The sequence below is a fragment of the Equus caballus genome, chromosome 14 (genome assembly GCF_041296265.1).
Source record: "Equus caballus isolate H_3958 breed thoroughbred chromosome 14, TB-T2T, whole genome shotgun sequence".
NCBI lineage: Eukaryota > Metazoa > Chordata > Mammalia > Perissodactyla > Equidae > Equus > Equus caballus.
This window is the reverse complement of record NC_091697.1, coordinates 24,823,053-24,959,298: the sequence shown is the minus strand read 5'-3', so window position 1 is coordinate 24,959,298 and position 136,246 is coordinate 24,823,053. Positions and strand designations below refer to the sequence as shown.

Genomic DNA, 136,246 nt, shown 5'->3' with positions numbered 1-136,246 from the left:
TCTAGGAGTTTATCCATTTCTTCTAGGTTGTCCAATTTGTTGGTATATAATTGTTCATAGTAGTTTCTCATGATCCTTTGTATTCTGTGGTATCAGTTGTCACATCTCCACTTTCATTCAAATTGTATTATTTGAATCTTCTCCTTTTTTTCATGGTGAGTCTAGCTAAAAGTTTGTCAATTTTGTTTATCTTTTCAGAAAACCAGTTCTCGATTTCACTAATCTTTTCTATTGTCCTTTTAGTCTCTATTTCATTTATGTCTGCTCTGATCTTTGTATTTCCTTCCTTCTGCTAACTTTGGGCTTTGTTTGTTCTTTTTCTAGTTCCTTGAGGTGTAAAGTTAGGTTGTTTATTTGAGATCATTCTTGTTTCTTTTGTTGTTGTTGTTGTCTTGAGGAAGATTAGCCCTGAGCTAACATCTGCCACCCATCCTCTTCTTTTTGCTGAGGAACACTGGCTCTGAGCTAACATCTGTGCCCATCCTCCTCTACTTTATATGTGAGATGCCTGCCACAGCATGGCTTGACAAGCGGTGTGGAGGTCCACACCTGGGATCCAAACCAGTGAACCCTGGGCTGCCCTAGCAGAACATGGAAACTTAACCACTGCACCACCGGGCCAGTGCCTTCATTCTTGGTTCTTGATGTAGGCATTTATGACTATGAATGTGCCTCTTAGAACTGCTCTTGCTGCATCCCATACGTTTTGTTGTGTTGTATTTCCATTTTCATTTGTCTCAAGGTATTTTTTGATTTCTCTTTTTATTGCTTCTTTGATTCATTGGCTTTTCAGTAGCATGTTGTTTAATATACTACATGCTACTGAATTTGTGAGTTTTCCAGTTTTCTTCTTGTAATTGATGACTAGTTTTATACCATTGTGGTTGAAAATGATGCTTGATATGATTTCAGTCTTCTTAAATTTATTGACTTATTTTGTGGCCTAACATATGATCTGTCCTGGAGAATGTTCCGCATGTGCTTAAGACGAATATGTATTCTATTCCTTTTAGATAGAATGTTTTGTGTATGTCTGTTAAGTACGTCTGGTCTACTATGCCATTTAAGGCCAATGTTTCCCGGTTGATTTTCTGTCTGGATGATCTATCCCTTGATACAGTGGGATACTAAAGTCACCTATTATTGTATTGTTGTCTACTTCTCCTTTTAGGTCTATTAATATTTGCTCTATGTATTTAGCTACTCCTATGTTGGGTGCATAAATATTTACAAATGTTACATCCTCTTCTGGGATTGACCCCTTTTTCATTATGCAATGACTTTTGTCGCTTATAGTTTTTGTCTTACAGTCTATTTTGTCTGATATAACTACCTATGCTTTCTTTTGGTTTCCCTTTGCATGGAATATCTTTTCCCATCCATTCCCTTTCAGTCTGTGTGTGTCCTTATATCTGAAGTGAGTCTCTTGTAGGTGGCATATAGATGAGTCTTTTTTAAATCCATTTCACCCACTCTATGTCTTTTGATTGGAGAATTTAGTCCATTTACATTTAAAGTAATTATTTATAGGTATGTACTTATTGCCATTTTTTTCATTGTTTTCTAATTTGTAATTCCTTTCTTCTTTCTTCTTCTCTTGTGCTCTTCCTTTGTGATTTGATGATTTTATCTAGTGTTATGCTTAGATTCCTTTCTTTTTATCTTTTGTGTGCTTACCATAGATTTTTGCTTTGTGGCTACCATGAGGCTTACATAAAACCACTTATGTTTATAACAATCTATTTTAGGTTGATGACTTAAGTTTGAGTGATTCTAAAGCTCTGCATTTTCATTCAAACCCCCTCCCCCATTTATGTTTTTGATGTCATAATTTACATCTTTTTTATCTTGTGTATCCCTTAACAAATTATTTTAGTTATAGTTGTTTTTATTGTTTTTGTCTTTTAACCTTCAGACTGGTTTTGTAAGCAATTAACCACCACCTTTACAACATTAGATATTCTGAATTTTTCTATATATTATTTTTACCAGTGATATTTATACTTTAATATGTTTTCCTATTAATAAATAGTGCCCTTTTGTTTCATCTTAAAGAAGTCCCTTTTACATTTCTCGTAAGGCTGGTCTAGTGGTGATGAACTCCTTCAGCTTTTGCTTGTCTGGGAAACTATTTTTCTCTCCTTCAATTCTGAATGACAGCTTTGATGGGTAGAGTATTTTTGATTTGAAGGGGTTTCTTTTCCCCAGCACTTTGAATATATTGGGCCACTCCCTTCTGGCTTGCAATGTTTCTGCAGAAAAGTCTGCTCATGATATTATGGGGGTTCCCTTTTATATAGCAAGTTGCTTTTCTCTTGCTCCTTTTTAGATTTTCTCCTTGTCTTTAGCTGTTGACAGTTTAATTATAATGTTTCTTGGAGAGGCCCACCCCGTGGTCGAGTGGTTAAGTTCGTGTGCTCTGCTTCAGTGGCCCAGGGTTTCACCAGTTCAAATCCTGGGCGCAGACATGGCACTGCTCATCAAGCCATGCTGAGGCAGCATCCCACATGCCACAACTAGAAGGACCCATAACTAAAAATACACAACTATGTACCGGGGGGCTTTGGGAAAAAAAGGAAAAATTTTTTAAAATCTTTAAAAAATGAAAAATAATGTTTCTTGGTGTGGGTCTCTTTGGGTTCATTTTCTTTGGAACTCTCTGAGCTTCCTGGATCTGGATATCTGTTTCCTTCCCCAGGTTAGGGAAATTTTCAGCCATTATTTATTCAAGTAAGAGTTCTGGGGCTGGCCCCGTTGTCGAGTGGTTAAGTTCACCAGCTCCACTTTGGTGGCCCAGGTTTTCACTGGTTCAGATCCTGGGCTTGGACATGGCACCACTCATCAGGCCATGCTGAGGCAGTGTCCCACATGCCACAACTAGAAGGACCCACAATTAAATATATATATATATATACACAACTAAGTACTGGGGGCATTTGGGGAGAAAAAGCAGAAAAAAAAATATTGGCAACAATTGTTAGCTCAGGTGCCAATCTTTTAAAAAAAAAGTTTTCTGCTTCTTCCTCTCTTCTCTTTCTGAGGCCTCTTTAATGCAAATTTTGGTACACTTGATATGGTCCCATAAGTGTCTTAAGCTATCTTCACTCTTTTCATTCTTTTTTCTTTTTGCTGCTCTGAGTGGTTAAGTTCCACTGCCTTGTCTTCAAGTTCACTGATACTTTCTTCTGCTTCACCTAGTCTACTGTTGAAACCTTCTATTGTATTTTTCAGTTCAGTTATTGTATTCTTCAGCTGTATGACTTCTATTTGGTACTTTTCTGTATTTTCTCTTTGTTGAAATTCTCACTTTGTTCATCCATTCTCCTCCCAAGCTCAGTGAGCATCTTTATAATAATTATTTTGAACTCTTTATCAGGTAAATCACTTATCTTTTTTTCATTAAGATCTTTTTCTGAAATTTTATCTTGTTCTTTCATTTCAAACATATTTCTTTCTTTTTTCATTTTCCTTGACTCTCTCTGTTGGTTTCTATGCATTAAATAAAACAACCACCTACCCAGTCTTTAAGAAGTAGCCGCAGGTAGAAGATGAACCTTATCCTTCAGCCCTGCCCTAGCTCTTGATTGTCTCTCAAACCTTGTGATTGTTCAAGCAGCCTACTTTATTTTTAGTAGCTCCAGTACTTGAGGGTGTGCCCAGAGCTGTCAGTGTCCCAGAGGGGAGGATCTCAGTCAGTACCTGATTCAGGCTGACTGGAAGCCAGACTCTCAGGCAGCAGCCTTTAAAGTATGCAAGTATATACAATCCTGTGGGACCACAAGCATAAGCCCCACTCGTGATCAGAGCCAGGTAATCTAGAGGTGTCACCTGGGCAGCAGCTGTAAAGATGGGGCGTCAGACTAGTATACAAGTTCCTTTCCAGGAGATACCAGTGAGCGACCTGGAGGAAGGCAGAGGGAGAGCACAGAAAGGATGTCCACTGGTCTCTGTCCCCAGAGAGCACCTCAGTAGGCCTCTAGATGTGTGCCACACCAGAATCCTGCCCCTCAGGCTGAAGATCCAGGGAAAGTAAATAGGCTTCTTCACAGAAAGACAGATGTGTTTCATTCTGCTGTCTGCACTGTGCCCTGGGGGTTTCTCTCCAATTGTTACAGTCCCATGGGACCCAGGAATGCAGGCCCCACTGGCCACGAGAGCCAGGCAATCAAGTGGTGTCCCTGAGCAGCAGCCACAGAAACCAGAGCCCCAGACTAGTGTAAAAGATCCCTTCTGAGAGATACCAGCAAGTGGAGCAAGGCAGAAGAAGAACAAAAAGATGGTGCCTGCTGGCCTCCATGTTTGGAGAGTATTTCAGTAGACCCCTAGATGTATGTTAAATTAGGTGTCTGCCCCTCAGGCCAGCGCTTTAAGGTAAAGAAATAAGGCTCTTTCATAGAAAGTCTAGGTGCTTTTCAGTCGACTGCCTCTGTTCTGGGCCCTGGGGTGGATGAATCCACATACGCTAGTCCTTTAAGAATTATTTCTTAGTTTGCTATAGCCTTGTGGGTCACGTGGATGCAAGCCCCATTGGCTTTCAAAGCTAGATGTTTTGGGGGTTCATCTCTCAGGTGCAGGTCTTGAAAGTTGGGGTGGCAGATGTGGAGTTCAAACCATTTGCTTCTCAGGGAGAAACTCAGGGTTTTGAGCTCCCCCTTGATTCTGAGTAGCTGCATCAGAGGTGGGTTTTATGGCGAGGTTGCATCTCATCCTCTCCTACCTGCTTCGATGTGGGTTTTTTTCCCATTTGCCCAATGTGTGGGAGTCACTCAATATCCTCACTCAGAGGATATTGTAGCATATGTAGCTGCAGATTCAGTGTGCACGTGGGAGGAGGTGAGTTCAGGGACCTCCTACATCACCGTCTTGAACTGGAATCCAGACGTATCTTTTTGGGGTCCACAATTCAACCCCCTCCATCTGTCCTCTGGCCTCCTTTCTCTATAATGAGAAGTCGGTAGTCATTCAAGTTGTTCTCCTACATGTAATTTGTCATTTTTCTCTTACTGCTTTCAAGCTTTTCTTTTTATCTTTGGTTTCAGCCATTGACCTTATGTGCCTAGGCATGGTTTTCTTAATATCTGTTCTGCTTAAGATCTGCTGACTTTGAATCCATAAATTTATATCTTTCACTGGATTTCTGGCAATCTCAGTTATTTCCGCACATTTTTTTCTGCCCTGTATCTTTCTCCTCCTGGATATTGTCCCACAGGTCCCTGAGTCTCTGTTCATTTTCCCCCCATCTTTTTTACTCCTTCTGCAGAAGAAAGGTAATTTCTTTTCCTGACAACTCTTTCACCCGCATTGTGCTGTAAACCCCATCCAGTGAATTTTTTTATTTCAGATATTTATTTTCAATTCTAGAATTTCTAGCTGACAGATATGTATGTCTGCGTATATATGGCTTCTATTTCTCTGCTGTGATCTCCTAACTTTTCATTCATTGTAAATCTATTTTCCTTTATATCATTGAGTATAGTTGTAATAAACTCTTTAAAATCCTGTCTGCAGATTTGAACATCTAGGTCATCTCAGAATTGGTCTCCATGGACTATCTTTTCTCTGTAGAGTGGGTCACATTTCCCTGTTTCTTTGTATGTTGAGTGATTTGCGGCTGTTCTGAAGGTTGTGTTGTACAGACTGGATTCTGTTATATTCCTCTGGAGAGTAGTCTTGTTCTTCTTGTTGTTTTTAAGCAGGCAATTGATTTCATTGGATTCACACTGTAAACTCCATCTCCTGGGCATCTGCTCAAATCTGAGTTCAGTTCTTTTATTCTTACCTGGACTTCAGTCAGGCCTGTGTGTAGTTCAGCAGTCAGCTCGACTTTGGGCAGAGTTTACACACACAAGCTGGGGCTTTTTCTCTCTCACTCTCTCCTTTCTGGGATATCCCTCCTCATTTTACAGCATCATAATTGTCCTGAAATTTGTTCTCTGGCTTTTAAGGCCAGAAAGACTGAGAATTTTCTTTCAGAGTTTTAGCTGCCTTGCACAGCACCAACTGCACCCTACCCTCAGGTTAAAAGCCCCCAAAATTAGAAACTCACCTTGTGCTATTCTCTTCTTTCAAGTTTTTTTTTTTTTTTTTTTTTGAGTAAGATTAGCTATGAGCTAACATCTGCTGCCAAGCCTCCTCTTTTTTGCTGAGGAAGATTGGCCCTGAGCTAACATCCATGCCCATCTTCCTCCACTTTATATGTGGGGCACCTACCACAGCATGGCTTGCCAAGTAGTGCCATGTCCGCACTTGGGATCCGAACCGGTGAACCCCAGGCTGCCAAAGCTGAACATGCAAACTTAACTGCTATGCCACCGGGCTGGCCCCTCTTCTTTCAAGTTTTAACTCCTCTCTAGTATATACTCAGTTTTATTTCCTCTCCAGTGTCTTCAGATAGTTGTTCATTGTTCTGTTTTTGTTTTTGTTTTGCACTTGGTCCAGAATGTATAGTTGGTATTTGTGGGAACATCAGATTTACTCTTTACTCAGCCAAACCAGAAAATACCCCAGTTTTCTTCTCCTCCATCAGCTGGTTGTAGAGAACCTCCTTCCCCCAGTGAAGCCATAGGTATCAGCTGAAGGAGAGCGTCAATGGGGCTCAAAACTGGAAACCTGTTAAGTCACTCAATAAATTGGGTTGGAGCAATATTTCCAAGTGCAGTCTCTAAAACAGAAGAGGCCTGCCAAGCAAGGTGCTTCTTTCTCAGTGTTAGGAATTGCAAGGTGCAATAATAATTCCTATATCCTAATGGGGATGTCCTGGCATGACATGCCCCAGATCATTGAGTGCTTCAAAACTGGCATAACAAGATTTTTATCTCCAACCTCTGGAGCGCATGGTCTTACTGGGGCATCTAGAGTAATCGGCACTTCTTGCTCATCAGGTCCATTTAGTATTATTTATCCATATAATGGGCCAATGTGATATTACATGGAAGGTCCAGAAAATCAAGGTCCATTTGGACAGAGACCAGGAGTTAACAGGAAGGCGCTGAGGCAAGACTGTGAATGTATGCTGTTGTCCATCCCATGTAAATGCACATTGCTTCTGATCTTCCTTTCTGATGGGTGTTGAAAGAAACACATTCATTAGCTCGATAGGCACATGCTATGTAAGAAAGGCTATGCTGCTTCCTTCTGGTATAGATACCACATACAGCATAGCCGTTGCAGTGCGGGTACCACTTAGTTAAGTTTGCAGCAGTCCACTGTCATCTACCATAGTCCATGTGGTTTTTGTAGGGACCAGACTGGTAAATTAAAATGAGATGTAATGGGCACTACCACCCTTGCATCCTGTAAGTTTCTGAGGTTAGCACACCATTCCACCAAGTAGCAGTACTGTTTGTGATATAGTATCTTAGCCAGATTTGGGGGCCGAGGGTAGTGGTTCAGGGGGGCTTTCATTTGGCCATTCCTACTACAATAGTCCTTATTCCACAGGTCAAGGAACTAATGTGAGGGTTCTCCCAGATGCTAAGTATATACAACCTGATTACGCATTTGGGTACCAAGGAAATGATTACCAGCTATATCTGTGAAGACTTTGGACCCACCGTAAGAAAGACCTGGGTCTTTCTACATCTATTACCTGACCTCCAGAACCCTACTCTAATTATGAGTCTTCGATATGCTTTAGTTTTGGATCCCCTTTTAATCCCTTCCTTAGCACTCTGTCATGGTAGTCCCAGTATAGTATCTCATTTAATGTGGGCATCATTTTTTCCAAATATCTAAACACTCTTCTGCTATGAGGCTGGGTTCCAGTCAGGGTATTAAATATTGAGCCCTGGAAGAGTAACCCCATATCAGCCAACACTCCTTTAACTAGACTAGTGTCCCACCACCCCAAACCCTGGCTCAGCGTCCTCAAGGTGCATTTGGAAGCAAGCACTCCTGGTTCTTGCTGGTACGTATTAGCCTGGTCCTGTGGCTCCTTTGGTGAGTAATCCTTTTGCACGCTTAGCAGGCCAGCACTTCCCCAGGTGGGTCATGCTGAGACTTAACCACTGCTTATTGGCCTAGTTGTCCAGGAGGGGCTGTGGGAGGTCTTGAGGAAGGCAGATGTAGTTTTGCAGGACATCTGCCTCAGTTGAGGCTTCTGGATAGTTTCTACAAGGAGGGGGTGCTGTTGTCCTCTAGCATCGGGGAGTGGTTCACTTTCACGAGCCCAGAAAGTTCAAAGGGATCTAAGGGCTAAATGTTCTCAAGCGCGTCTTCCCAGATATCCGCATCCCAAGTCTCAGAGTCCCACTCCTTCCCTATCAGGGGCCTGACTTCGGTGTAGGAAACTGACTGAGGCTGCGAGGTTAGCCATCACTCAAGTTGTACTATTCTTACAATAGAGTCCTGTGCCTGGTCTTTAGCACAATTACCTTCCAGCTACGGAACCTGACAGTATTTTTTAAAGCTGCTAGAAAGGCCTTCTGGCTTTTACATCTTGCCTTAAATTGGTAACATCTGCCCTGAGCTTGTCATTTTTCTTTTTTTTTTTTCAAGGAAGATTATCCCTGAGCTAACATCTGCTGCCAATCCTCCTCTTTTTTTTTTTTTTTTTTTTTTGCTGAGGAAGACTGGCCCTGAGCTAACATCTGTGCCCATCTTCCTCTACTTTACATGTGGGACACCTGCCACAACGTGGCTTGACAAGTAGAGTGTAGGTCCACATCTGGAATCTGAACTGGCGAACCCCGGGCCTCCAAAGCATAGCGTGCAAACTTAACCTCTGCTCCACCAGGCAGGCTGGGCCTGTCATTTTCTCTCTTCTGTGCATCAGTAGCGTCCAGCAACAATAAACTAATTCTGTAGTCCTTTAAATTATTGTCTCCTCTGTATTGCATAAGCCAATGCGACCCCTTTCAGCTAGGTCTGATTCCAGTTTACCACAGGTACACGTTTTAGTAATGGCAATGCTAGAGTGTACCAGTTGCTAACAACGCTACTTACTGGAAGTAATGGTGTCTTTGTTGCCATCTGGTCAGCAAGTGATTGAATTCCAAAATCTCATCCTTAAGGTCTATTTCCTACAAGCACTACTGGTTCCAAATGTCTTAGGTCGGGTTCTTCAGAAGCAGACTATGAAATGGGAATTCGTGTGCAAGTAATCTACTTAGGAAATGCTCCCAGGAAAAACTGGACAATGAAGAGGACACGCAGGCTAGGGGAGGGGAAAGCGAAGCAGGGTGCGACCTCGCCGGCCCGTGGAGGGCAGCTTCAGCCTGGCCCCCGGGGAACTTCAGAATCTAAGTTTCGCCTGAGTCTGTCCTGGCTTGTTGCAAGGGAGCGGGGCTTTCATACTCCCACACCAGCCAGTCGCTGGCGAGGACCTGCCTCAGGGTGGGCAGATGCAAATTCCCAGGCACTCCTGACTCTCTGCCTGTGGGCACACTGGCTCCAGTAGCTCGAGAGCTGGCCTTTGAAGAGAGTCTCGGGTGTGGACTGTTAGAAGCAAATGACCCAGACGCTGGGAGAGAGGCAAACAGAAAGCTTGCAGGGGGGATCTGGGTGGGGCACCAACGGCATCCACCACAAGCACCTTCCCTTTCCTTCCCTCCCCAGTTCCCTTGTCACTCCCCCCACCCTGGAGGAACCAGATGGAAACTTGGGAGTGCGGAGGAGGAAGAGAGCAAAGTAGCAGAAGTGATGAAAAAGCAAACTATATTGGGATAGGCTAGGTTGTACTGTAGTAACAAACAACCTTAAAATCTCAGCGGCTTGTCACAGTCAAGTGTATGTTTTGCTTATGCCTCATATCCATGTGAACTGACAGAGGGCTGTGCACCCCAAGGTCACTAGGGACTAAAGTTGTTAGAGGATCAACCATCTTGTTCTGCACTTTCCTTTCTTTCTTTTTTTTGTTGAGGAAGATTTGCCCTGAACTGACATCTGTTGCCAGTTTTCCTTTTTTTTCGCTTGAGGAAGATTAGCCCTGAGCTCACATCTCTGCCAATCTTCCTCTATTTTGTATGTGGGCTGCCTCCACAGCATGGCTGATGAGTGGAGTAGGTCCACGCCTGGGTATGAACCCACAAACCTGGGCCACCAAAGTGGAGCACACGGAACTTTAACCATTCGGCCATGGGGCCAGCCCCTGTTCTGCACCATCTTGAATACACAGCTTCCCCAATTGTTTTAAGGGGAGGATTATGCATGGGCTTCAGCACAGGTATGACAGTCACATGTCGTTGGGCAGAATGAGTCACAAGGCGCTGCCTAACTGCAGGGGTCGAGAAATGTAGGGGCTGGATGAAATGGTGCAGTTGGGGAGTATCATCCCAACCAGGCCAGGCTTTTCAGTCTTTTTCACTACAAGCTTCTAAGTCTAGTTCAGGCTTGAGCTGAATGAGAAAAAGTTTTAAATCAAATGAGAAAGTAAACTTGGTAACTAGACTTGACCAAATAATTTTAGGAAAGCTATGAGATTTGCCAGAGACTTTATCACCAAGGCAGGGGAAAAAGATTTTACCTGGCACGAAGGATAGGTAGTTGTGTGAAACAATAAAGTTCCTGACCACAAACCTGAAAATAACCAAAGTGCCTAACTGTACAGTAGCAGTTAAATAGATTAGGTACGTTGACAAATGGGTAGATTATTTAGCCATTTAAAACCATGTTTCCAGGGGCTGGCCCGGTGGCGCAGCAGTTAAGTGCACACGTTCCACTTTGGTGGCCCGGGGTTTGCCAGTTCGGATCCCAGGTGCGGCCATGGCACCGCTTGGCAAGCCATGCTGTGGTAGGCGTCCCACATATAAAGTAGAGGAAGATGGGCGTGGATGTTAGCTCAGGGCCAGTCTTCCTCAGCAAAAATAAGAGGGTTGGCAACAGATGTTAGCTCAGGGCTAATCTTCCTCAAAAAAAAAATAAATAAAAATTTTAAAAAACCCGTGTTTCCAGAGGACTTTCAGTGACGTTGTTAAATGCTCATAATATAAAAGAGTCAGGATATAAAACTGCAGCTGAGAATTCCCATCTCTTACCTGGTTTACTCTACAGATGCTAACCATCATCCTCCCTGCAGCCTCTGCCCCTCCCACACACCCTTTACACTGCGCCTGGTCACCCGTCTACAATGCGAGGCTGACGTCGCATGTGGCCTTCAGGATAAAATCCCTACTCATTTCTTGGGTTACGTCTGTCTGTCTGGTCACGCCTCTCTCTCCTACTTCATTTTTCTCAACTACCCACTTCATACCTTATTCTCAAATTTATATTCCCAGCCCAGATGTTTCCTCTGAGCACGAGTGGTATGTAGACGAGCGACATTCCTCGTTGGTTGTCTTGTAGAGATCTCAAATTTAATATGTGCAACATTAAACATGTTTTTGGAGCCCACACTTTAAAACTGAACTTGTGATTCCCTCCTGTCACCACACCAAATTTTGTCCCGTGCCAGTCCTTTCTAATTCTGTAAATGACATCTCTACCTGCTTGATCAGCACAGCCAGGAAGTCAGCAGCCATCCTGGAGTTTCGGCTCCTTTCTAACTTTAGCTTGCACTTGGCACCTTCTGGCCTCTCTGATTCCTCATTCCGTCGTGACATTTCAGCCTCTCGACTTCCATTTCTCACTGGCCCAGAGAGAGATTCTGATGGATTCAGCTTTGTCCCTGCTGGTGTTTTGCTGTCCTGAAGGAAGAGTCACCCATCTTGTTGGTTCTCCTGTTTCATCAGATTTCAGCACGTTCCCTTTCTTGTGGAATCGGTAACGAAAATGTTTTTCAAAGCCTCATCATCCCAGTCAAAGTGATACGATGAGGACTGGTAGAGGTAAGAAGGATAGAGAACGGGGACAGAGGCCTCTGAGGAGTCCACTGTTGTGCCTACAGACTGAGCGCTTCAGTTATTTCTGTTTCACATCGAGACTTTTTACTTCTTTTTTTTCCTTAGAGAATGGCACCTGAGCTAACTTCTGTTGCCCATCTTCTTTTTTTTTTCTTCTTCTTCTTTTTCTCCCCAAAGCCCTCTGGTACATACTTGTATATTCTAGTTGTGGGTCCTTCTAGTTGTGGCATGTGGGACGCCACCTCAGCATGGCCTGATGAGCAGTGCTGTGTCCGCACCCGGGATTCGAACTGGAGAAACCCCAGGCCACTGAAGCGGAGCGTGCAAACTTAACCACTCGGCCATGGGGCCAGCCCCCTAGAACACTTAGTTCTTTTTCAGACTTTCATTTTCAGCTCTCTGCTGAAAATTTCAAATCATGTCCTGTATCTGCTCAAACATAATAAGCATAGTGTTTTAATAGTCAGACTCCTCCAGCATCTGGTGCCCCTCCTGGTCTGCTTCTGATGTCCATGTTTCTGCTGGGTTTAGTTCTAAAGTTTTCTTTATGCACCGAGCTATTTCCTAATTGCGTGCTAAGCATTTGATTTGTAAAATTGTTTGCAGAAATAACTGAAGCCTAAGACACTGTTCTCCTCCAGACAGGATTCACTCACCATTGCTTCTGCCAGGTGCTTGTGAGCACCAGCAATCCTGGATCACCCCAGGCCAATTTCAGAGGTTTTGATTATTTGAAAGAGAAATACGGTCCCTAGGAGGCCTGTCAACATCAGGTTTACTCTTATTCATGGGTGTACCCCTTTGAGGTCCCTACAAAGGGAATGGTTTCACCGGGTCCCCTCCACCCTGCCCTTATCAGACCCTGGCCTTAATCCTCATGCTCTTAGCCCTGGGAGGTTGGTCAGAAGCTCAGCTCCTTATCTGTTACCCACTCTGGGATCAGCAAATGTGCCCAGAGCAGAATACCAGCATCCTCTCTCTGGCTCTCCATCCTTGCTTGAATCCAGGTCTGGTAATTCTCCTCTATCTTGTAATCCTCACATGCCTTGAAATAGATGTGTTTAGTATTTTTATCCAGCTTTTCTGATTGTCCTCAGTGTTAGGACTGACCTGAATTACCAAGTCTGCCATCACTGAAAGTGGAAGTTCTTGCAGTTTTATTTTTAATGAAAGACACACTTGTTAATCAGATCTAGTGAACACCTCGGGGAGCATAGTGGGTTAATATGCATCCAGTCCACAGCCCCCAGACCCCCACTGCTCCCTCTGCAGACCCGTTATGGCATGAGGAGCCCAGCGTGGGTATCGCTGGTGTTCCAGCACGCTGAGTGCTGGGTGCTTAGCAGCCAGCTAGTCTCACTCCTTGTCCTCATGGAGCCTGTGGTCTGCCCTTCCTTCCCGAAGCCTCCAGTCTTTGTGCGCCAGTACTCACACGCAGCATCGTCGCCTGCCTTCTCAGCTGGTCTCTTGAGTTGCTACAGTCATGATTTCAACTGTTCTTCCTGAGTAAACTCTCGCCCAGCCTTCTAACTGCCCTCAGGGCAGCAGAGAGCAGTCTGAGCCCAGCACGTGGGCCTGGCCCTGTCCTCTCCAGCCTCGTGGCCCATAAACCATTCACCCTCAACCCCAGTCTCTGAGTGCGTGTGTCTGGGCACATACTAGTTCGTCTTCCCAGGCTCAGCACCACCGCCTCTGGGAAGTCTTCCCTGACTCTCCCCGGCTATGTCAGCCTGAACCGACCCTCTGCTTCTCCACGTCTGTTTCCCCAGCAGGACAAGCATTTGGAAGACAGTGTCAGTGTCTTACGTATTTCAGCCTCTCCAGCACTTGGTATTTAAGAAGCGTCGGTTAACGTGGGATGATCTCATTCCCAAGCTCTACGCATCCCCTATGCGTCGTCGTCTTTGCCAGTCTCAGTCTCTTCCCCAGGAACCCCAGTCACTTTGCTGGCCCTTAATGGGAGAGGCATGCCAGCTGCTTATTCGCCTGCAAATCCTAGACCCTCTAAGTTCACAGACCTGCAGGACACTGTGACAGTGGCTCGCCACCTGCTGGCCAGAAGGTTTCTAGGACAGTGACAGCTCAGGGCTGGAGAGTCAGGGTGCTTCATCCTAGGGGATTCCACGAAGAACAGGAGCCCCTTCTCAGAATGCTATTTTCAGATGCGCAAGATAAAGCACAGAGATTACAAGTACAGCCAATCATAATGAAATACAGGTTTCAAAATACTAGAAAACTATGTGTGATATATATGTAATACGACAGATGTATTATTTCTCATTAAGTAACAAGACCTAGCGATAGGCCTAATAACTACTATAATTTCAAACCGATGAACAAAAATGTAATTTGAGATGTCTGCAACAGCTGTCAGGTGAGCTGAACTCTGATGGCTGACATGGTCACAGGGACGGCTAAGACCACTGGAGTTCGTTACCTACACCATAAGGAAAGCAAATGCCGAATGTCAGACGTTAGTGCAACAGAGACACCCAGAATTCTGCCCACGGATCCCCTGTTGGGGGCGGGGGGCCCATGGATCCCAGGCGAAGAACCCCTAAATGGTGTTTGGGAGGCAAGGCAGAGAAACACTGTGAAATACAGCAGAGATGGCTGGGGCTAAGTGCCTGCGTGACTTGCTGAGTGTGATGGGCAGCTGGGGTGGGGGAGGAGGTGTGGTGGACACGGCACCGCCAGAAGGGCGCAGCTGGAATCCCGGTGCTGGCAGGTTTGGCCTGACCCTCCCCTTGCCCAGGGTCCATTTCTTCTTCTATAAAATGGGAACGGCAATGTCGTCTTCACGGCTGTTGAAAGGATTCGGGAAGTTACCATGTGAAAACTCTTAAGAGGTGGAACGCTTGTGGTTAAACGAGAATGATATGAAAGGTCTGGAGATAACAGCCACACAGAGCCACGCCTAACTTCTTTCAGAACAGAAACCCCGCAGCCTGCGGGACAACCCAGTGTGCTCAGAAGATGGTAATCCCTTTCCTGACCCACAAATGTGGGTAAGTCTGCCCTGCTCTTCACCCACAACCCAAGAGAATGACCTCAAGTGCAAAACCGAGTTTCTCACTTTGTTATTTTATTAAAAGCTTATTTACATTTTTGCAGTTAACTTTGCAGAGAACATTTTACAAACGTTTTGCATAAAGTTTGGAAACTACATAAAAATAACTTCTATCCTTCATAAAGGGAAAATATAAGTTAGTTATATTTACTCTGCCAAAAATGGGCTGAAAATGAGAAACAGTTCCACCTGGCCCTTACAGAGCAAACATTAGCACGGGACGCGAGGAACACTGCGCGGGCCTTCTCAGCGGTGAGCACTGACCGTGAGGCTGGGAGACCCGACCAGCCCCAGCCAGGAAGGACCGGGAGCTCCGGGGGCTCGGGTGGCACCGAGCAGAGAAACGGCACCTCCTTGAACGAGATTCCAATGTGAATGACAAGCCCAATAAGGGAAGGATTAAAGACATCACCTGAACCACAAAACCGGCATTTCCCCCACACTCATTCTCGCACCGACGGCTGGAAAAGGCAGGATGGTGAACAAAGCCCCAGTGAGGCCTGCCTGACGATGTGCCCGCGCTGGCCTCGCCTGGCGGCACTGGGCCTGCGTTCTGCAGTTGCACTGCTGTAGTTCTCGTTCTCCCAGCACATGCACCACGGAGAACCAACGGGGACAACAGTTCCACTTGTCTCATTTGTGTGAGACCTGAAAACTGTCCTATCTGGGTCAAATACTGGAGCAGGCAAGTGGAACCTCACTAACCTAAGAGGACCACTGCCTTCCCACGGCCCCCAGGGCATCTTTACTGCGTATGTAAGACTTGGGAACCCCGGGTCCTTCTCCTGGTCAACGGCCACCCTCCCTTCCCAAGATCCAGTTAGAACCAGTGCCAAGAAGCCTTCCAGGGAACTGCCTCAGGAAGACAAAGCGTGGAACCTTCACCTTTCGGAGTGAAGAAGGGAGAACGGCCTCCCGGGTGTGTGAGCCCCTCCATCACCAGCAAAGCAGTACCCAGACTCTATATGCCCACACGCTTCCTTGAAATCATCTTCCATTTTCTGTTTTATTTTTCTAAAGCAGGTATCTTCCTGAAAAAGCCATTCACTTATATTTGTTTCAAGTTAGAAATCAAGGTGGAAAAAAGTTTTCTTTGTAAATAAACTGAATGCTGGGTTGAGCTTTGCTTTTATGGGTTATCCACACTCTGCAGCCAGTGGGGATGGGAATCTGTGGGAGGCTGACTGGGGGACCCAAGGCCCAGGACTCCATCTGAGACACAGAAGCTTTGCTTCTGCCGTGTTCCTGGGGGCAGGAGGCATGACGTTTCTCCCTGACACTTTTTCTTCCTGAACAGAAGTCCCAGTGACTGCCTTCCTCTGTGTGAGCGTAAGGCCAGACTCCTGAACTAGGAGGGCCAGAGGGCGGGAGGCAGTGGCTTTCCCGTATCGCCTGCAGACGGGATGGGCAAGGCTGAGATGGGAGCGGACTGGGTTGTGAAGGTCTCGTGTGATGAGGAATTCATCCCTGAAGACAGGATCCCACATGGGGCCAAAAGGAAGCAGACTGACAGTTCAGCCCGTGCTACCTTGTGTCTCTGCTGCCGACACCCAGCACACCCCACACCAATGGCTCCACCTAACATGCTCAGGGGCAGGCCTAGGCAGCCAACGTGTTCCCACCTACGTGGCACAAGAGGCCAGGGCAGAGGCAAGCCTGGGTAGTGCCAGGGGCCAAGCCCTGCGCGTGCACATGTGTGTGTAGAAAGTGGGAACACGAGATGGCACAAAACACCCGAGACCAGCAGGATGAACGGTCCAGGCTCTCCCCCATCCCACTGTCATAGACACAGCCTGTCTCAAGAGGAAAGCAAACTGAAGGGACTGGAGGAACGAGGGCACCCCTGAGCGGCTGGCTGCAGGCCAGGCTCCCATGGGAACCAAAACGGCTGGTAGGAGCCGTGATTCTTGTCGGACACTGCAGGGAATGGCTGAATAGCCACCATATGGATGGCCTGTGGTGACCTCAGTGGCAGCACTCTGTGGCCACAAACAGCAAAACTGGTGTTTTGGCAAACAGGAGGGGCTTCGAGGCCACAGCACCCCCATTCCTCCTGGACCCTGACCCCTCTAACAGCCCAAATCACTGACATCTTGGCAGGATCTGGGGCTCAAAGAGAACATTCACTAGGATCAGGTGACATCATAAAACTTCACCCTCTGAGTGAGCAAGAAGTCAGGAACACCGGGGTGGGGCTGTCGGGCACAGCTGGGGTGGCACAAGGCTAGGGGCTGGATTCGAGCTGGCATGGAAGCAAGAGGAAGGGGGTCCTGAGTTACTTGTTCACAGAGAATAGGAGGGCCCCAGAGGCCCGCCGACCTGCCAGCACAGTCCCGGGGGCTGTTAAGAAGGATCCGCAGAGCTGTAGGGGAAGAACTTGGTGGCCTTGTTCGGGGTGGTGGGGTTCGGGCTCTCCATCTCCTCATTCAGCTTGAAGAACATCTCCTGCTCCCGCTTTTTCTGGTTCAGATCTTCTTCCAGAGCCTGGGACAGAGAGGGCAGATGGAGCGCATCAGATCCCATGGGACACGGTCTCCCAAGCACAGGCCCCCCACCAAAGTGGCCTTCTCTGGACATTTCCCTCCCAGGCCTTGGTGCTTGGGTGACTTGGTCTTCCCACTTCCCCTTCCCAGAGCCCGTCACCCAGAAGGAAGTACCACCTCCTTCCTCCTGCCACAGCCGCACAGGAGTTTCCTGTGGGCCAAGGGCTCCGGTTTACAGAGACGCTAATCTGGATGTGGGTGGGGAAAAAGCAGATGCCAATCTGCTGGCAGGAAAACAGCCAAATGAATGGAGAAAAACCCAAGGTAGACATGGAGAGAGAGATCTAACTGTGGGGGGAGCAGAGATGTCTGAGTTACACAGTTGTTAGGAATCAGGGCACTGTCCTGCAGAACCATGCAGGGAGATTTTTCAAAATACTCGTGCCTTCACGCCACCCCCTGAGAGTCTGATTCTGAAGATTTGTGGCAGGACAGGAGTTGTGTGTATTGTGAAAGCACGTCAGGTAACTGCGTGCGGACCATCTGGTGACAAGCACTGCAGACGTCCCTGGGTCACGTGAAGTTTGCCTAGACAGACCGGATTCTGCCAGAAGAATCTCCTGAGGGTCTCCAATAATAAGCATTCATTTAAGAAGGGAACCAGAGTGGGGCTGGGCCCGTGGCCGAGTGGTTAAGTTCGCGCGCTCCGCTGCAGGCAGCCCAGTGTTTCATTGGTTCGAATCCTGGGCGCGGACATGGCACCGCTCATCAAACCATGCTGAGGCGGCATCCCACGTGCCACAACTAGAAGGACCCACAACGAAGAATATACAACTATGTACCAGGGGGCTTTGGGGAGAAAAAGGAAAAATAAATTAAAAGAAAAAAGAAAGAGGGGCTGGCCCCGTGGTCGAGTGGTTAAGTTCGCACGCTCCACTGCAGGCGGCCCAGTGTTTCGTTGGTTCGAATCCTGGGCGCGGACATGGCACTGCTCATCAGACCACGCTGAGGCAGCGTCCCATATGCCACAACTAGAAGAACCCACAACGAAGAATACACAACTATGTACCGGGGAGCTTTGGGGAGAAAAAGGAAAAAATAAAATCTTTAAAAAAAAAAAAAAGAAAAAAGAAAGAAAGGAACCAGAGGGTGGTGGAAAGAACACGGGCTTCCCCGTCAGAGTTCAGCTTTATTACTACCAGCTGTGTGGCCTTTCCATGTCCCCTTCCTCTCTACGTCTGTTCCTCATGTGTAAAATGGCAGGATCACTACCTGCCCAGCAGGACTGTGGTGAGGATTAAATTAAAAACTAGTGGGTCATGGGGCTGGCCCCGTGGCCGAGTGGTTAAGTTCGCGCGCTCCGCTGCAAGCGGCCCAGTGTTTCGTTGGTTCGAATCATGGGTGCGGACATGGCACTGCTCATCAAACCACGCTGAGCCAGCGTCCCACATGTCACAACTAGAAGGACCAACAACGAAGAATATACAACTATGTACCAGGGGGCTTTGGGGAGAAAAAGGAAAAAATAAAATCTTTAAAAAAAAAAAAAAACTAGCAGGTCAGGATGACTGAGTGCTTCCCACGTCAGGCACTGTGCCAAGTGCTTTACATCTTAGCTAATCTTCCCCCCATAAGGGAGATACTATTATTATCCCCATCTTACAGATGGAGAAACCGAGGCTCAGAGAGCTTAGGTCACTTGCCCCAGGTCACTCAGCTAGCTGGGGGGTGCAGCCAAGACGGGAACCTCGGCCTAACCTCAGGGTTCAAGCTCTGAACACTGTGCCCGCCATCCGCAAAGCCGGGCGCACACGGGCTGCTCGGTCTATGCGGCTTCATCAGTGAGAGGCGTCTGCAGCTATCCTGACTGTCACTATAGAAATGTCTGCTTTCACAGGATTTGACCAGCATTCCGTGATGTCTCTTTTTTTAAGACTATTCTTTGGACGCCCTGAAATAGTCTCAAGTTAACAAATGCCTTAATGACCAGATCCCCCCTTAAGCTCTTGTTCCCTCAATAGTACTAAATTCTGGTGAGTTCCCTCTACCTCTAAGGAATGATGGGGAAAGGACACTGAATGACAATGTCAGTTTTTCCAACCTGTTATTAAAGGACATCCATGTGAGGGTAGGCAAGGTATTTGAAGTCACGCCTCATCTTGGAGTTGACTAATGTGAAACTGCTGGTAATTCACACAGATTCTTGCCTCAAGTTCTCCTTTGCTGAAGGTATTAATATTAAAGTGTTTGTGGCATGCAAACATTATATATAAGCAAGATACAGGTGGTAGTTTAAGCTTTTGTAATGGAGATGACAAAATCCAGTGCCTATGGGAGCCAGCCAGGTGAATCAAGTTAGTGAAGAGAGCTGGGTGTGAGGCAATAAGGAGTGGTGGGGAGTGTGGTGAGGTGAAGAGCACAAGCTATGTCTGAAGAGGGCCGTTTCTTCTCAGCTCCAGCTGACGGCTGTCATGTGGTACGATCAGCCCAGTGCTGCTAGAGCTCCTGGGTTTTCTTTTTTTTTTTTTTTGAGGAAAACTAGCCCTGAGCTAACATCTGCCAATCCTCTTTTTGCTGAGGAAAACTGAGCTAACATCTGTGCCCATCTTCCTCTACTTTATATGTGGGATGCCTGCCACAGCGTGGCTTGCCGAGAGGTGCCATGTCTGCACCCAGGATCCGAACCGGCGAACCCTGGGCTGCCAAAGCAGAATGTGCACACTTAACTGCTGCGCCACTGGGCCGGCCCATGGGTTTTCAAAAGAAACTGGAAATCCAGATTTTTAGGTAAAATTTCCTTCTACTTAAAGGTTGGCAACTTTAAAAAAATTATACTACTATACGTTAGCCAAACCTAACATCTGTAAGCCAATTTCAGCCCACAGACCATCAGTTTGTGACCTCTGCTGTAGGAATACCAATTTAATTATAAAACCCCCTTTTTGAGCACAGGGTCTCACAGCTAGTAATAGGGGAGCTGGGACTTTATCCCACTCTGTCTTATTCCAAAGCTGGTGCTCTTAAGCACTAGTCTACTCTGCCTACCGCATATATTCCTCTCTATAACCTAAGGCAGGAGTTGGCAGTCTTTTTCTTGTAAAGGGCCAGATGGCAAATACTTTCAGTTTGCGGGCTATAAGGTCTGTTTTGCAACTATGCCACTGCTGTTGTGGTATAAAATCAGCCACAGACAACATGTAAATGAATGAGCATGGCTGTGTTCCAATAAAACTTTATTTACAAACACAAGTCGGGGGGCCAGATTTGGCCCATGGGCAATAGTTTACTAACACCTGCTTTAAGGGAAGAAATGTTCTCTACATTTCACAGACTCAAAAAGCAAGGCTTAGGAGGGAAGACTTGTCGTGTCTGAAGCCACTTTCTGTGTTAACTATAACCCAAGCAACGCTTTATTGACCCCACCACATATTCTTTACTTATTTGAAAGAAACAAATTGAATTTTTCTAAAAACATTCCACAACATACAATCAGCTACTCTGCCCCCACGCATAGGCAGCAGCTCAAGGCTGCTGGCTGCAATGCAAGAGTGTAAAAGAACATTTATTCCAGAAGGAAAGCCACCGCCTCTGGTCAGTGTCTCAGCAGCAACCCAGGTGGCAATAATATAACAGGCCTACAAAGAATCGTCCAGAGAGGCAGCCCCCGCAGGCAAGTCAATGCCAGCTCCCAAACACACCCTGCGGCCTCCCCTCTGCCTCTGCCAACAGTCTGGGATGTGAGGCAGTTGCCAGAGCAACGTGACCGTTCATTTTCAACCTCTCTCAGGATGTGCCAAGGGTACAGAGCCCCCAGCTAAGAGAATAAGGTGAACATTTATCTCCTGATGCCAGAGTCAGCCTATGTCAGCAGGAGCATTACTGATTTCAGTGTCAAGTATCCAAAGTCCCAGCAGGCTGTGGTTACAGACACTGAGAAACACAGGCCTGCTAACAGAAGGTCTGAGACCCTGGCCAACTTCCGGCCAGAAAGCTCCATTAGCACAGGGAGAGAGGCCTCAACTCAAGGCCTTCCGAGGCCATCACCTAGCTGAGGTGGGCAGCTGCCTCCTGTCCAGGCCACAGTTCCAGCAAGCAGAGCTGACGGATGACGGCCGAACAGACCTCGGGGCTTCAGGACCCATGATCAGGGTAACTGGGTCGCTCTGTCCTCAGAGAGTTTAGGAGAGAGGAAGGAAATGAGCACGTCCTTGGCTTGTAGTACGGGCTGGTGGCTTTTTGCATAACATATACAATATTCCTATCTCCACTTTATAAATGACCACACTGAGGCCCTGTAATGGTTGATTTTATGTGTCAACCTGGGAGGCCATGGTACCCAGCTGTTTGGTCAAACACCAGTCAAGATCTCATTGTGAAGGAATTTTTAGATGTGATTAACATTTAACTCAGTGGACTCTGAGTAAAGCAGATTATCCTCCATAATGTGGGTGGGCCTCATCCAATCAGGTGAAGGCTGTAAGAGAAGGAAGAAGGAATTCTGCCTCCAGACTGCCCTGGGACTCAAGACTGCAACAGCAACGCTTCCCTGGGTCTCCAGCTTATAACCTGCCCTGAAGATTTCACATTTACCATCCCCCCACAATTGTGTGAGCCACTTCCTTAAAATGAACCTCTAGCTATCTATGTCTATATCCACCTTCTAGGCAGACACCTGTGACACAGCATGGAGCAGAGCTGACCACTGAGCCCCCTAGCCCAGACATGCTTACCTTTTTGCGTGGCCGAAGCTTGTCCCGCCATTCCTTCAGGTTCTGGTTATGGCTCTCGTCCAGGGCCTTCAGCTTCTGGGTTTCATGCTCTATCAGGAGGTGACACTTTTCATTCTGTAACAAATTCCAGGTGCAACAGGTAAGAAACCCAGAGGGTAGAGGTGCGGAGGGCTGAGACACACCTCGTGCTGTAGCCATGAGGGCATCAGCGTCACTCATCTATTTCTTCTCCTTGATTATAAACCCACTTTATAAAACTCTGTACATGTAAACAGAAATGCCCTGAGGGCTGCCTGGAGGACCATTCCAGAACACTGACGCTAATGGTTCTTATTGTACAGCGGATCTGCGGTAATTTTGTACCTTTCTTCTTTGTGCTTTTTGCATTGTTTGAACTTTTTAACATGAACATACGTCATTTTACCAAAACAATAAAACTATTAACAACAAATAAATATAACGTGTGCCCTAATTCTCCCACCACAACGAGGCAACCACTGCAAAGATTTCAACACACTTCCTCCCAGGCTGTCACCTCCATGTTGTCCAGCTCACCCTGTGTGCACAGCTCCGACACCCGCTTCCCTCCCTACTTCACACTGTAAACATTAATACAAAGAATTCACGTTTTTCCTCGTCTTCATTTTTAACGCCTACAAAACATCCTACAGAATAGATTTATCAAATTTACTTAAACATCCCCTTATTTTTGGCCACGTAGGTTGCTCCTAATTTTCACAGTTATAAACAGCACTGTGTCAAACATCTGTGCTGTGGACTGAATTGTGCCCCCCCCAAATTCCTATGTTGCAGCCCTGGTATTTGGAGGGGGGGCCTCACGCTGGGATCAGTGTCCTTATAAACAGAGACACCAGAGAGCTCGCTCGCCCTCTGCCATGCAGGAAGGGCACAGCAGGAGGCAGCCACGCGTGGCCCTGGAAGAGGCCTCACCAGAACCCAGCACACTGGCAAACCGCTCTTGGACTCCAGACTCCAGAACCATGAGGAAATAAACCTCTGCTGTTGAAGCCACCCAGTCGGGGGCATTTTGCTGCGGCAGCCTGAGCTCAGATAATCTGTATGCGTAAATATTCATGTTTATGTAAAGTATATATACAATTTTCTGCATCACGTATCATTTCCTCAGGAGAGTCTGTGGCAGGGGACCAGGGCCACAGCCCCAGCCGAGGCGGCCCGCCTCACTGTTCCCGCGCCGAGCTGAGCCATCGGCCTCACAAAATTTACCTGGAATCTCTCGCAGGCAGAACGGATGGGTCCCGGTGATTCCCCACAGGGACTCAATCTTGTGGCTTATACGGAGCTTAAGGCAGGCGGACAGTGCCCTTATCCAAAGACCTCGACTCTATTTGGTTAGAAGAGGGCAACTCCTTGGGGGATTTTTATTTGGGGTTTCAAGCTCAAGGGTTCTGGGAGTTTAGAAATTCGTTCCACCAGGAATAATACAGCAGCAGCACTCAGCACCTCAGACCTGCCAGGAGCTGGGCTCCCCGCACTCTGGATACGGGTCCTCTTAGGCAGTCCACACGACAACCCCATGAGGCAGGGATGGGAAAACAGCTGCAGGAGGGACGCGGCCCAAGAGTCACACAGCTGCACACAGCAGAGCCCCTCCCTGGCAGGCTGCAAGGACTCAATTTCCTCCATGCCTCCCTGCCTCTCCAGAAATTGCCAGATGGATCCAATCGTCTGAGCAATTCCCTGAGTTCGTGGGGCTTTGGGTCGACCCATCCGTCAGCACAACGATGCCTCGCTCCACCACAAGGGGGCTCCATGCACCCGTTTCTGGGGTGGGGACCCCCAGGGTGGGGCAAACTCAGGAGCCAGGAAACCTGAAGAGGTCAGGGATCCCCCTAGGGAAAGGGGTCCCCAAGGGGCTTGGCAACCCTGGGACACTTTTTCCTGATCTCAGTGGGAAAGCTCTGAGCTCAGCTGTCGGTTTCGGTAGATGCTCTTTATCCAGCTGAGGACGTTCCCCTCTATTCCCAGCTCAGTGAGAGTGTCTATCTGGAACGGGCGTCGACTTTGGTCAAACGCTTTTTCTGCATCTACCGAGAAAATCCTGTGACTTCTCTTCAGGTCGTGGATTACATAATTGATTTCTGAACGTGTAACCAGCCTGGGATAAACCCACTGGGTCACGGTGTCTAATTCTTGTTGTACATTGTCGGATGTGATCTGCTGGTGTTGGGCACAGGACCTGCCTCTGTTCATGAGCGACACTGGTCTGCAGCTGTCCTTTCTTGTAATGTCTGTGTCTGGCGTTGCTATTAGCGTAACTGGGACACCTTTTCCCAAGACACAGTGATGACCGAGAAACCCAGCAGAGTGCCACTGCCAGTCCCGGGCAAGGCACTGCCAGCCCTGCCACCTCGTTTTTAAAGCCTCACCCCAATCCTGTCAAATACGAATCACCACCCCTGCCCCACGCCATGTCACGGCTGTGGGAACTCTGGCTGGGGGAGGGTGACTGATTCGGTCAACATCCTGTCACGGCAGGACTGAAACCAGCCCACCTGGGGCGTGTCTGACGAGAGCCCGTCCCTGTTTGAGGACTCTCTGGCCCCGAGATGCCCGCCTTGGGGACACGGAGGCCATCGGGGAGGGAGGCAGCAGGGCGTACCTGCAGCTGCTGCAGCTCGCTCATGTTGCTCTCGCACTGCGCCAACATGTCCCTCATCTGGTTCTCATGTTTCTGCTGCTGCTGCAGCCGCTCCGACTTCTGCCTCTTCTCCTCCTGCTGGGAGAACTGCAACAGAGAGAGAGGGTGGGTTTCTCGGGGCGACAGGCCTGGCTGGTGGCTGGGGGGACCTACCTTAGCCCCGTCCCAGGGAGGCCCCGCCAGAGGCACGGGTTTGTGCACAGCCCCAGTGCTCCGCACCACTCAGGCTGTACCCTCCTGTTTTAAGTGCTCCCCATGAGCTGAGACCCAGCTGCTGCCCTTGAGGAGCCCCCAGGCTGGTAGGGACACGACACTGCGCTGTGACATGCGCTAGGACAGCGTGTGTACCACGCAGGAGTCACAGGAGCCCAGGCCACCAACTCCACGTCCCCAAGCCACATGGGTGACATGCATGCGGGGTCTTGGTGGGTGACAGGAAGGGGTGCACTGGCGGAGGAAGCTGCAGGATGGGACAGTGTGTGAGAAAGCAAGGCGCGCTCTCTCCTCTGTCCAGCAGAGGGATTCACTGGGAGGCGTAGGAGCTTCTGGGCTGCGACCTGTGACGGGCACGCCGCCTCCTCGACCCTGTGCTGCCTCTCATATTTCACATCCCCCATCCGGATCAGGTTCGGCCCCCCAGCGCACCCACACCCCCACCTGCTTGATCTTCTCGCGCTGCTCGGCGGGGCTGCCCGCGCCGTTGATGTGCAGGCTCTTCTTGTACATGGCCATGCGCGTCTTGCCCTCGCTCCTCTGGATCTTGGGCAGCCGCGCCTTCTCCTGCTGCTGCCGCACCTTCAGCTGCTCCACCATGCGCTGGTTGTAGCGCTGCATCTGCTCGCGCTCCTGCAGGCAGGGCCAGCGGGGATGAGGTCAGCTGCGCTTGGGCACGGGGGTGTGACCAGAGGCCCAGGGCTACCAGGGACCAGGTGGCCCAGGATGCCCAGCAGAGCAAGTCTTGTATCATTTTACTTCTACTGGTTTTTTTTTTTTGAGTAGGAGGATTAGCCCTGAGCTAACTGCTGCCAATCCTCCCCTTTTTGCTGAGGAAGACTGGCCCTGACTAACATCCATGCCCATCTTCCCCTACTTTATAGGTGGGACGCCTACCACAGTATGGCTTGCCAAGCAGTGCCATGTCTGCACTGGGATCTGAACCGGTGAACCCCGGGCCACCAAGAAGTGGAACGTGTAAACTTAACCACTGTGCCACAGGGCCGGCTCCAACTTCTACTGTTAAGTAACATTTTTTGTTCTCACTTTAAAAGTTATTGTGAGTAACATCTTGGACTCTCACCTCCTAAATGCCTTCTTGTCTAATCATCGGTGGCGTGCCATCACATGCTAATATCTCAAAGCAACATGTACGCTGAAGGGGATGGTCATCATTACTGATCGCAGATGTCAACTCACATTGTAAAAAGTCTTGGTAAACTTGAATTTTTTCCTCCACCTAACACCTATTTGTGTTTCAAAACTTGGCACGGGCATCACCTCCTCCAAGAAGCCTCCCCTGACTTCCTAGCTGGGTTGGGCACGCTTACTCAGAGCTGCCACAGCCCTGTGCTGACTTCTGACATTGCACTCAGATTGGGAACTGTAATTACCCACACCAGCTGTGCATCCAGACCTCCGTTTATCTGTCTCTGTCCCCACCAAGGGGACTGAACCGAGACAATTACACAGAAACAGAGGGTGCTCTGGCCACAGAGAACAGGGGCCCTCGCCTGGGGAGGCTGGGGTAGGCTTCCTGGCAGAGGTGGTATTTAAGTTGCTATCTAAAAGTATTCTGAGGGAAGGCTTAGGCCAGAGAGGAATAAAGCAAAAATGGACCAAAAAAATTACAAGGGAAAAGAGAAAAAGTGAGACACACACACAATCAGGCGTCGGAGTCAGCAAGGGATGCTCGGGCCTTCTGCTTCCCTGCACGGTCTCCCCTACTCCTGGCCCTCCCTCCGAGGCAGTCCATCCCTCAAGACCCCCGGGGCCTCACCATGGCCAGCCCGGTTTCTCTAGAAACACAGACGGCACCAGTGGCGCCCCACACTGCACAGCCTCACAGCTCTGCCGGGTCTCCCCAGGGCAGCCCCACGCCCCGCCTGGCCAGGAGCCTCACCTTCTCGTGTTTGCGCACCAGCTCGTGCCGCTGGAGGAAGTACTGGTCTTTGAGCTGCTGCTTCACCAGCTGGTGCCTCTCCTGCAGGTGATGCTCCTCCATCTCCCACAGGGCCGCCTCCCGGTCTGCAGAGAAGGCACCACCTGTGAGGCACGGATGGCCAAGCCACCCGGGGACCTCGCCCCCCCTGCGCTAGGCCGCCTCACACTGTAGCTACGACTGTGCCCCTTGGATGTGCCCTCATCTGACTCTGTTGGCAGGGCTCACCGAGCCAACATTTAGAAACTTCCTTAACGCCTAAGGGATGATAGCTCCCAGCAGCGTGGGACAGCATTAAGTGTCCAGAGTCAGGAGCCAGAGACACCAGAGACCTAGGCTGGAACTCAGCTCCATCACTGGCATTTGGGATGGGCAAAAAACCCTCTCCAGGCCTCAGCTTACTCCTCTGCCAAATGGGCACAACCATACCACAGAAGGACAAAGGTCCCTGGGAGACATTTTTATGTGCGATCCACACTGCAACTCTGCTTTCCTAATGGGCAAACGGGAAGGGCTCATGTAAAAACCCCAAGAAGACAAGTCTGTGCCCAACCCAGACTTCTTGTCACTATTTCCTCTTTTGAAAACATGGGTGAGACCCTGCTTGTCCCCTGCATGTCCCATATATGCATTACGAGACAGAAGCATCTGGCATTTTATCAGTGGACGTCTGTGATTCGACCTTTGCGCTCAGCAGCAGGGCAGGGAGCTGACGTCAGAGGGAGTCTGCGTGCCCCGCAAGGCACAGGCAGGCCGTGCTCACCCATGGCGAATGCTCAGTGGATTGCCCTGCGTTCCTGTTCTCTGGAAACTGCTGTCTGACCATGGTGCATTGCAACATGATTTGGCTTTCAAACCAAAACTAGAACCACTGTCCCATAAGTGAGACGGTTCTTATGGACATTACAGGACAGAAAAAGGAAATGCAGCCTTTCCTGAAACATCCATGGCTCTATTCAGGGTGTCGGGACATCGAGGACCCCATTTTGCCATCCACCCCAAGTCCTGAGGGGTTTGCACTGCTTAACTGCATCGCCATCAAACCCTGGCTGCGGCACCTGGTAGACAAGGGCACCAGACGCGGCGCGTTTCTATCAGCTCTGTGTCCATTTCCTCGTGGCAGGCCGGACCACAGGCCCAAAAGCCCACAGGCGCCACAGGAGTTTTCACTCATCCAGTTGTTTCAAATGTAGCTCAAACAACAGATTTTTAGCCATTAGAGTCTGCTTGCTTTGTGTACTTCACAAACCTGCATGCAGCGTCTACCAACCATGGATAAGACAAATCCCAGAGCCACAAAGACCCCATGCCCTGCTACCCTTCAGAGCTCTCTACCGCAGAATCTCCCCATCTGAGCGACACCATCCAAATATGTAAGCCCCCCCATCCGCATCTTCCCCAGGAGCTCCCCCGCCCTCCTCTCCCTGGGGGAGGCCCGCCCTGCTGTCTCTGGAAGGCCTCGTGCTGTGGGGCATTAGCCAGCACGCAAGCCTGTTGAGATGCCAGCGCACCTGGGTAGTAAAGCGCTCGGCTCCAAGGTGACACCCACGTCCAGGGCCCACCCCACCACTCAGGAGCCGTGCAACCTCGGCCAAACGACAGCCACTCTCCAAGCCTCAGACTCCTCGTCCATCAAAACGGGGAGAACACAGGAGGAGGGCCTTGCAGAGTCAGGTGATGATTCGACGAGACGAAGGTATGAAAACGGTCTGGCACCGGCCTGGCAGAGCAGTCGCTTAGGACGTCGCGGCTGCTATGAGGGGGTCTCCATACTGTCCCCACCTCCCACCACCCCCTCACCAAGCTCACTTATTTACAATTTCTGCCCACTCGACAGGGCTTCCTTGTCTCCCCTTGACATCTGGAATAACGTCCAATAGCGTTGGTGCTAACTGCTATCTTCGCCTCGGCCCTGACTTCAGCGGGAGATTTCCTCGCGTTTCCCGGGACGGATGTTTGGTTTCAGGGTGGAGAAGACCTAGCTGCCGAGGCTGGGATGGCCATTCAGAGATTCTGGGTCCACCTGGCGCCACCTGTTCTCGGACACCCACCTCGAAGGAGCTCCTGCTTCCTCGTGAGGCACTCGCGCTCCTTGTCACAGATCTCCCGCCGGTTGTCGGCCGTGAGCTTCTTCATCGCCAGCTCCAGGTCCTCCTTCTGTTTGGCCAGGAAGTCCCTGTCCTGTCGGGGAGGAGGACAGACCTTTACCCAGCACTGGCTTTGGCGTCTCAACTTTTTATTACAGAAAAAAAGTCATCATGATCAGTAAAGAAAATTTGGAAAAGAAAATATATGAAGGGGAAATTTAAGAGAGACTTAGAGACATATCAACCAACTGCAACATGTGGGCCTTATCTGGACCCTGATTCAAACGAGAAATTGTTAAAAAAAAAAAAAAAAAAAGGCTTTCATGAGACAATCGGAAACATGAATACTGACCTGACTGCAAATGTGTTATGAAGCAATTATTGTTAAATATTTAACTTTTTAAAGTGTGTTTGTGGTATTGTGGTTGTTTTGTTAGAGATACATACTGAGATACTTACAGGTCAAATGATATGTCTGGGATTTGATTCAAAATAATACAGAAGAGTGGGGGAATGAGTGCACGTGAACTGATAATTACTGAGCGTGGACGATAGGTATATGGGCATTCATTATACTATTATTCCTATTTCTGCCTATGTTTTTAATTTTTCATAATAAACAGTAAAAATAATATTAAAATTAAAAAATTTTAGACAACATATAAGAAACTAAAAACCCCCACTAATCCTATCACGCAGGATTAGCAACTATTGTGGTGTAACTATACAAATGTACCTACATCTATTGTTGTTGTTTCACAAAAATTATTTAAAAGGACTTAGATATTTGCACACCTATGTTCACAGCAGTGTTATTTACAATAGCCAAGGGATGGAAACAACTCAAACGCCACAGACAAACAAATGGGTGAACAAAATGTGGCAAATGGAATATTAGCCTTAAAAAGGAAGGAAATTATGACACATGCTACAACATGCATGAATCTTGAGGACATTATGTTAAGTGAAATAAGCCAGCCACAAAAGGACAAATACTGTATGATTCCACTTAAATGAGGTCAAATTCATCGAGACAGACAGCAGCATGGTGGTTGCCAGGGCTGCGGGGAGGGGCAATGGGGAGTTAGTGTTTAATGGGGACAGAGTTTCAGTTTTGCAAGATGAAAAGAGTTCTGGAGATGGATGGTGGCGATCACTGCACAACATCGTGAATGTATTTAATGCCACTGAACTGTACACTTAAAAGTGTTTGAGATGGTGATTCTATGTTATGTCTATTTTACCACAATTTAAAAAACTCATTTAAAAGACCTTTCCATGTTATAATATAATATTCTATCAAACGAGGTTTTGTTGTTGTTGTTGTTTTGTTTTGCTAAGGAAGACTGGCCCTGAGCTAACATCGTGCCCGTCTTCCTCCATTTTGTTTGTGGGATGCCGCCACAGCGTGGCTTGATGAGCAGTGTGTAGGTTTTCACACAGGATCCAAACCTGTGAACCCTGGGCCACCAAAGCGGAGTGCACAAACTTGGTCACTATGCCACCAGGCCGACCTCTATCAAATGAGTTTGACTGGCTGAAAATATTTCATGGTATGGCTATACCCTAACTTATCCACCCAATATAGAATTGGTTCCTTCCAGATTTTCTCTATTTTAGATGGTGCTGCTCTTCACATTCTGGCAGCTAAATGTCTGTGAACCTCTGTGATGACTAATCCTCAGGAACAGTCTCCAGAAGCAGGATATTCAGGCTGAAGGATATCACAGTTCTGAGGCTCTTGATACGACTGTCAGAACTGGCCTCCCTCTGCGGGGATGAGGGCCTGTCTCCCTGACCCCCCCAGCCCTAATCATAGTGTCAAGGGACAGGTTACAGGACAGTAGAATGGTGTCCTGGAGAGAACATCAAGTGTGAATCAGACTGAGTCTGAGGGCTTGGCCCCACTATTACCTCTGCAATGCCACCTCTCTGAGCCTTAGTTTCCTCCTCTACAAAGGAGAGAACAAACAGCACCTACCCTGGTGAGCCACCAAGGCTAATCCAGACAACAGACAGAGCGCTTGTAAATGTCGACTCTAACTTTCTCTGCATTTGGGGGCAGAGGGAGCAGAATGTGCCAAGACTCCGTAGTGGGAGAAAACGAGAGCACCGCCCCACAAGGGAGGAGAAGGAGGCGGGTGAGGCTGGGCAAAGGGGACCCGAGAGAGGCTGGCAGGGGCCAGGCCTGCAGAGCCTTGTAAGCACATGAGGAGGCTGCTCTTATGTTATGGACAAAGGGGAAGCCACTGAAGGGCTTCAAGGCCTGGGGCTGTGGGGGGAGGGTGACAGGATCAGATGTGGAATTCGTAGTGATCGCCCCTGCTGGTGTGAGAGGAGGAACGGCAGAGGAGCAAGAGGCGAAGCGGAGAGACCCACTGGAGGCTACTGGAGCAGTCCCAGCAAAAGATGACCATGGCGAGGGGGGCGCAGAGATGTTGACAAGTCAACAGATCCAGAGATGGCTTGGAATTTTAAAAAATAATCTACACTTCAGGAGGTGATGAAGGATTGGAGGAAAAAGAGGGTCAGGAATGACAATGTTCCTGGTCTGACACCACGATGGAGGATGGTGCCCCTGCGAACAGGAGAACAGGTCCAGGCCTGAGAGATCATGGGTTTGATGTTTTTGAGACGCCAAAGACACCAGTGGGCGGGTGGATGTACTGGGTTGGTCACGGAGATGCGACGTACAAACAAAGCCTTTAGGAGGCACTAAAGGCTTTGGGAGAGGTGGATGTAAAGGGCTGGGGTATCCAGAGACAGGAGAGCTCACTGCCAGCTGGAGTGAGGGCAGGCAAGGAAGGCTGCATGGGGGAGGTGACAACAGGGATGGTAACAAGGATAGGCTGTGTTTAGGCATCCAGAATAAGAGATGGGTATTCCAGGGGCAGGACATGAGCAAAGACAGAGAGGAGGCCGGGTCACCATTCAGGGTCTCACACCTGGGACTCGCCAGCCCCTCTACTTCCTGACTAGCGGCAAGGACTCACGAGAAGCTGCTTCTTCTGCGCGTGCTCCTCCATCTTCTGCTTCATGCTCTCCTTCCGCTGCTGTCTGGGGAGCTTCTCCACCTCATTCTTCACCTGCACCAGAGAGCAGAGAGGGGCTGGGTCAGGATACCTCCTCACACTGCCTCAAAAAGAAGTCCTCAACCCCAGAACTCCTGGGCCAGCGAGACCGAAGACGAGGCTCAGCTTCCCAGCCACCAGGCCCCACCTGCTCTCCACCAGGCCTCTCTGACACGAGGCCCCTGCTGGCCTAGCCCGGCTGCTGCTGGCTCCATTGTCCAGCGCCCAGAGCAGACAGCTGCCATCTTTGCTGCTTGGTATCCACCCCCCAGCTTCTGATGACACAGCATCTCAGTTTCCTTTAGGGCAGTTTCTCAACCTTTTCTTCATTATTGTCTCCTCATAAGTCCTTTTAGATCTTTTTTCCTAATCACCCACCCGTATGAAATATTAACCCACAGCTATACTCTCAACCTGTTAAACCATTATAATATCTAAGATTTCTTAACCCCTAGGGGGCGCTATCACCCAGCTGAGACTGCGTGCGTAAGGTGCCGCCTCCTCAGTCCCTGCCATTCAGGTGGGGCTGACCCCCAGCCACCCCCTCCATGTGGCGCTAAGCTGGGCACTGATCCAGGCTGCCATCCCGCATATTCCGTGCCCTGACTTCAGCGACTGCTTCAGAGATGAGCACATGATCCTTGCCGGGCCAGTGAGAGCTCTGGGGTGTTTTCTGGAACTTGCTGAGAGCCGCTCTCTGTCCTCTGGGGTGGCTAAGCTGGGAGGATGCAGGCCACCGCGGGCCACCCTGGAGGGATATAAGGCAGAACCACTGCAGGGAGGCAACGCCAAGACACGAGAAAGAAGGATTCCTGGGGACACTCCTGCCTCCTGGTCAGTGGCAGGAAGCACCCTCGGGCCAGCTGGAGCTGGGTTTCTGTCATTTGTAACAGGAGAGAAGGGATTCACGGCGCTTCTTTCTAAGGAATTCCAAGTTCCTCAGACCGTTCTGAGGAAGCTTCACCCGCACAGGGGCCCAACACCCCCAAACAGGCGCTCAATGGCACAGGGCTCAGGAGCAGCTGGTGAGGGAAAAATACCGTCCAGGATCATAAAAGAACTTTCTAGGGGAGTTCTACTTTGGCATGGTGAGGCAAACCAAACGGCCTCTCCTCTTGCTGATTACAATGAAAAACCCTAGACAAAATCAAAAAGCAACTACCTGAGGACTCTGAAAAGTAAAGAAAAGCAGGTCACTATGAAAGGGAGTCAAAACTTCTAGAAGGGGCTGGAACAGGGGTGAGGTTCCTATTTTTTTCCTTCTGCTCTCCTGGCTTTGCACCAGTTCAGAGCTGCACGGCAGTGCAGTGGGGAAGGTGGCTAAAACTCTGTAAAAAGACTCATGTTTCTGTCCAGAGAACCAGGAAAAGGAGCCTGTGCAGGTCAGAGAGTGTGGGAAGAACCCTGGAGAGAAGACAGCAGAAAAGGGAAATCCCTAATTCTGCATATGAACCCACACAAGTCTCAGGCTCCTCCCTAAGTTGAGCATGAGCAAGAAAAAGCAGAAGAGAGAGAAGGCTGTGAAAACTAGACTAAGACCGGGACCTCCGCCCACAGGAGATGGGATGGCACTGGTGGTCCGAACCTAACAGTGCCCTGCCTGCTAAAGCAGAAAGTCAATCTCCAAAAGATTATAGCAGGACCCGGAGCGTACAGAATAGAACATTCAAAATGTCAACGACACGATCCAAAATTATGCCACATACAAAGAATCAGGAAACATGACCAATTCTCAAAGGAAAAGACAATCTACAGATGCCAGTTCTGAGATGACACAGACACTGGAATTATCACACAAAAACTTCACAGCAGCTATTATGACCACACTCCATGAGGTAAAGGTAAACATTTGTTGTTTGCGCCGTGGGGTCAATTCCGACTCCTAGCGACCCTGTGCACAGCAGAGTGGAACCCTGCCGGGTCTCTTCACGCCATCCTCTCACCTTCCAGCACTCTATCAGACAATGCTCCACTGCTTTTCATAGGATTTTCATGGTCAATTCTTTTGGAAGTGGGTTCCAGCTCCTTCTTAGTCTGCCTTAGTCTGGAGCTCCATTAAAGCCTGTCCAGCACGGGTGACTCTGCTGGTATTTGAAATAGCAGTGACACAGCTCTCAGCATCACAGCAACACACAGCTGCCACAGTATGGCAACTGACACACGGGTGGTGTGGTTCCCTCACCGGGAAAAAAACCCAAGCCACAGTACTGAGAGTGCCAAAGCTTAACCACTAGACACCAGGGCTGGCTAAAGGGAAACATAATTGAAATCAATGGAAAGACAGAATTTTACTGCAGAGAAATACAAACTATTAAAGAACCAATCAGAAAATTTAGAACTAAATAATACAACGTCTAAAATTAAAAACAAAAAGCACTGGATGCAGTGATAGCAGAATGGACAACAGAGAGGTCAGTGAAAATGAAGACTAATAAAAATTATACAATCTGAACAACAGAGAGAAAAGGATTAAAAAGGAGAAAGTTTCAGGGACTTACAGGAAAATATCAAAAGGTCTAATATTCACATCTTTGGTAGTGCCAGAAGGAGAGGAGAAAGAGCCTGGTATAGAAAATACACACCAATAATGGCCAAAAACTTCCCAAATTGGTGAAAGACACAAAGGTACACAATCAAGAAGCTTGATGAAACCCAAACAGATTAAATTCAAAGAAAACTACACTTCTACACAGCAAAATGAAACTCTTGAAAATCAAAGATTTAAAGTTCTTGAAAGCAGCTAGAGAAAAATAACACATTAATGGAGGAGAGCAATTTCAACGACCATGGATTTCTCAACAGAACCACAGAGGCCAAAAGCCAGTGGGACAACATCCTTAAACTGCTCAAAGAAAAGAATGGTCAACCCAGAATTCTATGTCCAGTGAAATTATTTTTCAGGAATGAAAGCAAAATAAAGATATTCTCAGATGAAGGAAAAATAAAAGAATTTGTTGTCGGCAAAAAAAGCTAAACAGAAGTTCTTCAGGCTGAAGAGAAATAATCCAAGGGGGACCCTTGAATGAAGAAAGGCAACAGAAATGGTAAATATGTGGGGAAATATAAGTAATTTTTCCTCCTAAGATCTTTAAGATAGGGACGATTGTTTAAAGCAAAAGTTATAACATTGTCAAAAGAAGTTATAACATTGTCTAATGAGATTTTTAATATACATAGATATAATACATATGACAAGTACAACAAAAACGGGGGAGTATTAAGAAATGTATATGGTTGTGAGCCTTCTCCATTTTACTTGAAATGTTACAATATATCTCTACATAGATGCTGAAGGAGTTAGGTAAGTATATTATAATGCCATAGAGCAACCACTGAACACACACACACACACACACACACACACACACACAGAGATACTTAAGCTACCTGATGAATTAAAATGTAATTCTAAAAATATTCGAATATTCCAACAAGAAGCAGGAAAAGGGAGAACAGAGGAACAAAAGTCAGAGAGGACAAACAGAAAACAAGTAATAATTTCATTAAACGTAAATGGCATAAACACCTTTAGTAAAAGACAAGGATTTAAGAAGATTGGCAACAGTTGTTAGCTCAGGTGCCAATCAAAAACAAACAAATAAACAAAAAAAAAACAAAAAAAAAGACAAGGATTTTCAGATTAGATTTTAAAACATCAAAGCCCAACTACAGTCATATGCCATATGATGACATTTTGGCCAAGAAGAGACCACATATATGACAGTGGTCCCATAAGATCAGTACCATAGAGCCTAGGTGTATAACAGGCTATAGCATCTAGGTTTGTATAAGTACACTCTATGATGTTCGCACAACAAGGAAATCACCTAGCAATGTATTTCTCAGAACATATCCTCATCATTAAGCGATGCACGACTGTACGTGCTGTCTACAAGAAACCCAGGTTAAATATAAAGATATAGGCAGGTTGAATTAAAAGGATGGGAAAAGATATTCTATGCAAACATTAATCAAAAAGAAAGCAGGATTGGCTATATTAATATCAAGGAAGACTTCAGAACATAAAATATTATCAGGAGTAAAGAAAGACATTACATAATGATAAAAGGAAGGGCCAGTTCACTAAGAAGATATGACGATTTTAAAAAGCAAAAGAATTCAAAAACATGAAACAAAACATGACAGAACTGAAAAGAAAATTAAATAAATCCCCAGTTATAGTCAAAAATATTAATACTCCTTTCTCAGTAGCCAATAGAAGAAATGGACAGAAAATTAGTAAGGCTGTAACAGACATGAAAACACTATCAATCAACTTGAGCTACTTGACATTTATAGAACACTCTAGCCAACAGCAACAGAACATACATCGTTTTCAAGCGCACAAGGAACATTCAGTAATACAGACCACATCCTGGGGCATAAAACAAACCTTGATCAATTTAAAAATTGAAATCTTAAAAAATATATATGTTATTTAAACACAATGAGATTAAACTAGAAATCAGTAACAGAAAGATATGAAAGTCCAAACACATTTTAACATTAAATAAACTTCTAAATAACCCATCGGTCAAAGAGCAAGTTGCAAAGGAAATTAGAAACTAATTTGAACTGAATAAAAATTAAAATACAATCTATCAAAATTTGTAGGATGAAGCTACAGCAGAGCTTAGAGGAAAATTCACAGCATTAGATGCTTATGTTAGAAAAGAAAAATAGTCTCAAGTCAATGATCTAAGCTTCCACATTAAGAAACTATAAAAAGAAGAGCAATTTAAACCCAAACCAAATACAAAAGCAGAAACCAGTAACACTGAAAATAGAAAATCAATGAAACTAAAAGCTTGTTCTTTGAAAAGGTCAAGTACTTATTCTGCATGGACACTGGCTCTAACGCTTAATGCAGTTCTCACTTAATGCTCAAAATAGCTGTGTGAGGAATATGTGGTTAACTAATTAACAAAACAGCAAACTCCTGCCTATGGCCTACCACCCTCCATGATCTGACCCCTGTCTACCTGTCCAATTTCATCTCATGCTAATCTTCCCTACACTTCCTGAGTCCCCACCACATTGATCATTTTTCAGCTCTTCGAACACTCCAAGCTCTTTCCCACACCTCAGGGCCTTTGCACATGCTACTCCACTACCCTGGAATGTTCTTATGCCTGGCAGCATCCTTGTGGTCTCAGCCTAACTGTCATATGCTGAGACACCTTCCCAGACCACTCTAAAGCAGACCTCTCCATATCTTCTCTTGTTAACTAGCCTATGTGCCTTCACAGATGTATGCAGTTGGTAAGTATTTTATCTATTTGATGGTGTACTGGGTTTTTTTTCTGGCTTCTCTGGCAATTAACAGCTCCTGGAGGGTAGGGACCCTGTCTATTTTGTTCAGTACAGTATCCTCGGCACCTAGCACAGGACCACACATGTAGATACTCAATAAAACAGTAGCTGAATAACTCCCACTTTGACAGAAGGCCCTAGGGCTCAGGGAAGCAGCTAGTGCAAAGTCCAACGGGTGGCTCTGAGCCACGAGCCAGGACTCAGAGCCAGGCCACCTCCCAAGCCTGTGCCTGCTGCACTAGAGCTGGGGGTGTGCTCAGCATCGCTCCCGGCCTCTGCTCCAGCCCCCCTAGCCCTCTCTCAGCAGGAGGGCCAGGACCCAGGGAAGGCAGGTGAGACTCTCGCCTCAGGCACAAAAGGCAACACCAAAACACTCAGCAGTCAAGATGAACATTGTAAAAAACCAAAATTCAGGCAAAAAAGAGTCATGAACAAAATACTAAAATTTTAGATACAGACAGGATCCAGCCATACAGCAGCAAGGCTCAGCCTCACCGCCGCACCCTGGCCCCAGCCCTGTCAGGTCCTTTCTTTATTTTAAATAACTGATACTCTGTTCATCATGAATATTTTGCACTAATTTTTATTTTATTTACTTTTTCCTTCTTCTTCCCAAAGCCCCCCAACACATAGATGTTTATTCTAGCTGTGAGTGCCTCTGGCTGTGCTATGTGGGACACCACGTCAGCATGGCCTGATGAGCGGTGCCATGTCCACGCCCAGGATCCGAACCAGCAAAACCCTGGCCCGCTGAGCGGAGCATGTGAACTTAATCACTCAGCCACAGGGCCGGCCCCTCATTTTTACTTTAAACATTTCATTAAAATACCATCTATCTTCGTTACTGAGTTTTCCGGCCCCCTTAAATTTTGTGCCCGAGGTGAGTGCCTCACTTGTCTCACCCAGCCCGGCCCTGCTCCCACAGGCAGTGCCTGAGGCCCAGTGGGTACACCAAATGTCATGCCAAGCATGATAAAGTCAGGCAGCTGGGTTCCGAGGCCCCCAGCCCCGTGGACCACTTAGAGGCTGTCCACCCACCGCTCCCATCTGGAGATGACAAGGGCCTGGACTGGTACACCTGCCCTCGGGGCTTCCACCTGCTGCTCCCTCCCTCCTCCTGAGAGTCTAGGAGAGAAAGCATGCCCAGCCCCCAGGTGTTGGGCTCCACAGAGGGAGGCATGGGCTGCTCTTTGGGACCCAGATGCCCTTGCCCATGGCAGGCTGCAAGATACGCCTCCTGCCCTTGTCTCAGGACCATCTGCCTCTTTGCCACCTCCCCCTTCCCCTTCCAGGTGGGTGGGGAAAGAAGAAGCAGCTCGTGAGTCCAAACCGGGGGACTGCTATTCTGGGAGAAGAGAGGACAGGGCATAGAGGACACGTGTGTTTGCCCACCCAGCACTCACGCCCGCTTCCGGTGACAGCATCTCAAATTCCCCTGGGCCGTCACCCCTCCTCTCTCCTGCTCTCTTTCACCTGAGGTCGCTAAGCAGGGAGGATAGGAAGCCGCCGGGGACCACATGGCGAGGGCCTGCCTGGAGCCAGGTCAACACAGAGGAAAGCAGAGCCCAAACGATGGAGAAGTTGAGCTCTAATGGCACAGCTGGAGCACAAAGATGCAGACATCCCTGGACGTGACCTTCTCAGGGGCACGAGCTCCCCAGAGTTCCCTCTGTTGTTGAGGTGAGGCGGAGCTGGGGTTTCCATCACTTGCAACTGAGAGGATCCTAGCACTCTTGGACGCCCTGCCTCTGCCCCCCACATACGCACCTCCTTCTTCATCAGTTTGAGCTGCTCCTGAAACCTGGCGTAGTCCCGCTCCTGCTCCAGGCGGATCCGCTTGGCCTCGTCCCGGCGGCGCACGGCATGGTCTTGCTCCATCTTCTCCACTTGCTGCTTTTGCTGACGCTCCAGGTTCTCTAGCTCCACGTCAAAGAACTTCTTCTTGGCCTGGAAGGAGCAGAAAGGGAAATTCAGCAGTTACTTTATATTTTGGAGGGAGGTAGAAAGCAGGAGGGGGAGAGCCCAGAGCTTGTCCTCAGACCTGGGCTTGAATCCCAGCTCCACCACCTCTGCAGTGTGACCTGGGACAAGTCACTTAACCTCTCTGAGTCTCTGGTTCCTCATGTGCAAAGGGGAGACGAGACCATCTATCTTGCAAGGTGCTTGCATGGTGCTCAACAGAGGTGAACTTCCCTCTAGAGATCCTCCCGTGTGACACGGAGGAGCACTGTGACCTTCATGTTGATTCTGTCTTTACAAGTCAATGCCTAATGAGTCGGGAAACCACAGGCACTGGGCCTCTGTGAATTACTCTCCACTCCCAATCATCCCCTGTCTGCAGCTTCTGCTTTAAGAAGACAAGGAGGCAAGGAGCCCTGCAGGACCCATCTTTTCTGACACTCACGTTGATTTCTTGTTCAAAACGTTTGTGCATCTGCTCCAGCTGCAGCTCATGCTTGCTGCTCAGCTGGGTCTGGTTCCGATGCTCTTCTTTCTGGAGCAACCGAAGCTCTCGGAGTTCCTGGCGCCTGAAGGGTTAACAGATATGGACATTTCAGTCAGAAAGCGGCATCAGGGATCACAAAACTCCTAGCTAGGGACACTGAAGGCTGGATCGTGGAGCACCATCACACGGGTCTGGGGCAGAGGCACGAGCAGAACTCAGGCTTCATTTGACATTTACTGACAAACAGTAATTTTAATATACAAAGAGTACTTACAAATCAATAAGAAAAACAGGACTATCCTAATTTTAAAAAGTGATACAGAACATGAACAAACATGAAACAAAAGATAAAAAGAAATCAGCTATTTGGAAATGAAATGCAAATTAAAAAGACATACTATTTTCATTAACTAAATAGGCAAGAGTATACGGGAAATTCATACTTTCACAATCTGCTGACAGGTCTAAATTGGTACATTTCTGGAGGACAACTTGGCAATAAGTTTATGCCTTCTGACATAGGAGCTCCACTTCGAGATATGGATTCTAAAGAAATATTCATAGATACACAACACAACCAAATAAGGATAGTTGTAACAATGTTACTCATAATAGTACAAAATTGGAAAGGACTTAAACGTCCATCAATACAGGTCTAATTAAATAAATTGATATATCCAATCTGATGTAACTTTATATAACCATTAAAATAAGTTTTAGAAAATATTTAACTACATGGAAAAATATCTATTAAAAATGTAACCATTCTTTACGGAGAGATATGGAATGATGTCTAACTGAAAACAGCAGGATGTCGACATGTGGGTCTGTTATGCTACCTACCATCTGGGTGAAAAAAAAGACGATATGTGTGTGTCCACGTGTGTGTGCGTGTGTTCACTCTCCTAGTTCTGGAAGCATCACACCAGAAAACATTAACACAGGGAGGAGAACTGGACACCTGGCAGGAGAGGGAGGGGGGGAGGTTTTTCACTGTTTACCCCCTTCTTTTTGTTTTGAATTTTGAACCATGACATTGTATCACCTATTTCAAATATAAACATCATAAAAACTTGCCCTAAACCACATAATGTACCTTAATTCTATAACATATACATTGGCAATATGGGTCTGTATAGACTCACAGCAAAAATATTGGTGGGATAAACCCTCAAGTGACTCTATTAAAAATTGATAAGTATCATAAATGATGCAGAAAGAACTTGGGCCCCTGACTGTAAATCAGCGGCTCCCTGGCAGCCCCTCGGGATTGGGGTCCAAGAGGCCTCTGTCCTATTCTAGTCCAGCCTCCAAGTGCCTGCCAACAGCTGCAGGAGGAGAGGCCGCACGCTCCCTGGGGAGAGAGGGACCTTGTTTGAATCTCAGCCCTGCCGGTTTCCAGCTGGGCGCCCCCAGTCTTCACAGGCCTCTGCTCCCGCACCTGTAAAATGGGGCAGATAATCTCTCTGCCTCAGGCTCTCTGAGGGTTAAAGGAGATGGAACCCGCAGAGCCTGCCTGGCACGGGGCAAACGCTCCCTAAGTGGTAGCTGCTCAAACGATAGCGAGCAGGAAGAGGCAAAGGCTGCCCAGGTTCTGGGAAATGCCAGAGACGCCTTCCACAGCCACGGAGAGCAGCTTCCGTACGAGCCTCTGCTCTTTGGGAAGTGAGAAGGGAAGAGGCGATTTTCTAGAGTGTTTACAAAGAAATGGAACTCCTCGCCCAAGAGAAATTGAGGCTTAGAGAACAAGCGACAAAATAACAAACAGAGGGAGACAGAAAGAAGGTGAGCTGCCAGGTCCCAGCCTCCCTGACCCCGAGTTCTCACGGGGAAGGCAGGCAGAGACAGGCGGACGTCTCTAGAAGGAAAGAACCGGCACCAGCGACTTTAGAGAAACCAGAGAGAACTCGGACCTGGCAGCCTCAATCTGGGAGAGCGACTATTCTGTCACATGACTCAAAAGCCTGCATGTGACCTGATCCTCCAGAAATGCTCTGATCCAGCTCTGACCAGGGCTGGGCCAGCAGGGGAATGACCAGAGCCTTCCACACCCCTGCAGCCGGGCCGGGGTTGCAGGACACTCGGACCTCGACCACAGTGGGCAACCAAGCAAAGCCTCATTCTTGGAGCGCACCTCTCCTCCACCTCAGCTGAGTCTCACCTTTCAAACCTGAGCAGAATCAGTGCCTCTGCGCAGGAGGAGGGCGGGGCCCCAGCGCCAGGGCCAGAGGGCGTTGCCTCTAGATGGAGTGTGGTGGACATGGAATTCAACCCCAGGAACCTGAACTGCCCAGAGGCGGGACGACGGAAAGGAACCCCAGCCCTTGAGGTCTGAGGCTTGAAGAGTACAGATCACCTTCCAGGTGACCATTAGAACAGAAGGTGGTGTCATCCACCGAGAGCGACCATCCCCCACCCCGAGCCGCCCCAACCCACACAGATGAGGAGCAGTGTGCGAGTGTGTGTACACATATGCCCGAACGCAGAAACACCACCATGAAAGTCTGCCTCTCGTCCCCCTGGCTCCTAGCGGGGAGAAGTGCCCCAGAGCATCCCAAACTGCTTCTATTTGGCTTTGGAATATTTGTGCTTCTAAAAAAATATGAACGTGTTTGATGTTCTAGAAATGTTCTCCAACCAATAATGAATTTGGCCTGCAAAGGCCTGGCCCCAAGGGAGCTCCGTGGCTCCAAGGCCTCCCTGACTGCTGAGCCCCCACCCCACGCCCACAGCCCCCTGGGAGAATCCTCACGCTGACAGACCTGGTTAGAACCTCAGCTCCACCCTGCTCGCCTGGGTGACCTGGGGCAGTAACTGACCTGCCAAGAAACACCGGCTCCTCATTTACAAAGTGGCAGCAATAGGGTCCCCTCCCTAAGGAGGCTGGTAGGGGGCCTGGGCATCTTAACAGTGCAAAGATGGTTCTAGCAAGTAGCTTAGAATCGCACCCTCCTCTCTACTCCAATCCCTCCTGGTTTCACGGGTTTTGCCTCCAAAATGCATGTTGAACCTTACAACTTCTTTCCTCTGTCCAGCCCTGTCCTGGACGGGGCCTCCCTGTCTCCCTGTGTTGGTCTTGCGCCTTTCCAGCCAAGACTCGTCCAGCAGCCAGAGCCATCTTTCAAAAGAGATATTAGAGCGGTCACTCTCCAGGTGTCCCCTTCCGCTGTGCCTGGGATAAAATCCACTCCTCCACTCCAGCCCACAGGCCTATGTGACCTGGGCCCTGTGGACCCCTGTGGACTGTACCCCATTCTCTCGCCCTGCCCTCACGCTCCGCGCTCCAGCCCAGTGCTCTCAGTTCCCTAAACAAGCCAAGTGGTCACTCCTCAGGCCCCAGCCTTGCAGTGCCCTCTGTGCTCCCCCAGCTCTCTTACGGCTGGCTCCTCTCACCCTGCAGGCTCCACTCCGAGGTTTCCCACCAAGCAGTGTCCCGCTCCGGCCCAGCACTCGCTATCATATCAGCCATTACTTCCTTCACAGTGTATACCACAGCTGGGAATTATCTTGTGTATTGTGTGTTGGCCCATTAAGTATACATTCTACAAAGGCAATGGCCTCAACCATCTGGGTCACCACCATGCCCTCCAACCTCGTGGGTGGGTAGATACATGGGTAGCTGGGTAGCTAGATGAATGGAGGGATGGGTGGATGGAGGGATGGATGGATGAATGGATGTGTGGGTGGGTGGGTGGATGGATGGAAGGGTGGATGGATGGATAGATGGATAGGAAGATGGATGGGCAGACGCAAGGATGGAGGGATGGGTGGATGCATGGGTGGATACATGGGTGGATGCATGGAGGTATGGGTGGATGGATGGATGGATGGACAGGCCGATGGATGGGCGGATGCATGGATGGATGAAAGGTTTGATGGATGGATAGGTGGATGGATGGACAGATGCATGGATGGATGCATGGGTGGATGCATGCGTGGAAGGGGAAGTGCAGGATCTCAAGCAAAACCAGTTTCCTTTTGCCTCCTTGATCCACCACTTCATGCTGTAGACAGATAGCTCTCTCACCAAAAGGTCATAAGTGCATTCCTCTCACCAGACCCCAACCCTGTTACTGCCACCAGCGGCCCTTTCCAGGCTTGCCTGAGAAATCTCATCTCCTCGTCCTTCTTCTCGTCTTCACTGATGATCTTGGAGGTGGTGATGCTCACCTCCACGCCATCCACCACAAACTTTCGTGTCCTCTTAAGGGTTTTATTGTGCAGCCTTGAGTCCTGGCAGGGGAAAATAATGAGGCAAAGCTCAGCATTTTAGCTTAGAATCCTTGGGTGACACAGGGCGTGTGGCCCACAGCCCTCCAGTCCCACAGCCTCAGCCTCGTCCAGGCAGGAGGCGGCTGTCCATGATCCCTTTCTTGTGTCAAGCTTCTCAACCTGGGGGCCTGAGTGTCTGAGCTCATCCCCTCTCCTCTCCCTGATCTTGGCCTTCAGACACTGATGCCCTCCCCTGCCTAGCTGCCAACCCTCTCGCACACACAGTCTGGGGCATCGGAAAGAGCTGGGTTCGAATCCTCCCTCTACCACCTACTGGTTCTGTGACCCCGAGCAAGTCCCTTGTCCTGTTCGAGCCTCAGCTTCCTCATCTTGTCAGAGGAGAACAACAGTACTTGTTCCCCTAGGGAGGTTACGAAGATTTAATGAGAGAATGTGTTGCGGGGGGGGGGGGCTCACGGCACAGCCCCCGGCTCATGGCAAGTGTTCAATACTTGGTATTTATTTCTTACTATTACAGACCACAACCTCTTATCCACGATGCCAAAATCCAGCGAGCCCGGAAAACTGAAGTTCGTAACCTATTTGGCCCCCAAACCTGATCTGACCTGAACCCCACAGGAGGCCACCATGAGATGAGCGTAATCTTTATCTTTTCCTGTGAAGAATCACACAGCTCAGAGTACTGCCAGGGCTCTCAGAGGCATCCACATATACTCAGAAAGCTCTCGTCCCGACCTCCTGAGGGCCTGCACTGGGGCCATCAGCATGTCCCCCTCTGACCTCTCGAGGGCTTCCCAGGCCTGCCTTCCAGCTGTGGCCCAGCCCGGCCTGCCAGCCCAGAGCGAGAGCCAGGGCGCCGCGGCAGGAGCCTCCCCCTCCGAGTCTGCTCTGGCCCTGCAGCCCCGCACTAGAACTGCTCCTGGGCACAGGCCTTCTGTCCCCCAGCCAACAGGCTCCCAGTCACGTCAGCACGCTGACGCAGCAGTGGACTCCTATCAGAACAGCCGTGTTCCTTGACTCGCTGCCCTTCAGCCAGCAAAGGAATGTTAACAGCCCAGGGGAGAGGCGGGGGACGCTGCTCGGGGTGGGTGGGCCTCTGTTTAAAAAGAGAAAATTACCTTCTTTTTTCCCTCTTACTGTCTTTTCAAGAAGGGAAGGGACAGGACGTCTGTCCTAAGGGAGATGATGGGCCCTGCTGCTGCCCCCACCTGTCCCGGGACCGGTTAGAACCGCGCTCCCTTTCTGTCCCCGAAGCGGGTCATGGCACCAGCCAGCTGCTTCTCCTCCTTCCACTCCCCTTCACTCAGCAAGTCTTTGTGAGACTCTGCTGTATTTCTCACTGAGCAAACGATGGAAGGAAAAAACTAAAAGATAGACTAGATTCCCTAAAACAGCCTTGGTGGGGACAAGGCCCTCAGTGTGGCCTAGTCAGGCCACCAATGGTGAGTTCAAGAACATCATGCGATTTATCCAGCGAGCAGGGGAAGGGTCGGCCCCTCCCTCCCAGCCGGCCGAGGAGGAGGAAGCCACAGCTCCCACTGGCAGGCAGAAGCACAATGGGTTCAGAGCGCAGAGTCTGGGGCCCACCAGCTCTCCACTGCCCACCCAAGCCTCCAATGGGATCACGAAGGAGCCTCCTTGGTTTGTTTTTTTTAAAGCATTTTGCAGAGCTGGCCTCAAGCTGAGCCCTCAAGCGCGGTGGCTGCTGTCATTGACAATGTCACCCCCTCCAGGAAGGTCACCGAGCCAGGAGAGAGCCTAGAGCTCACTCCCTTTAACTGAATGCATAGTCGACAGCTGGACCACATGGCTGACTCCCAAATAAGAGAACTTCCACTTCTAGAATTCTCTCTCCCAAATTCTACCTTTGACCAAACCCAATTTAAACGGAAACCCAAACTGAAATTTAAACCTGAACCAACTACCCGAAGTGACTAAATCCCAGACTGAACTCAGATATTTTGGAGATAAAACTGAGTCAAACTACGAGCTCCGAACTAAGACCACTCAGAATGGGAGGCAGCCACTAAACGCTTTCAAAACCAGAAGTGGGCACAGAGCACCCTGCAGCCCCTGCTGCTGGCCTGTGGCACCAGAAGTGGCCTTACCTTGATGGACAGAGAGCCGGACTCCCTGTTCAGGGACAGGTCAGCGGAGAGAGAGGTGCTGTAGTCCACGCTCTCAGAGGTGGACAGGCTGCCGCAGTCCGAGTCCCTCTTGGACGGGCCTGGCTGGGCGGGCAGCTCCAGGCTGCCGTTGGCCAGCTTACTGTCGACCAAGGTCTCCAGGGCACTGCTGTTGGGACGGCTCTGGCTTGCTTTCTGTGGCCTGATGGCTGCCAGACTGCGGTCCCCACCCTGGTCGACGGCTTGCTTCTCCTCGGACACCTGAATCCTGGCATCCATTGACACTGGTCGGGACTTTCGGAGGAGCACAGGCACCGCTAGGCCATTCTCATTTCCAGGCGCCACCTCCGGGGGGCTAGTGGTTTGGAGGGATCCGTCCCCAGAGGGCTGGCTGGGTCCATCCACACTGTCCTGAGGCTGGCTGGGTGGCAGTGGGGTGAGAGATGATTCTTTGAGAAGGTTGTCAGCATTGAGGCTCAGCTGACTCACCTCAGAAGAGTCCCGAGAGTGGTTCCCCAGAGGCTAGGGAAAAAAAGACAGTCAAGGCCATGCTACTGTACATCCAAGACAAGAGTCAGAGAGACAGAGGGGCTGGAAGGTCAGACACCCACAAGGTGACGTGGACCAGGCGCAGGAAGCTAAGAGTAGGTAAGCCACAGTCCTCACCACTCCCTACTGCCTAACCTATAATAACATTACTACTTGTTTTGAGGAATCGGCATCTCCTGATTATCTTTAATCTTAGCTTCATTTAATACCTGTTATTCCTCCTGGGAGTGGAGGCAACTGTGGCGAGCTGGACAGCTCATGCTCTGTTTAAAGGGGGCAGTGGCTACTCTGCTCTAGCCAATGGTGACAATGTGGGAAAATGGGTCCTTTGGGGACAGATCTGCCACTTTTTTAAGACAAGCTGGAATGTGGATTTTCATGTGACATTTCCTGATTTTTAGATGCCAACTAATTCAAATTTTTTTAAAAAATTGCATAAAGGCCAAACCAAATCTGTCCAGGGGCTGGATTCGGCCTATTGGCCACTAAGTTTTTGAAGTTTCGTTTGGTTTTTTAGAGCTGTTAGGGGGTGGGAAGTACTGAAAATGTTACTATGGTGAAACACACACCCGCTTCTGTGGGTGAAACACAAATGTTCAGTTTAATGAATAAAGTGAGCACCCACGGAGCCCCCTTCCAGTCAGGAGTGGAGCCCCGGGCCACCCGGGACCCCACTGTGCCCATCCCTCCCCTTGACATGATCACTGCCCTGCCTTCCCTCGCTGGTGTCATGGCTAGTCTGCGTGGTTTTAAACTTGGTATTAACGGAATCACACTAAGCACTAAGGGCTGCTGGTTTTCAACCTTGGATACAGAAGCTTCCAGGAGCAACTCTAATTCACCTTCTGTTCAACACCCAGAACGATGGTTCAAAAATTCAGATCGATCCTGGCGTCCCCTCACCAACACCCAGCCCCTGCCTGAAACCCTCAATGGCTCCCACGGCTCTCACGACAAGGACGAGCCTCCTGCCTGTGCAGACCCAGGACTGCTTTCTGCCTCCCTCCCCAGCCTCGCTGGCTGCTGCCTCCTCCTGGAGCCAGGCCCCAGACACGTGGCCGCCCTCTCCCACCTGGGTTCTCCTACTCCAGGCCCACACTTGGCCCTGCCGCCTATCAGCTCAGCCAGCCACCTCCCTGCCCGGACCTCAGCTTTCCCATCTGTAAAATGGAGCCTTGTTCTCCTCCGTCAGAGGCACAGAGCACCCAGCACTCAGCAGACTCAGTACTAACAGCTGTGGTTACTGTGCTGATTCCCCTTGTCCTCCTCAGGGTGTCCCTTCTCGCTCCTGGCGAGGATCACCCCAGCCTCAGGCTCCTCCCAGGCCTGACGGAAACTTGAGAAAGCGCCGTATTGTCCACCCCCAACGGACAAGTCCAGCCCCCGCCTCACCATGTCCACAGCACCTTCCAGACAGCAAGTCTCCCCCTCTGGAAGAGACCCCCACAAATGGCTAGACCAGGGATCCAAAACCAGCAGCTCAGGACAGAATCCGGCCCACACACATGTTCTGCTTGGCTCAAATGTTTTAAAATACTTTAAATTAGCTTTAATTTAAATTCAGTCAGCCAAGTGCTGAAGCTGCAGACGGGTTACGAACATGCCAAGACATGGGGCTCACCCAGGGCAGCCAGACAGGGCCTGGGGTGGCCGGAGCCCCTCCGCCTGTCGCCTCTGATCACCTGCAGCCTTTATCTGCATTTATCCCACAGTATGCCAAAACATTCTCATTTTGTCTGTGAGCCACAACAGGAAAACGGCTTGGAGGAGCGTCAGCTACCAACTTCTAAAACTGGAAGATCTCATGTGAAAACCGAGACTCTGGTCCCTCCTGAAAATGGACCCGATCTGGCCAACAGGCCCCGCTGCCTTGCCCTGGCCCGCCTGCCGTCTTACGTAACCTGTAGTGTGGGAGCCTACACTTCTAAGCTGGGGAGAAACAGAGGAATCCTCCTACACCTCCCAGGCCTCCTCCCACACCAGCCGCGGCCGCGGGCATCCCGCCCCGCCGAGCGCCTGCTCTCCGGGCCTTACCGAGACGGCGTCCACGGAGTCCTCTTCTTCCCCCTCATCCCGGCCATCTTCGATCTCCTCCATCACTTCGGCCTTGGCCTCAGCCACCAGCTCCCGCAGAGCCTTGTTACTGGTGACACTGCTGACAAAGGGATGCTGAGGGGGCAAGACACACCTGGATTAGAACCACTCTGGGCTGGGGGGTGCAGGAGGGGCAGGTAACGGCCGGGGAGAGGCCATCCTCCAGGCAGAGAAGGCCAGCAGCATCCCTGAGCAAAATATGAACGTGAGCTTGGTAGAGAGACCCCCCAGGCCGCTCAGAAAGTCCTGTGTGTGATGGAACGAGGGCAAATCCCGGCTCTGCCACTCACCGGCTGTGTGACACCGAGCATGTCACTTTCCTTCTCTGAGCTGCAGGCCCCTCGCCAGCAACAATGCAAAACTCACAGGGAAGTCATGAGGATGAAATGAGCTAATGCACATGGAAGTGCTTAGCCCAAAGCAGGAGCCGAAGCAACATGTGGGGAGGTTTGCATATTTGTCTATCTTCCTTTAAAAAGGTTTTAACACATGGTTTTAAAATAATATACTGTTGATATATATACTTTATTGAGGGATTACTTACACACAGTAAAGTTCACAAGTCATTAAGCTCAGTGACCTTCTCCATACATATACACCCAGTGGAACCACTGCCCCCGCAAGACACGGAACATTCCTTCCCCTTGGAAGGGTCCTTGTGGCCCTTGCAGTCAACCCCTCTCCTCATAGCTGCCAGCTCCAGAGACTGGTTTTGCCTGCTCTTTACCTTCACACGAACAGAACCATACAGGACGTAGTCTTCGGTGGTGGGTTTTTTTCACACAACCATGGGACTATGGCTGGAACTGTGAGACGCATCTGAGCTGTCGTGTGTATGAGACAATAGTTCCTTTCTTATTCCCGTGCAGGATTCTACTGTGTGAATCTGTCACAGTTTGTTTCTTCACTCAGCTGCTGACGGACATATGTGCTGTTTCTTGTTTTTGGCAACTATAAATAAAGCTGCTACGAACAAGCTCGTCTCCGTCTTTGGGTGGACGTGTGGGTTTGCACAATCTCGAGGCGGAGTGGTCTGTGTTCTATTCCCAGGTGTTTACAGAAATGTCGCATCTTTTTTGGGGGGGGAAGATCAGCCCTGAGCTAACATCTACTGCCAATCCTCCTCTTTTTGCTGAGGAAGACTAGCCCTGAGCTAACATCCGTGCCCATCTTCTTCTACTTTATATGTGGGACGCCTACCACAGCATGGCTTGCCAAGCAGTGCCGTGTCCACACCCGGGATCCCAACTGGTGAACCCCGGGGCGCCGAAGCAGAATGTGTGCACTTAACCGCTGCACCACCGGGCCAGCCCAGAAATGTCACATCTTTCAAAGCGAAGGCTCCTTCATGCAGCTTGCAAAACACCAAAGCTGTTAAGGCCTCAGCGGATGTCAAATCAGCATGGGCATCGCCCTGCAGGAAGTCTGTCCTCTGGCGTCTGATCCCCAGCACAGGGTGTGCACAGGGGTGGTGGACACCTCAGGACGCCACACTCACCCAGGGCCGCGCAGAAGGAACGCTGAGGAAGGGGTGTCATTAAGTTGGAACGTGCTTATTGAAATTTACAGCAAGGCTCTGATGAAATTCATTGTTTTTACTGTCAGAAAACTTAGCAGAGGAACAGTGTCAACAAGATTGCAGGGAAGAATGCAAATGACTAAAGAGAATAAATTTTCTAGCACCTTGAAATCACATTCGCAACTGACAGGTCCACTACAAATCACTTTCATCTGTTAACGGCTAGAAAGCCAGGGTGGTGGAACTTGTGGCAGAGGAGAGGGGCGGAGCTGCTGGAGGAAGGACGGAGTGGTACACGCAGGGCCCTGGGCCTTGGTGAGAAGCTGAGACTTTACTCCCAGAAGCCACCGGAGGGCTGCAGCAGAGCAGTGATATTAACAGTTACGCTTTAAAGGTGTAACTCTGGCTGCTGTGTGGCTCCAAAGTCTTGAGTGGGACCCTTAATTAGGGTTTACTAATCGTGGGAGGCAAGAGAGTATAGCAGTTAAGAGTACTGGCTCAAGACTCTAGGGCCAGTCTACCTGGGATAAAATCCCGCTTCCACCACCAACTCGGGCAAGTCCCTCAACCTCTCTGAGCCTCAGTTTGCTCATCTGCATACTGGGAATAATAGTATGGTTGTGCTGAGCATTATAGTAAGTGCTCAAACCATGGTAGCTATCACCGACATCATCATCAATACTGCATCCCCTCCATCACCACCATCGTCACCACTATCATCACTGCCACCAGCAGCAGCATCACGAACACCATCATCACCACCACCATCACCACATCACCACCACCACCACCACATCACCACCACCACCACCATCACCACATCATCACCACCACCACCACCATCACCACCACCACCACCACCACCACCAGCAGAGTCACAATCAGAGAAGCCTTTAAGGCACCAGTCTTGCACTCCCAGCTATCCCTATTCCCTCCCGCATCCCCAGAGAGCACAGCTTCTGGAACCGAGGGTGAGAAACAAATGCCAAAGGCTGCTGAGCTTCACGCTGTGCAACCTCACACATGTGAACTTAAGCCAGGAGCCACCGGACACTTCTCTTCAGTGGCGGAAGCAGATGTGGCAGGAACAAATACCACAAGCACAGGCTACTGGCAACACCAGGTTTTCGTCAGGGCTCACCACGTGTCGACCAAATCAGTGGCTCTTCAGCCAGGCCAGGAGCCTCGCTTCCTTGAGGCTGAACCATCTGCTCCACTGCCTCCCTGGAGCACCCCAGGGTCCCCAGGCAGTGGAGGGGCAATCCACAGGGAAGAAAGCCTTTGATGGAGGGGCAAGTGAGCAGGGCTCTTGGAATCCCTGGGCAAGCGGGGCAGGCACACAGGGCAGGCCCTCCTGTGGCTGATCAGGCCTGGAACACCATCTTGTAAACTGCTCTGGGACATGAGGCACAGCCACTTCCCCCACTGCGTCAGCCCCGTTACCTCCAGGGATCTGTACAGAAAGACATCTCCCCAGCCGCAAAGTGCCAGGCCCGTCAGAGAGACAAAGCCTGCACGGGAGGGCGGGCGCCTTCCCCACGGCCCAGCACGCTGTCTGCCCGTACGGGGATGGGCTGGTCTGGGCACACGGGGCCCCGGAAAGGTTCTCAGGCACCCCCGCGGAAGGCCCAGGTCAGGGGGGAACTCAGCCGGCTGCTCCCTCAGGAAGAGGAGAAGCTGTTTGGGGCTGTCACTGTGGGAAGCCTCAAGATGCCGCACAACTCGCCAACCAGCACTGCCCTCCGGCCAGGACCTCTCCTGCCGTCTGCAGACATCTCTTCCAAGAACCCGAGCCTGTTTCCATGTGCTTAGAAACCATCAGCCATGGAGGGGAGGGGCGGGGAGGGCGCTACACTCCAGACAGGCCTTAGAAAAGGCCTACGAAAGCTTTCACGTTTGCAGGTGTCAGCTTCTTCTCTTCAACCCTCCCTCGCTCCCTGCTCACCTTCCTTCTTCCATCTCTCTCTTTCTCTCCTCCTTCTTCCTCTCCTTCATTCATTCAGAGAGGCAGTTCACCAGAGCGGTCAAGACAGCAGGCTTTGGGACCAGACAACCAGGACCAAAGTCCCAACTCTGTCACTTACGAGCTGTGGGCCTCATGCAGGCTACTTAACCTCTCTGTGCCTCAGTTTCATCAACTGTTCGATGGAGATCTGAATAGTACCTACTTCATAGGGTTGTTGTGAGGAGTAAACTAGTTAACCTTTGCTAAATGTTTAGAACAGCACCTGGCATGGAGAAAGGGTTACGTAACGCTTACGTGAACGTATTTAACAAATACTCACTGAGGACCCTCTGCATACCAGGCACTATTCTGGATGCTCGGGAGTGACAAAAACAGACAAGACTGCTGTCCTCAGGGAGCTGACGTGCCGAGAAGGGAGATCAACAACAAACTTAAACAGGTAAGTGATCCACAACCACACTATGTGCCATAGAAAATTAAACGCCGGGCAGGAAAAGGAGAAAGAGTAATATAGGGGTGTGGCAGGTGCACAGTTTTACATGAGGCAGTTGGGGGAGGCCTCCCTGAGAAGCTGACCCCTGAGCAGTGGCATGAAGAAGAGACACCCTGGAGGTGACTGGGGGAAAAATATTCCAGGCAGCATAGAGAGTCAGTGCAAAGGCCCTGGGGCACGAGTGTGCCTGGGGTGCTGGAAGAACAGCGAGGAGGTCGGGGTGGCTGGCGAACAGGGAGAGAGGAGGTGGGAGGGGTCGAGGTGAGCAGATCTCGCAGGCCCTGGCAGGTCCTAGAGACTCTGGATTTTACTGCGAGTGAGATGGAGCCATTAAGGGGCTTTGGACCAGGAGGGACAGGAGCTGATGCATGTTTTAAAGGTTCCCTCTGGCCGCTGTGCTGAAAGTCGACTGAAGGAGGGCAGGGAGCCCCATGAGAGGCAACGATCCAAGTAAGAGACGACAGCGGCTTGGCTGCGGGGTTACAACGGCAGGGTGAGAAGCAGTCAGGATCTGGGCATGTTCTGACAGAATGGATATGGAGCATGCCAGGGACAGAGGGATCAGGATGCTTGCACAGTACAGGCCTGACCCCTGGAAGGGTGGGGTTGCATGGACCAAGACTGGAAAGCCATCGGCGGAGCGAATCTGGGGGAAGCTGAGGGCGCTCCGTTGCGGATATGTTAGGTCTGAGATGCTCATGGACATCCAAGGCGGGAGGGGAGTACACAGCTGGATGTGAGCATCTGGGGCGAGGAGGGCACAAACGTGGGAGCTGGTACAAACCGGATGAGGTCATCATGGTGAGGGGACACAGCGAAGGCCCTGGCGCACCCCCACGCTAATCAGATGGAGCAAAGAGGAGCAGGCGAAGGGGACGGAGAGGGCGTGACTAGGCGTGGAGACCTGGAGGTCAAGGGCTGCCAGTGAGAAGGACGAGGGTCGGCTGTGGCTGCTGCCCTGGGTCCAGCAAGACAAGCACTGAGGCCTGAGCTGACCACGATGTCCAACTTGTGGAAGGTGCCGACGATCTCGGTAAGAAGGCTGTGACTGTGCGGGGCGGGGGGGCGGGGGGCGGGTTCAAAACAAATTCAACAAGTGTGCACTGAGCACCTGATGCGTGACAGCTGTCATGCCAAACACTGCACAGAGCATCTCATTCACTCTCACAATTCTGTGAAGTGAGCACCATCCACGTCTTACAGATGAGGAAACTGAGGCACAGAGTGAGGACGGCTCAGATTCCAGGTGGGCAAGCCTGATTTCAGAGCCTGGGTTGCTAATCACGACGTGACACGGTCCCGAACAAGAAGATCTGCACAAGTAAATGAATGAACCATAGACCCAGGGCGTGTGTCAGTCAGTTCGAGGCAAAATGTGCGGAAAGACGAGGGGCCAGGAGGAACCTGCCAGAAGCAGGCAGACCTGAGGGCCGAGGAGGGAGCATGGCAGGGGGTGCTGGGAAGTCAAGATCTGGGCCTCTTTGTCACTCAAAGCCAGGTGACCCGGGGCAAGCCACTTCCCGGCTCGAGGCCTCGGTCCCCAACCTAAGGGGGCCTAACTCTCCAGCCCCCCTAACTGAGAGATAAGAGGGCACCTGGAAAAAGCCGACAGCAGCCTAAGCTCTGACAGGGCCTTCCTGCCTCTCGAGAGAGCTCCCCTTTCTTCTCCCACCCTTTCTGTCTTATGCCAAGAAGCCTCCGGCAGGACATGTTTCCCAACTACAGAACGGAAATTCCTGGCTCAGGCTGGGGCTCTGGGGTGCCGTGTGGGGATGAAGGGCAGCTGGTCTCTTCCCGGCGGCGGAATGTCCTGGAGGCCGGATGTATCAGGCCAGGAGGTGCTGCCACAGGAAACAATCGGCCCCAAGCAGCTCAGAGCTTCTGCTTCTGACGGGCCCCCCCCACCCCGCCTCCCCAGGCTGCCCCTCCAAACCACGGCACCCAGAAAACGAGGGCTGTGATACTCCAGACACCCGCTTTCAAACACATCACAGAAATCCACAAGGAACAACCGTGACTGCCGAGTAGTCAAACGTTCATTGAGCACAGTGCTTAACAGTTAAACTACGTGCTTTACAGTACTTTCTCACTCAACCCTCACAACCCTGGAAGCGGGGCATGGCTATTGTCCCCATTTTAGAGCAAGAATCAAGTCTCAGAGAGGTTAAGTCACTCGCCCAGGGTTGCACAGCCAGTAAGGGGTGCAGCTGGGATTTGAACTCAGGACTTTCCAACCACTGTGTTGTCGTTGCAGAGGGGCGCACTTGTAGCCCAGAATGTCGACCACAGGCCCAGCACCTGGCACACAGTAGGTACTTGGGAAAAGCGTAAAGAAACAAAGAAAGACTGGAGCGCTTGGTGTGGCCTCTTCCTCCTCTCCTCCTACTGCACGTCAGAGGCTGCCGCACAGGTGGAAAGACCAGCATGGACAGGTGGTGAAGGGGCAGCCCCTCCCACCACCCAGGCCTGCTCCCTCCTCCTTTCCCATCGGCAGTGGGGGCACGGGCACGTGGGGACAGCTGGGCAGGCGGTGCGTGCAGCTTTCAGAACACGAGGCTCAGCTCAGCAAAGGGTGCCCACAGCGACCTCCAGTGTTTCAAGAAGCTTCAGGCAGACCATCTTCCGCTCTCCCACCCCAGGGCAACAGAGCCAGCTAAGGAGACGCTCAGAGTCGGCCGTCGGCCATCAGCCGGCTGGGCTCCCCGATTCCGCGCACGGCAGCCAGAGGGACCCTTGGAAGCGGACGTCAGAGGCGGTCTCCCTACTCCCAACCCTCAGGGAGCCCTGCGCATCCAGGGCGAAGCCCCAGTCCCGGCCTGGGCCCACGAGGCCCTGGCTCTCCTCCGCAGGCCTGCCTCCACGCTGGCTCCCGGCTGGCCTGTGGAAGCCCGGGGCACCGGAGGGTCCACCGGGGAACCGGCACGAGGGCCGCATCTGCCTGACCTGTGGGCGCAGACAACGCAGTTCGGGCTGAACACCTGCCTGCCTTCTGCGCCTGCAACGTCAGCGCGCGCGATGCAGAGGCTGCCTGGGGACAAGCCCCGGGACACTAATGGGCTGCCCTGGGAGACTTCACACGGGCCGTCCCAACCCGTCGTGGGGGGAACTAAGTGCATCCCATGTCACTCCACGGGGAGAGGACCCCGGAGGCCCGCGCTTGCTCCCCCCACAGGCCACCGTCTCTGTATCCTTCCGATGGAGTGAGTGTTAGCGGCGCGATTTACGCGGAGTCCTGCGCGTCCTCCTAGCGCATCCGCACCCCTGGGGGTGGACACACCCACGCCTCTCTATCCCCCCTCCCTCACCCCTGCTCCCCCACCTGGCCGCGTGCCCCTGCTTGCCCCAATCATGCTCCTGTCCAGGCCTTTGGCTCCACCCTCGGGTACCACTGGGCTCGCTCCCGCGCCTCCCTTGGGTGTCTGTTCAGAGAGAGCCTTCCGGACCCTCCCTTTATAGAACAGCAGCCCCTCCCAAGCCGGTCCCCTGCGCTTTTATTTTTCTCCATCGCCCCCTATCGCCACCTCTAACGTGCGCATATCTGCTCGTCTGCCACCTGTCCCCCTACTAGAACATAAGCCCCACGAGGACAGGGCTCAGCGGGGCTTCCCTCACCACACCCCGCCCAGCACAAGAGCTGGTATTCAAGAGGCGCCCAGGGAATGTCGGTGGATGAGTAAATGGTGGTGCACACCGTCCCCCGGGCTGCGGGAGGAACGGCTCCAGCTTCCAGTACTGGGTGATCTCAGCCATCTTCGGCCTCCAGAGGCAGGGCAGGGCCGGGGGGCGCGCAGCCACCCCGCGGCCGGGAACCACTCACCTCCAGGAGCTGCGCAGCGCTGGGCCGGGTCTCTGGGTTCTTGTCCAGGGCTGTCTTCAGGAAGTCTCGGAACTCTAAAGACCTGGGGGGGGGGGGGGGGGGGGGGGCAGGTGGCAGTGAGCTCTGAGCCCGGCAAGAGCCAAGGCAACTCCCCGTGTCACAGACTCCGCTCCCGGGAGTCGTGTGCTTCCCGGACCCGCCCCTCAAAGGACAAAGGGTTCCTTCAGAGCCCAACAGCGGAGGCGATGGGGCTTCACGATGACATTCTCGCCTCGGACATGACTGTACAGCCGGGCGCGTGGAAATCCGAGGGGCAGTGAAGCGGGCAGGGCTGGGGCTTCAGTGCGAGCCCACTGCCAGCCCGGGGCTGTGCCGCACGGCCGCTGGGGCTCACTCGGGTTCTCCTTCCCACAGCGCGGATCTGGCTGATTCAGACTGACGGACAGCCCGCGCGGAGAGCAGACAGAAGGAGGAGGCGTGGAGGGCCCTGGGAGCTCAGAAAGGCCTGCAGACCCCAGGCCCTGACTGTACCCCCACTTTGGAGGCTGGCAGTGACAGGACAGCCCTGGCACTCCACATCCCCAGTCCCACCTGCCCTGCGTCCTGGGTCCGCTGGCCGTCCAGCAAACACCCTCAGGGAGGCCTCCTTGCTCCTTACCACTTGGAAGGGGTGAGCAGCGTGGGAGGGTCCGACTTGGCAATCTTGAGCAGGACCCTCATGGGGTTGAGCTCGTGGTGCGGGGGCTCGATCTGGGCCATCTCAATCAGAGTGATGCCCAGGGACCAGATGTCAGCCTTGTAGTCATACGGGGTGTCCTTCATGGTCTCACACATCACCACCTCGGGGGCCATCCTGAACCAACCAAGGGACAACAGAGGGCTAAGAACATGGCCTGCACAGGCGCTTCTCAGAGACTCAGGCTCAAGGACCAGCACACGTCCGGGTCGGGGGTTGGCAGCACTCCCCAATCAGGATTTGCACTACTTTCCATCCCACTGTCTTCCTGACGACGGTCTTCACACAGATGCCTTCCTAGCAGCTCCACCGCCACGTCCCGCTGCAGTCCCGACGCCTACCACAAGAGGGCAGCCACAATCCAGAACAGAGTCCTGGGGGGCGGGTGGGGCCGAGGGGAAGGTGCCCAGAAGGAAACGGGGGCGGGAGGGGTGGAGAGAAGACAACAGCGCAAAGAAGGGATGGGGGGGAAAGGGGAAAGGGGAAAGGGGAATAAAAGGGCAGAGAGAGAGAGACAGAGAGAGAGAGGGTGAGTAATAAGCAAGCAAGGGCCTAACTCTAAGGGGAAGTCACACACCGGAAAACAGAAAGGAGTCAGGTGGGAAGCTGAGGGAGCGAGCTTGTCTTTAAAAAAGCCATAGTTTTAGAAAAGAAGGAAACATGATGGACTGGAGAAGTCCAGGGAGACTTGCCACGAAGGGAGGAAGTGAACTGGTACTGTTCGTCTTCACAGCCCCATCCCCATGCTGGGCATTCAACCCGTATTTGTGGAATTAATCAAGAACTGGACCATTTTTTAGGGGCTCCAGTTGAGTTGTTATTAATGGAGCATTTTCTCTGTGCATCAGGCCATTTAATCCCCCACAATAACCCAGTAAGTAGGTGCTGTATCATCTCCCTGATTTTACAGATGAGGAAACTGAGGCACTAGGAGGCTAGGCAACTTGATGAAGGTCACAGGACTAGTAAGCGGTGGAGACGGGGCTCAGACCCAGCAGGCTGCCCTGAGCCCTGGCCTTCTGTGCTCTCCCTCTGTCCCAGCCAGAGGTCACCTTGGGGAGTCTGAGGTTTGACACGCAGTCCACCATTCCATGTGCAGAAGCCGCACGACTCACCAGTAAGGCGTTCCGATGAAGGAATCTCGCTTCTGCAGAGTCTTCAGATTCTTGGCAGATACACCAAAGTCAGCTGCAAGACAGAATCTCAGATAGGGTATTCAATGGACATTCCTCCACCCACAGCCTCGGGGACGAGCCCGTGATGTGGACTCAGAGACATGTGTTCCAAGTCAACCAACAGATGCCATTTTCTATCTGGCAAATGAGCGATCATTACAAGACAGCTACTGCTGTAAGAGCGCCTCGAGACGCTCCTGCTTGCTAACCAGAGTCTACGCCGAAGAGCCTTTTAGGAAAGCAGTTTGGCAATAAATCACAAAAACCTTTAAAATACCCATATTCTTCAGATCCAGTAATTCCAAATCTAGGAATCTACCCTAATGAAATCATCTTAAATATTTTAAAAATTAGGCCTAAGGATGTTCATCAAAGTGCCACTGTACTAGTGACAAATTAAAAACAACCAGAATCGCTTAGCTCTCCGGGAGCGATCGTCATCAGCAACAATCGCACCTCGGATGAGCCTGGGCGGCTAGGACACGGCCCCTGCGCAAAACTGAGGCAGTGCCTTTAAAGCTTCTTATAGACCATAGATAACATGTCCTGTCTTTTCCAAAAAGGATTTAAGATTGTGTATCAAATGTGCACACACAGAGTAAGAGAAACTAAGAAATGAGGAGAGGAAAGAAAGATAAGGTAAACGGTAAACGACTAAACAGATTAAGAAAAGTGTGAAACACCCCACACGGTGCAGTATTTTATACTCATTACAACTGGATCTGAAGTATTTTTATTCAATATTTCAATGCTGAATTATACATATTAATACATATCAATATGGAACATTAAATATGTATTTAATATTTAATGCAATATTAAAATATTTTATTTATATATTTACATCATAAGGTTAAGTGGGAAAAGGGGGAGATGCACAGTTGAAGATATTGTATGGTCAGAATTATACCCCTCTCCCCAAAAAGGGCAAAAATATACACTGAACTGACTTGGAAGGGATACCCCAGCTTGCGTAAACGGCTGTCTGCGGATGGTGAGACGAGGCGAGCGCCTTGTACTTTTCTCAATTTGTAAGTTTGCTACGATGAACATGTATGACTTTCAGGACTGACAGAAAATATATAAGGAAGGTGCATCTTGAAACACACGCCAGGCTTCACACACCCACTGCTGAGAGAAGAATCCAGCAAAAGAGACAAAGACAGGTTCTCCCCAGTCTTCAGGGGCAGTCATCTGATTAAAAACTAAACTCAGGAGGAAGAAACAGCTCGGGAGAAGCGGGGAGGTGAGGCGTAACTGGAAGCCTCTGGCGGAACGGCAGAGCTGTCCTGACTGCCGGAGCCGGGTCTTGAAGCGAGCGGGCGGGCGGGCCCAGACCCCGTCAGGTGACAGCTGCTGTATTCAGGAGCTTCAGTCTGACTCACAATTCACAGCAGGAGGGAGCATAACGCTCTCAGAGCTGGGCCCCAGGCTTCTGTTTCCTGGGTTCGTGCGTCTATGTATTCACAGGCCATCAGGAGCCAGCCAGGGGCGGAGGCTGCAATGAGGACCAAGAGCCAACTCCATCTGCCCTCGGGCAGCTCCCAGTTGAGAGGTGGACCAAGAAAGCAATCAGATAAACGCCAACAAGGATCCCTTCATAACTGCGTAGAATGCTGGAAAGGTGGGAGTGCAGTGTGGGGGAGAGTCTGCGGGGGGCTGAGCACAGAGAGCCGGGGAGCGGGAGGGAGGCCTGGAAGAAGTCAGGCTGAGTCGCTCGAGCCATTCACTGGTCCAGCAAACACTAACTGGACGTCTGCTCTGGGCCAGGCACTGTTCTGGGCATCTTCTCCCCTGTGCAGCCTGTTATTCCCGTGGTGGAAACAGGCCCTCAGCACACCCCACGTGATTCTTGGGGACTCTGGGGCGTGAGAAGGGCCCACAGGGAGAAGGCAGGGCAGAGGGGTGTGGAGTGCTGGGTGGTGGCCCCCAGAAACAGCCGGGAGGTCCAGATCTGGGGGAAGGGTTTCCCAGCAGAGGAAACAATGGGCTGGAGGGCCCCGGGAGCGGCAGGGCGGCACAGCCAGAGGCGGGTGGAAGCAAGTAAGCGGGGAGACAGGCCGGGCCAGGACAGTCCCAAACCTCTGACCCTCGGTTTCCCGTCTGTGACACTGGGGTGGTGACAATGCAGAGCTACTTTGCAGGGTTACTGTGAGGTCTCTGAGCCCAGCCAATGCTGATTGCACAAGTTGCTCCATCAGCTGATGGCAGCCCTCAGAGGGACAGTCCAGCCACTGCAAGGAGGGGGCAGCTATCACCTCCCAGGGTGAGACCAGCAGCCGCTGCAGGGGGAGCTGCAGACCCAGAAACAGAGGTGAAGCCCTGGTTCTGCTGCTGACTGCCCAGGTGGCCTGGGCAAGTCACTGCCCCCTGGGGCTCCTGGGTAAGAATGGGGGGCCGGGCTGCCTCCTTCCTGCTGGGTCAGCCTGGGCCCCACCTCCCCTGCCAACACCAACAATGGCTGACACGTCACCCCAGGAAATCTTCTGAACACAGTGACTGCCTCTCAGACTCAGTGAAGCCCCCAGGAGGGTGACTGGAACTGCCAGCCCCACCCTGGCCCGCTGGTCCCTCTCTGAGGAGGAAGAGGAAAAGCAGAAACCACCGACTTTCACAATGACACACAGTTGGTCCCCAGGGCCCTCCCTGAGCACCAGCCAGTTTTTTGGGTAGCTGCTACTTCCCCTTCTGCTCCACAAGAAGGGGCCCGGCCCCTCCCTGCAGCCCTGGGACCTCGGGCTTCCCCTGGCACAGGGAAGGGGTGGCCCCGACCGTCTGCTCCCTAAGTGGAGTTTATGAGGGGCGGCCCCGACGGGCGGACGGCTGCCCTTGGACAATTCAACGGGGGTTTTCACAAGGCAATCTCCTCTGATGGAAAGACGTCCCCCAACCCCCTGCCACCTTCTCCCACTTTAAACAAGAACCAGAGACAAGGGCAGCAGGCAGGGAGGGCCTCTCCCTTCACGAACGATCATTTCCACAAGGAAAGAGACCACCTCTGCTTTGTCCATAGCTGTACCCCTGGCACCACATCTGGCACATGAAGCACTCAACAAACGGGGTCACTGAATGGACAACTGAATAAATGAACACAGATTTGCTAGAATGCCTTGAACTGACATATATTTAGGAAAAAATGACAACACTAGGTTTGTTTGACAATAAATAAATATGTTTGACAGCGATTCTGTTTCTAGAAATAGATCCTCAAAACCAGATTTATAAGATGTATGGGAGCTCACAAAAGCATTATTTGAAAGGGTGAAAAATTGGAGACAACCTAAGTTGTTGCTAGAGCTTGGTTGGTGGCCGGTTGGCTAAGTTAGGGTTCACCCGCCCTGAAATACTATGATGCCCTTAGCGACATTTGTATGAACCAGCTTGGAAGTTCGTCCATAACACGTTGCCCTGAACATGCTGCCGACTGACCGACGCACGTAACAGAACGTACAGCGTGATTCCAGTCGTATCTTAAGCGAATGACACATGCACACTGTGTGGGCACATACACCCACAACACAGAAAAGGGTCTGGAAAGTTGCACATCAAACTTAATGACCGCCTCCCTGGAAGTGGGATCTGGGTGGGGGCGGTGCACTGAGGGGGCCTTATATTTTTTACTTTATACACTTTTATTCTTCAAAATCTTTCTGATAAAGAATATGCATCGCCTTTTAAGAGTTTAAAAAGCTAAAATGTATACGGCAGTTCTGGGGTTTGTGGGTTTTTGTTTTTTCTTTTTCAAGTAAAACCCAGCGGGAGCCAGGATGTGGTGAAAGCGCTTCCCGTTCTGCTGGGGGAGGGGAGGGCGTGGAAACGCGTGCAACCAGCCTGAAGGGCACACGGGCGGCAGGTGTGAACCTGAACCGTGCACACACCCGATACTCTACTCTGAGAATTCCTCCTACAGGTATGATTACAGGAAGAGACTCAAAGATCCACCAACAGGCATGCTCTTCACTGCATTTGTTAAGAGAATAACAGGAGAAGAAACCCAAATTCCCAACTTTAGGGGTTTCATGGGCAAATTATGGTCTGTGCAGGTGATGGAATGCAGGAAAAATATAATCATGTTTCTGAGGAATATTTAAGGATATGGGGGAAATGGGCTGGTATTACTTAAAAAAAGCAGACTGATAAACTGTATACTATGGTCCCAACTTAAAAAAAAATAATGTTTCTCTAATAAAAACTAGTATTTACTGAGAACTTAGCAGGCGCAGAGCTCCGGGCAGAGACTCACGCGTGTCATCGTTCTGTGGATCATCGGCATACGTATTCCCAGGTGCAACCTTTGTATGCAGGACCCTTTGGGGCAGGGAAATGACTATGGCCATCGTACGCACGAGGAACCTGAAGTTTAGAGAGATTAAGGAACCTGTGGATGGCCTCCCAGCTCTAAGGATGGACGTGATGCTAAGTCTGTGCTCTTCACCACTGTGTAGTCCCCCCTTTCTGTGCACAGAAAAAAGCCTGCAAGGAAGCCGGCAGTGGGGCACCCTGGCAAGATTAGGGGGAACTTAATTTCCTTCTTTGTGGGTCTTATTCCAAACAGTCTGCAGGACTGTGCCTCTCGCTATACTCATTCATATATATACATTTTTCTCATTACCAAGGCAATGCTGCTTATCAAAAATTCATTTACAGATTAAAAAGTCTCCACAATCCTAGCAAACACAAGTTTGCTGCATATAGCTCCAGATGTATTTATTTATATAAATAAAAATTATATATGTAACTAAAAGTGGTAACTTTTATGAATTTGCTTTTAAAAAATGAAATCAGATTCAACATACTATTTTGCAACTTGTTTTCCCCCCTTCACAGCATGTATATACATCTTTTCAAGAGATTTCCCATTTTCTACAATGTAAAGATGATTCTACCATATGATGGTACCATAACTTATTTACCTAATCCTTTAGTGGAGCAAATTGGATCATTTCTGATTTCTCGCTGTTACAAATATTGCTAAAATGAATATCATTGTACATATCTTTCCATACATGTATAAATATCATATATTACTTTTATAACCAGAAAATTACATACATCGTGTAAAATGCATTACAGAGCATGCACATACACAAGCAGTGAACTGAGAGATGAGAATCTCTCATCTGTCCCCTTAACTCTAAGCCACCAAAAGAGCCCAAGATAAGAGGAGCCTTTTCCCAGACAGTCCAGGCCAATTAAAGGCAAAAGGGGTCGTTCTGACGCCCCCTCCTCCCCTGAGCCCTCCACCCCATGCTGGGCCAGCCCGTGGTCTGGCATGATCAGGGCTCACCCCTCAAATTCTAGGTCTGAGAACCCTCTGGGTGGTCCTCACCCAGGCTGGTGCCACCTGCCCCAGGAAGTGTTTGGAAACGAATGGGGGCTGCCAGTCGTCACAATGAACCAGAGTGCTCCTGCCACTTAGTGAGGGAGAGCCAGGGGCACGCACCTCCTACACAGCCAAGACTGTCCCGTCCAAAATGCCAGCTGGGGCCCTGTGGACAGACACGAGCCAGGGCCCTCAGGTACAGACAGGGAAGCGAAGCCTAGAGAGGGTTTGGGACCTGCTGAAATGGGGGTGGATCAGGAGAATCAAAGATCCCCACCCCCAGCCCTGGGACCCCAGGGGCCTCCTTCCTGTGATTACACAGCCAAGGGCACACCTGGGCTCATTAAGCAGGAGGCTGCCACCAGGGCACCCAAGGGACTTCTCTTAATTACTGGGTGATCTGTCTTCCCAGGAGCGTCATGGAAACAGTCCCAGGAAGGGAAACGAGAAGATTCTGCTGTGATCTGAGTCGGATCGCTTCATGTTTCTGAACCTCGCCTTCCTCATCCATTAAATGGGGATCATATTTTCTGGCCAAATGTGAGACTGGAAGTATTGCTCTATTTTTCTGTTTCTATGTTTCTTTTCTTTTGTTTTTGTGGCAACCAGACACACGTGACCACTAATGGGAAGCCTCTGTTTTCCCATTCATTCCCCTCCGTCTTCGGATAGACTCTCTTCTCCCCACATAACCCTGTATTTTCTGGTATTTTCTCCCTCAACCTCAATCACAAATTTAGTCCTTTGTTCTTGCTTCCCACCCCTCCACACTCCTCCTCTTGTGGGTTTATTCCAACAGGCTGTCTGTGGTGGATAACTGTTTTTCTGATCAGCCCAAATCCTCTCTCCTCCTGGGACACCACCTCGCCCGCCCCAACCCCGCTGCTCCCTGAGCGCAAGGGCAGCCTTCCCCATCACCCTGTGACCCCGCCCTCCTTCTCAGAGACTGGCCATAGGCGGGGCCTATCAGAGGAGCCCTCCTTACTGGGCCTCCTTGATTGGTCCAGGGATCTGCCCTGAGCCAAGCTGAGCCAATCAGAGTCCTTCACTGGGATTCTGACTCTGAGACCTGAAATGGGGAGGGTCAGTTCATCTTGCAGGTGATGCTGAGAAAAGAAAGTAAAGTTAGACCTTGCCAGAAGCTTTGGGGGCAGAAGGGGTCCCAGAGCCTAACCAATATGCAGAGAAAGGCGGAGGCCAGAAACACGCTCGGCAGCATTTGGGTTCCAGGGTCCAACTCACTTCACTGCCCAGCTGTGTCTCCTGCCCAGCATGATTCCACATACCACATACACACATTCTCCTGTCTGCCTTCAATCAGGGGAGACGGGTTTTTATAATTTGCCATCAAGAGTCTAAAAGAGGGTAGTGGTTAAGCACACGGACTCTGGGGCCAGATGCGTCGGTCTGAACCCCAGCTGTTCCTCTTAGTAGCTGTGTGACTTTGGGTACATTAATTAACCTCCCTAGGTGCCAGATCCCTCCACTGTAAAATGTTCTCAGTGGTCTCTGAGGATTAAATGAATTACTTCATATCATCCCACTCAGTACCTGGGAGCCACAGGGAAAGGACCAGGGCCCCAGCCTGCTGGCCACAGCAAACAGAAGTGAGGGCTTGGCATCTAGATGGGGGTGAGAGGAGGCCCACCTGCCAGGCCTCCGTACACTGGGGGCTTTCGGGAATTCAGGGTCCTGCAGTAATCACAAACTGACAGAGTGATGGCAATGCTGGAAGCTGCTGTTTAGGGAGCACCCACTATATGCCAGGCTCTCTGCTTGCACTTGGACTTTTAGGCCAGTTCAGACCTCTGCTTGGAACCTGAAAGACCCCGAAAGTTGTGAAATTCACCTCCCATCCTCAGACAAGCACCGCTGGGGAGAGGAACACAGGCTTTTTAGAGAATGGGGAACATTCCTTCTTACAGCCGCTGCTCTGAGACCCTCCCCGGCCCGGGAAAGAAACCTAACACCCTCTAGTCCCCTGTGATGCGCTGGCTGCCAGCAGATCTTTACATACACAGTCGCATCAAATCGTCACACCAACTCCATGAGGCAGGAACTGTCAGCCTATGCTCAGTTTGAGGAAACTCAGGCTCCAAAGGATTACGTGACTTGCCCAGGGTCACCCAGTGCCAAGTGGCAGATCCAGGACAAGAACAAAGATCTTTGGACTTCAAAGTCCACCCTCCATCGAACATCCTAGCCGTCTCGGGTGGCAGGGCCCCTTCCTTTCTCTCTGCACAGATGGCTCCCCAGTGGCCATCGAGAACTGCCTCACACCCACCCGAGCTGGAACTTGTGTTGACTCGGCAACTATTGAATGAATCTCAGAGGAAGTTTGAAATCCTAGACAGAAGTGAATATCTGACACAAGGAAGAAGCAAAATGCCTAGTAACAGAGGGGAACATACCCCTGAGCCTCTGTCAGTCCTCTGCGCACTTCACCCCACTAGCCACAATGAGCCCGTGCAGAGGTTCTGTCGTTATACCCACTGTACAGATGAAAGGACTAAGGTTTGAACAGTTAGACATGTTTCTCCAGCTCGGAAGGGGCAGAGCCAGGATTCGGACCTGGCTTGTCTGTGTCTTGACCCCGTGCTTTGCTCAGCTCAGCCCGCTGCTCCTCATTTATTCCCACCCTGTTGAACCGTGTCTCCAACGAGGTGCTGCCCTTGCTCGGGAGAAAGATCTGCTAAGCAGCTCTCTCATGCGTCCCCGGAGTTCCATAAGGACATGGGGGGGGTGCCCCCAGGGGTCCAAGACAGTCCCAGGAAGCTAAGAAAGCAGACAGACGCCGCCCCGTCCCGGGGGCCTCCTCCACTGCTTCGCCAAGGCTGCAGATTCCAGGCCCCAGGGGGAAGAAGGATTTTCCAAAACAGAACATGAGGCCTCGGCAGGCGTCCACACTCCGGCTCCTGGGGCCCCAGGCAATTGTGTAAATACTTACACACTCGACTCCCTGAACTTTTCTTCCTCCTTAATTGGCTTTCTGGTTTTCTCAGCTGCATATGCCAAGTCATCTGGAAACGAGGGGCACCACCTGCTTCCACCCCATGCTCTGCTAGGCTGAGTGGGATTCTGGAGTCTGCTCAGCATGTCCGTGCCCACCAGATTCAGGGGGCGTGTCCGGGGAGACAGCATGGGAAACAAGAACCCCTGGGCACATCTCAGCTCCAGGCTCCTGGGGCCCTCCCTCCACCCCTGCCCCCACCCCTGGGCTTCCCTGTTCTGACTGGCGCCTTGGGCCAGTCCTGACCCAGGTTGTCTGTTCTGCCTCCTCCATTTGATAGGTTCTTGAAGGCTGAGCCGAAGGTCCCCTCGGATTCCCCAGAGCATATGAGACTCTCTTCTGCTCCCCAGATACGCCCTGACCGGGCCCCTCCCTCCGGGTCCCCCTCCCTCCACCCTTGCCTGAGCCAGTCCACGGGCAGCTGTGGAGTCAGGAAGAGCCGAGTCCCAACCCTGCTACTCTTCCTCCCTCGTGCTCTGATCGTGGGCATCTCATTTCACTGTGGGCCTCACTGTCCTCACCTGTGCCGGGTGGCGTCCCACCCCACACCCCCAGGTGGCCCCCGAGTGCTGATTAAATGAGATGCTGTCTAGAAGGTGCTTTGTCTGACACCTAGCGGTGCTTCATAAACCCAGCAGATGTGTGTTATTTTTATTCTCACCTCCCCCCCCCCCACCAAAATACCCCACTGTTTCTCACCTCCACGCCTCTGCCCCGCAAGGCTCCCTCTTCCTGGACAGCCCTGCCCAACCTGGGTTCCCCAGCAGACACCAACCCAGTCTCACAGCTCCGCTCGAACTATCCTCTCACACGAAGCCTCTTCTACACCCCAACCTGCAGGCCAGGCAAGATGGATGGATGCTCCCTGCACACTCCCTCCCCAGCCCCGATGCGCCCACACTCTCCACTGCCTGGGACTCTCCTCTCCTCCGTCCCCAGAGCCCAGCACAGGCCGGGGCTTGGCACAGAGGAGACACTTGATGCAACAACAGGAATCACAGCTCGCCCCCCTAGAGAGCTTCTTCTCTCTCTCTCTATATATATTTTCTTGTAACTGGCTTCACTCCCTCTGAGGGAGGTTTTATCATCACACCAGTTATACAGATGGGGAAATCAAAAGGCAGCAAGGTCAAGTGACGTACCCAAGGTCACGGAGCCAGAGGCAGGGTTGGGATTTGAACTCGGGTGCATGCTCTTAACCACTCCAGGTAAGAGAAGGAGTTAGAGGAGGAAAAGCTTCAGGGGATGTGGGCTGAACCCCAGGGTCACAGACGCTGCAAGCACCAGGGAGTCCGTGTGCTAAGAACCCAGTGTGACCCTGCTCATGTCCCATATGAGAAAGCCCTTCACCCTGCGGCCCCAGGGCAGAGAGACCCCACCCTCCAAACGACTGAGCACGTCTAACCAGCACCCGGGTAATGCTGACGCTGCCACCGCCTGCACTTTGGGGAGGGAGCGTCTCGAGCAGTGGCTCTCCCAGCGTGGCCCCCACACCAGTAGCTTCAGCTGGGAGCTAGCCAGAAATGCATGTTCTCAGGCCCACTGCAGACCTACTGAGTCAGAAACTCAGCTCTTGCCGAGTAACACGAGTGTGAGGAGCCCTCCTCAGGACGGAGAGGCACCAGATCTCAGAACCGACTGGTCTTGTAGCCATCGTGCGAGCCCCAGCCCTACCCTATCCCCTCAGTCAGCTCACGGCGCTCCTGGAGGCGAGTGCATGGGTATGGCAGCGGCCCTGAGGGTCAGCCCTGGCTCTGCCCTCGCCAGCTCTGTGACCTGCGGCAGGTCCTCACCCTCTCTGAGCTCCAGAGCCCTAAAGCAGGGATGTGGGAGCCGCCCTCCTGCTGCAGAGGAGGCCCTAGATTGCACTGTCCCACTTCCGTCCCAGCCCTCATGACTGCCTGCAGTTCTCGATGACAGGGCTCAACGGTCAGGCAGTTTCTCGTGGACACAATTAAAGTGGTCCTTACAGAGATGAGGGTGACCACCGGGGAACTGCAAATAGTGACACGTCCATGTTGGAAGGACAGGGTGGGGGGTGGGGTGCAAATGAAGAGACCATTTAACTATCAGAGGAGGATGTCAACAGAAGAAGGAGTTGACCGCAGTCAAACGGATGAACAAGAGAGTACCATCTCTGAATCGTTCCTAACACGCTCTAAACCCTCTCTCCATCTGACATCCTTCTACTCACGGAGACGCACGCAGACGTATGTGGGCTGACAACCAGCGCCAGCATCTGTGTAATGAGCCCAGGGGCACTTTCTGGCTTTCCCCTTTAAACTTTCCTGTACCGGGTGAATTTTGTATAATTATCAAACAATAAAAATCATTACTTAAAAATAGCATTACAGGCATATTATTTAGCAAGGCAGGAGTAAATATGAGAAGAGTTCAAAGCAATTGTCTCTGGGAGTGGATGAAGAAAGGAGGGGTGGGAGCAAAGGACACATGGACGTGTCATTTGGTTAAAAGGACTTATTAAAAATACAAAGAAATTCCGACACACACTACAACATGGATGAACCTGGAGAACGTTTGTCTAAGTGAATAAGCTGGTCACAAAGGGACGACTACTATAGGATTTCACTCATGTGAGGTCCCTAGAAGAGTCAACCACACAGAGACACTAAGGAGAACGGCGGTGGCCAGGGGCTGGGGGAGGGGAACGGGGATTGTGTTCAATGAGTTCAGAGTTCAGTCTGGGAGGTGAAAGGTTTCTGGAGACCGATGGTGGCGATGGCTGCACAACAATGTGAATGCACTTACTGTCACTGAACTGTCCCCTTAAAAATGGCTAAGATGGTAAATTTTATGTTGTCTGTATTTTACCACAATTTAAAAAAAACAACAGAGAGAGGAGAAAAGGTTTCAATATCCATGCCTGGTGTACCGTTTCCCATTAGGATGGAAACGGACCAGGGTGGTCCCTCCAGCGTCACTCTCCCTCAGTTTTTCTCAGTTGGAAGGTAGAGCAACGGGTCCAAGCTGTGCCTCCCACCGCGCTCTGCTGGCGTCAGGGCGGGAAGGCTCTCCATGGCGAGGGCTGTCCTGTGTGCCGTGGGACACTAAGCATCCCCAGCCTCCACGAGCCGGACGCCAGGGTCTCCTCCCAACCCAAGATGCAACAACCAAAGACGTCTCCTGACACTGCCAGACGTCCCTGGGGGACAAAATCGCCCTTGGTGGAGAACCGAGGGGTTAGACCAAGCCGCCAGGAACTGTGCGTGGCTGTGACCCAGGGCCGGCGGCGAGGATGTCAACATCCTGGGTGGCTGTGGGAGTGAGGAGCCCACACTCGCCCCCGGTGCCCTCAGAAGCCAGGCCGACACCCCCAGACCAGGTTGGGCGCCCGCCTCACCCACAGCCGCGCCTTACCCAGCCGGATGTCCCCCTCGAGTGTCATCAGCACGTTGCCGGCTTTCAGGTCCCGGTGGATGATCCTCTTGCCGTGCAGGAAGTTGAGGGCTTCCAGCATCTGGCGACACACGACCTGAATCTGGGGCTCAGTGAGGCCTCTGTCCAGCTCTGGGAACAGAGAGGAGAATGGTCGTCAGGTCAGCAAGCGATCGCTGCAGGCAATGGAGCGTCAGGCCCACCCCAGGTACAGAAATACAACAGCCACCAACCTCCTGGAGCACTCACAGTGCTCCAGGTTCACGTCTGAGCACTCACATTACCTAGTTCATCCTCTACGGCACAGGCACAATTATCACCCCATTTTACAGATGAGGAAACCAAGGCTCAGAGAGCTCAAGTCACTTGCTCAAGGTCACACAGGTAGAAGTCAAAGATCTGAGGTTCAGACCAGCCAGTCTGGCTCAGAGCTCAGACTCAGGGTTGGTCAACACAACCCTTCTGAGAGGCAGAGACTGTGCTGGGAGCAGGCACTGAGTGATGCTCCATGTCAGGCTCCACGCGTGGTGCAGGGACACAGAGAGGGACGAGGAAACAGTGAGAAATGCTCGGAAGAGAGTGGGATGCGGGCGCGTGGGAGGGCAGGACGGGCAGCAACCCCTCCTCCTGGGAACTGGGGGGCTCCCCAGAGGAAGGGCATTCGAGCCGTGTCTTGAATGTGTCTGAGAGGACAAAAGGGGGACCGGGGCATTCCAGGTAACGGAACCAGCAGAAGCGAAAACCTGGAGGCTGACACGAGCTGGTGTCACAGAATGTCAACTGGTGCCAGAACGTGGAAGGTGAGGGGTGGTGGAGGGCTGTCACCAAGAGCCTCTTGCATGCTCATCGGGGACACGTACACATGCTCCGTACAACCCGGAGTCCACTGAGAGATGCCAGAGCCCTACTCTGAGCAAGTGAGGACCGCGAAGAAGGGTATTCCACGCAGGGGGAACAGCATGTGTGAAGGACCCCTGCCGGCTGAAGGGGAAAGTGGAGTCAAGGTCAGGGTCAGCAAGCCCGACTCTGCGGCCTTTGCGGGCCATGCTACAGGCCGTGTTTTATCTGAACTAGAGCGGGCAGTCCAGGAGGGGCTCTAAGCGAGGCAGAGAGACCATCTGGTTTTTGCAATTAAAAAATTCCCTCTGGTGCACTGAATGAAGAGCTTGCAGGGGAGCAAGAGCGGGCAGGGAGCTCGGCCAGGGCCGTCACGGCAGTCCAGGAGGACCAGATGGTGGCCAGGGCGGAGAGAGGAAGGATTCCCGACTCGATGGGTCAGGGAGGCGGGAAGGACAGCATGAGGGACTGTGGGTGTGGCGGGAGGAAGGCCGAGAGAAGACCCACGATGATGTCCTGGGCTTGCTCCCCATGTGGCTGTCGGGATTGTTTATTCTTGGGGTACCTGAGCCCCTGTGGCGAGGTGAGGCCCCGCTGCCTGGCCTGCTGGGTCCTCAGACCGCAGGCTCCAAGGCTGGCCAGCCAGGGCCCTGCTCTGGGGCCACCCTCTGGCTAGTGCAGCCCTTGCCTGTGTCCCACTCTGCACCTGGCCAGGAACCCACCAGGCCAGGCCCCTCAGGCCTGGTGAAGACGAACACAACAGCCAGGGTGGAGGCGCCACTGCCCCGCCCCGGGAGGCCTGGGCCCAGAGCAGGGCTTCCGGACAGGCGTCCTCTCTCTGGGGTCCACAACTGCTCCCTGTCCCTGTGGCCTCATCCTTAACCTCCATGTCCCCCCTAGTTGGGGGCCAGGCCCAGAGCCTTCGGGGTCACACAGACGGAGCAGCAAGCTCAGCGCTGCCCCTCGCTAGCCGTGTCGTTTAAGTCGCTCCACCTCTCTGAGCCTTCGTTTCCTGGTCTGTAAGGTAGGATGATGCCAACCCACGTGGGCAGGGCTCTGGCAACATGGGTGTCAGCTCCTCAGCACGGAGGCCTGTCAATAAAGCTGACTATCGCTGTGTGGTCCTCAGATTATGCTGCAGGATCTGCAGCAATTTTTTTAAATGTCAGAAATGTGTGATGCTCGTGTCCGATGCACTTATATAAATGAAACAGGGATCAAAATGATGATGACAATGACAATCTCATCACCACTGCTTTTTGAGCCTTTACAGTGTGCCAGGCACGGGGCTAAGGACTTGGGTGCATTATTTCATTGGATTCTCACAATGCCCCAATGAGGTAAGCAGCATACCCTTTTAAGTCCAGTTTATTGTTATAATTTACATACAGTCAAATTCATGTTTTTTTAGGTGCACAGTTCTATGAATTTTGGCAAATGTATACAGTCACATCCCCACAATTTAGATACAGAATATTTCCACACTCCCCCAAATTCCCGTACCCCTTTGAAACCAACCTTCCAGCCCCATCTCCAGCCCCTAAGCAATCAATTTATGTCCTTACAGCTTTGTCTTTTTCTAGAATGTCACATAATTGGAATCATATAGTGTGATACATTTTAAGATTAATTTTTGATTACACAGCACCACTTGAATACTTTCTTCATATTAAAAACATTTGCAACACTGCAGATGCGTCTGAAGCCCCTTTGAAGCCACATCCCACTCGCCCTCACCAGCTCCTCTGCAGGAGACAAAACGTTTACCAGCTGGCAAGGCCAGGCCAACCGGATCGGCAGGACCTGGGTGTCAACAAACTAGAACGGCCACACAGAGCCGTGCGCGTGCACATTGTCCCCACCCCACACAGGGGCCGGCCCCACGGCTACCAAGAGAGGAACTTTGAACAGACCCCCGCCCACTCCTCCTCTGCACAACTCTGCAGGGCGATCGGGAGACGACCATGGGCAGAGCCCCTCTAGGCGGGCAGGCGTCTGAGGGACAGTCAGCCCCTCGTCACAGAGCCACAACCAGGCCCTGGCTCTCATCCCAGCTTCTCTTCTCCCACCTTGATTTCTAGAACGTCGATGGCAATTTTCCTTTAACTGCTGCCACGAACAAGGAGAAAACCACCAGGAGCTGGAGCAGTCAGTTCCACCAGAACTGAGCCAGGGAGGCAGGCAGTGAGTCTGCCTGCGGACTGAGCGTAGCCTGGGGTCACACCCGGCTGTGAATGAGGTCAAGGATCTGGTATGCATAAAGGCCTCTTCCATCTCTGACATTCTCCCCCACGCCTTATTCAGCTAAGCCGCTGGCTGGCTCCCACTCTCCCCTTCTTTGTTAGTACCTGAGCATATGGCCACCCAGCTAGAAGACCACATTTCCCAGCCTCCCTTCCAGCCATGTGTTACTATGTTCTACCCCATGAGATGTAAATGGAGGTGTCTTGAGGGGCTTCTGTGATGTCTCCCTAAAAGAGTGACAGTGGAGTGTGTGTTTGCAGAGTTGTCCTTCCCTCCCTTCTTCTATCCCACTGTTTGGAATTCAGATGTGATGGCGGGAGCTCCCATAGCCATCTTGTCACCAAGAATAGAAGACCAGCATGAGAATGGGGCCAACGCAGAGGAAAGTGGGGCCAACAGTTAGAGAAGGAAGCCAAGTTCTTATGACAACTTTTAAAAAACTCCTAGATCAAGCTGTGCCTGAAACCAGACACTCTTGAAGTTTTCAGTTATTTGTACAAATAAATTTCCCCTCCCATATACCCCATCCTTTGTTTCCCCCAAACCAGTTTGAATAGTCTTTGACTCCTTATATCCTAGAGTCTCAACTCATACAAGACCACCAGTTTTATTTTGTTAGATTCCACCCAGAACAATGAAGACCTTCAAAGGCAGTCTCTGCTGAGAGACAGCACAGCCAAGGGCCACATCACAAGTGCCCGTCTCCTGTTCCCTCCTGTCATCACCCACCCGGGACTCTGGGAGTGGCACGAGCTCGGCAAGGAAGGCAGCATTTCTACAGCCCAGGACAGGAAAGGGCTGCCACAAACTGGAGACATTCCTGCGGCAGACTCGGGGGGACACCTTCTTCACAATAAGAAAGTGGCTGAAGAGCGCCACGTTATACTGAGGCTCTCCTCTCCTGAGCCACCCCAGAATCCTGAACAGGTCACTCCACCTTCTGGGGCCCGAGACCCTCGGCCTCTCCACCCACTGCCCAGCAGGCCAGCAGAGCAGCGACGATGCAGGGGTTGGAGGGCAGCCATCAGGAGCGGGGCCACCCGGACCTGGGTTCACATCTCTGCTCTGCTGTGTGACTCTGGGCCAGCTCCTTAACCTAAGCATCATCTGGTCAAGAAGAAAACAGAGGTAATCCCCCTTTCTGATTTTACACGTGAGGATAACATACATGCAGGCAGCGACCACAGACTCTGGCATGTACTGACTATCCATAAAGTAGAGGCGATTACTAACGTATTTTTTGTATTGCTCAAGCTTGCCTGGGACGTCAAGACGTGACAACATCCCCATGAAGCTCTTACAAAATGGGTGGGGATCCCCACTCTTCAAAGAACCGCCCGCAGGTGGCTCCCTTTCCCCGCAAGAGTGCTGTGGGGTCGGGCAGGGGACGCTTGAAGACACGTGGCTTTTGAATGGGACATGTTCGTCTTCCACTGAGTGTCCTGCGTTCTCTCCAAGAACCCAACCCTTGCTCCCGAAACGGGACAGAGCAGGGAGCTGCTCCACAGGCCACGTGAATTACGGGGTGGGGAGCGAAGGACGCCAGTCCTGGACAGGGCCGACGGGGCACACGCACGGGATCACGGAAGACTCACCCAGCATGATGGCGTCCACGGCTCCCCCAGGGCAGAACTCGATCATGATCTGCAGAGACACAAAGCAGAGGAACGGTGAGCTGGGGCACGCGGCCCACGTGGTGGGGAGAACCCCGGTTCCAGCCTTGAGCCAGGCAGGGCCGGCCGGCACCCGAGGCCCCAGTGCCCGTGCTCCCCAGCCTCTCCTCCTCCCACCCCAGGGCGTTCGGTCTGCACCACCCCCTAACCCAGCTGCCACCCTCATAGGGGGCTCTCACGCCCAGAGGAGTGACTGGGGCACTGCATTTTTCAGAAAAAGGGAAACCAAGTTGCCATGGAAAACCACAGGTTCAGCGAACCCCCTTCCAGCCAAGCCTGCAGCCCACCCCCCCCCCGGCCCGCCTACTTGTCCCCACCTCCCAGCTGCCCCGCTTCCTATGTTCCACAGCCAGGGGGCTCAGAGGACACCTTGAGCCCAGGTACCAGCCGGCCAAGCCCTCCCAGAACACCCAGCACTGGTCTCTCACCTCCCTCCACCTGCCAGAGCCCAGGGCCCTCGCTGCAACAGAACATCAGAACCCCAGGACCTTGAAGACCAGCTCAGATGGAGAAACTGAGGCCCAGAAAGGGGATGTGACTGACCAAGGCCACTCGGATTGTTTGATGGCAGGTCCTGGATAAGAAAGTAGACTATCTAACCCCCAGGTCATTCATTCATTCAATCAACACACACCCAATAGATGTCCTTGGAAGAAAAACCGGACCCAGACCTTCAGGGGCTCCTAGCCCTGTGTGGGGGACAGAAAAGGACAAGTAAACAATGCCATGGGTACCAAGGCAGGCCCTCCCTCTCTGGTGCACCCCACTCCTCAGTCTTTCTCGCCCACTCTGAGCTCCTATCATGTGTGCAAAGACACTTTCTCTGTTTTCTTAAAGTAGGAACTCAGCTGGGTTGGGCAGGGGTAAAACGTCACAAGCTTGAGGACACACTGCCAGAAGCTCCTCCCAGCTCCGGCTCCTGGCTCCTGCTTGTGGCAAAGTCCCTCCAACCACGCTCAGCCGAGGCAGGCACACTGCCCACAGGGTGCTCAAAAAGGCCCCCTCGCTCTCCAAACAGGAGAGAAAACCTCGGCCGTGAGCTGCTGGGCCACAGTCAACTCTCCAGCCAGAGGAGGGAGGGGGGCCTCAGTGTTTTGATGAGGCCTCCAGCTTGTGGCCAACCTTCCAGAAGCTTCCTGGTGATGTAAATATGAGGCTGCAGCAAGCACGGCCGGACCCAAGTCCACCACTCACTAGCTGTGGCCTTGGGCAAGTCACCTCAACCATCCGAGCCTGTCTTCTCAGGGGGCTGCTGACGCTGTTGCTCTTAACTGGGCCCCATCACTGGGCTACATTTAGGGGGACAAGCCACACCTAGATGCCAGACCCCACAGCAGGTCAAGCAGGGGCTTTAAACTGGGCAGGGACACTAGAGGTAGAGGGGTCCTAGGGGCAACAAGACGGCGCTGGCCCTCCTGGCCCAGGGCAGCAGACAGGCCTGCACCACGCTGTGGAAGGCTCCTTGGTGCGGGAGAGAGCTACGCAGGGGACACTCGCCCGCTCGCACACCACCGCCTGCCGGGGACAGGCTCCTCCGGTCACTCTGGTCCTGCCTGGCCGGTGGAACATCGGGCCTAACCTCAGCTCCCCCAGGATTTCTCTCCAACACCACAGTGACCGTCACCCGAATAAAAGTCATCAGTGACGTACTAGTGTCTTGCAACCCAAACGCTGAGGAAGAGGGACTGCTTTCTCCCACCCACCCACTCAGTCATTCATTTGTTCATTTAACCAACCACCAACCAACCGAGCTTGTCCCCAGGGCTCGGGGGACGGAGGGACGCAGGACAGAGGCATCGACCTTTGCAAGCACAGCGCATCATTCTGCCTGTTAATAATTCTCAACTCCACAAAAGAGGACAGAAAACCCTAAGCATTGCTGGAAAAAGCCCAGCCACAGAGGCAATGGTGAAAAACAGAAAACGTGTCATCATGCAAAGCTGCTTCCTGTGAGCGGCCCCGACGATGGGGCGATAAGCACCCAACCCCACGGGCCTGACACGGTCGGCCAGGCCTTGCCGGGCGCCGGGCGTCTGGCCAGGGCTCAGTCAGTATGAGCTGTTACTAGGACTCCTTCCTTGCGCTTAGAGGTTCATTCTTTTTTGTTTTTGTGTGTTTTCTGAGATTCCATGAAAGTTATCCTTTCTCTTCTCATTCAGAAAATGCAAACAGGGACAAATGTTCGTGTGCAATTCTACTGAATTCTTGCACGCCCTGAAGTCCCACCGCCAAACCCAGGTCAGGAAGCCACACTCAGCTTCTCCACGCCTTCCCATCCGCGTGGGCCTGGCAACGCCCTACCTCGCTGTAAAATGGGGTAATACTGTGGACCCCCAGAATTACTGTAAGGACTGGATGAGGGGTGTTTATAAAGCCACGAGCCCAAGCCCCACACACAGTGGATACACGACAGGCGCAGACACTTGCTCTTTCTCTAACAGGGTGCAGGGGAAAAGGAAAAGGCGGCAGACTTGGGTTTGAGTCCTGGTAGTGCCACTTAACTGGCTACGTGACCTTGGTAAGCCACTTAATGTCCTTGAGCCTCCATTTCCTCATCTGTAAAACAGCCCCACTCAGCTCTGCCTCCAGCACAAAGACAGCGAAAGAGACGCACGACAGGAAAGCCACACCCAGTCACACACGCTGGCTGAATCTCGAGCAAACGACACACCAGAAAGCATCTCCCTGGACCACGTCATTGAGACTCCTACAAAGCCTGCCTCCCCGCACTAAGTCTATCAACAAACAGTCAGCCTGAGAGGCGGCCACACCCAGGCAGTTCCTGCACCTTTCGGTGAAACCATCCTTCACACGACACCCTGACACAGGCCCCTGAGAGCCCTCCTCTCCGAGGGCAGCACTAGGAAGGCGCAGCGTTGCCCCAAGCTGGTCTGCTTCCTCTTTGGTAATTCGAGAGCTCCGTGACCCCTTGCACTTCCCCTTTTCCTTTTTGCTTTGGCTGCTGGGAAGCTCTGAGCTTAGCTTTGGTTTTATTCCCAAGAATAAATGCACCAACTTTGGTTCTACGCCAGGATGGAACCCATGAACCCTCACACTTTGTATATGGACCCCGATGACTTTTTTCTTAGGAGACAACTGCCCTGTCACCCACATGTCACAAGTGTGAGGTTTCCTTTGCACAGCTGTCCTCGGCACTGACCACGGCATGTGGCAGGGATGTTCCCTTAGCCTTTCTGTGAAAATGGCCTGACCACTCTTACTTGTGGCAAAATATGGTTGGTTTTTCTTCTTTTTTTCAAAGTGGTTTTTTTCCTCCATCCTTTTGGTTTAAAATTTTTCAAAGCTTAGTGCCTTTTATGTGATGCAAAAAAAATTTCCCTTTCATGACACAGTTCTTACTGGGTTCCATTACATGGGTCTTGACACGTTACCTTCCAGCCTGGCAGCACTGGGGTTGCAGGGGCTTTTACATAAATGCATGGGGTTTAATTAACAAAATAAGAATCTCGATTAAAATATCAATAATAACAGTAAGCAAAAATAAAACGATCATCTCAATGCCGTAGGAAGTTACTCAACACGCATGCTTAGAAAAGAGCACGGAAGCGCATCATCAAGACCCCGGGGTCGTGGGATCTCTGGAGGCTGGGAAAGCAGAAGAATAGCGGATTTGCGGCAAACAGCAAAAAGGCCATTTCATCAGACCTGGTGCCCTGGGCATCATGGCTGCCCTTCCCCTGCACACCCAGCATTTCTCCCTTCCCCTTTGCGAAATGGCCATGTGAGCTGGGTAGGACTCATCCCACCCCTGGTGGGGAGAGGGCGCCTAAACCAATCAGGGAAAGTCTCTGCCTCTTGCCCTGACGGCTGGCTCAGGACTAGTCCAATCAGAGCGAAGCTGGTGAGTTCTGCTTGATGGTGTGGGATGCTGTGATGTCTCTCTCTGGAGCAAATTAGGAAGCATACAGCCCCGATGGTTGCAGGCAGCCACCTTACAACCATGAGGGAAACCAGTGTGAAGACAAAGCTGAAAGAAAGAGAAGGGTGGAGAGAATCCTGGCATAACAGAGCCCCACTCAAATCTGACCTCCCTCCAGACTTTGCAAATAGAATATACAAGCCAATTCATTTCTTCCGTTGTTTAGGTTAGATTAAGTTGAGATTTCCTGTTCCTTGTTACCAAAGCATCTGATCTCACAAGAGATGATGAGGCTGAATTAGGGCAATGAGAGAGGAGGACAAGGATGCCATCTCGTTGGGGAAATAAGATTTTCCTAGGAATCTTTAGGTGATAGCAGGTAAGAACACTACACCAGTGGTTCTCAAACATGAGCGTGCATCTGACTCGCCTGGAGAGCATGGTAACACACACATCACCGGGCCCCACCCGAGTTTCTGGCTCAGCAGGTCTGGGGTAGCATCCAAGAATCTGCGTGGCTGACAGATGCCCCGGGGATGCTGCTGCTGGTCCCAGAACCATACTTTGAGGACCACTGCTCTACAGGGACTTGCAAAAGAGCAAGAGGCCTGGGCCTTGGGGCCACATGGCTCCTCCCTCTAGCAAAAGCGGAACATAAGATGGTGGCAGAGAAATACTGGGGGCAAACTGGCAGAATTATCATTTCTTTGATGCTCCTTATTCACCTGAACTTCATCATCAGTGTTCCTTTTTCTTCCTGCCGCTAAGCAAAGAGCTAGGGGCTCGGGTAGGATGTCAGGTCACCCTGGCGAGCCTTTACCAAGTGATAGCTTGAGGAGCCCTGAGCACACCCAGAGGCTTTTGGGACTCACACTGTGAAAGTGGTCAGATGGAAACAGAGTCTATTTCAATGAGTATTTTCAAAGAAATAAGTATAAATAGAGTTATTTAAATACCCTTCCATCTTTTAAAAAAGCTTTGAGGGCCTCTGAATGTGTGTCAAGGAGTCTATGGGGGTTAGCGAAGATGATGTGGGTAGAAATGACCAAAAGCACAAGCAATAAAATAAAATATAGATACACTGGACTTCGTCAACAATAAAAACTTCTGTACGTCAAAGCACACTATCAAGAAAGTGAAAAGACAGGGGCCGCCCCGTGGCCGAGTGGTTAGGTTCGCGCACTCCGCTTCAGTGGCCCAGGGTTTTGCCCGTTCGGATCTAGCATTGCTCATCAGGCCATGCTGAGGTGGCGTCCCACATGCCACAAGTAGAAGGACCTACAACTAAAATATACAACTATGTACTGGGGGGCTTTAGAGAGAAGAAGGTAAATTTTTTAAAAATTAAAAAAATTAAATTAAAAAATAAAAAAGAAAGTGAAAAGACAACCCAGAGAATGGAAAAAATATTTGTAAATCATATATTTAATAAGGGACTAGTATCTAGAATATATAAACAACTCATAACTCAAAAATAAAAGGACAAATAACCCAATTTAAAAATGGGCAAAGGATTTGAATAGATATTTCTCTAAAAAAGATATATAAATGGCCAATAAGCACATGAAAAGATGCTCACCATCACCAGTCATTAGGGAAATGCAAATCGAAACCACAATGAGATATCACTTCACACCTGCTAGGATGCTTAGAGTCAAAAAGATGGACAACAATACACGTTGACGAGGATATGGACAAACTGGAACTCTCATGCACTGATGGTGGGAATGTAAATGACACAGACACTCTGGAAGAGTCTGGCAGTTCCTCAAAATATTAAACACAGCATTACCATATGATCCAGCAATTCTACTCCTAGATATCTGAGATCATTAAAAACATATGTCCATTAGCCAGACTGACCAAGAAAAAAAAGAGGACTCAAGTTACTAATATCAGAAGTGAAAGTAGGGACATTACTACCAATTTTACAGAAATAGAAAGGATTATAAGAGAGGACGATGAACAATGTATGGCAACAAATTGGATGACCTAGATGAAATGGACAAATTCCTAGAAACACACAATCTACCAAGACTGAACCAAGAGGAAATGGAAAATCTTAATAGACATACAACTAGTAAGGATATTGAATCAGTAATCAAAAATCTCCCAACAAAGAAAAGCCCATGACCACATGACATCACTGGTGTATTCAACCAAACATTCTTAAACTCGTCCAAAAATTGAAGAGGAGTGTCCAAAAAATTGAACACTGTCTAACTCATTCTATGAGGCCAGCATTACCCTGATACCAAAGCCAGACAAAGACACTACAAGAAAATAAAACTACAGACCAGTATCCTTAACTAATAGTAATGCAAAAATCCTCAACAAAATACTAGCAAATCTAATTGAGCAGCATATTAAAAGGATTATACACCATGACCAAGTGGGATTTCTCCCTGGAAGCAAGGACGGTTTAACATACAACAGGTGGTCAATGTAATGCACATTAATGGAATCAAAAGAATAAAAAAAACCCACATAATCATCTCAACTGATGCAGAAAAAAGCATTTGATGAAATTCAACATAAGAAAAACACTCAACAAACTAGGAATAGAAGAAAACCACCTCAACATATCAAAGGCCATATAAGAAAAACCCATCGTGACCGTCACACTCAGTGGTGAAAACCTGAAGGCTTTCTCCTCTAACATCAAGAACAAGGCAAAGATGCCCACTTTCTTCACTCCTATTCCGCATAGTACTGGAAGCCCTAGCCAGAACAATTAATCAACAAAAAGAAACAAAAGGCAAGCAAATTGCAAAGGAAAGGCAAAATTATCTCTGTTTGCAGGTGACATGATCTTACATGTAGAAAACCCCTAAAGATTACAAACACACAAAAAACTGTTAGAACTAATAAATGAACTCAGCAAAACTGCAGGATATAAAACAACACACAAAAATCAGCTGAGTTTCTATTCACTAACAATGAACAATCCAAAAAAGAAGTTAAGGAAACCATTCCATTTACAAATAGCATCAAAAAGAAGAAAATACTGAGGAATACTTAGGAAGAAGCAATAAACTTAACCAAGAAGGTGAAAGATGTGTACACTGAAAACTACAAAATGTTGCTGAAAGAAGTCAAAGATGGCACAAATAAATGGACATCCCATGTTCATGGATTGGAAAGCTTAATATTGTTAAGATGTCAATGCTACCCAATGCAATCTTCAGAGTCAGTGCAATCCCTAGAAAATCCCAATGGTTTCTTTTGCAAAAACTGAAAAATCTATCCTAAAATTTATATGGAATATCAACGAATCTGGAATAGCCAAAACAATCTTGAAAAAGAACAAAATTGGAAATCTAGCACTTCCTGATTCCGAAACTTAGTACAAAGCTACAGTAATTAAAACACTTTGGTACTAAGAATGACTGACATACAGACCAATGGAAAGAGAGCCCAGAAATAAACCCTTGCATACACGGCCAAACGATTTTCAACACAGGTACCGAGAGCATTCAATGGGGAAAGGACATTCTTTTCAACCAATAGTGCTGGGAAAACTAGATATCCATGTGCAAGAGAATGAAGACAGACCCTGAAACCTTACACCATAAACAAAAAATCACTCAAAATGGATCAAAGACCTAAATATAAGAGCTAAAACTATAAAACTCTTTGAAGAAAACATAAGGGAAAAACTTCATGACACTAGATTTGGCCATGATTTCTTAGATATGATACCAAAAGCACAGGCAACAAAATAAAAAGTAGATAAATTAGACTTCATCAAAATTTAAAACTTTTCTGCATCAAAGGACACTATCAACACAGTGAAAAGACAACCCAAGGAATGGGAGAAATTATTTGCAAATCACATATCTGATAAAGGACTAATATCCAGAATATATAGGGGCCGGCCCTGTGGCGGAGTGGTCAAGTTCGTGCACTCCACTTCAGCGGCCCAGGGTTTCGTCAGTTCGGATCCTGGGTGCGGACATGGCACCACTCATTAGGCCACGTTGAGGCGGCGTCCCACATGCCACAACTAGAAGGACCCACAACTAAAATATACAACTATGTACTTGGGGGATTTGTGGACAAAAAGCAGAAAAAAAAGAAAAAAGAAAAAGAAGATTGGCAACAGTTGTTAGCTCAGGTGTCAATCTTTGAACAACAGCAGCGACAACAAAAGAATATAGAAAGAACTTCTACAACTCAATAACAAAAACCAAAAAACGGGCAAAAGACTTGAATTGGCATTTTTCCAAATAAGATATAAAAATAGTCAATAAACACATGGAAAGATGCTCAACATCACTAACGAGGGAAATACAAATCAAAACCACGTGAGATACCGCTTTACACCTAGTAGGGTGGCTATTAAAAAAAACCCCAGAAAATTAGTGTTGGCACAGATGTACAGAAATGGCAACCCTTGTGCACTGCTGGTTGGAATGTGCAATGGTGTAGCCACTGTGGAAGACAGTATGGCAGTTCCTTAAAACATTAAAAATAGAATTGGAAAAAAATGGAAATGCCTTTGGGCCAGCCCCGTGGCCAAGTGGTTAAGTTTGCGTGCTCTGGTTCAGCAGCCCGGGGTTTCACTGGTTCAGATCCTGGGCGAGGACACAGCACGGCTCATCAAGCCATGCTGAGGTGGCATCCCACATGCCACAACCAGAGTCATTCACAACTAGAATATACAACTATGTACTGGGGGGCTCTGGGGAAAAGAAGAAAAGAAAAAAAGAGAAAAGAAGAAGATTGGCAACATGTTAGCTCAGGTGCCAATTTTTAAAAAAAGAAAAAAAATGGAAATGCCTTATGATCTTGGCAATTCCACTTCTGGGTATATACCCCAAAAAGTTAAAAGCAGGGTGCTGAACACATATTTGTATACTAATGTCACAGGAGCATATTCACAATAGCGAAAAGATGGAAACATCATCAACAGATGAACAGAAAAATAAAATGTGGTCTATACATACAATAAAATATTATTCAGCCTTAAAAAGGAAATTCTGACACACACTACAGCATGGATGAGCCTTGAAGACATTATGCTAAGTGAAATAAGCCAGCCACAAAAGCACAAATATGACGACCCCTCCTATACAAGGTCCCTAGAGTTGTCAAACTCACAGAGACAGAAGTAGAACGGTGCTTCCTGGGGCTAGGGGAGAGGGCATGGAAGTTTGATGAAAGGGGACAGAGTTTCAGTTTGGGAAGATGAAAAACTTGTGGAGATGGATGGTGGGGATGGTTGCACAACGTCATGAATTTTCTTGGCTCAATTTTTTGTTGCCTTAATGCCACTGAACTACACACTTTAAAATGGCTAAAATGGTCAATTTTATGTGTATTTTAGCACAACAAGAAAACATAAATCCACAGCCAAACTTGTATACAAATGTTCATAGCAGCATTACTCATAATAGCCAAAGAGTGGAAACAACCCAAATGTGCACCAACTGATGAATGAATGAACAAAAGCTGGTACATTCACACAATGGAATATTATTCAGTCATAAAAAGGAACAAAGCACTGACACATCCTACAACACGGATGGACCTTGAAAAGACGATACTAGTGAAAGAAGTCAGACACAAAAGGCCACGTATTATATGATTCATTTATAGGCAATGCCCAGAATAGGCAAATCCACCGAGACAGAAAGGAGACTAGTGGTTGCCAAGGCTGGGGGAAGGGGCATTGGGGGGCTGGGGGGACGGGGGTAGGCTCCCAGGGTACAGATTGCAGGGCCCTTACAATGCGACCTAAGTGCTCTTCAGCTCAGAAAACCACTGACACGGAGCGCCAAGGCCTGTCTGGGCCCTTGGTTCAGTCTCCCATTTAATCCTCACAGGGTCTGTAGGTCAATACTGTTATCATCCCCATTTCATAGATCAAGGGTCACCAAACTTTTTCTGTAAAGGGCCAGACAGTAAATGCTTTTGGCTTTGTAGCCATATGGTCTCTGTCGCAAGTACCCCGCCCCGCCATTGTAACCGGGAAGCAGCCACAGAGACACCTGAACGAACGGGCCTGGCCCGTGCCCTCACCTACAAATGCAGCTGTAGGCCAGGTGTGGCCCATGGGCAGCTGTTTACTGCCCTCCATTCCAGATGAGAAAACTGAGGCGTAGAGAGAGACAGTAACTTGTCAAGGTCCCCAACTAATAAGAGCTGGGGCCAGGATTTGAACCCAGATGCTCTGACTCGAGAGCTCATATTCGATCCCTGGGCTCGACGTGGCTGACCAGCTGCGAGGGCCCACAACACGTCAGACACCATCCCCACTGGCACCTGAACATCTTTACTGTAAGGTTTCAACTCAACCTGTGAGGCGGGAATGGCCCTCCGGCCCCACCCTGGGACTCCCAGCGGGTACAGGCAGAGCCAGGATTTGAACCCAGGACCGGGTGATGCAGGGGGCTCTCAAGAGCTGCCCTCTGTTAAGAAGGCGGGCTGCCTGAGCTTGGACACAGGAGGCACGCTCCGGTAAGGGAGGCGCTTGCTTTTTCCAGGGCCCTTAGCACACTGGTCTCCCCCCTCAGCACTCCGGAGCTCTGTTTCCCTGGGGACCTCGGCTGTCCACACGCCCAGAGGGTGTCCGATGGGGGACTTCACAGCAGCCCACGGTCGCCGGCTTTCTTCTCTGGCTGGAGGCCAAAGGAAACTAGAAACCTGTGCTTACCTCTACCCCCCATCAGTTTATATTAAGCAGCTGTCACGGTGCAGGGTCAGGGTCAGGGCCTTGCTACGAGATCCTGGCAGGCCACACCACCTCTCTGATCATTCATTCATTCATTCATCCATTCATTCATTCGTGGGTTTATCAGGCATCTCCTCTGCGCCTGCACAGCTCAGTTCAAGGGGCACTCTCCCTCTGGGCCCGTGTCCTCTCAGAGTCACCCCAGGACTGGTCGCCATGAAAACTTCTTTGGAGCTATGCCAGGGAGGAGCCCGCTCAACAGTCCCCAGGACCGACATGGCCAGAATGTCTGTCTCTTCGTTACCAGACCGACCCTGCAGGACTCAATACTGACACCAAGGCACTGGGCCAGCCTGATTCCCCCTTCGGAATAACACACGCAAAGACAGCCCCATGTGTGCAGCTTTCGCCTCCACGGTCTCAACCTCCCCACGAGGTGAGCGGCTGCCGAGTTAGTTAACCGGATCAGCCTCAGTTTCCCCATCCATGACATTCAACAGAGACTGAGAGTTCCCTCTGTGCCAGGCCCTATGCCAAGTGCTTCTCATGGATTACCTTGCACTCCCTAATTGAGGTGGGTGTCCTAAAAAATGCCTACACTTCATGGGGTTTATCAGGAGGATTAAATAGGATAATGTACGCCAGGCACTTAGAACACTACCCGGCACACGGTAAGTAAATGCTTGATAAAGTTACCGATTATCATCAGCATTTGGTGATATTTTATTCCCATTTTAGGTAAGGGGAAACTGAGGCTGAGAGAGATTGCGGTCACACAAATAGTAAGCGGCAGAACCAGGACCTGAACTGGGACTGATGTGGGCTCGGTTCATCTCCCCAATGGAAGAGACCTGGTGACCCCCAGCCCCCTTCCTCGTGCCTCAAAGAGGAGGCCACCAAAAGCTGGAGTCACACAGCCCCCGGGTGGGTAGGAGAAAGGGCCCCTCTGTGTCCTTGCTCCAGCCCTCACTGGGTCCCCTGTTCAGCACACATACCAAATGAGCTTGCTCACCAGAGATAAGGGAGCCAGGCCTGCCCGGCCCAGATAAGAGCGGCTGGGACCACCCACAGGGTCTAACATTAACTTTTACAGCCCACAGGCAGCGGGGCCACACAGCAGGATCGCAGCAGCAGCAGCGCCACCGCCCAGCCCTCCCCAAGAGAAAACTGAGGCGCGCTCACCACCCTGGTGACCACACGGTGCTCTGGGCCTGGGTCCCTCCCCTCCTGGGCCTTTCCTGAGGCCAACAGGAGTACCGGGTACACAAAGGTGCTCAATAAATAAATGTGGGCAACACCCCTGGAACTAAATTCAATAAGCCACAGCCAGGAAGCCTGGACATAGTCCCAGCTCTGCCACTGTCCGTGGGGCTGTCACAACCCCTTTCCTGCTTTGAGCCTCAGTTTCCCCATCTAGAAAATGAAGCTTTTAACAGCTGTGAGATCACCTACAACATTGACCCCTTCAGTTCAAGATGACAGAAGTCACTTTATCATTGTGTCTGCCATTCATATTTATAAACGCCCACTCCTATCATCCAATAGCAGAGCCTGGACGTAGTATGTGAGCAGTAAGTGTTTGATGAATGAATGAGTGAATGAACGAATGAATGAATATGAATGAAACATTTTAGTAGCCTTAAGATGCCCAGATCAGGGCAAAAGAGCCAAAATGGGACTAACACAGCTGACAGGGAGATCCTGCAAAGAAAGTCAGACAAAAGCAAGCCAGTGACTCCCTCTTCTGCCACCCGAGGGAGCAGAGACGAGGGCTGCCATCGCTGAGCACCGACTGCGTACCTGGTACGCACTAAGCGTCCGCTAGGCATCCCTTCACGTGCTCCTGTGAGCGCTGACACTCGCCCCTGCTTAACGGAGGGGGAAACTGAGGTTTAGTGGGAAAAGGGCCTCCCCAAACCACTCAGCTCCCGAGCGACAGAAGCAGGCTATAGACCCTGGTCTGCCTGATGCCAAGACACAGCAACAGCTGCAGTGCACACCGTGGGCAAGCCCTGTGCCTCTCTGGGCTTGTTTCCTCCTGCATTCAGCCCCCCAGGCCTCCCTGTACTGAGAGCCACTGTCCCCTGGGCATGGGGACACCCCATCAGCGCAGAAGACAGAGGCTCTGGTGACTCAACAGAGGCCTGCAGACAGAAGTCCACAGAGGCAGCCACCAAAACCACAATGGTCAACAGAAAAATGTCTCCAGCTTCTCAGCAGCCTGTCCGCGTAGGAGGAGACCCAGAACCTCCGCACTCCAAGCTCAAGGCCAAACAATGTGGCCATTGAGCCTCCCAGGAACGCTGGGCCTTGTCCCCCACCCCAGCCCCACCCACCCCCACAGAGCCTGGGGAAGGAATCGGGGCTCCCCCTGGGGCGGTGTGAACCCAGTGCCCCAACAGGAAGGAAGGACATCTGGGGCTCAAGGGATGACCTTGGGGGCCCTGGGGGAGGCTGTTCTATCAAAGCCAAAGGGACCAGCGACGATCCAGGAGCCTCTGCACCCGTCTGGCACATTATATGGCCCCTTTGCCGCAATCCCTGGGGTGGGGATTACGAGATCGGGGGACTGAGGTGCAAGTGTGCTGGCCAAGTCCGGGGCATCTCTAGGACGGACCTGAGCTGACTCAAACTCAGGGGCGCCCAACTCCTTCTGGTCCTGTCCAGCCCTGAGGTCAGGAGCACTGGCTTCAGGGTCAAAGTCCCTTGAGCTTGAGTCCGAATGCCACATCAGAAGCCGGATCTGGGCAGGAAACCGAAAGGACGAGCCCGCGTTCAGAGGCAAGCCCCCAGCACCAGCGCCGGGCTCGTGAAAGGGAGAGGGAACCATCTGAGAGCAGCGAGAGCTGGGCAACAACAGGGGCCCCAGGCAGCCCACGCCTCCACCGTTCAGGGCACACAGCCCCATCCACACACTGCGCGCTCACAGCTCTGTCCCTGGTCCGCCTCCTCACCCAGCCTACCGCCCTGCAGAACGTAAACTCCCTGAGGGCAGGGCTTTGTGTCTGTGCCCTCAGCACCCACGACAGCGCCCGGCACACAGCAGGCGCTCTGTAAACATCTGCTGAATGAATGAATGAGTGAATCAGAGAGGGAATGAAGGAATGATGGCTGCCCCACCTGCTCCAGGGAGGTGGGGCTTCAGTCCCACGAGATCACAGATGCAGAACACCAGACAGGCAGCAGTTACCCTGATGCGGACTCAGAGACCCTGCAGCAGCTGCAAGGGCTCAAGGGTCCATCAGTGACACCTCGGCCCTGAGGGCTCCTGAGAGAGACCAGTGGGAAGGAAGCAGCAGCCAGAAAGACAAGGAAGAGAGAAGACAGCCCCACAGCCCCTGCTCATCCCCGTTTCCCTACTTCCCACCCAGGACTGGAAGTCTCTGTTTCCATGGGGACCAAGACAGGGTACAAATGCAGGGAAGCCACCGGGCAGGGACACACGGGGGAGCAGCTGTCCGTCTACGGGGCGGCAGCACTCAGCCCGCTCCCCAGATGCCACGTGGGAATATGGGCCAGCGTGGCCGGCGCTGCTGGTCCTTCAAGCCAAGCCAGACACCTGGATTCTTATACGAAAGGAGCCAGTTTATAAAGGTTCACATCATGTCAAAAAACCGAAAAAAGCCTGCCCTAGAAGCAGCCTGTGGGCAGGTTCACACATTTGTCTGCCAACCTCGACCTTGAACACCACACCTCACCCATCAGCTGGGTGCCCGGCACGAGGCTCCTACTGTCCGCCAGCTGGGACGTGCTGGGTTTCTAACCCTGGATGAAGTGCCGGGAGGTCAGGTCATCACCCCAAAGGCCAGATGAAGAAGAGGCTCAGAGGCATGAAGAGATGTGTCTGAGGTCACATGGCGGCACAGGGGGAGCCAGATTCCAACCCAGGTCTGCAGGACTCCAAAGCCATCAAAGTGGGAAGGACACACGGGAGTGCCCTGGAAGGGATGACGGCCGGCTCACGGGGTCAGATGGCGAACTAAACCCACACGGAAATGCTTGGGAACATGGCGGGCGAATCCCTGGACCAGAGTCACCCTTATAAATGTGACACAGTGACCCCAGCCTGGCCATCCCAACAGCAGGACCCCAGGCAGAGCCCCAGGTCCATCCACAGCCACACAACTCCACCTGCCCCTGGACGGAGGACGCCTGCCGCACCAGGAGGGTCCACCGTGCCTGAGGCAGAAGCTGGATGGACCCCCTGGCCACCGGCCCCCGCCCCACCAGGCACGGCCAAGCAACACTCTGCTGGACAATGGGCTCCTCGAGCGGAGGGCAGGGGCATCTCAGACTGTGCCCTTCCAGCTGCTCCCCGTGGTGCCCAGGGCCAGCACCCAGGGAGGGGCACTGTAGGGGCGGGGGGAGACAAGGCTTGGGAGTGGCTGATCTGGGCGGGAACCCAGCCGTGAGCACTGAGGCAAGTCACGCTCTCCCTGACCCTTGGCCTTCTGTAAAATGGGGGTGACTCATCCCCGTAGAAGTGGGAGGATTCAGTGAAATAATCGTAAAAGAGCCCAGCACGGACAAAGTGCCCAGCAGAGGCCAGCTATTCCTCTATGAGTTTGCTGACTCTCCCCTCATCTCCCCCGACTCCTGATTCACCTCCAGGCCACGAAGCGCAGGCCCCCTCCCATGCTCCCCCTCCCCAGCCGCAGGGCGCCCTCTCTGTAAAGGGCAATGCGGGATGGCAACACCACACCTCCCAGAGGCCTGACGGCCCTGCACACTTTCAACTGCTCGACAAAGTGCTGTGACGGATCCGTGTGCAGACACGTGACCCCACATGGGTGGCCCGCAGACCCAACCCAGAGCAAGAGAGGGGCTGAGTGAACGCCAGGGAGCCCTGGCGGCACCAAGACCCCAGTCCCACAGAAAGGGCTCCACAGGCCCCTGCTGACCACGGACCCAGAATTGAGGATGTCAGAGATCTCCAGGCCCGGGGTGCGGACTGGGGTTGCAAGACCTCCTTGAGGTCACCCCTTCCAAGACCCTCGCGTCACAGCCCAGGGGGCGCAGGCGCTGGGCGAGGGTCACACACGAGCCGCTCCCAGATCCAGGCAGATCTCAGGCCTCCTGACCCCAGCCCAGCGCTCCTTCAGCCACACCAAGTGACCATCTAGACGTACACAGCGCTGCTGGCTACTTTCCAATGTCACATTCTCTTTATAGTTCTGGCTTTTGTAAGGTCAGATATGCAATCTCTGTCAGTGACCAACAGCTGGCCTCCCAGCCCAAGGCGACAAGCCACAGAAACCCTGCCTGGAGGCATGTGGTCATGTGGACGTGTGGACAGCAGGCCCCTCCCACCCACACCCTGCTCTGTGACCTCGGACCTCACTTCCTCTTTGCAAAATGTTCACTTTCAGACAAGAAGTCACACTCTGAGAGGCCCACAGTCACATCTTTGGGGTCACACACACACACATACACTTGGGAGACACATTCAGGAAGTTCACAGACCCCTCACAAGGCTATTTTCAGACTCCCTAGGCCCAGAGACCTGGCTTAAATGCCCAGCAGGTCTGAGTAGCTAATTTACAGGGCGAAGTAGTCTGCATATATGAAAAAATGTCCTCTCACACACTTTTCTGGGAACACAGTCTTCTTGGCTATCTTTACTTTCTTCAGTTTTGACAGAGATATGGAGTTAGAAATACTTCCCATTAATTCCACTTTAAGAAAAACAGTGGCACACACCAATGACAAACAGCCCTCAGCCACCATATTGGGCATGCATTAGGGAGTAGTGAGGTCTGAGGCTAATTGGAGAGCACATCTCTGCCTGAGGGGCAGATGCTGTTCAGCCCCAGGCAACTGCTGCCGTGCAGAAAAGCAGCCTGTTCAGCCTCATCTCCAGGTAATTCAAGAAAGGTCAGAAGGCCAGGATTTTACCTGACATCTTCTGACAATATGCTAGCAACGAATTTCTAAAAACATCACGCATGCCAAACACAATGTGTTTGCAGGCCCGATCTGGCCGAGACCATCAGTTTGCGGCCCTGCTCTAAGGGTTCACACGCTCGGGTGAGGGGCCGGGGCTCACAGCCTGGCTGGCCCGGGGGACACCCTCCCACCCCAACAGCAGGGGGCCGCAAGTGGCAGAGACCTGTGCTTCTCAACTGGGGGTGACTCTGCCCCACAGGGGACCCGGCAACATCTGGGGGCATTTTTGGTTGTCAGAACTGAGCGGGGAGGTGGGGGATTCTCCCGGCATCCGTGGTTAGAGGCAGGGACGCTGCTAAACACCCTACAACGTACAGGACAGCCCCCCACATGGAGAATGACCAGAAGGCCTAGGAGCTACTCCAGGGCCACCTTGGGAGAGGCCTCCCGACTCAGGGCAGCTGCTGCTTTCCCTGCGGCCCACAAGGACTTCTGGGGAGATTTCAGTCAAAAAGAATCTCACAGCCAATGTCGGAAAAGTGCAGGTGTAAACAATGAGAGTTAAGAAGCAAGCCGTGGGGGCAAGACCACTGGCCTCCGGGTCAGGCGAGGGGGGTCCAAGCCCAAACTCTGTCCTCTCAGTGTCACTGGACAAGTCACTGAGCCTGGCCCCCTCATCCCTCAGAGGACCATCCCAACCTCTGACCTCACAGGGCGTGGCTGGGCCCAAATGTCCCGCCAAGGGAGCGCCCCTCCCCCAGCGCACCCCCAGAGGAGGCCCCGGGATGGGGAAGTGACTTTGGGGCCTCGCATGGCACCAGGGAAAGGGGTCCCCCTCAGCTCTCTCCCACCCTCCCAAGCCCAGTCACGCTGATGTGCTGGAGAGTCCTGTCGCGACACCCCCTCCTGACAGGGCTGCAGGGCCCAAGTGGAAGGCTGGGCAGGCAAAGGCTTTGGGCTAGAACTTCACAGAATTCGTTTATTTTCCTTGATTTCTATTTATGGCAAGTGAGTCCTAGTTTTCCATTTAGGGTAGCAGGATGAAAGTTTCTTTTTAAATAAACGTATTTAATTTCTAAAAAGTGAGTCACCTTAAAAAAACATCACCTCTTTCAGAGGTGGCAGGATGAACGTGGTTTGGAGAGGCAGCCCTACTGAGAGTGTCATATCCACAAACGCTGCGGCCACGAGTGCTGGGAACAGCAGTCCGCACCCAGGGAACCCCAGGAAGACCCCGCGAGCGTGGGGGCTGCCCACGCCAGACCAAGGGGTCAAGCTTTCTCTGGTCGTCAGCAAGGAGATTCCTGGGCAGATAAACTCCCTACAAACCTTTCTGAGCAGACAAAACCTGGGGACAGAGGAACCTCTGCGCTTCACCCGTGCCACGTCTCCAGGGCAGGCCAGGGAGGCTGGGCTTGCCATGTGCACATGAAAGGCCCTTCCTCACTCCGCACTGCTGTCGTCATCTGCCCGGACGTCACCCACCTTCTTGTTTGGGGGCGACATGATCACAGCGAAGCCTCAGGAAGGTTCAGCACGTGAAAGGCAGAGAAGCCAGAAGAGAGGGAGCTGCAGGGAACCGGGGGGGTAGGGGGACATAGAGCGAATGGAAAGAAAGGGCTGGGGAGGAGGGGAGAGAGGGACAATGGCAGTCACCAAGCACCCACTTTGTGCCAGACAGTGCTGCCCATACCCGATCTGCATGCCTCACTTAATCCTTACAATGGGATGGGTTTTGTTCTCATCGCCCCCATTTTACAGATAGAGACAGAGACTTAGAGGTTAGCTAAGGTCCATACTGGCACCAAGAGACAAGACTGGACCCAGCTCCTCCACTGCAGGGCAGTAAGAGGAGGACACACGCACGAGACAGACAGGGAGAGGAATCAAAGGGACTCAGAGACTAACCAGGTTAATGGTGGGAGCGGAGGGCAGACACTGCCCTGCCTGAAACCACCAGAGGTTTCCCAACACCTCCCATAGGATCACATGCCTCGCTCCCTGACCCCATCTCCTGCCCCCAACACAGGAGGCACACTCGCACCTCAGGGCCCTCGCACCTGCGGCAGCCTTGATCCTCCCACCACTGCTCCTTCTCGAACGTCACCTCCTCAGACAGGCCCCTCCCTGACCACAGCCTGAAGGGGGCCTGCCCTGTCCCTAGGCGACACCTCAGATTTTATATCCATCAGTCCTCATCATCGCCTGAAGGATGTGTTCACAGGCCCACTGGCTGTCTCCCACCAGACTGGAAGCTCCACGAGGATGAGGACAGTCTCTTGTTCACCGCTGAACCCCCAGCCCCTAAAACACAGCCTGGCACACAGTAGGTGCTCAGGGGCAAGTGTCAAGGCCTGGACCATCTGGCCTCCTTTTGCAGTATTCTCTGCCTCTCTCCCTTTGCCGTGCTCAAACCACAACTGCTTCTGTCGGGTCCTCCACAGACCTCGTGGCTCCTGCCTCAGGGCCTTAGCACTTCCTAGTCCCTCCACCCGGCACTTTCTGCTCTGAAATATTTGTGGGTCTGCCCTCCATCCTGTCTTCTGGGCCTCCGCTAAAATGCCACCTCCTGAGAAAGGCCGTACCTCTCCACGCTAGTTAAAGCACCTGACGCCCACCCCAGGGCCCTCTGTGGCATCTTGCCGTTTATTTTCCTTCTACACACTTATCACTCACGGAAGTCTTCTCATGCACTTCTTTATTTGCTCTCCTACTGTCCGCTTCCACCACGAGACTTTGGGCCCAGCGAGGCTGTATCCCCAGGGCCTGGCACAGGGAGGAATTCAACAGGACTTGTCTAAATGAATAAATGAAGATGCTGCTGCCTGACAGGGCTGCAGGCTTCGTTCCCCCACTGCCCACCTTCTAGAGATAAGGGCCAGATATCCCAGGGGAACAGGGAGCAGTTCGAGGCATCAGGGTTTGCTGTCCTGTCAAAAGAGGCTGAGCAAGACTAGTGGTCAAGACCCAATCAGAGGGGCTTTCCAAATTCTCGCCACCTGCGAGAGCCGGACTCCGAGTCATGGCACTGCGCCAGGTTCAGCGCAAACGAGCAGCATTGGAGGAGTGAAGTTCCTCCGCGCCCCCCGAAATTATCCACAGCTGGAGAGCTGTTCGGTCACAAGAAAGGTGACATCAGCCTCGGGCACGCTCCATGGGCTGCAGGCCACCAGCCCCTCCGCCCCCGACTCCAGCCTCCCCAGGCAGGGCTGGCCCCAGACAGCCTCGGCTGCCTTGAGGGGACCCATCGGATCGTCACTCCGTCCGTTGCTCAGGACCAGCCCCGGGTAAGGATGCTGCAGGCTCCTACCTACGGGAGGAGGTCGACACCACGACTGACAGCGGCACTAAAATGTGGCTGTGGGATGAGCGGAAACAAATGGAGCAGAGAGCAGAGGAAGAGGAGGCACCGGGAGGAAACTAAAAACCTCATGGAGGGAGGGATGCTGTTGCTGACTCTGCAGAGGACGACGGGAAGGGCATGTCTGGAAAAAGGCGCTGGATGAGCAAAGGCCTGGAGGCATGGCCTGCAATCAGCTTAGAATAGCTGGAAAAGAGGGGTCTGCGAAGGTAGTGATAGATGGCAGACGATAATTAGCCTCTGTAGCAGGCACTGGGTTTGGAATATATTCTGGAGAACTGAGGAACGGCTTTTCAGAGGACAGTGCCACATGAGTAGGGTCTCTCATCAACAGTCTTTGAGGACCTCTGTATGTCTGGCTTTGTGACTAATTTGCTGTGTGACCCTGGGTGAATCCCAGGCCCTCTCTGGTCTGCTGTTGTCTCATCTTTCAAATGAGTGCTTAGCTGTGTGACATCCAGCCTCAGCATTCTGCGGTGCAGTCAGCACTCCTCTGCTCTGGCTCCAGGGGTGTGCTGGGGACGGCTCTCACTGGCTTGTGAGAACCGACGGGTAAATCTTCAGGAATTTTGTAAACTAGCTGTTAAACATGACCATTATTTAAAATTAAGTTACATAACCCTGTAATTCTAAAAATTATATTAAAAACAAAGATAATAAATACTTAAAACTCATCACTTCCCTAATCATTGTAGCACATTCTACTGTTATGTACGCTTTGGAAGTTACTTCTTTCTCTCGTATCCATCCATCCAAGCACATCCACGTCTGTTGTATCCGGCAGAAACACTCCACGTTGAGTGCCACCACACTTCTTCCCAACTCTACGTTAGTGACGTCACGTTGGTAGCTTGGCGCTGACCACGGCGGGAATGTTTGCACCACAGAAATGGCAGATGCTATAGGCCAGGGCTGCCCTTCCCAGACAGCGGACTGTTGACCCTCCCATCACGCCGCTCTCGCCTGCTCCCACGGCACGTGCAGGGAAAGAGAGAAAACCCGGCTCAGGGCTGGGGGCAGGGGGGATGCGGGGACCGGGGCAGCTGGCAGGCAGAGGGAATCCACGGGGTCGGCCCGGGCTGCCCACGCTCACTCACCGTCAGGGGCCTGGGGGAGGTCGAGAGCTGCATCATCCACACTGTCCCACACAGCAGCCACTGACCCCCTGTGGCTGCTGAGCACTTGACATGTGGCTAGTGTTGAACTAAATTTATAATTTTATTCACTTTTAACTAAACAAATTTTTTTTTTTAAGATTGGGACCTGAGCTAACAACTATTGCCAATCTTTTTTATTCTGCTTTATCTCCCCAAATTGTCCCCGTACATAGTTGTGTTTCTTAGTTGCAGGTCCTTCTAGTTGTGGCATGTGGGACGCCGCCTCAGCATGGCCTGACGAGCGGTGCCACGTACATACCCAGGATCCGAATCGGTGAAACCCTGGGCCGCTGAAGTGGAGCGCGTGAACTTAACCACTCGGCCTCGGGGCCGGCCCCCTAATTAAACAAATCTAAAAACTGACACTGGATTCCGTTACTGGGAAACATTTAAGAATGCTGGAGCAACTTGGGGATATGAATCTACTCTGTCAACTGTAAATTTTACAACATCTAAATATAGATCAATTTTATGACAAACTATAAATTTTATGACATCTAAATATAGATTTCCGATAACACGGACCTCCTGAATTGAGATGTGTTGTAACTGTAAAACACACGCGGGATATGAAGGCTTCGAATGAACAGGTAAAATATCCCGTTCATAATCTTTATGTTGATTCCATGTCAGAATGACAATATTTTGATGTACCAGGTTAAGTAAATCATATTTTTAAATTAATTTCATCTATTTCTTTTTGCTTTTTTTAATGTGGCTATTAGAAAATGTATAATTACATATGTGGCTCACGTTATATTTCTATCGGGCAGTGCTGGTCTAGAATATTTTGGGTTGTTTTCTTTCCCCCACTTGTGCCATCAGATATTCAAAAGCAGAAGTCGTCAAAAGAAACCACTCGAAGGATCTTGCTAAGATCACAAATTCCGGAAGTAAACGAGCTGACCCTGTCAGACTGCAGGTGGGGTGGCTGGTGAACGACCCCTGCCCATCCAGAGGGAAGCTGTCCCTGGATGCCACGGCCGGGGAAGAGCCAGCTCACTTGGGCAACAGCCGATTTCTCACCCCAAAGTCCAGCCCCTGAGGGCAGTCCAGGCCTGCTTTGGTCAGACACACCCGTCCGGAAAGGCAGGCTCTTGGAGCCACACAGAAGGCCTGAGCCTGGCCCTGGGAGGGTCCAAGAACCATCACACAGAAGGAAACACCAAAAAGTAGGTGCACCCATCAACCCTGTGTCTCAGAACAACGCAGCTTCTCCCTTCCACACTTTCATACATGCTGTTCCTCTACTGAGACTGCCCTTCCTTCTCTTATCCCTCTGGAGAATTCCTACGCATCCTTCAAGATCCAGTGCAAATGTTCCTTGCTCTGAAGCCTTTCCTGACCAGGTGATGTTTCCACATCACGGCCTCGGGCTTCTGGCCTAGTCTCTTCTTACCACTTCCTTGTCAACCTCAACGCCTCTACTCTTGCCCCCTCAAAGCTGATTTCTTTCTAAAACACAGAATACGTGTCTCTCTCCTATGGAAACTGCCACTAGGTCCCCATTACCTAAAACCCTAGTTCTCAAACTTTACACAAGCATCAGAGTCACCTAGAAGACGCCTTAACAACAGATTGCTGGGGGGCCAGCCTGGTGGCGCAGCAGTTAAGTACACACATTTCACTTCAGCGGCCCAGGGTTTGCCAGTTCAGATCCCGGGTATGGACATGGCACTGCTCACCAAGTCATGCTGTGGTAGCCGTCCCACATACAAAGTGAAGGAAGATGGGCATGGGTGTTAGCTCAGGGCCAGTCTTCCTCAGCAGAGGAGGATCGGCAGTAATTAGCTCAGGGCTGATCTTCCTCAAAAAAAAGATTGCTGGGCCCCACCCAAGAGTTTCTGAGTCAGCAGGTCTGGGCAGGGGCCTGATACTCTGCATTTCTAACAGCGTCCCAGGGGGTGCTGCTACTGGCCCAAGGGGTGTACCTTGAGAACCACTGATCTGAAAGATTCAGCACAAACTCTTCAGCTTGGCGTCTGAGGCCCTCCACGACAGCCGCCAGCACTTCACTGCCCTCACCTCTCACCACGCGCAGCCCCAGCCTGGTTCCCCCTGCTCCAAACACATCACAGCTTGCGCACCTCCACACCATTGCCACGCTGTCCCTTTTGCTTGAAACCCTCTGTCCCTTTTGATCCACCCGGTTCCAGTGTCACCTTCCTGGATTTCACAATGTCTAAAACACAAATCCTCAAAAATGAGGAGACAGCACCTTCCAGGGTCTACAAAGTAACAAATGCAGGCTGTGGGGTAGCCACAAGAGAGGCGGGTGAGGACTGGGTTTGGCCATAACAGCAGCCCTGGATAAGAAAGTACCAGCTTCAAGTGGCAACTTTGAGACAGAAAATTCTGGTATCTCTATTTAAACAACCTCGTGACGGTCACGGTCCAGTTATGAAGTGTCCTTTGTCTCTATCTGGTTTCCAGCTCTGCCACTTTCTAGCTGTGTGGCCTGGGGGGAACTTAGCATCTTTTGTGTCTCATTTTCATCTGTAAGATGGGGATAAAGCAACGACCACATAGAACAAAGATTAAATGACAAACGCAAGGAATACTCTCAGCCACAGGCCTAGCACACAGTAAGCCCTTAATAAACATTGGCTGTTGTCGGTATTATCTTTGGACCTGGGAAAGTAATGAACTTGGTACCTAGCCATAATCGACAATGGGAACAGGCACACAAAAGATGCTTTCTTCAGGAGTACATAATCGGCGGTCCAATAAAGGTTGCACGGATGGAGGGGAGGACGGATGGACAGACAAACGGATGGGTGGGTGTGTAGATGGGAAATTCCTTTGTATAACATCAAGGGTAGTTCCGCGACGCCTGTCTGAAAATACTTAAAAATCTTAAAAATTCTCAGGCAAGAACACAAAAATTCAAAGATGTCCATCACAAAGTTGTCTATAACAGCAAAAAGAAAAAAAAAAAGAGGCAGCCTAAATGCCCAGCAGTAGTGGTGGCACAGTCAGAAGACGGAAGTTGATGGAACAACGAAAATGAAGACGCAGGTGGTTCCCTACTGACCTGGAAAGTTGTTCTTAATAAATCTTAAGAAAAAGAGCAGAAGGTAAAGGAACAGCTATGGTACAAATTCATCTTTTTAAAAAAACTGTGGGTGTGGGTGTGTGTCTATACAGAAAAGTCTAGAAAATATATATTCCAAATGTTGCCAGTGGTTATCTCTGATGTAAAAATTTGGATGGTATTAATCTTTTTTTTTTTTTTGCTTTTCTGTATACTCTCATTTTTCTCTGATGACCATATACATAAAATATTTAATTTCTTAAAAGAAGAAAAAACATTTTAAAAAGCAGCTCCATGAAACAGGACAGAGGACATGTACAGGCTCAGATTCATCGGTCTCAGCTGTGTGACCATGAGCAAGGGGCGTGCCTTCTCTGTGCCTCTGTTCCCTCCTCTGGAAAGGGGTGACCAGTCTCCCTGCCCTGCTCACCTCCCACGGTGCCTGGAGACAGTAGGTGAGGAACGGCTTTGAAATCTGCAGCCACAGCCAGGAGGCAGTGGTTTTATTTTCCCTAATGACATCCAGGAGGCTCCCCAAGGAGATGCCTCAACAGGCAAAGGAAAGCCGGCCTTTGTCAGGCGTCGGCGGCGGGGAGCCAGTTGAAGTGGACAGAGCTCTGGGCAGGGCTGGGGGCCAAGCTCTTACCCCCTCAGACACTGGCTTCCTTCATTTTCTTGAAGTGAGAGGGATAAACTTCGACAGTGGTTTCTAAACGCTCCTTTGCTTTCCTTAAACAGCAGGGTCCTTTTCTCAAAGGACACAGATTTCCCTGTTAAGCGTCAGTAGTTCTGTTCCTAAAAATCAGGTATTCTGTGCAAAAAAAAAAAAAAAAAAGCCAGGTACCAGTCTATTTCCCATTATTTCAAGCGGGAAAAATTGTAAAGCATGACATGGCAACTTCAAATTCCCCACTAATTTCCTAAAATGTAACTAAAACATAGTAACACTGTCTATACATAAGTGAACCGTAGTGACAGAAGGAAAATGCCTGAAACATCCCCTCCTCAACCAAATACTTACCAACAGCTCTTAACAGCCCTGCTGTGCGCAGTCCCAGTAGCCTGGGCGGCTCTTGGCTCCAGCGCCATCCGAGCGGCCCTGCCGATGCCCAACCTTTGCAAAATAGCTACATGGGATTCTGATAGCCTTCCGGTTGCATCTAGAATTTACTTGATACTTTTCCTGCCCATTATTTTGTTACAAATGTTGTTCTGAGTTTTAGGGACATAAATATGATGTTTTACATATAAAACATTGGCTGAAAAATAGTGTGGTGAGACACGGACCTTCTGGGAAGTCTGGGTTTTATAAACTCAGAGGCATTAACGCTGGGAGAACGTGCGTGGGGAGATCCTGCGCAGGGCAAGCTTGTCCTATGAACACCAGGGGCACTCCGGAATCCTCTAGAGTCAAGGGGGGTGGTGCTGAGTTTGGAAGGTGGGGCTGGAAGCTGCATCTGCAGCGGGCTCATGAAAATACGAGGCTGCTGCTGGAGAATGCAGGGCTGGTAAAGGGCCGCCTTCTTTCGTGCCGCCATGGAAGGGGATCGCCAAGCAGCAGCCGCAGCAGCCGCAGCAGTGGCAGTAACGCTGGGGCCACCACAGATAATAAAGTAGCCACCACTCACCGAGCCCTCACGTGCCAGGCACTCTTCCAGGCACCTGTCATGATTAACTCATTTAATCCCCATCACAACTCCACAAGCTAGGCACTGTTATCATCCCCACCTTACAGACGGGGAAACTGAGACACGGAGGGGTGAAGAACCTGCCTGGAGTTATCCAGCCTCTAAGTGGCAGAGCCGGGATTCAAGGCGAGGCAGGAGAGCTGTAGTTTCTTCCAGCTCCAAACCCCAGCCCCCAGCCCAAAAGTGGGCAGGCTCTGCAGAAAGGGATGACAGGGGACCCGGAGCACCGCCCCCCCCGCCCCCCGACTTCACGTTCTCTTAACCCCGGCCTTTGCCCTCAAAGTAGACACTGAGAAAGAGCCGGGGACCTCAGGACCAGGCCGTGGGGGCCGAGGGCAGGTGGTGGGGCGCGCTTACCCACAGCTTCCCGTCGTAAAAGTAGGCCCCCAGGAGCTTCACGATGTAGGGGTGGTCGCAGGTGGCCAAGATCTCGATCTCCACGATGTAGTCCTCCAGCTCCTCCTCACTCTTGGTCTCGATGACCTTGGCGGCGGCCAGGGCGCCGGTCTCCTTGTTCTTGGCCTGCAAAGTGGAGACACAGAAAGTCAGCAAGGCGGGCTCGGCAGGAAGCTGAGGCCTGCAAGGCAGCTCAGAGGCCGGATGTCCAGACGGGGACTGGGAGGCTGAAGCAGGAGATACGCTCTTGACAATGGCCAGTGCTGCCCATTGTGTCAGCACGGAGGGGCACGCATGAGAAGCAGTGTTCTGTGCTCAAGAATAGTAATTTTTGAAAGTACAACACATTCATACTATGGGATAAAGAAAAATACAAGGATGGCATGGTGCTACAAACACCAACATGGGAAGCGTGTTGGGTTGTTCAGTAAAAGATCCAAGTCACCCAACAATAAAAGTGGTATGATACTTTTATATAAAAAACGGAGAACTATGCTTTCATAAACCCTCACGTATGTACATGCACGGAAAACGCTGGAAAGATACTGCCTGACAGCAGGCTGGGGGGAGCCTGAAATGGGGAGAGTGTCAAAAGGCATCTTCATTCTCTCTCTGTTATTTAGAAACGTTACTAGGAATGTTTCGTGCACTTATTTGCATCATTTCACATAGATTAAAAGCAAAACGAAAAAGCTATTTAAGTCAGTGCCCACTAATTACAGTGGAAGTGCTTCCTCGACGCATTTCCCTGGGCGGAATGACTGTTTCTTATTTGACGAAAAAGAGTGAGAGAATTTTGCACCCACGAGGACAGCTATAACTTTTTAAAAACGGAAAATAAGTGTTGGTGAGGATGTGGAAAAATTGGAATCTTTGTGCCCTGCTGGTGGGAATGCAAAATGGGGCAGCCGCAGTGGAAAAGAGTTTGGCTGTTTCTCAAAAGGTTTAAACACAGAACTACCACACGGCCCAGCAGCAGCCTCCCAGGGACACACGCAGAAGAACTGAGAGCAGGGATGCGCACAGGCGTCTGGACACCCACGTTCACAGCAGCAGACCCACAGGAGCCCCAAGGAGGAAATAAGCAACTGTCCAGGAGCCGATGAAGGAATAAACAAAATGTGGTACACACGATCAAGGGACATCATTCAGCCTTAAAAAGGAAGGACATTCTGACACCCGCCACAACACGGATCAACCTTGGGGACATTACGCTAAGTGAAATAACCCAGACACAAAAGGACAAATATTGCTTGATTCCACTTAGATGAGGTTCCCGGAGTCGTCAGACTCACAGAGGCAGAAAGGAGAGCAGAGGTCCCAGGGGCTGGTGGCCGGGGGCGGGGGGGGGCGGGTAAGGAGTTAGTGTTCAATGAGGACAGTTTCTGTTCGGGATGACGAAAAAGTTCTGAGATGGAGGGTGGGGACGCTTGCATAACACTCTGAATGCACTTACTGCCACGGAATTGCACACTTAGAAATGCTAAAATGGTCAATTTTATGTTATGTATATTTCACCACAATTTTTAAAACTGAGAGCGACAGAGAAATGACCATATAAGTCGCACAAGCAATTCCCCCACGGTGAGCTGGTGTCCAGGAAGACGGAGCAGAGCCTGTGGCTCCCCCAGAGGGACGGCTGCTGGGAGTGCTCACCCCGCGCTGCCCGGGGCCCCGGTGTGCAGAGCCCACTCCCCGGCAACATGCGCCCGACAAGAGAGCAGCAGCCCAGCGGAAAGCACAGGAAGATGGCTGCACTGGGCTCCCCGAGCAGCCATGATGGTTCCCATCGTGGGGCCTTCCTGAGGACAGAGTGACAAGCCACTCCTGCCTTACAGGACGACTCTGCACCCTGATCCACTGGGAACACTGATGGCCGAGTTGCTCCTGCGTGCCTGGTGCCCAAGGATGACAATGGGCATTCACGTCACCTCCCGCGACACCATAGTAGCCGGCACCTCAGCTGCACCTCTGCAGCTCCTCACTCCACAGGCTCAGAGAGGGGACTAGGGTAGTGGCACCAGAATCTGAATCTTGGTCCTTGACCTTCTAAGCTTCTGTGCACTTTCCACCACTGGACAAGGTCTCCCGGTCACCTCCAGGACGCAGGAGCCTCTGAGACCAGAGGCCCACGGATCGCTACGAGCACTCCCGGGCCAGGCCTGCACAGGCGCCTGCAATGCAGACAGGGCCACGGCCCCGGCCTCAGGGGTCCAGGTCCAGCTGGAGACCCAGCCCTCTGTGCCAGGGACAGTGTGCCTGTGAGGCAGGGTGGGACCTGGGAGGGCGCGCCAACCCCCGCCAGGGAAACTCTGCAAGGGAGGGATGCCAACAGGCAACTTTACGCTCAATTGTAAATTTATTCTCAGTTTAGGTAAATGCTTCTAACGGAGCCACAAAGTCCCCAGGGCCCCAGGCAGTGAGAAAGCAATGGTTTCACAGTCACCAAGGGCCCGCTCCGCAGGGGCCAGCGGTCCACGTGGCTCACACATCTCCGCGGCCGCCCTGCGATGGGGTGCTATTATTTTCTCGTGTGCTGATGAGGAGCGACTTAGGCGGCGGCTGACCTGGAGCCCAGCAGCCTCATGGCGCCACATTCTCCTCAATGCCAGTCTCTCCGAGTGAGTCTGTGAAACCGTCCACGTCGGGCCACGCACCAGCTTCAGGCACAGAACTGCACGTGGGGCCATTCCCGGGCTGGTCCTCGCGCTGAAGCCCCCAGCTCCCTCGGCCGACGTGGGGGTCCTCGCCCCACGCCACCTTCTGAGAGCTGGTTGAGAACGCCTCAGCAACGCGTCAGGTAAGCAAGGGGGCTCCTGCTCCCTCGCTGTCCCGCTCTCTCTCTCACACTCACTCACTCACACACACACACCCTTAACTGATTCTGCACCCGCCCTTTCGTTTCCCGGCACGCTGACCTCTCCTGCCCTGGAGGCCCGTCGAAGCATCCTTCTTTCCGCGTCGAACAACACTCACGCTCCTCTGCGCCCTCCCAGGACAGGTCAAGGCCGCTCCGCTCCTTCTCAGAGAGGAAGGAGGGCTGGGGGGCGACAGAGCGGGCCCCAGGCTCCCCAGCTCCAGCCCGCGCAGCGCTGGGAGGGCAGCGGGGCAAAGGGCGCCCCCCAATTGTCCACCCCTCACTCCTGAGAGATGGTGGAGGAGGAGCAGGTTGCCTCTTCCTGGGCTTCCTTAAGAGGGATGCTTCCTCCTGAAGGTGCGGGAGGCCCCGGCGGGGACCGTCTCCATGAGCGCACAAAACCCGCCTGGCCGCCACGCTGAAAGGCAGCGCTGACCACAGGCCGGGCCTCTGGCCAGGCCCCGGTGTCAACGCTGAGGAACACCTGCTGCCCAGCACCTCGCCTGGACTTCACCGAGACCAGTGCCGGCCAGAAAGGGGTGAGCAGCAATCGTGGCGCACAAAGTGACTTGGCCAAAATTAAACTCTTTCAAGGCCCGGCTGAGGCAGCAATCCATCACCTCGAGGCCACAGAGGACCTAATAACAGCTGATGATAAAAACAGCTGAGACTGCCCAAGCCTCGCTGTGTGCCAGGACAGGCCTTAAAGGGAATTTCTCATTTCATCCTCCACCCAGCCCTTGCAGATAAATATTAGCATTCCCCATTTACAGACGAGGAAACAGATTCAGAGAGGCATAGCGATTTGCCTCAGGTCACATAGCAAGTGGGGTGAAGGCTGGATCCAAACACAAGCCTGCATGGCTGAAAGAGCCTGAGCCCAGAGGCCCTTCTTGGCAAGTGACCAGTATCCCCTGCTCTCCCTCCCTTTGCTAAAGATAATGAAAAACCACAGCCAGTAGCATGCGTGGAACTACAAAAATCTAATCTGCCCACAAGCCATTAAGGCAGGTGGCAGCCATCACGCCCATTTCCCAGATTAGCAGCCTGAGGCTCACAGAGGGATCAGGACCCCCAGGACTGAGAGCTTGGTGGTGTCCTGACTCCCAGTCCAGTGCTCTCTTCACTACAGGAGGCTGCCAGCCATCAGCTGATTCCCCGCTCCCTCGTTCAGCCTGACGTACAGAGCACATGCCACACTCAAGGCACTCTGCTGGCCAACGAGAGGCTTCTGCCTGGAGGGAGGGTTGCTGGGTAGCAGTCACTGTCCTCTGTAACGTCACTCACCAGCCCTGACCGTTCCTTTCTAGCCCACCCTCATTCCCAGCCCCCAGAACACAACGGAGCGGATCCCACCGCCAGCTCAGGGAGCGGGTGCGGGACTTGCCCTGGTCAATCAGAACACAGAGATCAGCTCAGGGACAGGAAAGCCATCGAGGTAGCCAAGGAAACACAGCCTCGGAACAACCGCCCTGACTCCGAGTCTACCCCAAGCCCTATGTACTGCCCGGAGCGGCTGCGCCACGCTGCCCCCAAGGTGAGCCTGGACACGAAACTAGCCGAGCCTAGAAAGGAAGCAGCAGAGGCCAGAGGGCGCGCGGGAGGCCACTGTTTGATCCCCTCAATCTTTATACCAGGGAGCTACTACAATTAAGAGCCTCATTTTATATACAAGAAAACTGATGCTCAGAGAGGTGAAGTCACTTGCCCGAGCTCACACAGCAGGTAAATAACAGGGCTGAGATAACAGGTAAATTCAGGCCTATGTGACTTCCAAGTTCACGTTCCCAACCGCTTTGCCACAGGTGCCTGTAAATTCTGCCCAGGTCTTGTCTGGGCCTCAGTTTTTCCCTCTTACAGTAGGAGGATGGGGAAATGATACCATGCTCTCTCCTTGGTCTGATGTGAGGGCACCTTGGGGAGTGGGTGGCCTTGGAAAGCTAAGGGTAGTGGTGGGAGTGGACAGGCAAGGAGTTGCATAAAGAACAAGTGACTGTCTGTGGCCTCTGACGTCCGTCTCCCCCACCGGCTGAGGCAAGGCCGGGACCAGCGAAGGACAGGGGCGCCCCGCCCAGCCCTCCATGCTGGCCGGCAGGGACGGACGCCTCAGCCCACACCCGGGGGCAGACACAGTGGCCGCTGTGTTCTCCGGCCCAGGCACCTCTGCAGGAACAATCCTCCCCCTTGTGCGGCGGGGGCCCAGCCTGGAGGAGGGGGGACGACCGCCCAGCCCGGAGCCCTGCCCCACCCAGGGGGCCCAGCCAGCGTGGTCAGGGGCTGGTGGCAGTGGCCAGGGACAACCCCAAGGGCCCCCCCTGCCCCCCTGGCTGGAGGCTGATCACTGTGTCCCTGCCTCCTCCTCCAGGGGAAGAGCCGATAGCTCAGAACTCCGGGACCAGAGAGCACGTCAGCCGGCTCTCCCAAACCCCACTGCCCCCTCCCACTCTGCGGACGAGAAAACAAGAGGCCACAGAGGTGAGCACAGCAACCAGGGTCCACTCCGGGACAGCTGCCTCAGCTGCAGGACAGGAGAACCCTGCCCGCGCGGAGCAGAGCAAACGAGAGCACAAGAGCAAAGGCCTCCAGGGGCCTGGAAATGAACCCCAGCAAGGGGCAGCAGGGGACCCGGCCAGCATCCGTTCCCCCTGAGGATCCCCGACTCCAGCGTCCTCGGGAACGGCCTTCTCCACTCTCAGTGCTGGTGCTGCGAGGGAGTCACGGGGGCTGACCCTGCCTGGCCCAGGTGCACAGCCCAGGCCCAGCCACCCACATGTGACCCAAGGCAGGCCAACAGGGTAGTAGTGGGTGGTTTCCGTTAAAGTTATCAGGAGAGAAGCTTTTTCTTTCCCTGGGGCTACTGAACTGGTAGAATGGAAGGCTGGAGGGCCTCGCAGCCATCTTGCTGCTCCTTCAGAGAGGCTGCCTGAGGACGAGGTCATGACGAGGGGAGCTCACGACGAGGGGGGCAGAGCCCACAAATGGAAGAGGGCAGGTGCTGAGGGCCTGCGGACACCTGGAGCCAGCTGTTCCTGAAGGCCGAATGTACCCTTTGACTTTCTGATTACGTAAGCCACTAAACTCCCTTCTGGACTCGTCATTTGCCACCAAAAGGAAATTAGCTCCCATCTCTGGAGGGGTTCCAGCAGAGAGCAGACAGCTATGGAAGCACCTCACCACGCAATACACATGAAACGAGGGCCACTCCTGAGCACACCATGACCCACAAAGTGACCTTTGCTGGGGCCTCTCAGAGGGAATAATCCAGGATGGTTACTAATGGGCCACAGGCAAAGAGAAACCACAGGATTCTTCTGGCAAAAAAGTGGAGAGGATCATTTTACACTTTTTAAATGAACAAAAGCAAGGAATAATGACAACCTCCAGTGTTGGCGACAAAATTGGTGGTCAAATGGGTCCACACATCACTGACAAGAATATAAACAGAGCCAATCTTTTAAAGACAAAAATTGGCAATAGGTTTTAAGAACCTTGAAAATACCCTTTCAGCCTATGATCCCTCATTCCTGAGAATTTAAGGCCAGGAAATAAGTCAAAAAAGATAACAAAAGAAACGTACTAGGAGCCTGTTCACCCGAGTCCACAATAATGGCAAAAACGTGGAAATAACCTAAATGTTCACCAGAAGACAATGGTTAAATTAACTTAGTGGGATATGAAGCAACCTTTAAAATGATAAATAGGAAGATAATACAGTAATGAGGAAAAATAAGTAAGCCATAATAATAAGTAAACAAAGCAGGATAATAAAATTGTAGCTAAGCTATAACTTTGGGAAAACCGTGTGCACCTGTGGACAGAGAGGGCTGAAGTCACAGCACAGGAACGCACGTGGTTTATAAAAGCGAACTAAGTTCCCCCCAAGGGGGCCCAGCAAGGACAGACTGGGGTTGGCACCCAGAAAGTGACCACTTCCTCCTGACCTTGTCTTAAATGTGTCCAGAGATGGGCACCCTTGTCTCCTCAGGAACCCACCTAGAGCTTGCTGTCCCAAATGGTAGCCACTAGCCACAGGTGTCTATTTAAATTACCTGCAATTAAGTGAAATTAAAATTTTAGTTCCCCAGTTGCATCAACCACATCTCAAGGGCTTAATAACCACATACGGGTAGTGGCTACCATACTGAACAGAGCAGGTACAGAACGCTCCCAGTACCGCAGAAAGCTCTAGAAGCCAGCTCTGCACTCGAAGACAAACCGGGCAGAAAATGCGTGCTCAGAGGGGCCAGGGAGCGGCTGGGACACACGCAGTCCCGGACCCAGCTCAGAAACGCCTACTTCTTTTTCTAGGAAGAAGCAAAGGACTTGAGTCCAGGGAGCAGGAAGCTGAACCTCAGGTGGTGACCACGTGCTGGGGAGGTCTCCTGGCCACCTGGCCGAGGCAGGGCGTGCGGAGGGCTCCCAGCCGACCTCAGAGGGGCAGCCCGGCTAACGCAGGAAGAAGGGAGCAGTCAAGGCTACCGACTTCCACGTTCCCCGTCCTCTTGATTCTGCATGGCTGTGCCATGCATGTACACAATGCAGTTCACGCCCCTGGAACCGAGGAGGGGCTTGGGCTGTGTCCCACATACACAGCTGTGATGTCCCTGCAGAGTGACAACTGTTGCCAATCTCAGGAAAGGCTTCGGCTCTACTCAGGAGGGAGGAGACGTGGCGCAGAGGGAACTGGGTCACAGCAGAACCGGCTAGTGCAGGGGAGAGCCCAACAGCAATTCAAGCAGGGTGGTCTGAGGGCGGCAGACGTGGCGCCAGGACGGGCAGCCACTGTGGCCTGGGGTTCAGATCCCACAAACGGCCCTGGCTGCCAGGCATGAGCCAGCCTCAGAGCGGAGCTGTATGCCCCACGGCCGGCCTTCCAGAGGTCAGAGTCCTGGTGGGTCTCAGGACGAACAGGCCTGCCAAGGCCTCCTGTGGCCCCTTGAGGCAGGACCACGACACCCGCCTCTGCCCAGCACAGGGCCACGAGGTGCACATGGGAGCTGCCACCCCCTCCTGCTGAAGAGAAAATGAAGGCCCAGGTAGAGAAGGTGACCCGTCCCAGGTCACACAGCTAGGAAGCGGCTGTCAGGACTCGAACTCAGGTCCGGCTCTCCGCCCAGTGCTCTTTCCCCTCAGCAGCCCATGAGAATAAACATCTCCAGGGTCTCCTGCCCACCAGATGCTGGGTGGGACTGTTGTCCTCCCCTGTCTCCTCCTCCACCGCCTTCAGCCAGAAACACTCCTTGGGCGAACCCGCAGCGGCTCCTGCTGCTGACACGGTAGAGCCCACACTCCCAGCCCGGCACTCGCAGCCCTGGGCATCTGCCCTGTCTACTTTTCCAGGATTCCACTACCTCCCCACGTTCATGCCCCGACCCCCGCTACAGCCACTGCTCTCCTGCTTCCGATTTCCATGCCTTTCTTTATGCTCCTCCCTCCACCTGGGGTGCCGTCCTCATACCTGGGTTCAAACATCCCACAGAGTCTAACCCAACCACGGCCCACTCCATGAAAGGTTCCCAGAACCCCATCCCCCCCAAGAACTTCTTCACACCTTATTAGGGCTTTCATCACAGACAGCCTGGTGCCACGCACGGTCATCTGTGTTCACAGACTCTCCCTGACTCGGCTGTGAGCTCTCAAAGGCCGTGGCTGACTGTCTTAGTCTCCCCATAGAGCCTGGCTCAGAAGAGCCAGCAGGCGGGTGGGAGTGGGGCAGGGTGGGTAAATGGGAAGATGGCAGAACGGGTGGGGTGGGCAGGTAGGCAGAGGGGCGGATGGGTAGATGGGTGGGTGAGTGGGTGAGTAGACGAATGAATGGATGGAAGGATGGTTGGATAGATGCATGGCAAAATGGATAAATGGGTTGATGGACAGATGGACAAATGGATGGGAGAGTGAGGAGGAGGATGAATGGGTAGATGAGAGAATTAGGTGGAGTGAGAGAAGGATCAAGGAATGAAAGGTATGTCCAGGGAACAGACAACCATCGAGTCTTCCTTTTTTCCCAGAAGGCACTGAGGCTACCTCGTTGCTGGCTTCTCTGAACACCCACCTCTCTCTTCCCTCTGTCCTGTAGCCTAGGAAGGTTTTTTTTTTTTTTTGCTGAGGAAGATTAGCCCTGAGCTAACATCTGTGCCGATCTTCCTCCACCTTATATGTGAGTCACTGCCACAGCACGGCTGACGAGTTGTGTAGGTCCACGCCTGGGATCCGAACCATCAACCTGGGCTGCTGAAGCAGAGTGCACTGAACTTAACCACTGTGCGATAGGGCTGATGCCAAGAAAGTTATTGTTACAGGTACCTACCCTACTCAACCCAATGTCCCCATCTCAGCAAACTCAGAAATGGGCAAATTTCCAGGCAGTAATTTGCAGAATGGAAACAGCCCAGGACCTCAGTTCAAATTCTGTCTCCACCACTAACCAGCTAAGTGCTCCCGGGAAGGCAGGAAACTAGACTCCATTTCCTGACGGAGACATGGGCAACTCCAGTGACACACGAGAAAGTTTCTACGCCACCCTGGGTAAGCCAGGGTGCTACTGGTTGTCACTGTCCTCCCTTGGGACTGTGTATATTTTGTTTTCAAAAGCCTAAAACCATGTTTATCTTATTCACCAATATATCTATTACTCTGGCATAATATACACTCAATAAGTATTTTAAAATGATGGATGGATGGAAGGACGGGTAAATGGGTGGACAGGTGGATGAATGAATCAGTGTTTGTGCCTCCCTGCAGAGAGAAATGATGCCCTCGACAAAAGGGAAGAAAGGAAAGTGACAAGAAGTCCCTTTTCTCCTCAAGGTATTCAGGTTCCTGAATCTCGAGCTGTTCTCCAGTTCTGGAAGATGGCCCTTCTTTCCTCGGAGAAGCCAAGGCCTCTGCCTGGGCCAGGACACACAGTTAATGAGTCCTGCCAAGGGGACAGAAACCACTTCCTGACCCATAATCGCCAGGCCCAGTTTCAGCTCAACGACAAACCAGATGGCCGAGTTTCAGAACGAGGGAGATTTAAGGATGGCAAGGATTACTGAAGCACAAAGCAGAGGAGTGACATGGCTTCCAAAGACGGGCATTTAATATTCTCTCCCTCGGGGAGGAGAAGGCTGGCAAGCCGGCCCGGCACAGCACGGGAAGGCCGATCTTCAAAATCCTCCTGGGCCAGCAAAGAAAAAACCAAAACCCAGACACAATTGGCCTCAAGGATGCCACGTCACGGCCTTGGCTGAAAACTCAGGCAACCTGTCCAGTCTGGCCGGGGATGGATGTGGGAGCCTTCAGATCTCGGCTCTTCAAAAGTGATGGGAACCCAACCCCGCATTTCACTGACAAACGAGGTGGGGAAAGTGACGTGGGACTGCCTCCCGGGGCCGCTCGTCCCACCTTCCCCAGCCCACCTGGACTCAGAGGAGGGCTGGCGCTGAGTCCTGGGAGCGGGTGGCCTGGGCCAACAGCAAGGAGGAGGGAGGGAGGAAGGTGGCACCTCACCCAGGGCCTCCTGTGGCCGCGCCACGTGGGCACCTTGCAAGCTTTAGCCTCGGTCTTCACCGCACGCTGCGTGCGCTCCCAGCACCTTCTTTCCAGACAGTCCCAGAGCCCGGAGAGGCTGCGGCTGCTCCGCGTCTTCCATCAGCCGTGCTCTTTGGGCTGTTTATTATTATTCCAACAGCAATCGCACTCCTTCAAGAGAAGCTTCCAAACACAATGGTCCCCAGAGGAAGCCAAACCACCATAATCCCAGAGACTCGCCTCAGCTCTCAGCATCAACTCCCCCACTCCTCAGGGCGACAGAGCCGGGCCTGTGGGGCAATTGTGCCTGACCCTTCCCAGTTGTGTGACCCCAGGAGACTTAGGCGACCTCTCCGTCCCTCACTCTCCTCCTGTGTACAGTAAAGACGCCAGCTGCTCCTGCCCCTCGGGCCGCTGTGAGCAGAGTCAGTCGGCGAGGCCCGGGACAGGGCTGGGGTGGTGTGCCCGCAAACGTGCACTCAGCACATCTCTCTCCACGAAGACACCCCTCCGCACTCCGAGAAAACGGGATGAGACCGTACACTCATCTGTCACCTTCCGTTCCCTTCAGCAGTGTGTCAGGAACCGCACACCTGTCCTTCATGGCACCTTCTTGAATAGCGGCAGACCAGCCCCCTTCAGCAGGCCACTCTGCAAGGGTCACACGGTGCTGCCTCCAGCAGCCTCAGACTTGTCTGCCGCGCTGCCAGGTGGTTCTCCCAGGGGCCGGGCCCCCTCCACCCTCACGGTCACCCGGGCGGGCACCCACAGCCTCGTCAACAACAGACACGATTCAGCCGGGCCGCGGAGCGCGGGCCAGTTCTGCTGCGTCCCGGCTGCGCGCCCCTGAGCACTGGCCTCAGCAGACTGCAGCTGCAAAGACGCCGTCCGCCCCGCTGGTCAAAGGGATTATCCCTGTTTTGCAGAAAAGGAAACCGAGGCTTGGAAGGGTGACGTCACTTGCCCAGGTCCACACAGCAAAAACAACAGCCGAGCTGGAACTTGCGGGATGAACAGCATCACTGAGTCGGGAGCCTCAGAGGGGGGCTGGCTGCGGGGGGGAGGTGAGGGTCTTCCGCAGGGCACCCCCTGGCCACAGCAGACAGCCCTGCACACAGATCAGAGGCTCGGGGCGGAGGCCGGCCTGGCACCTGGGGCCCCGGTTTCCTCACTAACAGAAGCACACCGGCCACCTCTCCTCGGCCCCAGTGATGGGTTCCCGTCACCTTAAAGTGGGGTGGGGGCAGTGAGGGGGCTCGGGAAGGAGGCGGCTTGAGAAGGAGCTCGGGGCGGGGGGGGCCCCCAGCCTGGCGCCAGAGTCCCCAGAGGAAACCAGAGGGGAAAGAATCCCGAGGCAGAACAGGGAGGCAGGCCAGCCCTGGGGGGAAACTGCCTCAGGGTGACAAAGCCAGCTTTGACGGCGGCAAGCGCCTGAGAGGGCCAAGAGCTGGGCCTGGGCTGCTGGGCTGGAGACGAGACGAGACAGGCTGAGCTTTCCAGGAAGGCACGAAGGGGGGGCGCCAGCGCCGGCTTCCCCTCCACCGTGGACGCTGCTCTTCCGCTGCCCGGAGAGACCCGCCACCAGGCCCGCACAGCCAGGACTGCCCCCCTCCCCCCCAATCCCCCACGAGCAGCGAGCGGCTCAAGGGCTGGGACGGAGGCTCCTCGACCGTCGCCGAATCAGCTTTATCCTCCCAACACAGGGAGAGAGCCCGAAGCTCCAGGCTGGTCCCCAGGAAGCTGACACACCAGCGTCTCTACAGAAATAGCCTCCAGTAAAACAAGCAAGGGGAGGCGGCCGGGGGCCTCAAGGGAATCTGCCTCTGTTAATCCTCAGGACGCCGGACAATCAAGTCAACCAGCAGAAATAAATGGTCATCACAACGACAACAACAGTCACATTCACTTCTCCTTCCTTCACACTGGGCACCAGGTTAAGGGCTAACCGCATGTCTCAATCTTTACAAATTCTCTGACAGAAGCACTATTTTGATCTTCATTTTACAGCTCGAGATCCTGAGGCTCAGAGAGGTGAAGTGACTTTCCCAAGGTCACACAGCAAGCAGGCGGTAAGGCCAGGAGAAAGCGCAGAACTGATTCCAGTGGCTGCATCATCAGCACAGTGCCTGGCTGCCCAGACAGGGAGGAATCGGGCTCTGGCACGCACTTACTCCTCATTCGTTCATTCAGCATATGGCAACCGAGCATCTGCCAAGAGCAGGGCCTGTCATCCACAGAAGATGAATGACTCCCAGCCCTCGGGGACCTTACATCTTGCAGAGAGGAAAGAAAATACACAAGGAGACCCACAAGACAATCCCAGTTTGTGCTGGGAGCCCTACAGGAAATCTGCTGGGAGCTGTCACCATGGTCAGGGAGGGGTGGTCAGGGCAGGCCTCTCCGAAGGGGAGCATGTGAGCTGAGACCCAGAGAATGAGAGGGAGCTGGCTGTGCAGGGTCATAGGAAGAGAGTGGCAGGTGGGGGAACAGCAATGCAAAGGTCCTGAGGCAGAAAGGAGCTGTGCTTCCTTCAAGTCCTCTCGGCCCCGCCTCCTCCCCCACTGGACAGAGGCTGGCTGGAGCTAAGTCTTCAGTCACCAGTGGTGGCCAACCCTCGAGTCTCAGGGCCTGAATTCTGGCTCTGGTAGAGCCTGTTAGTAAGACAAAAATAAGTAAGCTATTGGGGAAGGAAGAAACACAATGTAGCAAAGGGGAAAGCAGAAAGAGGAAGAGAAAGAAAAGAGTGAGGGAAGTGGAGGGAGGGAGGAGTGGGGACAGGGGAAGGGAGGGCGCTCTTTTGGGGTCCGTCCCGCCCTGCCCTGCAGGCGGTATCCAGGAGCACCCAGCCTCCCTACCCTGCGGCCCACCCCCTCCCCTGCCACTTCCTCTGCTGGCCTGCCAGCACCCGTCACCACTTCCTCCGCGTGAGGGGCCACCCTGGCCTCCGGGGGCTCAGACCCAGCTGAGGCTGAGGCAGGCCTGGGAAGAAGGTCACCTTCCTGGGCTCACAAAGGCCATGGCTGCAGGGAGGCACCACAATGAAGGGACCCTGGACCCTCTCCTCCCAAAAAGCCCCTTCGTCTTCCCCTCCGTATTCTACAGTAGAAAAGGCACAGGCTCCTGGCCAGAGACATCTGGGTTCTAGTCCTAGCCTTGCCACAGAAAAGCTGTGTGACCCTGAGCAAGTCACTGTACCTCTCTGGGCCTCTTTTCCCCAGGTATGGCGTGAGGATACTAACCCCAGTTAGAATAAATGATGGACAGATGGGGGGGAACAAAAGTCAACGCCCTACCAGGTCGTCTGGTTCACCTGGGAACCACAGCACCTGACACACAGGAGGTGCTCAATTAATAGTTCCAACGGCTAACACCTGTTTGAGCTTCTCCAGCGTCCTGGACCAAGCGATTTACGTGGGTTATTTCATCCTGCGACAACCCTCCGAGGAGCACCATTCCTGTTGCCACCGTGCAGCTGGAGAGATGGTGGCACAGGCAAGTCCTTGCCCTGGACCACACAACCCAAAGAGGGAGGGCCAGGCGCTCACCCCAGGCACTTCCCATACCGCCTCTGGTCCCTGGCCAGCGTGAGCTTCCCTTCCCATCTCACCCTCACTGCTCTCTTTCCTCCACCTGACTACCAGGCCTGGTTCTCTGGAATCTTCCATGCCTCCCACCCATGTTCAACGTCTCATTCTCGGGCTGCCTGCCTCCCATCAGTCACTTCCCCTCCCACCCCCGCCTGCTCCAGCCACAGGGTGTGGCCACGCTGACCCAGCCTTCATTCATCAGTGGCCACCCTGGCTGTGGCATCCCCTAATTGTGTGGGCAAGCCACCCCCCAACTCTGGTGGCCATGCAAAGACAGCTCCTCTCTAACACTACCTGAGACTGACCCGGTCAGGCCCTGGGGGCTTGGGGCAGGCAGGACATTAGCTGAACTCAAAACTGTCACATCCAAAGCCCTCAGTTTGGCATTCAATGTCCTCTTGACTTGGTCCCCAAATATCATTCTAGATCTGGACCCACCCTGACCAGCCCCCGAGGCCAAGCCCAGCTCCCAAACCCACTGACCACCAGGCTTGAGGAGGCAACTGAAATGTGCGGAGTGGGCCGGGGGGAGGGCACAAGGTGGCGGCGAGCAGGAGAGGCCGGATCTGCACTGCCCAGGACAGCAGCCACATGTCACCACCGAGCCCCTGAACCGTGGCTGGTCCTGACGGAGACGTGCCGTACAGGCACCCCACACCGGTCTCAAAGGCTCAGTGTGGACGAAGGGCACTAAATCCCTTTTTCATTCTATCCTGACTACATGCTGAGATGAGAAGACTCTGGAAATACTGCGTTAACTAAAATATACAATTAGAATTCATTTCTCCCGTTTTTGCCCTTGTTGGAATGAGGCTACTAGAAAAGTTCAAATCGCATATGTGGCTCGCGTTGCATCTCCTCTGGACGGAGCTGGCCCAGACGGAGGTGGTCCTGCAGGAATGGTAGCAGGGGTACCGGCTCACCTGATATTTCCAGAGAAGCCAGAAATCTGGGCTTTTGAGTGAAGGCTCTTGATTTCAAAATGCTGGCAATCACTTCAAATTTGGTTCAGCCACCAAGGGAGCCCTACAGACCCATCCACAGGCCACACCAGGCTCAAGGGTCAGCGCCTGGCACCCTTGGGCCTCCCTGTGCGGCCTCTCTCCTGGCCCCGGCTTCCTCTCTCCAGCCTTCTACCTCCATGCCACCGGCCTGCCCGGCGGGAGCCTTCCCCTCTCACCCCAGCCCTGCCTTAGTCCTGCCTCAGCCCCCTCAGCCCCACAGGGCCCTGCTCTTCCCTCCCCTGTGTCACAGTGAAAGCAGGAGGGGAGGCCACCGGCCAGCCCAAGCACCTGCTGTGGTCCCACTGCTCTGCCCTCTGTGAGAGCTACTCGTCTCATTCTCACACAGCTCTGTGGGTTGAGTACCAGACTCAGCCCCACGTACACATGGGGAGACTGAGGCTCAGAGACAAGCCTCTCACCTGATATCACACAGCTGCTCAGTGGGACAGCAAGGATTCGAACCCCAGTCTGTCTGGCTGCAAGGCCCGAGCTGTTCATGACACACCCAGGGACCTGACTGACACACCGAGGTGAACAAATACTGTTTGCCGAACCGCTCAACTGGAGTGCTTCTGCCCCTCAGGGGACATGTGGCAATGTCTGGAGATGTTTCTGGCTGTCACAGCCAGAGGCTAAAGGGGTAGGTGGTACTGGCACCGGTGGTACTTCTACTGGGTAGAAGCTGGGATGCTGCTAACATCCTAGAAGGCACAGGACAGCCCCACAACAGGGAACCACCTGTCCCAGATGTCACTGGAGCCAAGGTGGGGAAGCCCTGGTAGAAGCGACAAGCTCCCAACACTGAAGTCTGTCTGCCTTGTCCCCAGTGAAGCTGCAGTACTGGCCAGGGCCTTCTCTGTTTGAACCTAGAGCATCAACAATAATGAACTCTCTTCCTTTCCTGCCCACACCTCCTTCGCTCCCTGTAGCCCTCCAGTATCCTCCAATTATCACCTCTGTTTCACAGACAAGAGCCTGAGGCTCAGAGGGGGAAGAGGTCACTTGCGTGGAATTGAAACCTGGATCCTACTGAGCCTCAACTTTCTCCCCTTAACCACCCCATGCCACTGGGAGTGACCACCCAGAGCTGTTTTCTGGGGGCCGTGGGGGGGGCAGCCCCTGGAGACTTCCCCCTGGTCAGCGAGGGGGGGGTCCGGGGGGGCCTGGATGGAGGCGGGGTGGGGTCTGGTTGGCTGTTTAGCTCAGTTCACCCCGGCCTGCTCTGGAGCCAGCCAGAAACAGTCTCAGTGTGGCAAAGGCTAAATGGGCCGGTCGGCACCCAAGGGGACCCCCTAGGTGAGCGACATCCCCAGGAAGCTCGGACCACCTTGGTTTCAGGACCAGCCAGGAACCACTCACAATAGCATAGACTTCTATTTAAAAACACCAGGCTGAGCGGAAATAAGGTTACTGCCTGGGGGCAGACCTCCTTCCGGAGGAGGAGGGGAGGCGCAGGGGGCCGGGACCTCAGCAGCCCCCGAGGAAGCGGAAACCAGGCTGTAAACTCTGGCAGGAGAGGAGGTGAAAGAGGGGCCCTGGCTGGCGGGGTGGCGGGCCTGGACCGGGTCCTGCCTCCCGGGACCTCTGCTTCGTCCGAACCGGGCCGGCAGGGCAGGATGCGGCAAATGAAGGAGGCCGGTCAACAACGGCTCCCAGAGGTCCCCATCGGAGGGCAGGGGCTTCCAAGGTGGGGGCTCCCAGGGGCTCACAGAGGACTCTCGGGTTGGCCTTGGTGACAGCAAGGGGCAAAGAGGGCTTCTATTGACTTAGCTCATTTTCTTTCAAAAATCACCCTCAACCTAGGATTTCCCTTCTGGGAGTCTAGTCTAAAAACTGATTTAAAATACAAAAAGAGCTTTGCAAGCAAGGCTGTTCGTCACTGTGCGGTCAGCTCTGCCGCCGCAACACTTTGAAAACACCACCTTTGTTCCAACACCGCTGGTTATCAGGGAGCAATTTTATCAAGATGTTCAACTCTCGTCTGCTTATCTGCAGTTTTATCTGCCAGAAACACGAGGTGATCGCACAAACCCACACCCAGCTGCACCCGGGGACAGGAGCTCACAGATGGCACAGCACACACCTCGCGCGTCTGTCAGCCACACCCGGCCGCAGCCGGGGCCCCACCGGCCACACGTTTCAGACGACACTCCTTCCACCCTTTGGAAACGAGACCCTTCCTGCGCCCACCGCCACGACCACCCCGAACGCCCTTTCCACTGCACAGCGCCCTGTTTGGGGTAATGTTTTTGTATTTCTTATCCGCAAAACTTGCGTAAAACTGTGCTACTGGTATTTTAGGTTCCTATCTTTTTTTTTTTGTAATGTGCTCCTGACGAAGTTTTTTTGCATGTTGTGTCCTTATCTCCATTTTTCTCATGAGGCCTCTGGTTCTTACTGAGGGATTTTACTCAGTTTGGGGGTTTTTGGGACAGACATTTACCTTATGGCAGAACTGACTGTAACGTGTAAAATGCTTAGTACAGCGCCTGGCACGTGACAAGCGTTTAATCAACTTTATTAATAGTAAAAAAGAGGAGACTTAAATATTCAATAAGATTAAGATCAGGGGAGCAGTGAGCCATCGCGGTAGGTGTGCGCCAAACATCGAGAATAACGGGAAGAGGTTTCAGGAATGAACATAAAACACTGTAGATACGGATGATTTCAACCCTGCAATTAAAAAATATTTTTTCACCATAAAAATCGATAAAGTCTGGAAGGAAATACATCAAAATGTCAAAAGCAATTGATGGCACTTAGGGGGATTTTTTTTTTTCTTTTCAATTAAAAAAATGTTTTGTATATACTCGCAACTTTGCAAAATCATAAACCTTTTAAAAACTTAAGGATGACATAAGAGGAAAACCAGAGCAACTTTCAAGAAGCAGAAAAATCATCTCAGGCTGCTAAGCCAACGCTTCAGGCCGCACACCCCGTCTACGGTGGCACGCGAGTCTGTCTTACCCTCTGCTGTGACTGCACGTGCCCGCTGAAGGCAGCTCTTTCCCCTCAACATGGTATCAAACGCTTCCTGCCCTTCCCAGCTTGTGTTCAGAATCGAGGTTATTCTTAAGGACAAGAATTTTGAAACCATATAGCTTGTGAACTTTACTTTGTATCCAGTAATGAACTAGAAACGATTTTCTTCGGAAATCAACTTGCAATCGCATGAGGATTAGGTGAGAACAAGCTTGGCTTTGCACAAAATCAACCCTACCCTCTGCTTTCCCTCCCGAGGCCAACTGACGGCTTCAGGCAGAAGAGGAGAAGGGGGCTCCCGGTCTTGAGATCGCTAATGCTCAGGCTTTGACTTTCTGCAAGATTCTCCTCAGGAAATCTGTAATCAGAGTCCTCCTGATAACTGGCTGACAAATTGGGATTTCTAAGGCTTCCAGCGCCAGGGAAGTCCTCAGGAAGGCCCAGGCTGCCAGGAGAAATGACCACAGTTCTGGGACAGGAGAGGAGACGGTGCTGGCCATCACTTCCCCAGCTCACCGCCATGGTGCCCCAGGCGCCATGTCAAATGGAAGTTCTGGTCCGAGCCATAAAACCTAGCTGGAACTCTGGCCTGGGCTGCCTCAGAGGCCACACAGGAACAACAAAGCGGAAGGGAGTTATGGTCCCTGACTAGAGAGCCTTTAGAAAAGCAACACCGGCTTCAGCCTCAGCGGCAAGGGGCTCAGGAAGTGGCACTTCAACAGGGTAGGGAGTGTGAGTGACAGGGATGGGTCTTCCTCAGCTGGCAACTAAGAAAACTGTTAACTGAAGCCCTGAGCCCTGCGTTCTAGTCCCTCCCTCTGCCTGGGCCCCAGCGTCCTGCGTAACAAGAGGTTGGGTTAGAGCAGAGGGCCACACGCAAAGGCCAGGCAGGTAACATGATAAACTGTCCGGGTATACAACCATCACCCAGCTCTCTTGGTCTAGTCTTCCCTTGTGTTGATTATGAGAAAATCATGGGTTCGGAGGTGGGGGTGGGGGAGCTGTGGAGCAGTCCACAGCTTTGAGAACTAGACCCACTTTAAACAGGGTCCACGTGCTCTGGAGAACGGGGAGACAACCTGTGCATCAGATAAGCTCCCTTGTAGGAAACTTTCAGAGCAGCAGGGAGTTTTATAGGGCGAAAGCACGCGGAAATGACAACCGAAACTGACAGGGGGAAATCTTACCAGCCTAAGCATTTAGGTTTGAAAGAAAATGAACCATATGAAGCCAGGATACATTGGGCGAGGGGGACAAGCCTGCAATTGAAAAACAGCCCCTAACAGAGAAAAAACCTCAGTAAGCCAACAGAAGGCACTAAAAACATACAGTGAACCTTCTGGAGAAAGCGGAGGATGTGCTGAGCTGATCTAGGGTCCAGCTGCCCTCGTTGTGGTCAGAGCACATCTCGAGGGCAGGCTGTCCTGGGAAGGAAGGACACCAGTGGCGTGTCCAGGGGAAGCCACAAGCCTGAGGATGGTTTCCAGGTGCCGCTAAGATGCAGCTCTGAGAAGGGTAAAGCAAAGATGTGCCGAGGGAAGAATGTGCTGGCTGCCCTCACACAGGGGCAGAACCCTCAGGAGGAGAAGGGCAGCAAATCAAGGCAGCCGGAGGGCCCGCGGCGGGTGTCACGGAGCCTACCTCTCCAACAACAGGACCTTTGCCCAGCGGGGAGTGCACCCTACAAGAGGAAGTGCCGCTCAGAGGGGAGGTGGTGAGGTAACAAAACAGGCACCCGGATGGACCTGGCAGGTCTCAAAATTGCCTCTGGAGCAGTGTTTCTCAAACTCTGATGTGCTTAGCAATCACCTGGGGATCTTGTTAAAATGCAGACTCTTAGTGCATCTGCGCTGGGGCCTGAGATTCTGCATTGCCAACCAGCTCCAGGGGATGCTAATGCTGCTCCTCGAGGGACCGCACGTTGGTAACCAGGCTCTAGACCACTTTCAAGGCAGAGAGAGGAAGTCCGGACCAGGCGGGCCTAGAGAAGCCCTCCCTGGGGCCCGGCCTCCTAAGAGGGCAATCCTGGGGTCAGAGTAGTCTACACTCTACAGGAGCCCCTGGGAGGAGGACAGTGGCTTTGTAAGCAGGCACCCTCTTGGAGGTATACAGCAGCTTAGCATGTGGGACTCTCTCAGTAAAGGGTTTCTTGGGGGAAAGGAGAGATCAGGAAAAGGGTGGAGTCAAGTGCTTAGTGTTTGGGTCCCCAGTACACCCAGGAACTCAGAATTTAGTTCACAGGGGCAGGAATCAGACAACGACCTGCTGCAAACGTGTCTAAAATGAATCCCGCTCTGCCCCACCCACCCCTCCACACAAGCTCTCTGCCTCCTTATTCCTCACCGGGAGAGGTGACTGCAGACTGGGACACTCCCCAGCTGTGACTCACCCTCAGAATCAAATCTGACCCCCCGAAGCGCAGGACTCACGAGGCCCCGGCCTCCGCCTCTGCCAGCCCCAGCCCACCTTCCAAGACGAACCCCATCTAGAGCCTCCCTCCTTCCCGTCTCTGGCTCATCTCCAGGTGTGTCCCCAACTCCACCGGTCCCAACTCTTCCAGACGCAGCCAAGTTTCTCTGTCCCCATCGCCTCGGCATTCTCAGAGCGTCTGTGTGGCCTCCCTTAGAAAGTGTACCTACTATCACAGATTTACGGCGGATGCCTCATCTCGGATGCTAACCTCCCATCAGCGCCCCTTTGTCTCCCCCTGCGGCGCCGAGCGCAGTGCCGGGCGCACAGGAAGTGCTGAGAAACTGAGCTGGGGGCAGCAGCCGTGCCCAGAGGGGGCGCCCAGTGCGCAGTTACTCAGCTGGGCTAAGTGAGGGTCCCCCCGAAGAACAAGGGTCACCAGCACAGGCGCCCGAAACCCCGAGTTCAGGGCCGGGCAGCCGCTCTGCGCCCTCCCGAGCCAGGGCCGGGGCTGACCGCGGCCGGCGCCCCTTCCTTCCGGAGCAGCTCCACGCGCCCCTGCCACCCAGCCCCAGCGCCCTCACCTTGTAAACCTTGCCGAAGGCGCCGTCGCCCAGCTCGCCCACGATCTCCCACACTTCGTTGGGGTCCAGGTCCCGGCGGACGTGCTCATATTCGCGGGACTTTCTCTTCTCGAAGGTAGACAGGCGCAGGATGCGGCGGAAATTGGCGAAAGCCATGGCCGGGGGCGCGCGAGCCGGGGGCGAGGTGGCGCCGGCTCCGGCTCCGGCTCCGGCTCCGGCTCCGGCTCGGGCGGCCGCGAGGAGGAGGGCCCGGAGGACGGCGCGGCGCTCGGGGGTTCGCCGCAGACCCGCCCTTCCCCGCAGCCCGACTCCGGTCAAGTGCGCCCTGGGCTGCGTGCACCCGGAACCGCGCAGGCGACCGCGGTCCCCGCCCCCCGCCCGGTCCCGAGCCCGGGGCTGCCTTGCGATGCCGGCTCCGCTCGCGCCGCGCTCCCGCCCCGCCTGCGAGCCCCGGGACGCGTTCCGGCCACCCGATCCCGCGCCGCCCACCGGCCGGGCTCCACCTGCCGCGCCCCGGCAGCGCCCGGAGACCCCGTAATTGGCTGCGGGCGCTCCCCGGCCCCGCCCGGCGCCGCAGGGCACTCTGGAAACTGTAGTCCCCCGCGCGCCGCGCGCCCGCGAGCCGTGGGCTGGGCTTTGGGGAGCTGGGGGACCCCTTGGCGGGACCGTCCCGGGTCCGGGGGCCCCGCCGCGCCGCGTGGCTCCCAACATTCCTGTGGGAGCGAGCGGGGAAGCGGGCTGGGTTTTCGCGAGCGCCCCGTGATTGTTGTCCGAGGGCCGAGAAGGTGAAGCGGTTTTCATCGTCAGGTCCGCCCGACGCCCCCGCGACGCTGCCCGGCCCGCGCCCACTCTACAGCGGGGACGCCTGGCGGGCCAGGGCGCGAGCCGCGGCCACACGTCCTGCCGGCGGGTCCCACGCGGCTCCTCGGCGCGCTGCTGCCTCCTAGCGCCCGACCCGCCGCGCCCCTGCGGCCGCGCTCGCTCCCCGAGGCCTGGCTGTCCCCGCTCGGGTCCTGCCTCCAGGGGCTCCCCCGCCGCGACCCACAAGCCGGCCAGCATCACAGGGCTGGGAGAGAGAGCTCCCTTGGGACTTACTTATCACATACTTCATGAGGGACCTTCAGATGTATGTTCAATTAAGCAAAAACTTTCTTATTCTTAATTTCCCAATTAAAAAAAAACGAGCTCACTACAGATAGAACTGGTCTCGTTTGACCCCCGTGATCCGGGCCGTTCGGCTCGCTTGGCTGCCGCTGTTGCTGCCTGCGTCCGGGACACAGTGACACTTTTTTCTGAATCTACTAGGTGGGTTCCAAATGGAGAGTGCTGGCGGGTCGGCAGCCTGCAAAGCATATTATGGCAACTCTCCCTGAAAATCAATTCGAGCCTCAGCGAATGTCCACTCCGATAGGCCCCACGCCGCCGCGAACGTCAGTGCTGAAGTGTTCTCATCCGTTCTTGAGCAGCGTGCAACACCAAGTGTAGCTCTTTGTAAGTTTGTCAGCTCTTTGCCAAGCCAGTTCCAGAAGCCTGGGATGCGGGTGGTGATCCGCGCCGAGAGTGCCCTGACTAAGGGTTGCCCAGCGGTTTGAAAGGTCCCTGCAGCTTACTGAGCGCTGGAAATTGCGAAGGGTCTTCATCACTAAAAGGAGGACATGCAGCACAGACTCTCTCTCGCTGAGGAAGCCCACGGTCACCCGCCCAGGACACGCTGAAAGGCAGGCCTCTCATTAGTCTCAGTTCATGTGACCAGCTCGGCAAAGGGGGTAGGGGGACAAAGGGGAAGCTTCCCCACGGGAGATGCGGGCTCTGATTTCCCCAAAGCTGTAGGTCTGGGGGTGAGAGGCCCAGCTTGTCCCCAGGCGGGCTCCAAGCCACCCAGGACTCTGTGACTGGCTCTGTGATAGCTCCAGAAACAACGAAATGAGAAACAAAAATGGGCAGGTTCCCTCAAAAACATGTTGAGTGAAAGAAGCCAGACACACAAGACCACACGTTAGATGATTCCATTCATATGAAATGTCTAGAAAAGGCAAATCCACAGAGACAGCAAGTAGATTAACGGTCGCCAGGGGCTGGGCGTGAAGTGGGGATTAACCAACTGTAAATGGTAAATTTGTCAGAAACCAAACAGAGAGGTTCAAGAAAGCAAAGCGACTTCTCTGAAATAACTTAGAAAAGACTGGTCAAAGACAACAAAAAAGACTCAGAGAGAGGAAACATAGTCACCAGAGACCATGAAAATAGGGGCATGCTATTAGGTACTGTGGAGATTCTGAAATCATTAAATGATATTTGGAACAAATTTATCTGAATCAATTTTAATGTACATGAAATGAGTAATCATCTAGAAGAAAATATAAATGATATATAAATATATAAACGATAAATAATCTGTAAAAGATACAGATAATTTCAGTAAGAAATAAAAAGCCTAGGGGCCAGCCCGGTGGCACAGCAGTTAAGTGCACACCTTCCGCTTCCGCCGCCCGGGGTTCGCCACTTTGGATCCCGGGTGCGGACATGGCACCGCTTGTCAAGCCATGCTGTGGCAGGCGTCCCACGTATAAAGCAGAGGAAGATGGGCAAAGGTGTTAGCTCAGGGCCAGTCTTCCTCAGCAAAAAGAGGAGATTGGTGGCAGATGTTAGCTCAGGGGTAATCTCCCTCAAAAAAGAAAAAAAAGAAAGAAAGAAAAAGCCTAAATAAACTAATACCCAATAAAGAAATGAATCCATAATCAAGTCTCCCCCACTGAAAGACATCAGGTCTATGTGGCGTTACAAATAATTTCTCCCTTTATATAAATTCTTTAAGAAGACAGAAAAAAAAGAAAATCTACTCAACCCATTTTATGAGATGAGTTTTACTACAACTAGATAAGCATAGAAAAGGAACATTGCAGATTACTCTCACTTATGAAATAGATGAGGAAAAAATAAATAAATCCTAGCGAGATGAAACCAGAGGTGAATACCAACATCATGACCCAGAAAGGTTTACCCAGGAATACAAGAAGGGTTCCACATCTGAAAAGCTGTCACTGTGAGACACTGCACCGACAAAGCGAGGAAGAAAATCGCAGTCTCAGGAGTCACAGAAAAAGCATGTGACAGTATTCTCAGGTTGGGTTCCCCCAGAGGCGGCCCTGAGACAAGGATTTGAGAGCAAGTAGTGTATTTTGGAGGTGGTGGCAGGAGGCACCAGGAGGGAGTGGGGGCTCAAGACAGAAGAGGGAAGAAGCCAGTGAGTGCTGCACCTTGGAGCTGATTACTGCTGTGACCAACTGGGGCTCAGTCCCCTGGGGAATGCTGGGGATGCGGATGCAACACGCTTCGGAGTCAGCCCACGGAGAGGCAAGGACGTGGGGAATGTTTCCTCTAAGCCCCATCTGTCTGGCCAAGGGCTGCTGCCTGGGGCAGCACTTCCCCCTGCCCTGCTGAGGGCCAAGAGAACACCCCTTAACTGAGAGATGGTACAGGGCTTTGCACAGCTTCTGCTCACAGTTCTTATTTCTTTTCCTTTCCTATAGCGTTTGCTATGATCTCTAGTTTTGTGTTAAACAGTAACAGTGAAAATAGGAATTCTCATCTTGGTCCAATATTTAATGGAAAGGAATGTAAAGTTTCTCCTCTAAGTATGATGTTTACAACAGGATTGGGGCAAATGAGCTTTACACAAAAAGAAGTTTCCTGCTATTCCTAATTTGCTAATAGCTTTGATCATAGATATAGAACTTTATCAGATGTTTTTCTGCATTTATCATAAGTTCATTGTGTAATTGATCGTGTGGTTTTTCTCCTCTAGCCTATAAACATGGTGAATTGCATTGATTGAAATATTTTTGTATTCCTGGAAAGTAAATACTTCATCTCCCTTCAGAGAGGCTAAGTAACTTTCCCAAGGTCACACAGCTAATAAATGGCAGAGCTGGGATTGGAACCAAAGTAGTCTCATGCCAGAGTCTCTGCATCTGTTTGCATAACTGCTACATTCAGTTGCCTCTTGCTCATATATTTATATATTCATACTTAGACTGTTGGCTTTGGCAAATCTTACACCTAGGATTTTCCTATCTATGTCCACACATCAAATGGGCCTATATTTGTCTCTTCTTGTGCTGACTTTATCTGATTTTAAAACCAAGATACATTAGCTCATAAAATGAACTGGACATTTTTTGTTCTTTTTTTCTATTTTATGGAATAATTTAAGATGGAATTATCTGTTCCTTGTAAGACTGATATATATCATAGTTTTTAATCTGTAAATTTCCAGTTACTAGCGAGTTTGAGCATGTCTTCATAAGTTTGTTAGATGTTTGCATATCAAGTTCTTGGAATTGCTGGTTCGTATTCCTTGCCCATTTTTCTATTAGATTTCCTGTCTTACTTTTTGATTGTAGGACTTTTTTGTAATGGTTTCTTATTGGGTTTAGACATTGCCAATATCTTCCCTAATCTATCATTCATCTGTTAACTTTGCAAATTATCTCCTGTTGAGCAAAAATGCTTAATACTGAAGGAATTGGATCTATTTTTGGTCTTATTTTTTATTTTAAAAAAATCACCTTTATTGAGGTTTAATTTACATTCAATAAAAATGCACCCATTTTAAGCATAAAGCTCAATGAGCTTTTTTTTTTCTTTTTTTAGGAAGATTAGCCCTGAGCTAACTACTGCCAATCCCCCTCTTTTTGCTGAGGAAGCCTGGCCCTGAGCTAACATCCGTGCCCATCTTCCTCTACTTTATATCTGGGATGCCTACCACAGCATGGCTTGCCACACAGTGCCATGTCCGCACCCGGGATCTGAACTGGCGAAACCCAGGCCGCTGAGAAGTGGAACGTGCAAACTTAACTGCTGTGCCACTGGGCGGGCCCCTCAGTGAGTTTTGACAAATGTATACACCCGTGTAACTCTCCCCATAGTCAAGGTATGGAACTTTTCCATTGTCTCAGAAGATCACTTATGCTTCTTCACAAGTCAATTCCCATTCACACGTCCCGCCCCAGGCAACCACTGATCTATTTTCTGTCACCATATTGGAATCGTCTTTCCCAGTTTATCATGTACATGGCATATGGCATACGCCCTGTTAAGTCTGGCTTCTTTTTACTCAGCATAATGTTTTTCAGATTCATCATGTCATTGCGTGTATTCGAGGTTCTTTCGTTTTTATTGCTGAGTGGTACTCCATTGTATGGATATACCATAATTTGTTTATCCATTCAGCTATTGACGGACGTTTGAGTTGTTTCCAGTCTTCAGTTATTATGAACAAAGCTATTAGGAATATTCCTGTACAAGTCTTTCCCTGGATATATATTTTCATTTTTCTTGGGTGCACCTAGGAGTGCAATTGCTGGATCATGTGCTAAGTATATGGTTAACTTGATAAGAAACTGTCCAAGTATTTTGCAAAGTGATTGTATCGCTTTACATTCCCACAAATGATGTTGCTCCAATCACATTGACATCGTCAGTCTTTTCATTGTAGCCATTTTAGTGAGTATGTAATGGTGTCTTATTCTAGGATTTTGCCCTCAAGACATTTGACAAACCCTAGTACAGAGTTTAGGGAAAGAGGCTATGAAATCAGACAGAGAGCCAAGAGTCTCACAGGCTAAGAAACGAATCTGATCACAGACTGTGGTCTCCGAATACAATTTTCCATGAAATGATACTATGGCTGCTTGGGGAAGTGTCTTTCAGGTCTATGAGAGGAGACGTCTGCCCTCACATCATATCTGTGCCACTGTCTTGAAACAGAATGGACAGTTATACAGATGGCAAATATGCACATGTAAACATGCTCAGCATCATTAGTTATCAGAGAAATGCAAATAAAAACCACTGTATTGGTCTGGATAAGCCACGTCATGCTGCAAAAAAAAAAAACCCTCAATGTCTTGGTAGCTTAACACAACAAAGATTGATTTCTTACTCCCTGTAAAGAAAGCTACAGGGGCTGGCCCCGTGGTGCAGCGGGTAAGTGCGCACAGTCTGCTTCCGCGGCCTAGGGTTCACTGGTTTGGATCCCGGATGCAGACATGGCACCACTTGGTAAGCCATGCTGTGGTAGGCATCCCAGATATAAAGTAGAGGAAGATGGGCACGGATGTTAGCTCAGGGCCAGGCTTCCTTAGTGAAAAGAGGAGGATTGGCAGTAGTTAGCTCAGGGCTAATCTTCCTCAAAAAAAAAAAAAAAAAAAAAAAAAAAAGAAGTACAAAGAATGTCACATCTATCTTAGTGAGAAAAAAAGATGGATCACCTACAAAATTATAACTTTTCTTGAGCATATCAGAGAACTGAGGTCACAAGGCAACCAAGTAATCAAATTCTAAAAATGAACAGTCTCCTGCAAGGAGAGAAGTGGCACACCAAGCATTTCACCTTTGGCAGAACATGGCTAAAAATTGTGGTCACCGTACAGGTGGTGGAGAAGAAAGCAAGTAAAAGTGTTAGGAAATAGTTAAAGGCAAAGTTTGGGCTACCATGTCAGTGTGGAATACCTGGACTTCCCAGATACAAGGGGTGACCACACGCATTCATCAGCTCCTTCCCGCAGGTCCCCTGGGGGCAGGGCAGCAGACTGGACAGTACCAGCTCTTGCTGATGCAGGAGTAAAGCAGGTGGCCAGTGGCTGCCAGGAAATCAGAGGAAGGCCTCATCGACTTCCCCAGAAGCAGCAAAAGCAAAAGGCTTCAAAGCAAAAGCTCTATGCTGCTGGGAGACGGGAACAACATCCCCCACTCCCAGGGCCCAGGTAAAGATCTGTGGCCTTCACCTCACGGACACAGGGACAGATCGTCTATCTTTTTGGGTCGTCACTTGGGAACTCAGGCTGGCGGAGCACCATCGTGTTGAAGGTTACTGATTACCCCGGCACGGGAAACGAGGATTAGTTCTGCTATCTGGGGAGCCGCTTGTTACAGTAGTTGGCAGTACTCACCCTAACTGACACACTGGGAAAATACGGTTAAACAGCACATCTTTTATCTCCCTGCCCCCAGCAGCAATGGACCTCTCCCTATGTGGCTCCGTGTGAGTGCTGAGGGCACCTGCAGTCGCTTCCTCACGTGACGTTCTTTTTAGTGTTGTATACAGTTAATATTCATTTAGATTTACTCACACATTTTCAATTCCTGATACTCTTCATTCCTTCCTGAATGTCTGTATTTCTATATGGGATTATTATTCTGTGCCTGAAGAATTCACTTACTGGTGTTAATTTTCTGTTTTGGTGTGTATGGATTTAGTTTGCTAATGTTTTATTTAGGATTTTTGCATTTATTTATTATTTTTGCATGAGTGAGACAGATCTGTAACTTTCCTTGCCTATACTGACCTTGCCGTGTGCTGGTATCAAGCTTATGTGACTCAAAAAATTAGTTAGAGGGTTTTCTCTCTTTATCATTATCTGTAAGAATTTAGCAAGATTGACATTATTTTTCTCTTGAATATCAGCTAGAATTTACCAGAGAAGTTACTTGAGCCCAGAGTTCCTTGTGTGAAGATTTATGTTCTTTACTATTAATTAAATTTTATTAATGGTTACGGAAATAAAAGAAAACCTTGGTATGTTTCATTTTTCTATACAGTTTCTCACTTTATCCAAAAATATCAAGTTGATTGGCATAAAGTTTTTTTATAATATACTCATCTTTTTAATGTGTAGCATTTGTAGATATATCCAGTTTTTCATTTCTGATGTTGGTAATTTTTGTCTTTTCTCTTTTTTGTCAAACATGCCAGATTTCTTGACTATTATGTAGTGCCCTTTTCAAGACAACCAAATTTTACTTTACTGATTCTACTTATCATATGTTTATTTTCTATTGTATTAATGTATCTCTCCTCTTTACTACTTTCTTTGCATTTATTTTGCTGTTCTGTCTAATTCTTTGAGATAAGATGAATATTAATTAATTTCAGCTTTTCTTTTAATAGTCATATTTTAGGGCTATAAATTTTCCTCAAAATATTGCTTTGGCTGCATCCCATTTTGATATACAGTATTTTTCTTATTTAGCTTAAAATATTTTCTAATTTCCATAATGATTTCTTCTTTGATTCATGGGTTATGTAAAAGTATATTTTACAATTTACAAACATGAGGCTTTCTAATTATCTTTGTAATTGAGTTCTAGCTTATTAGTGGGCAAAGAATGTGTATTATACAACTTGAGTCTTTGACATTTGCCAACATTTGCTTTATGCCCCAGTATAACATCAATTTCTGTATGTATTCCATAAGCTATTGAAAATAATATTTATATTCTGCAAGTGTTGCATAGTTTTGTATATATGTCCATTAGGTCAGTTGTTAACCATATCATTCAAATATCCTAAATCTTTATTGGTTTTTCTCTGCTTAATCTACCAGTTATTGAGAGATGGGTAGTTATACTTTCTGTGGGTTAGTGTATACTTTCTTTTATCTCATTCCATTCTTTTACTTTTAACCTTTCTGTATATTTGGGTTGGAGATGTGTTTTTTGTTAACATATAGTTTTTCATTTAGTGCTATCACCTTTGCTTTCAACTCGAGTCCATTTACATTTAATATAATTGCAAATATACACAGGTTGAAGACTCTTTCTTACCTGTTACTCTCTATTCGTCACATTCCCCCCTTTGGATTGTTAGTGCTATTGTTGTTGTTATTCCATTATCCTTGTACTATATTTGGAATTTTATATTCTGTTTGTTCTTTTAGTGATTATCCTAGAAAATATAATCTTAAATTATCAACATCTAGACTTGATGCCTTTATCATCCTCTTAGATAATAAAAGGAACTTAAAACATTTTAATTTCATTTTCCTAGCTCCCACCTTCTGTCATAATTGTATTGCATTTAAATTTGATGTTTAAACTCCCTATGACCTTGTTATTATTTCACCCCATCAATGTTTACTTGGATTTACCCACACATTCTTTCTACTTTGTTGCTCTTTATTCTGTCTTCCATCCTGGATTTTCTCTCTGGGATCATTCTCTAACTACTGTAACTTCATCCTTTAGAATTTCCTTTGGTAAGGTCTGCTGGTGATCACTCTTGTTTGTTTGTTTGTTTTTGTCTGAATACATTTTTATTTCATCCTAATTTTTCTTTTTCTTTCTTTTTACTATGGAAAATTTCAAACATATTCAGAATAGAAATAATAGTATAAGGCACCCCTGTGTACCCACGTCAGATCAGTCAGTTCACTTATGGACAATTCTGTTATATATACATCAGCACCCCCGGGCCTGGATTTTTTTTGAAGCAAATCCCCAACATCATATCATTTTATCTTTTTAAACAACACACACATCCGTTACCACACCTAATGTGACAGCCAGCATTCAAATTCCTCCATCATCTCATGCTTCTTGGTGAGTTGCTTGTTTTTGTCGGCTTTTTAATACACAATCCACTCGAATTCAAGTCCAAATAAGAAGCCCAACATCTCTTTTTCTTTTCTTGTAAATTTTTATTGAAGAAGTGGAGTCGTTTTCTTTAGAGCTTCCCACAGTCTGGGTTTTGCTGATTGCATCCCCCTAGTGTCATTTAACAAGGACCTCTGCTGTCCTCTCTCTTTCCTTGATTTATATTTTCTGTAAGTTGATCAAGTTCAGGTTTGATTTTCCTTCTCATTCTCTTTTTAAAATTAAGGTGAAATTCACATAACAAAATTGCTCATTTTAAAGCATACAGTTTGGTGGCATTTGGTACATTCACAATGTTGTTCAACCGTCACCTCTATCGAGTTCCAAAACATTTTCATCACCCCAGTGGGAACCCCTGTATCCATTAAACAGTACTTCCCATTACCCCCCGCCCCCAGCCCCTGGCAATGGCTGATGCGCCTCATGTCTCTGTGAATTTGCCCATTCTGGATATTTCATATAAATGGAATCACACAGTATGTGATCTTCTGGCTTCTTTCCCTTAGCATAATGTTTACAAACTTCATCCGCATTGTGGCAGGTATCATTCCCTTTTATGGCCGGATAACAGTCCACTGTGTGGACGTACTCCATTTTATTTGTAGGTTAATCAGTTGATAGACATTTGGGTCGTTTCCACCTTTTGGCTGTTGTGAATAGTGCTGCCAGGAACATCTGGTGCAAGAATTTGTTTGAATATTTGTTTTCAGTTCTTTTGGATATATATCTAGGGGTAGAATTGTTCAGCCGATATTGTAATTCTGTATTTAACTTTCTGAGAAATGTCTCCATTCTTGAAAGATAATTTTACTGCGTAGATAATTTTAGCTTGGCTGTGATGGTTTTTACACACAGAGATCACAGAGATATTATTCTACTATGTTTTGGTTTCCATGTCGTGAAAAAAAAATTGTTAATCTAATCATCATTCCTTTGAAGATAATCTTTCTTCTCTGATTGCCTTTAAAATCCTGTCTTTCTTGGGGCCAGCCCAGTGCCGTAAGGTTAAGTTCGTACGCTCTGCTTCAGTGGCCCAGGGTTCACAGGTTCAGATCCTGGGTGTGGACCTAGCACCGCTCATCAAGCCACACTGTAGCAGTGTCCCACATAACAACGGAGGAATATTGGCGTGGGCGTTAGCTCAGGGAGAATCTTCCTCAAGCAAAAAGAGGAAGATTGGCAACAGATGTTAGCTGAGGGCCAATATTCCTCACACACACGCACACACACACACGAAATCCTCTCTCTGTCTTTGGTAAACTGCAGTTTTGCTCTCATGTGTACACATACGTATTTCTTCTTATTTCAACTACTTAGAAGTTCAGGCTTCTGAGAGGCAATATAGCATGGCTATTAAGCAGCAGTGGTTGTTGCCAAAATATCTAGGTTCGTATCCTAATTCCACCATTAATTAGCTTAGTGACTTTGGGAAAGTTACTAAACTTCTGTGAACCTGTTTCCTAATCTGTAAAATAGGTATCGTAGTCTCTCCCTCACAGGATTGTTGTGAAGACTAAATCAGTTAATACGCTGATAGACTTGGAACAGTGCTCGGCACGTAGTTACGCACTGCTCACTTTGATGATGATGATGACTGCACTCTGTGGAGGGTGTTTTTCCTCGGTTTTAGAAAATTCTCAGCTATTATATCTTCACATTTTCCTCTACTTTTACTATCTTTTTCTTCTCTCTCTGGAATTCCAATTACATGTAGCTTAGGCTTTCTTACTCTGTCCTTCCTGCTTCCTAATCTTCCATAGTTCCCATCTCTTTTCTCTTGCGTAGCATTTTACAGTTTTCCTATTGACTTGCCCACTTGATCTTTGTCTACTCTTCTGTTAAACCCATCCATTGAGTTTTTAATTTCAATTATTGTATCTTCATTTTTATAAATGAAATTTTTTCAAATCTTTTATTTTTTATAGAATCCTATTGCCTGCAGTCGTTTTAAACTTTTTATTACTTTAAAAAATAGTAAGCAGGGGCTGGCCTGGTGGCATAGTGGTTAAGTTCACACACTCCACTTCGGCAGCCTGGGGGTCACAGGTTCGGATCCCGGGCGTGGACCTACACACTGCTCATCAAGCCATGCTGTGGCAGCGTCCCACATACAAAATAGAGGAGAAGTATTGGCACAGATTTTAGCTCACCAACAATCTTCCTCAAGCAAAAAGAGGAAGATTGGCAATAGATGTTAGCTCAGGGCCAATCTTCCTCACCAAAAAAAAGAAAAAAAGTAAGCATAATTACATCATAATCTGTGTCCAGTAATTCTAATATGTGAAGTGTTTACAGTTCTGGTTCTGTTGTCTGTTGTTTCTGCTGCTTCTTGCTCATGGTGCATTTTGCCTTGCGTGTTTTCCTATGAAAATTATTTCTGGGACTTCACTGAGCCCTAGAGGTGTGATGCTCTGGAAAGGATACGTGTTTACTTTGCTAGGTGCCTGGGTTTACTTTTTTCTATTCAGGGCTTGAGCTTTTTGGACCATGCTCATGATGTGAATTTGGGTGGCAGACATGAAGGGAGCTCTCTCTGGTTATACGTTCTCAGAGACTGTCATTCCTCTTGCTGCTCTGCTCAGTGCCATAGCAACATTCCTTCCAGTCTCTTGGACAAAGGGTGGAGGGGTGTGCTTTTGGTTTCTCCTTACACTGAGGGTGTAGCACCTTGACGTCCCAGCTCTTCAAATGGTGAGGCTTCTGTTAGACTCCCCACTTTTACTGTGCCAAAGGCTTTCTTTTGTACCCCCTCAACCCCCGCCTTTCAATAAAACCAAAGTTACTCCCCTAGGTGCCTGCCTGACTCCTTCTCCAGCTCTTCAGTGCTGCAGATGACTTTATCCCTAAAATCAGTTGTTAGTGAGGAAGTTTATCCACATAACTCAGCCTATTACATTACTAAAATCAGAACTGCTTTGACGTTTTTTTTTTTTTGAGGAAGATTAGCCCTGAGCTAACATCTGCCACCAATCCTCCTCTTTTTGCTGAGGAAGGCTGGCTCTGAGCTCACATCCGTGCCCATCTTCCTCTACTTTATACGTGGGACACCTAACACAGCATGGCTTGACAAGCAGTGCATATCTCTGCACCCGGGATCCAAACCAGCAAACCTCTTGCTGCCGAAGTGGAACATGAGAACTTAACCACTGCGCCATTGGGCCAGCCCCCCCAAACTGCTTTGAAACAGTTTATATAACGTAGAAATTATTTTTTTCCTGATGGTTTTGAGAAACTTCTCCATAAAACCATCTGAGCCAGGTATCTTTTCTAAGCATTTCATCATTGATTACTTTCTGGTTATTGGTTGATTCGGGTTTCTAACTCCTTCATGAGTCAATTTCCCTAAAAGAATTATTCTATTTATCTTGAATCTGTGCTGTCCAGTATGGCAGCCACTAGCCCTATGTGGTTATTAAGCACTCAGGATGTAACTAGTCCACATTGAGATGTGCCGGAAGTGTAAAATCCACACTGGATTTCAAAGAGTTAGTATTAAAAAAGGGTTGTACGATCTCACTTATATGTGGAATCTAAAACAAACTGAACTCATAGGAACAGAGGACATTGGTGGTTGCCAGAGGCAGGGAGGGAGGGGACCGGGTGAAGGTGCTCAGAGGGCACACACTTCCAGTTATAAGATGAGTGAGTTCTGGGCGTGTGACGTACAGCATGGTGCCCGTAGTTAGCAACGCTGTATTGCGTATGTACTCGAAAGCTGCTAAAAGAGTAGATTGCCAAAGTTCTCATCACAAAAAAAAAAGTAATTATGTGAGGTGATGGATGTGTTAACTTATTGTGGTAATCATTTCACGATATATTCGTCTATCAAATCATCACGGTGTACACCTTAAACTTATACAATGTTATACGTCAATTATACCTCAAGAAAGCTAGGAAAAAAGGATTATAAAATAATTCATTTAAAAAATATATTGATTACAAGCTGAAATGATAATATTTCAGACATATTGGGTTAAATGTTATCAAAACTAATTTCACTTATTTTTATTTCTTTAAAAATGTGGCTACTAGAAAATTTTAAATTACACATGTGGTGTATTTGTGGCCCATATATTTACTGGACAGGGCTAATTCAGATTTTCAAATGATTGGCATAGTTGTGTATAGGATTCCTCTCTGTATTTTAACCTCTTCCATATCAAGAGTTGTTTCCTTTCTCATTCTTAATCTTTAAAATCTTTTTTTCTCCTTATCACACTTGTGGAAACCTGGTCTTTTCCTAAAACCAGCTTTCGCTCTAGATCTAACTATAACGTTACAGAAAACAGAGGAGACAGAGGAACATGTTAACACACTGGACATAAAGTCCGCAAAAACCAGAATGTTTCCCTCTACACAGCAATCTGGATTCCTCAACAAATAAAATGCAAGACGATAGATAGAAAGAGGGAACCTAAAGAGCTTTAAGAAACGGTCTAAATGTCAAACAGAGATCTGGTTGGGTTCCTGACTCGAATAAATTATTTATTAAAAGTTTTAAGAAACAATTAGGGAAATTTGAATGCTAACTAGATATGTGATGATATTAAGGAATGTTGTTTATTTTTAGGTATAATAACAGTATGTGGTTACGTTAAAAAAAAGGTCACTCTCTCTTTGAAATACGTATTCAAATATTTCCAGATAAGAATCACGTCTGAGATCTTCTTCACAATAACCCTGTGATGGTGGGGGTGGGGCTACTATAGACGAAACCACACAGGCCCTGAGCTGATCATCGTTGAAGCTGGTGATGATCACATGTGGGTTTCTTATCTGAATCCCTCTACTTTTG

General features: G+C 51.0%; 1 protein-coding gene across 2 annotated transcripts; it reads right to left on the bottom strand.

Moving 5' to 3' along the window:
* Positions 1–14,845: 14,845 nt before the first annotated feature.
* On the bottom strand, positions 14,846–122,489 carry STK10 (serine/threonine kinase 10). 2 transcript variants are annotated; one of them, XM_023617241.2, is made up of 19 exons: positions 122,017–122,489; positions 101,043–101,207; positions 74,926–74,974; positions 70,232–70,381; positions 58,461–58,533; positions 57,268–57,462; positions 56,610–56,691; positions 48,755–48,889; positions 46,154–46,693; positions 43,915–44,045; positions 39,771–39,894; positions 39,134–39,313; positions 31,976–32,068; positions 28,947–29,076; positions 26,857–26,981; positions 25,398–25,586; positions 24,702–24,827; positions 22,061–22,174; positions 14,846–17,331 (listed from the first exon to the last, which is right to left on the bottom strand). In XM_023617241.2, exons 1-19 carry the CDS (start codon positions 122,170–122,172, stop codon positions 17,191–17,193), a joined length of 2,898 nt encoding a protein of 965 aa, XP_023473009.1. In that variant the 5' UTR covers positions 122,173–122,489; the 3' UTR covers positions 14,846–17,190. The 2 variants fall into 2 exon arrangements, with proteins under 2 accessions (XP_023473009.1, XP_070089998.1); XM_070233897.1 differs by lacking the exon at positions 122,017–122,489 and adding an exon at positions 104,000–104,519.
* Positions 122,490–136,246: the final 13,757 nt, after the last annotated feature.

Excerpts from the sequence above, each read along its gene's own strand:
- STK10 (XM_023617241.2), bottom strand. The coding sequence starts at position 122,172 with ATGGCTTTCGCCAATTTCCGCCGCATCCTGCGCCTGTCTACCTTCGAG. Across the intron at positions 74,975-101,042 it reads TTTACGACGGGAAGCTGTGG|ATCATGATCGAGTTCTGCCC; the intron begins GTAAGCGCGCCC and ends GTGTCTCTGCAG. Across the intron at positions 39,314-39,770 it reads GTTTTGAACAAGAAATCAAC|GCCAAGAAGAAGTTCTTTGA; the intron begins GTGAGTGTCAGA and ends TGCTCCTTCCAG.